Below are 144,179 nucleotides of genomic sequence, written 5' to 3'. Positions count from 1 at the left end.
AAGGCTTCCTTTCTTAATGCTCCCATTGAAGCTTCTTCGTTGGTTGGACCCAAAGTTAAAAGCACACTGACCAGATGTGAACAGGATGGTAAGACCCTTTCTGCTATAGGTGTCCATTATTCTTCCCCTCAATGTGCTTTCTCCCAAAACCAAAAGAGTGGAAAGATATGGTTCAAGAAGTCTCAGGGTCCTTTCTGTGACACACAGGCCGAGGGGCAGAGGGGAAAACTCACAAGGAAGACACCCCTTTTGGGGCAGAGGGGGCCTGTGTAAGCAGGGTTCCAGGGACTCTTTTTCCTGGCCAATCCTACCAACGCTCCTGAAGAGTGGCCCAACTCCTTTCCTCTGGATGTGGTTGGGGGTCATTTCTCCTTGTACCCTTCTGCCTGGCTAACCATCACCACCAATTCTTGGGTACAAAGGATTATAACCAGAAGTTATCATATCCCCATCGATCTTTGTCCTTTCCCCTTCAAAAAACCTACCCAATGTTCCACCCAGTCAAAGGGAAGAAGCAGCACTAGAGATAGCAAAGCTGCTAAGAAAAAGAGTCATCCAAATAGTCCCTCCAGACCAGATAGGATCCGGATTCTACTCAAGACTATTTTTGGTGCCAAAGAAAACCAGGGACTGGAGACCAATTTTGGATCTCAGTGTATTGAACAAGTTTGTAAGAGTACAAAAATTCTGGATGGTCACAATACAGTCTATCCTCCCGGCTTTTGGAAAAAGATGATTAGATGTGCTCGATAGATCTTCAAGATGCGTACTACCACATAAAAGTGGACAGACCATCAAGAAGATTTCTGCGCTTCCGTGTGGGAGCCAGTCACTACCAGTTGAGTACTGCCCTTCGGACTCTTTACAACCCCCAGAGTGTTCACAAAGTGCGACTACAAGGATTCCAGGTGTTTCCATACCTAGACGACTGGCTCATCTCTGCCCCCACCAGACATGTATTGGAAGAAGCCTTGGCATACTCTCTCCTCACTGCACAAAGGCTAGGCATAACCATAAACTGGCAAAAATCCAATCTCACACCATCTCAGTCCAGAGAATTCATAGGAGTCATCTTGGATACAAAGAATTGCAGAGCATCCATTCCAGAGCACAGAATTCTAATGATAATGCAACAACTGATCCCAATCCTTTCAAGGGAGAAATCCACAGCTCACTCTGTCCTACAGCTGTTGGGTTCCATAGCAGCCTCCATCACCATTGTCCCCCTGGCCAGGTTTCACATGAGGCTTCTACAATGGCTACTGCTCACCCAATGGTATCCTTTCCAATATCCTCTTTCAGCCAAGATTTGAGTAACTCACAGGTGCAAACAGGATTTAAACTGGTGGGTGACCCACAACCAGTCACAATGGTCTTGCCCCTTTTCCCCCACGAAGATACACTAAGTCACTGTTCATCCAAAAGTCGCCAAAAACACGGTAGTCACAAACAAACAATTTTAATGAAGCTTTCGGGTCTACACCCTTCATCAGCCCCTTTTCCCCCCAGCAGCCCAAGGCTACAGTGACCACGGATACCTCCCTGATGGGGTGGGGGGGGGCTATGTCAGGGACAGACAGTCCAAGGCACTTGGTCTGAATTGGAGGCCCAACTGCATATAAATGTTCTAGAGCTGAGGGCGGTGCTTCTGGCATTGCAGGCATTCCATCCCCTGCTGCCATCTGGGATGATTGCAATACAATCAGACAACATGGCGGTGGTCTGGTACATCAACAAACAGGGTGGAACCAAATCTTACCGCTTTTGTTGAGAGGCCACGAGGATATGGCGATGGGCAATGGCTACCAACCGTTTTCTTCTAGCAATGCACATTCCCAGGAGTTCCAACGTGATAGGAGACAGACTCAGCAGGTGCATTCTACAACCTCACGAGTGGTCCCTGAATCCCTTGATAGCAGCGGAGGTCTTCCACCTCTGGGGCCATCCTTTGCATCCCCGACCAACTACAAATGCAGCAACTACTTCGCCTTGATTCCCCCTCTGGGACAGTCACCCAGGGACGCTCTAGTCCACGATTGGCCCTCAGGTCTTCTTTATGCATTCCCACCTCTCCCCCTCATTCCCCAGTTTCTGAAGAAAGCCCGTTGGTTGAAGAGCACGGTGATCCTCATAGCACCATATTGGCCCTGTCAGATTTGGTTCCCCTTCCTTTGGCCTCACCTGCTAGATCAACCATGGCTTCTCCAACCCCAGGGTTGATCTCACATCTGCAGAACCTGATTCATCCCAGCTTGGACAGCCTGAAGCTCACATCTTGGCTCCTCCAATTCCCTTGATTGCCAGGCAGAATGATCTTTCTTTACCAGTATGGGACATTCTTATTGCATCTCATAAGTCTTCCACTAGAATTACTTATCTAAGCAAGTGGAAAAGATTTACCTGTTGGCTGAAAGAAAAACAATCCCTTCTCAGCACCGGTGTCGATAATACTATAGTATCTGGCTGACCTATTTCATTCGGGTCTATCGGCCTCTACCATTAGAGTTCATTTGGCTGCGATATCTAATTTCCATGAGGGTGTCCAGGACTCCTCTCTTATGTCACACAAATTATGCAAGACCTTCATAAAAGGTGTGAATAATCTAAAGCCCCCTTTTAGAGAACCTATTCAACCATGGGACCTGTCATTAGTTCTACAAGTTCTGACAATGCCACCTTTCGAACTAGTTTCTTCTTGCGACCTCAAATATTTGTCATGGAAAACCTTGTTTTTGGTCACCATTACTTCTGCCAGATGTATCTCTGAGCTTCAAGCCTTATGCATCAAGAGTCCATACTTGATTTTTCATAGAGATAGAGTGTCTTTGAGAACTAATCCTTCATTTCTGCCAAAAGTGATCTCTGAAATGTCCATTAATCAAACCATTGAATTGCCAGTTTTCTTCCCCATTCAAACAAAGGAGAGTATTGCCTACATACCCTAGATACTCACAGGCAAATTCACTTCTACTTGAACAGGACTAAGGCCTCTCGTAAATCAGACCAGTTATTTTTGGCCTATTCGGGACCGAGGTTAGGATGTGCTGTTGCTAAAGTCACATTGGCTAGATGGTTGAAAGACCTTGTGACCTTCGTTTATATACAACGTAATATTCCATTGCCTACTACCATAAAGACTCATTCGACAAGGTCGGTGGCAACTTCTGCTGCCTTCCATGCCAGAGCTTCTTTACATGACATCTGTGCAGCTGCAACTTGGGCTATGCCTTATACCTTCATCAGTCATTACAAATTGGATTTGGCCTTCAGGGGAAGAGCATCTTTTGGTTCTATGGTGCTCAGGAATGTCCTTCCATGAGAGCCTCCCAGGAATAGAGGTAGCTGGGGACTCTGTCCCATATGTAAGGAATGAACGAGGATTAACAATATCAGATAAAGAAGTTATGTCTTAGCATAATGTTCCATCTGTATTGTTGATCCTCGTTCAGTCATTATGACCCTCCCTCCTTCCCTCTCCTGTGGCTTCTAGTGGCTCTCACCATCCGGTTCTTTTAGGTCCTTTGACCAGAGGTAGCCTCTACCTTCTTTTGACTTGCAAACTCAATCTGAGGTAACAGGGAGAGGGGAATTCTGGGTAAGAATTTAGATTGAAAGTTTGTAGCTGACATGAGCTTGGAAGATGGCTGGCTCGGTTCCGAGGTCGGAACCAATACCCACACGTAATGACTGAACGAGGATCAACAATACAGATGGAACGTTATGGTAAGACATAACTTCTTTTTTGTTTCCCCAGTTCCCAAATTCCAAAGAAATTATCCTGCAAAGCCTGGATTTGTGTGTAGACATTCCCAATCACATGCAACCCAGAAAAAAAAAAGAGTGACAGGAGATCACAGCAGCCTAGGGCCCCACTGGTAACCCCGCCATTCAAGCAGCCCTTTCCAGATAAGACATCCTCTCTTTGACTGTATTCCCCTTCTCACCAAAATCCCACTTTTCCAGTGCCTACCTCTATCACTCTCAGCCTGGGAAAGCATAACTCAAGATGCCTAGGTCCTTTCTTTTTTTACAAAAAAGGTACTTCTTGGTGTGGGATCAACTACCCTCCTTCAGGGGCATCTCTCAACCTCCCAGGGAACACCTTGTCTTTTTTCCCCAAAGTTCTGTTAGAATTACTGAACCAAGGGACCATTGAGGGTGTCCCCAAAAAGCAAATAGGCAAGGGTTTTATTCCAGGTTGTTCCTGGTGTTCAGGAAGAAAGTTCCCTGAAGACCTATCCTTGACCTGTCCCATTTCAACATCTTCCTAAAGACACCTACTTTTCACATGATGACACTCCAGACTCTCTTCCCACTCATTCTGCCCCAAGCATACATGATTACCCTGGCCATCAAAGATGCATATCTGCATATTCCCATCTATCCCAACTACAGAAAGTTTTTACACTTCTCTGTATCATCATGGCATTTTCAATTCTGTGCCTTGCTCTTTGGGCTTTCTACCACACCCAGAGTATTCACCAAATGCCTTGCTCCCATGATTGCCCACTGCAGACTCCAGGGAATACACATCTTTCCATGTCTGGATGATCTTCTCCTTATATCTCCCTCCAAAGAGGAGTTGGATCAAAACATGGCCTTTGCCATCAATCTTCTGCAAAATCTGGGGTTCACCATAAACTTAAAAAAATCAGTTCTCACCCCTTCAGAGGATTTTCCTGGGATGCAGGATACGAACAGATTTTATGAGGGTCTCCCTTTCCCCACAAAAGGTGCTGAACCTCACCTCTTACTTCAAAATCACTCCTCTGGTTTACCACCTAACAGCCAGAGAATTCCTCAGGGTCTTGGGCCTCATGGCATCCTCCATTCCCATGCTCCCCTTAGCCAAACTCCACATGAGAAGACGGAAATGTATCTAAAATCAGTTTGGATGCAACACCAGCACCCCTTAGAATTCTCCATTCCCCTCATCCCATGGCTGAAGAGGGAACTTCAGTGATGGAGTGTCGCTCAGCTCAGGACTATCCTTACACCCTCCTTCTCCTCATCAATAGATTTGCACAGACATCTCAGACGGAGGCTGGGGAGCAACCTTCAGGCACCTGAAAGTACAAGGGACTTGGTCTCCCTCTCAACTGAAGGGACACATTATTGTCAGGGAGATGAGGGCACTGCTGTTGGCCATACAAACTTTGCACCCCTTATTCCAACCAGGACCTGTAAAACTGTTTACAGACAATATGACAGTCTTTTGGTATGTGAACAAACAAGGGGTAGGACCAATTCCTATCTAGTATGCAGACTGGCTCTTCAGGTTTGGGATCAGGCAGTAAAATTCCAGGTAACCCTTCAGGCAGTATTCATCCCATCCTCTCAAAACAGTATGGTGGATTACCTGAACAGGTCACAAACACCATCCCATGAATGGATACTCTAAATGGGATGTGTTTCTTTACACTGTTAATCCCTTTTAGACACATGTTCTCTGAGGACATGCTAACAGTCCTTCAGGAGGCCAGGAAACCAAATACCAGAAAATCTTACTTAGCAAAATGGAAGAGATTTTCAATTTGGTGTCTGAAAAGAAACCAGGATCCATTAGAAGTGGAAACTCCCCTGGTATTGACTTACTAGTGTGAATTGCTCATCTCTGGTTTGGCTTATTTTCAGTAAAAACTCATATGTCACCCATGTCTGCCTCTATCACCCTTTAGCTAGCAGATTTGAGGCAAAACAATTTCTTAAAGGCGTTCTACACATTAGGCCTCCCAGGTAACCTGCTCCGTTCCCTCAGGACCTTAACTTTGTTTTGGAAAAGCTGACTCTCCCACCCTTTGAGCCAACCTCCTCAGCTAGTTTTCAACACTGTTCCTGGAAAACGGTATTACTCTAACCTTAACTTCAGCCATATGAGTGTCTGAGTTACAGGCCCTTATGGTATGTCTGCCCTTTCTGGTCTTCCACAAAGGCAGGGTCTCCTTGCACACAAACCCCTCATTTATGCCTGAGGTAGCCAATGACCTATCTCTAAATCAGTCCATACACTTAAACCACCTTTTTCTCTTCTCTCAAGAACACTAGTGAGAGAGTACTCCATACTTTATATGTCCACAGGCAACTTAGATTCTATTTGGAACCAAGGTTGTAAGAAAGTCAGATCAGCTTTTTGTTTCTTAGCACCCCAGGGCACTGGGGCAGGCTGTGTCCAAGCAGACTATTTCCTCCTGGATTTCCAAGACTATTTCCTTCTGCTACACTCACCATGGTGAGACCCTTCACTCCACTGTTAGGGCTCATTCCACCAGGGGTGTTGCCTCATCTGGGGCCTTTTCAAGGAATTGGTCACTAACTCAATTTCTGGAGTAGCTACATGGACCTCAGGCCATACTTTCACCAAACACTACATATTGCATGCAATTTCTAAATCTAGAGCAGGATTTGCTAGACCCATACTGCAGGGCTTCCTGAAAAGCTGCTCAGCCCCTACCTCCTCAATTTCTTCATGAGCTTTGGTATTCTCCCTCATGATGTTCTTCATGTTTCACTGTTGCAGTCATTACATTTGGGTTATCTGCTTTGCAGTAGCCCTCAGTTGGCCTGATTAACAAAGTCTTGGGTCCTGCGTCGGTTGCTGTCCCTTCTTCCATGACGTCAGGTCGTCGGGGTATAAAACATGCCACCGATGCCATTACATTAGTCTTTCTTGCCATACGGTGCCCAAAGCAGAAGCAGTTTGCAAGTGCCAGTCAGCCGACTCTTGAAATTTTCATTTTCGAGTTTCAGAACCGAAGTCTTCAACTTGGGGAAACTTTTTCTTGCTCCTTACCGATGTCAGTAAAAATTAATAATTGCATTACTTGTGGAAAGCAAATACCTCACAAATATTTTAATTCGTACTGTATTCCTTGCCTAGGCCCTGACCACAACATGTCTTGCTGTCGGTTTTGTGCTTTATTTAAACAGCGCACTATCTGTCCTCGGTATATTTTCACTTCTAAATATTTTGGTTCTTGGTTTAATTATCCAGAAATGTCGTCTGTTAGCCTTCCGACTGCCGGGATTCCGAAAAAACTCAAAGATAAAGAGAGAGACAGGCCGCCGAGGTCCAAAGCTGCCGATGCTTCTCCTAAGCCAGTCGCTGGTTCGCCAGTACTCAGTGAGGCGCTTTCGCAGCCCCTGATACCCGCTACTTCTGACTCTCAGGCCTCTACTGAGACCCATTCGGAGTCCGGTATGCCGCGAGATGCTTCAACTGTGGAACCTGCGGATGTCTCTACCTTGGATGGGTCCGGAGCCACTGTGCAGGCACTGGCTTCTGAGGGTGTATTCAGGCCTACAGACTTGCATATTAAACTGATGCCTCCTTCTTCATTTAGGCCAAAATCTCAAACCATGCCTAAGAAACCGATGCCCAGGCCGCATGCTCAGGCCTTTATGCCTAAAAAACAAATGATAAGAATGGCTGAAGATCTTATAACTCTAATCAGGGGAAGCCAACCCCCCCCCTTCTAAGAGACCTAGGACTGAAGTTGTTTATGAATCTTCTGATGCAGGATTCTGATTTTTCTGATTCTTCTGATGATCTGGATTTTCCCTTATCTACTTATGAGGATTCTGATGCAGAGCACTCTATTCCCTCGGCTTCTCTTCCAGAGGATTTTTCTTTTGGTGAAACCTTACATACTCTAAGGGAGCATTTCGACTTTGAAAGCCAGGATTTTTCTGATTCTAAAAAGAGGCTTAGAGATTTCTTACTCCTGCCTCAGCATAGGCCTTTAGCTATACCTCCTGTACGAGACATTGTTGATGATGCCTTTTCAGAATCTAGTTTGGCCCCTGATTCTTTGCCTCCTGCTCCCAGAAAACCTGACAGATATTACAGGGTTCCTGATTCTCATAAGTTCCTTTTTAAAAATCCTATTGCGGATTCAGAGACTGTTTCACAGGGACCCAAGGGCATTAAGGCTTCTACTGCTAAAAATCCTACCCCCTCTGATAGAGACTCCAGGGCGCTGGATAGATGGGGTAAGAAAGTTGACACTTCTGCAACCTTGGCCATTAGGGCTTTAAACTGCCAGGTTCATATGTTAAAGTATCAACAACATGTTATTGGATTGCTTAAACAGAAAATTATGTTAATGCCTGACTGTGCTGAAAATAAAGAATTACAAGATTTAATGCATTCTGCTGAACAGGTTGGAAAACATAATTTGCAATGTGGATTTGATTCATTAGAGGCCTCTTGCAGGGCTGCTGTTACTGGGTCTGTGCTCAGAAGGCATGCTTGGCTTAAGGAGTAATGTTTGCTTGATCATGTTAAAGCTAAATTGTTGGATGCTCCCTTAAATCAGGACTGCCTGTTTGGCAACAAGGCCGAGGAAGTTCTTAAAAAGATGGAAGATGAAGCTAAATCTATGCAAACTGTTAAAGATTTCTTACAAGTTCAGCCTCCTAGATTTAGTAGGCACTGGCCCTCTAAAAATTGGTCCTTTCCAGCCCCTTCCAGGTCTTCTCAAGCCAAACCCAGACACAGCAGAAACTCCAGGTTTCAGTCCCAAGGGACACACAAGACTAGGCAGTGGGGGGTTTCCGCACCCAAGCCTGGGAGCAGCAAGACTCCCCCCTATGGAAAACTGTCTCAATGACTTGCTTTTAAGACTTCCAAGCACTTCCCAACTGAATGCTCCTTTAGGCGGAAAGATTGGTCTGCAGCCCAAAAACTGGGAACTCGTTACCCAGGACAAATGGGTTCTAAATATAGTGTCCCAAGGATACAGATTTAATTTCCACACATTACTGGCACCAAGCGGGTGGCCAGATCTACCCCCAAATCAGTGGGCAGAGGCCCAAAATCAGGTACTGTCTCTCTTAAACATGGGGGCTATTCAGTTGGTACCAGAAGAGGAAAAGGGACAAGGTTTCTATTTGAGACTTTTCCTGGTACCCAGAAAAGGCAATACATGGCATCCTATCCTGGAACTTTCCATTCTAAACACCTTTCTGGTGATTCCAAAATTCAAAGTGCTGACTCATCACCAGCTGCTTCCTATGCTAGGTGAGAATGCATGGTTGGCAACACAGTACTTAAAAGAAGCATACCTGCACATCCCTATCAGGGAGTCTTGCAGAAGATACCTACACTTCAAAGCAGGCTGCATGCACTGTCAGTTTTCTGCACTGCCCTTTGGCTTATTTACTGCGTCCAGGGTATTTAGAAAATGCCTAGCTCCAGTCACTGCATTTTGCAGGCAAAGAAATATTCAAATATATCCGTACCTGGATGATTGTCTAATTCAGGCAGAAAGCAAGGACATTCTCTTCAATCATCTGGCCTTTGTTCAAAGGGTACTGACTTGTCTGGGGTTCACCATAAATGAAAAGAAATCCCACTTGGTACCCTGTCAACAAATTATATTCCTGGGAGCATGCTTGAATACAACTTCCCAGATGTCTTTCCTCACGCCAGAAAAACGGATACATTTGACAACTTAATTCAAACAAGTGGCCACAAAAACCCAGCTATCTGCAAGGTAAATACTGCAAGCCTTGGGGTTCATTGCCTCATGCATTCTTCTAATTCCATATGCAAGGCTGCATATGAGGAAACTACAATGGTATCTCAAAAGCCTATGGTGTCAACATTCACAGAATCTGGAAGCAAGGATTCCTGTCATACCTTGCCTACGCCTAGAGTTCCTTTGGTGGGCAGAGGCCTGCCACCAAAACAGGGGACTACCATTCACATTGCCCCCTGCCAAACAAATCTTAACAACAGATGCATCAGACTATGCATGGGAGGCTCACCTGTTAGGGAAGTGCATTCAGGGCAAATGGAGCCCAAATCAAATGCACCTGCACATAAATCAAAAGGAAATGTTAGCTGTACAGAATGCCCTGACAGCCTTCAAAGACCCCATTCTTCCAGGACCACTAATGGTAAAGGCAGACAATACCACTGTCATGCGGTACATAAACAAGCAGGGGGGTACACATTCTTACCCCCTCTGCAGACTAGCCATGGCATTGTGGAACACAGCCTTGAGCTACTAAGTGAATCTACAAGCTCAATTCCTGCCAGGAAAACTAAATACACTGGCAGACGGACTAAGCAGAAACCTCATGGACCCACACGAGTGGAAACTGGAACCAAGGATTTTCAACATGTTGACAAGCAAATGGGGGAGTCCACATATAGATCTGTTTGCCTCTCCCCAGAACCATCAACTGGACAAATTTTGCACAAGGACTCCCCACAAGCAAGCTTGGAAAGTGGATGCTCTATCTTTCAGTTTATGCCTTTCCTCCTCTGCCTCTGCTCTCCAAGGTACTACTAAAGATCAAACAGGATAAGCCAAGGACGATTTTAATTGCACCAGACTGGCCTCTCCAACACTGGTACCCACTCTTGCGCAGTGTGTCATGCTTGGCTTCATGGCACCTGCCTCAGACTCCATCCCTGTTGTCTCAGCAGGAGAACATGATTCTGCACCCTCAGCTTCAAACCCTGAACCTAACATCCTAGCTAATTACCTAATTTCTCCTTTACCATGCCTCAGTAAATCAGTGATGGATATCATTTTAGAGGCAAGGAGGCCTAGTACTAGAAAACCTTACGCTGCAAAATGGAAAATATTCTGTGCTTGGAACCAGTCTCAAGGAATGAACGCAGCATTGCCCAATTTGCCTCAGTTTCTACAATACTTAACTGAGAGGGGCTTGTCGTTTTCCTCCATCAAAATTCATGCCTCAGCCATTTCAGCTCATTGTAGCACAGAGCCTCCCCTCTTCTCTCACCCACTGCTCAAGCAGTTCCTCAGAGGTACCAGAAGTCTAAGGCCACACAGGAGAGCTCCAACTCCAACCTGGGATCTTAACTTTGTCTTGGAGAAACTCACTCTTCCTTCCTTCGGGCCAGCTGCTACTGCAGATTTAAAATTTCTTACTGGAAAATGGCTTTCCTTTCGGCAATCACTTCTGCAAGAAGGGTATCTGAATTACAGGCCCTTATGGCAGTGGAACCTTTCATCATCTTTCATGTGGACAGGGTGTCCCTCAGAACCAGTCCCTCCTTCTTGCCCAAGGTGGTATCCAGTGTGGCTCTTAATCAGTCCATTCATTTGCCTACCTTTTTTCCTAACCCACAGAACAAAGGGGAACGGATACTGCACTCTTTAAATGTGCACAGACAGCTTAGATTCTACTTGTACAGGACTAAACCTCAAAGGAAATCTGAACAACTGCTGGTGGTATTTGCTGCAGGGACAGAGGGGAAAGCTATTACAAAACAAACCATTTCAAAATGGATAGGCCACTGCATTCATTTATGCTATAAGCAACATGGAAAACCTATCCCACAGGGCTCAGACCCCATTCAACCAGGGCTGCATCTACCTCTACATCCTTTCTCAGGGGAGTCCCTACTAGGGACATCTTAGAAGCTGCTACATGGAGTTCTGTACATACTTTCACCAAGCATTACCATTTGCCAATTTTCTCTAAATCCAGGGCTGGTTTTGCCACTTCAGTCTTGCAGGGCCTTATAACTGGTCCTAATTCCATTTAAATTCCTCCTCCCAACCTTAGCTTTGGGAATCTACCCAAATGTAATGACTGCAATAGTGAAACATGAAGAATATAGTACAGTTGTGTACACTTACCATAAATGTAGATGTTCGAGTGTATTCATTGTTGCAGTCCTGGTTACCCTCCCTCCACCCCCCTTTTCTTCATTTGGCTATAACTCTACTCTCACTTACTATGCTCTAAAAGCTTTTTGGTGTATTTGCTTTTATGTTGGAGGTATATCCCCGTATTTATGGATTTAATTGCTTCCCATTAGGGGGGCACCTGACATCTGAGGCAAGAAAAACTGATGTAATGGCGTCAATGGCATGTTTTATACCCCTGACGACCTTACGTCATGGAAGAAGGGACAGCAACTGATGCAGGACCGAAGACTTTGTTAATCAGGCCGACTGGGGGCTACTGCAAAGCAGATAACCCAAATGTAATGACTGCAACAGTGAATACACTCGAACATATACATTTATGGTAAGTGTACACAACTGTACTTTATGAATACTGCAGCAGATGAATAGAAGAACATAGAATAGTTGTGTAAAATCTTACAATAATGATAGATATTCTGTGTTTCACTGTTGCAGTCATCACCTGTGCATTATCCTTGCTGTGGTAGCCCTCAGCCGGCCCGAATACCAGAGTCAGTGTTTTTCTGCACCGGCTGCCATCACCTGTAGTCTGACATCAGATCATCAGTGCTATAAAGCAAGGCAGCTGACGTCATTACATCAGTCTTGCTTGCCGTGGATCCCGTAGTAGAAGCAGTTCACATCAGTGCTGGTTGGTCACTACCAGAAGTTGAATTTCAGCAGAAAATGTCTAAAGCAAAGTAGCAAAGTACCCCATTGGGGACCCTTTTTTCTTGGTCTGACCGATGTCCTAAAAGGTTAACAATTGTCTCGCCTGTGGAAAGCAGATTCCACACCGAGACTTTCATTCTTACTGCATCACTTGTTTAGGCCCAGACCACAACGTCCCTCGTTGCTGGTTCTGTGCCCTCTTTAATGCGAGAACCATTCACTGTAGAGCTCTTTTTGTAGACAGTTATTTTCGTATTCCGTCTTCGAATTCTGATGTGATGTTCATCATCCAACAATGTGTCGACATTCCAAAAAAATGTAGAGATAAAGATAGAGACAGGCCACACAAGGCTAAGCCTTCTGACGATGCTACCACTAAGCAAGTCGTCAGTTCTCCAGAATTCAATGAGGTGCTTTAGCAGCCCCTGTGCCCAACTCGCTTTCTATGCAGGCCTCTGCTGAGACCCTTTTGGAGTCCGGTATGCTGCAGAAATCCACTTTGTTTTCCGAGCCTTTGGCTGTCTCTGCCTCGGTTGGGTCTGGAGCTGTGACGCAGGTACTGGCTTCCGAGGAGGCCTTTCGCACTACCGATTCTAGACAAAAAAACGACGTCTTCACATCCGACTACCGCTTTTCAGAGACTGATGGATTCTCTCAGGCCTAGAAGCCAGGCCACTCCTAGGAAATCTACTTCTAGCCACCATCTTGCTACTGCTCCCCCACCCCAAGCTGAAATGCTTATAATGGTGGAGGATCTCATCTCCCTTATCCGAGGTACTCAGGGCCTCACTTCAAAAAGTAAAAGGCATCCTTCTCCAGAAATTATGACAGACCAAGAGTCTGAGGAATCTGATTTTTTGCTTTTGAAGAGGAACAACATCCCTTAACTGTTTATGAGGATTCAGATGCAGAGAATCCATCCCTTCTGCTTCCCCTCAAGAGGACCTCTTCTTCAGAGAAACCCTTCACTCCCTCAGGGAACATTTTCAGTGGGAATCTCAAGACTTCCCACAGTCAAAGAAATGGCTTAGAGAGTTTCTGGACCTGCCCCAGCACAGACCCCTGGCCATCCCACCTGTGTTGGAAGTGGTGGATGTTTTCTATGAATCCAACTTAGCCCCTGATGCCCTGCCTCCTGCTCCAACTAAACCTGACAGATACTACAGAGTACCGGATTCTCACAAATACATGCACAGGAATCCTACTGCAGACCCTGAGGTCATTACACAGGGACCCAAAGGAGCTAAGACTAGTTCTGCCAAGAATCTTCTCCTTTCTGACAAAGACTCCAGAGCTCGGACAGATAGGGTGAGAAAGTATACACCTCTGCCACCTTAGCTATCAGAGCACTCAGTTGTCAGTTCCATATGTTAAAATAACACACTTTGGAGCAATTAAAATAGAAGATTGCTACCTCTCCTGATGGTGCCAACTCAAAAGAGCTGGCAGAATTACTACACTCTGCTTGTCAAGTGACCAAACACTCGTTACAGTGTGGATATGATGCCCTACAAGCCTCTAGCAGGCCATCAGTGCCAGGATCTGTTATTAGAAGACCTGCATGGCTGAAGGAACTACCTCTCCCTGAACATGTCAAGTCTAAACTTATTGATGCACCCCTAGATAAGGAATGCCTGTTTAGGGAAAAAGCAGAAGAGGTGCTTAAAAAGATGGAAGACAAAGCAAAATCTATGCAAACAGTAAAATATTTCTTTCAAGTTCAACCTCCCAGATTCAACAGGAACTTTCCCTCTAAGCACTGGGCCTTTCTTGCACCTAGCAGACAGGGCCAAGGTAAGCCCCGCAGGGATAGGCCATCCAGGCCCCTATCCCAGGGCCAGCAAAGAAGCAAACAGTGGACCACTTCCATCTCTAAGGTAGGGAGTTCTAAGCCAAGCGTCTATGGCAAGCACTCACAATGACTCTCCCTCCCCCCCTCTGCCCTCCTTTCACTCATCAAAAACTAGGAGGAATTCTCACCCTCTTCAAAGACAATTGGGTCTCTATAACCAACGACCAGTGGGTCTTAAAAATCATTTCCCAAGGAAACAAATTCTCCTTCAGTGAACTCCCTATTCCAAGAGGGTACCCAGACCTCCCCCCAAACTCGTGGGTAGAGGCATTGAAACAGGTCCAAACTCTAATATCCCAGGGGGCAGTAGAATCTGTCCCTCCAGATCAAACAGGAAAAGATTTTTACTCCAGACTATTCCTTGTTTCCTGAAAAGAGGGCACTTGGCACCCCATCCTGGACCTATCTAAACTGAACACCTCCTTGGTGGTCCCCAGATTCAAAATGTTAACCTTGCAGCAGCTCCTGCCTATGCTCACACAAAATGCCTGGCTTGTGACACTAGACCTAAAAGATGCCTACCTCCACATCCCTATCAAGGAGTCGTGCAGAAAATTATTGTGCTTCAGAGCAGGCTATCAACACTTCCAGTTCTCTGCACTGCCCTTTGGCTTATCTACTGCTCCCAGAGTATTCACCAAATGCTTGGCCCTGGCCATAGCATTCTGCAGACAGAGAAATATACAGCTTTACCCTTACCTGGATGACTGCCTCTTTCAGTCAGAGTGTAAAGAAAAGTTGCTGCAGGACCTTCTCTTTGTCAAATCACTCCTAACTTCCCTAGGGTTCACTATCAACAAGAAAAAAAATCAAAGCAAAACCCCACCAGAAAAATTGTTTTCCTGGGAGCTGTGCTAGACATGCAAACCAAATGACCTTCCTATCCCCAGTAAAGCAGAGCTTCCTGCCCCTCTACTTCACCCAGTTGGCTTCTGGAAGTCACGTCACTGCGAAGAAGTCCCTGCAGGCCCTGGAATATATGACATCTTGCATCCTTCTTATCCTTCTCGCCCGGCTTCACATGAGAAAACTTCAGTGGTACTTAAAGAAGCTTTGGTGTCAGCACTCTCAGTCCCTAGAGACCACTCTCCCTCTGATCCCTTGTATAAGGGTCAAATTTCTCTGGTGGGCAGAGGCCTGTGCCATGAACATGGGTCTTCCCTTCATCCTTCGCCCTTCTGGCCAGACCATCACCACCGACACCTCAGACATTGCTTGGGGCACTCACCTAGCAAGCAGGTGTACCCAAGGGCTTTGGATGCTCAACAACTTTACTTGCACATCAACCAGAAAGAAATGATGGCAGTGTAAAAGGCTCTGACTTCCTTCCAACCCCTTCTCAGGCCAGGGGTCCTCCTTATAAAAACAGACAACACCACAGTAATGTGGTACATCAACAAGCGGGGGGGCACCCAATCTTACTCTCTGTGCAGGTTAGCCATGAGTCTCTGGCTTACAGCTACCTCCATGCGGCTACACCTAATTGCCCAGTACTTACCAGGGATCAACAACACACTGGTGGACCCCCACTAATGGCAGCTCCACAGAGAAATCTTTCTACAAATCACCCAGGAGTGGGGCATCCCAGAAGTGGACCTCTTTGCCTTGCACCTCAACCACCAGCTGCACAAGTTCCGTACCAGGGAGTATCACCTCCTGGCATGGAAGGTGGATACCTTGACCTTCCCCTGTAGTTCCCTCTTTGTGTATGCATACCTTCTTCTGCCCCTTATTCCCAATGTTCTGATCAAAATAAGAGAGGAGAGACCAAAGGCCATCCTCATTGCTCCAGATTGGCCCAGACAGCATTGGTACCCCTTATTAAGCAGTTTGACCTTACAGTGCTCAAAGCTGCTTCCCCTGATGTTAGACCTCTTGACTCAGGAGAGGGGGAATGAACTGCACCCAAACCTACAGACTCACAAACTCTCAGCATGGCTTATACACTAAAAACTAACAAGGAGTCCCTGTTAAGCAAACAGGTCCTGGATGTCATCACAGAGGCCAGAAGGCCAAGCACAAGAAAATCATATGCAGGAAAATGGAAAAGATTCTGCTCCTGGAAACAATCAAAAGGGGGCAGTACCTCCCAACCTTCCATCCCTCTCATCCTGGATTACCTAGCAGAGCTGCTCAATAGTGGCCTCTCTTTCTCCTCTATTAAAATCCATGCCTCGGCCATCTCTGCCCATTATGATTTAGACCCACCTCTTCTCTCATCCTTTGATTAAGCAATTCCACAGAGGGGCTTCTAATATCAGGCCTCCCAGAAGGCCTCCGATGTCATCTTGGCACCTGAATAATGTGTTAAAAAACTAACCTTACCTCCTTTTGAACCTGCAGCTTCAACAAAATTGAAATACCTCTCTCGGAAGACTGCCTTCCTGCTAGCTATCACCTCAGCCAGAAGGGTATCAGAACTTCAAGCTCTCATGACTTTCAAGCCCTTCATAATTTTCCATGCAGACAGAGTCTCCCTTAGGACTCAACCCTCCTTTATGCCCAAGGTGGTATCTGATGTGACCCTTAACCAGGCCATACACCTTCCCACCTTCTTTCCCAACCCTCAAAACAAGGGGAAAGAATTCTACACTCACTAGACATGCACAGACAAGTCAGATACTATCTGGACTGTACTAAGCCATTCAGAAAAACAGACCAGCTTCTTGTAAGCTTTGCCCCAGGGGCAGAGGAGAAGCCCATCTCCAAACAAACCATTTCCAAATAGATTTCACACTGTATCCATTTTTGCTACAGACTGCATGGGAAACCCATCCCTAAGTCTATCCGTACCCACTCCACTAGGGCAACCTCCACTTCCACTGCCTTCCTCAGAGGAGTACTTACCAGGGTCATCTTGGAAGCTGCCACCTGGACCTCTGTCCATACCTTTACAAAGCATTACCACCTACTCACTTTTCTATGTCAAGGCAGGGTGTGCCTCTGCAGTTCTGCAGGGCCTCCTGACCTATACCTAGGACTCAACCTATCCTTCCACCCTTTTCCTCAGCTTTGGGAATCCTCCCACAGGTAATGACTGCAAAAGTGAAACATGAAGAACATAGTACAGTTGTGTACACTTACCATAAATATAGATGTTTGAGTGTATTCACTGTTGCAGTCTTGGTTTCCCTCCCTCCATCCCCATTTAACATCTTCCCCTAAAGAAAAACTGATGTAATGATGTCGGCTGCCTTGCTTTATAGCATTGATGACCTGATGTCAGACTACAGGCAATGGCAGCTGGTGCACAAAAACATTGACTCTGGTATTCGGGCCGGCCGAGGGCTACCACAGCAGGGATAACTCACAGGTGATGACTGCAAAAGTGAATACACTCAAACATCTAATTTATGGTAAGTGTACACAACTGTACTATGTCCTTCTCTTCTCTGTTGCAGTATTCCTATCCGTCCCTCCTTCCCCCTTATTTTATTATTGATTTAACATTTGTTGACTGGGAAAATCCAACTAGGACAGAGCCTATTTTCAGCAGAGGCCTGAGGAGAAATGTTCCAGACATGTCTTTGGAAGATGGGAGGAAACCCATGTGAATGCAGGGTGGACATACAGACTCTGCACAGAAGGCACTCCAGCCGAGAATCAAACTGGCGAACCTCTTGCTGTGAGGCGACAACATTAATCACTGCACCACTGTGCCATCCATCTTCTTGGATGAGTATTATCCTATTTCCATAGTCTGACATTCCTCCTGGGGCAGTCAGTTCTGAGGATGGTGCCAGCATACATCATTTTTATGGCTGATGTCCAATTGCAGCCTACCTGCAATGTACCACACACCTATAGCAGTGAAGACTTTTGTATATTGGCCAATGTTGGGTCGCCTATGGTGGGGAACTCCTTCATGTTATGAATACTGCAACAGAGAAGAGAAGGACATCTATCTTTATGGTAAGATTTTACACAACTATTCTTTATCCCTTCTTTTGGAAATGGCCAGGGACAATTACCGCAAGCTTCCTCAAAGACTGGATCTACTCATATAACATCAGGGGTGTTTGATACACCACCACCCGAGTCAACTTCAGTTGACTGCCTGGTTGAAACGGTCTTAATTCCCTTTAAGCACATGTTTACTGAGGATGTGCAGAAGGTACTAATGGACGCAAGAAAGCCTGCTACTAGAAAACTATATATTAGTAAATGATAAAAGTTTTCTAGTTGGGGCCATCAACATATCCAACAGCCATTCAGGGCAAGTTGTTCACTGGTTTTATTATATTTGTGAGTTACTATTCTGTGAAATGTCTTATTTCTCTATCAAGGTTTATTTATTGACCATTTCAATAGGCCTGCCCATGTATCCTTCTCTTTCAATGCATTCTCACATCAAAATGTTTTTGAAAGGGGTCTTGCATAAGAGGCCTCCAAGATAATCATAGGCCCCTCCTTGGGATCTTAATTTTGTGTTAGAAAAGCTAGCACTTGCTCTGTTTTTGAACTAACCTGGATGACTTGAGGTTCTCAACATGTAAAACAGTTTTACTGATTGCTCTGACCTCTGCAAGAAGAGTATCTGCATTGCAAGCTCTTATGTTGCGTCAACCCTAACTCGTTTTCCACAGAGACAGGGTTTCTTTGAGAACTAATCATCTTTTAAAAAAACAAAAATACAAGAAACACCTTTATTAAATTATCACTTATGACATAGGCAGTCAAACATTTATATAAATGAAAACAAACCTTACTGACATATTTTTAGTTGCAAACATTATACATCACATACAGCGAGTCATTGTCAAACATTACATAGCTCATTCAATTCATGCCTTCTTTTAAACATTGTTTCTCCTTCAAAACATTATTCTGCATGTATTGCTCCCACAATTCCATTTTTGTATGTAATTTGCACCTACCCTTTTCTAAGGATCCCATTTTCAATTGTTTTATCTCTGTTACTGTGTTTACTACTTCTTGTACAGTTGGCTTAGACTTTGACTTCCATTTTCTAGTAATTGCTTTTTTGGCAGCCACCACAATTAGCCTCAACAAGACCTTAATATGTTTAGGCAATTCCAGTTCTATGTCATAGCTCAAAAAATGATTTCCATAGTTATACCAATTTGCTCACCCAGTATTTCTGATAGAGTAGTCTGCAGGGTATTTTAAAGTCTGCCAATTCATTACACTCCCAAAAAACATGTTTCCAATTATCTCTTTCTTCCCCATCACACCTCCAACATTTGCTGTCTGCCTGAGAAAAAAATTGTTAGAGTCTACTTGGGGTATAGAAATACTTATGTAAACACTTCCAAGCAAAGGTCCCAAATCTTCTAGACTTTGTTGCATATTTGGGAGTCCTGTATGTATCCCCAATTGATTCTTTGTGAATTGCTTATACAGTCTCTGTTCCCAATGCCTTTTAACCTCCTCTGATTGATTCTTATAGGCCTATACTCTGAGAGCAGTTTTCGATAGGGAAAACAATCTCTAGCCTGCAGTCCAAATAAAATGTAGGTCTCTTCCTAATTTATTACTTTCCCTCTCTAATTATCTGTTCCAAATATCTTGGTTCCTTTGCCAGTTTTCTCCAGCAAATTTCAGCCGCTCTTGCCTGTTGTCTTTATCCCTAATTGCAGTCATCCCTATAGGCAGAGCAGAATCTCCATTATCCATTCCCATGTTGACTTAGCTACTTTTATGAGTATAATGTTCTGTATGGTGGTTATTCTCCTTAAGGAACTACACCCAAAATCCTAGTCTCTCCTTGTTTCTTAGCTTCCCCCTGTTTCATCATCATCCCTTTCTACTTTCAGTTATACCTTTCTGCTTGTGCTTTGTATAGAAACCTTAACTGTGTAATTCTGAAGTACCACTTCAAATCAGGTAATCCCAAACCACCTTGTTCTGATTGGAAGGATGAACTTATCACTCCTAAAGGTCCCTTCCAGCCTCTAGAATATAAGGACATCCTCCTGCAAAACCTCTTGACGTTTCAACCCTGGATATTTCTGCTGGTTAGCCTGGGCCAAATAAGGAAAGACTTTTTGTGAGGACTCCCATTACTAACTGTGAATTACTCCACTCCTGAAGGTCCCTCCCAGCCTCTAGAATATAAGGACGTCCTCCTGCAAAACCTCTGACATTTCAACCCTGGATATTTCTGCTGGTTAGCCTGGGCCAAATAAGAAAAGACTTTTTGTAAGGACTCCCATTACTAATTCTGAATGTATGTAGCCTACACTAGATTTAGCTTCCTAAGTCTACATCTATTTTTATTAAGCCTACCCTTCCGTGAGTGCGTATCAGCAGCCTACCACAGACCACTAAACACACCCTCCCCCTGTATTACTTGATTTCTAGTCTCTGAACACTAGCTAGTATAATCTATACCAAACGTGTCTATTTTTTTTCTGCCTGCTATTCTTCCTATTGCCCAGTAGGTGGCAGCACCTACCAGCATAAAGCCTGTATAACATCAACTCCCTTTCTGCCCAACAGTATCTCTACATGCTTGTATACTAACGGACTTTACCAAATCCCACTCCACACTCTATAAAAACCTGTTAATAACCACCCTCATCCTACAGTAAACTAACTAGGAGCAAAGCACCCCTTATATTTTTATAAACTGTGATTCTATCTTTCCCTACAGTCTTTCGTTGTTCAACACTTACCTCTACCTTGAACTGCTGTGGCTGATAACTTTCTCAGCTGGTTTCTCTTGCCCTGTGGCTCTCCTCCCACCCCCCTCACTTCACCCCTTTCTAGTCTCATCTCACCCCTCTGTTGTTATCCCATCCCCCTCAGCATATCCCCTCCCCTGAGTTTACTTCTAGACGCCACAATCTATTGGCGCCATTTTCAAACATCCTAGTTAGGAGTGACCACTACGTTCGTTACCCTGAGCCAGTTACACAGTAGTGCTGCTTGACTCGCCCCCCCCGGTAAGTTTCTGAACAATGTAATGGTGTACAATATTTGCTGCAAGAACAGTCCTATGTATTACTACTACTGCTACAGCTATGCTGTTGTGTATGTTTTAGAAAGAGCTTACGTCTGCTGCATGTGTTTAAAAGTGTTGTAGAGTGCTTATAAGCCTTTGTAATATCGTTTTTGTTTAAAAAGTGTTGTAGAGTGCTTTTAAGCCTTTGTAATATTGTTTGTGTCTAAAAGTGTTGTAAAGTGCTTTTAAGCCTTTGTAATATCGTACTGTGACAAATGACTGTTTGTGGGTCTGCTCAATCTCGCTCTAGCTCTGGGTTTAAATTCTACTTGGTGCATTAACAGCGACGTTTTCCCTAACCAACCATTTGCTATCTAGTGCCTCTTAGGGACAAACTGTTTGGTGAGTGCTGCAGGACTCACACATCTCTGCCCTTAACGCAGTTCAACACTCGCCTCACTAAAGAATGCCATCCAACAGGCGTTGATAAAATCAAACTGCAGCCTATGTTTCCCATTCATTTCTAGTAACTGTGAGGTCAGCAGTGAGCGCTGAGAGGCTGTCTTATCTCTGTGCTTAACATTCACTTTCAGCACTCGCACTTTCAAAGAATGCCATCCCATAGGCGTTGCTAAAACTAAACCAAAGCCTGCTTTAATATTTCCTGTGGGGTCAGCCTTGCTGATGAGAACTGAGTAATGTCCACTTCTCCATGCTTAATGTAGCTTCAGCACTCAACTTGATAAGAACTCCAATTATTAGGCATTGATAGAAATAAAATAAGACCCTGTTTCTCTTTTCCCACATATTGCGACCTAATTGGGATCAGCATTTAACATTAGATTCACTAATGGTCAGTAAATTGTGACTATTTTAAGAACATTAACCATAGGGCATCAGATTACTTCATGTTATTTCTGTTTATAATCCCTACATGGTCTTTCCTTGTTCTTCTTCCACTACCTCTATACCATGCCACCTCCTTTACCAACTTCCATCTACTCCCACCACCACTTCCTTCCCATCTCCCCTATTCAACCCTATTCTCACCCTTTCCTCCTCTTAAAAGTAAAACTTTTCCCAATCACTACAAAATACTACAAACCTAAACCCACTTTCTAACAGGCACTTCTATCTAAGTACAAAGCAAAAATACTCCTTTTCTCAATTACCTTTGCTTATCCGATGACATTCATCCTAAACCTGGACCTAACTTCTCACCAACAAACCTCCCTAACACCAATAATAAATCCACCAGTAAATACCTCAAATTCCTCACCATCACTGCCTAAAGCCTCAAAAATAAATTAACCCACTTCCATGCCTGGCTCAACCACAACTCACCAAACATTGTAGCCATCTCTGAAACCTGGCTAAAGCCTCTTATAACTGACTCCGAATTCCTTCCCCCTGGATTTCAATGTCTTCGTTCTGACCACCTAACTAGGAGAGGTGGTGGTATAGCATTAATCTACTCCAACCAATTAACCATCATTCCATATCCTAATCCCATCCCTTCTTTTAACAATGCTGAACTTGTAATTGGCCTCCTAAAAATAAACAACCTTAAAAACATCTGCTTCTTTTCTCTGTATATCCCTTCTGACAACAACACTAATACCCTGGAAGACATCCTCTTCTGGGCCATTAAGCTAGAAACCTACATATTGGGATATGTAAATATAGACTGGAACAAAATCAATAACCCCAATTCTACCATTGCAATCAATGTATACACCTACACTCAACTTACTAACTCCTTTACTAGGCCAAACAAAACCAACCCACCTGGCTCCATACTAGACTGGATCCTGGTATCTCATCCAAATAAACTTATACAATCAGATACAATCAGGTGTCATTCCTGACCCATTAGGAGACCACCTCCCAGCCTTCACCCATCAAACTACCCTCACTTCCCCACACTCCCACCAGTTCATTCATACTCACAACCTTTCTAACTTTAATCTTACTACCTTTACTGAGTCCCTTAAACAAACTAACTGGAACCCCCTAAAAACTCTTCCATTAGACGTTGACTTTTTCAACAAAACATTCTTAATGGTCCTTAACTCCCTTGCTCCAATAAGAACAAAAAGAGTAAGAATGAAAACCACCCCATGGCTTACCAAAGATACCAAAAAGATCATGCTACAAAGAGATAAAACCTGGAAAATATACCACCAACATAAACAGCCAGAAATCTTACTAAAATATAAACAGCTGAGAAACCTAGCCAAAAAACAACTTCTTAAAGATAAAAGGTCTTACTACATCAAATTACAAACAAATCATACAAAAAACCCCAAGCATTTTTGGAACTCAATTAATTCACTCCTTAGGCCAGGTACCAAAAACAACCCTTGTCCTGACAGCAACAAATCCAACTTTGAAATTACCTCACTATTCAACACCTTCTTTACCACTTGTATTGCCGAGCTAACCAAGACATTTTCCACCAATAACCCTCTACCTCACTCCGCCCAATCTTCCTCTTCATCCTCTCCCCCTCCTACTTTCGAACTCAAACCCATCTCCACCTACCTAATAAAGAAACTACTCTCTAAACTAAAACCTTGCTCCAACGCCCCCGATAACATTCCTTCCTCCTTCTTAAAAATAGCTCTGAGGGCATTGCTCTCCCTATCAGCATACTGATCAATAGATCCCTACTTGAATCCTATGTACCCAAACTATGGCGCACTGCATATATTCTCCCACTTCACAAGGGTGGCAAAAACTGAAACATCTCTAATTTCCGTCCCATAGCCATCCTCTCCTCAATCTCCAAACTTCTTGAAAAATGCATCCACCTTCAGCTTTTGCCATTCCTTACCAACCACCAGCTATTCTCTCCCACCCAACACAGCTTCCGCCTAGGATACAGTACTAACTCCGCCCTCCTCTCTTTCTTACATTCTGTCAATCTAGCTCATGACTCTGGTAAAATAGTTTCATCAGTCCTGCTGGACTTATCTAAAGCCATCTCCCATACCATCTCCCATACTCACCTACTACATCATTGTCTAATCTCAATTTCTCCCACAAAACTCTTTCATGGTTTTCCAGTTATCTTTCAGACAGGTCCCAAGCTGTAAAATGGGGCCAGGGCACTTCCACATTCCTTCCTACCCCAATTGGGGTACCCCAAGGTTCCATACTTGGCCCAGTACTATTCAACATCTTTATTAATGACTTTCACAAAGCCATATCTAATACCAAAATCGTGCAATATGCTGATGATTCTTCCTTGATCTGCTGCGCCTCTAACCTAACAGATCTCCAAACTCTGACACAAACTGCCTTCTCTACCACAGAAAACTGGATGCTCCAAAATCACCTCTCCCTAAATGCCACCAAAACTAAAATCCTTCTATTCTCCCCTTCAAAATCCTCCCCTATCAATAAGAATTCATTTCAAATTACCAGCCTTAACAACTCCTTGATAGAAGTCGTTCCCTCTGTCAAACTTCTTGGTGTCACCATTGATGAACACCTAAAATTTAACACCCACATCCAACTAAACATTAAAAAAACCCACATAAAACTCAGCTTTCTCTATAGAAACATCCACTTCTTCTCTCCTGCCACCAGACTAACACTCGCCACATTCTACCTCCTTCCCTCATTACTGTATGGCACCCCCCTGCTTACCAATTTATCCTCCACACTCTCTTCTAAACTAGAAGCATGTTACAACAAAATATCCAGATTTGCTACGAAATCTAAATCGACCTCTCATCATTGTACCTCCTTTCACTCATTAAATTGCTTGAGCTCCCCAACCAACTTAACTTTCTCCAACTCACCAGAGCCCACAAATTACTGTTCCAACCTACTAAGTGCCCTGCACTATCCAATATTCTACAACCATATACCCCCCATAGAACCCTCAGATCTTCCCAGCAAAACCTTATCTCCATCCAAAAACCCAACAATCCAGCTGGTCAGCTTCTCCTATCCTTCTCCTTAGCTAAAAATGGGAATGCTCTTCCCTCCTCACTAAGGTCCTGTGACAACCTCAAAATCTTTAAAACTGTTCTTCATTCCACCTTTATCTACATAGGAAGTGCAACTGTACTCTTCACCCCAAACCTCTCAAGCTCTCCTCCGCTTTTACTCCTGGCTAACCTTCTCACCTAACTAACCTCTCTCACATATATAGATTGTATTCTTAACTGAACTGCAAAATCCAGCCACCAGGCTACTTGCCTGTCTCTCTCGCCTAAATGAAATTTGTAAATGTAATTGTCTGTTCTCTTTCTGAATGCTAACTGTTGTTTGTATTCCAAAGTGTCTTTGCAAGTACACATGTAACTAAACTATGTATTTGTGGAGATTTTCTCCCCGGGCCTCCACTGAAAATGGGCTCCCAGAGCCCAGTGGACCTCCCCGGTCATCAAACTGGAATAAATAATAAAATAAATCACTCTTGACTCTTGCTATCTTTCCCTTCTATTGCTCTGCACATACAATCCCATCTTATTCTGTCAAATGCTTTCTCTGCATCAGTACCCATCAACAGTATTATTTCTTACATTATGCTTCCCTTTGGATCATCATTGTTCTATTACTTTTGTCAAATGTTTGCCTCCCCTCCACAAAACCACATTGATCTATATTTATCAATTTTGGCATCACCTTCTACATTCTTTTAGCTATTATCTTTCTAGTTTTGTCTTAATGTTGTTGTCCTTCTTATATGTAAAAATAGTCTTTCTCGCAATGTTTTTGGATAAATCTTTATTATCCAAAATGATTTTCCATCTGATGTACCACCCTATATGAATACTGAATCATCTATGAAGAGTTTGTAGAAATGAACTGTATCAAAAAGGATTTAAAAATATTTAAAGTCTTTATTCCTGTTCACATCATGCTATTACTAAATTATCAAATACTGGTGCTTCCTTAGCACCCTTTGCTACTCCTTTCTTTGGTTTGATATACCTCTTATCAAATGTAAAATAAATATTTTCTAAAACATATGGGGTGGTACATCAGATGAGTTCAAACAGGTTTTGAATTATTTAAGTCTGAGTACAGACTTTTTATCTTTCACCGTAGGACAGCTAGGAGAAACTTTTTTTTTGGATTTAACTACAGTTTCGGAGAAGACAAATGAGTGTTTTCCGACTAAAATGTATAGAAAGGAAACATTTGCAATAAGCAGAGTTAAAACAAATGTGATAAAGGGACAGCTCATCAGGCTGAGTAGACTGACTAGTGATGATAAAACATATGATTCAGATGTTAATTATTTAAAATAATTATTTGTAGAAATTTTTTTTAGAAATAGTAAGGTAAAACCTATTTTGAGATATGGTTTAGGAATTAGTTTTTATGGAAATAAAGTAAATGAGGCAAGTAATTTGGGTACACAAAGTCCTTACGTTAGGACTTTTCCTTTACCCATTTCTATTAACATGAGTATTATTAGGAACATGATGTCAGATAATTGGGAAATCATTTTGGGTAATAAAGATTTATCTAAAATATTGGGATAAGGATCATTTTTACTTATATGAAGGACAATAATATTAAGGTAATATTAGAAAGATGATGGCACCATTCAATAGGTAAAAAGCACTTTAATTGGCACTTATAAGTGTAATCATTGCAAATACAATAGGTTAATTAGTGATAGTTTTAGTGGATATATAAAGTGTTTTGGGCAAAGGATAGTTGTGATTGCAGTTCTGAAGTGGTGTTTATATAGCAACACATGTGATGTGTTCTGGTTTTTATGTAGGTAAAACCATCAAAAAAACTACATAGAAGAATATATGAACACAACAGCAATTAAAAACAAGGATTTCAATAATGCATTAGCTATACACGTTCAAGTTTGCTGTCATTTTAAGAAATTTTTATTTTTTTTTTTGTACTAGATTCTATTAGACTGATTTTGATGGAGATATTGTTGTGCATTTGGAGTGTAAAGAAAATGAATGGAAGATCAGACTGAAGTCTGATAAAGAGCCTGGTTTCATAGGTTCATAGGTAGATACTAGGCTGTCGGCCCTAGGGCCTATACAAGCCTAGCCATAATGATTCCCTGGCTATTGCTTCCCACAAATATTTACTTTCCTGGACCCCTGTCTAGCAGGGCTACTGATGTGATCCCTGGGGTGAATTTCCTATCTCCCATCCAATTGTCAAGGTTCCTCTTGAAGAGGACCATTGAGGCACTCTACCTGACATATATGGGCAGCCTATTCCAGAGTATGGGGAGTCTATTGGTCAGGAACCTATCCCTCTAGCATGTTCTATTCATCGTGATGACAAGGCTAAGATCCCTGGAGTGTGTGGCTTGGAGGGATTGAGATTTCTTTAAGTGTAGCATGTCCAACAACTCTGGGTTTGACATGGCCTTTTATGTTAGGCAGTGATCGCCTCTGAATAGGCAATATGGAACAGAGTATAGCTTGAGTTTCTTTAGAGGGTCAGCATAAGGCATTTGCTTTAGGCCTGGGATTCTTTTTGTGTGGTATTTCTGCAGCCTTTCTAGTTGTTTTAGATGTCTTGTGAGGTACATACCAAATGGGACATTGTATTCTATAATGGATCTAATGAGGGATGAGTACAGAGGGACAATGACCTCCTTTTTTCTGGATGAAAAACCCTTAGTGATGAGGTGTGCCATGTACAAGGATTTTCTAACTGTTGTGGCTATGTGGTTATCAAAGGTGAGACCACTGTCCACCTGTGTCCATAGGTTTTCTAGTGTACTGCCACCTATTTGGTAGTCCACAGGTACATGTTTTTTTCCCAAAGGGGACCACTATACATTTTTTGGCATTTAGCTTGAGCCCATGGCTCTGGCACCAGGCATCTGTTTCGTTCAATGAACACAATATTATTAAAAAATAATTTTAGTAATTTAATGTATATTTAATTATGTTACATAGTTTATGAGCAATGAAATTTGTATTATAAGGCTATTTTGAACACTATTAGTCTTTGACAGGTTAAAAGATGTCACATGACCATGATGAAATAGTTTGTAAAGTATGGATTTATTTGGGAAGTTTTACTCTGAGGAAGTTTTGAAATTAAAAGAATAAAAATGCTCAGTGTACATGTCCTTGGTGTATTTTTTAGAACTTTTTTTTGCTTTTGTTTGGTTGTGAATCTCTAATGTTCTGTATCACCCACTAGGTTTGTTTTTGGTTTTATACTCCTATATACTTCATTTTATCATGTCCTCATAAATATGGATATTTCTGAATCAATTTGTGTGTGAGTACATAGTTTACATCTCTTGCCTTTGTTTTAGCTTCATTAATTTTGTATCCCAAAAAGACTTGAAACTGACTCAGAATGTTCCACAATACTGGAATGTCCTTTTCTGGTTTTATCGGGTATAAAGTAGTATTATCTAAAAATAATGCCAACTTTTCTTGACTACAGTACTAATTATATCCCTGAATTTCTGAGTCACCTATTTCATTTGACAGTGGTTCTAAATATAAAGCAAAAAACAAGAAGGAAAGATGACATCTTTGCCTGGTTTCCCTACTCAGAGAGAACTTATCAGAGAAGAACCAAACCAATTTCAATTTTTACCTCCGATCCCTCATATATCCTCCTAATCAACCTTATAATTTTATCAGGGAACACAAATACTTCCATTATCCTACTTATAAAATCCCAGCTCACCCTGTCAAATGCTTTCTCTGCATCAAGACCCACCAACAACAGCGGTACTTTCTTATATTCTGCTTCCCTCTGGATCATCATTGTTCTATTAATGCTGTCAAATGTATGCTTCCCCTCCACAAAACCACATTGATCCATATTTATCAACTCTGACATCTCCTTTGCTGCTGTTTTATAATAGTGGTTTAGAATTGAAATGGGCCTATGGGCTGGATCTGATGGATCTTTATCATCTTTAGGTGTTTCAGCCACCACCATTTTTTCCAGGATGTTGGTGCTTCTCCTTCTTTTAAAATACTGTTAAACTAATCCTTCCAGATCTTTATCACTTTCTTCTCTCCTAACTTCTAAACTTCCACAGGAATACCATCTATTCCTGGAGACTTTCCTGTAGATTGATTATATATCACCGTTTTAGCTCATCTCCTCCTATCCTATTAGTAATTGAGCCTCATGTACTTCTAACCTTGGTATAGTTAATTATTTTATAAACATTTCCATTTGTACTTTTTCTTGATTTCCACATTTCTCTGGTTTATACAGATTTTAATAAATATTTCTAATATCTATACTGGATCTCTGGCTATTTTCCTTGTTTTAGGCTCCATAAGCTTGGCAGCCACCCTTTCTGCTATCTGTTGCCTGAGCCATTGTACTAAACGTTTTTGAGCTGTGGAGTTATCAAAAAACAATTGCTTAACAGCAGTCCTTCTAAACTCATGCATATTATCAATATAGTCCCTTATTTTCTCTTTAGTACACTGCAATTGCTCCTGTTCTTGCTCTGTGAGATTCCCCTATTTTGCAACACTTTAACCTTTATCAGTCCCTCTAAATAACTCTTATTACTACTTAATGATATCTGTTGTTGTTTTATTTGCACTCAACTTTTAAACTCCACTTTAATTTTATCTCACTCCCTAGCTATATTTTCAAAATAAATTTCTATATTCCCTAATAGCTCCTGAATAATCTCCAGTACCTATTCCTTAAATTTCTTTCTTTTTAGCTTATAGGTGAGGAAGGGCCAATATCTCATTTTTTTTCTGTTACCCTGCACTTTTATTTTAGCTTTTATTGACACATGATCTGAAATAGTTGTATGAGTATCAAAACTTTCAATTAAATGCACATGTTCCTGTGAAGTGTAATTTGTGTCTAGCCTAGCTTAGTTTTGTACCTTGGAGAGTAATATATTTATGCAAAAATGTACCCTCGTTTGTTATATTTTCCCTGCTAGACTCCCGGATACCTCCTCAATGTTGCAAATTAAATCCCACTTCCCACCTATAAGTAAGATTCCATGCCAGAAGCTGAGTACTTCTCCCAGAATTTTCTTAAGCTCCATTTTAGCAGTTTAGGTGGAAAGGAAATACATGTCTGCATAATCCTTTTCCCTTGTCAGTAACCCCTTAGTACCACAAATTTGCCATTATTATCTTTTTTCCTCTTCTTTCACTATTGGAGCTCCTCTCATAGTTTATAGAAGTACTCCCCTTAACCATCCTGAAACTTTTCTTTATCAAATTCACATGCTCAATTCTTTCCAAATGTGTCTCCTGTAGCATAGCTATTTTCACTCTGCATTTTTTAATACAACTCACTCCCCCTTTCTGTGTGTGTGTGTGTGTGTGTGTGTGTGTGTGTGTGTGTGTGTGTGTGTGTGTGTGTATATATGTATATATTTATATATGTGTGTGTATGTGTATATATACATTTTACATGAAGGTTTTGCATCTGGTCTTACCACCACTTATGACGGACAATCTGGTTTGGTTAAAAAAGTTTTTGAAAGAGAGTGGAAAAATTTTGCTAAAGTATCAGATCTTAGTCACATTTTTGATAAGGACATCAAATTTATTTACAAAAGGGGTAATAATATAAAAGGGATTTTGGAAAGGGGCACTAGTGGTATGTTTGAAAAAAATAGAAAGAAAAAAACAGGGGTTTTTAAATGTGGAGCCTGTAAGTATTGTATGTATCTTAAAACAGGTGAAAATTGTTATTTGGTTGTTAGAAAGAAAACAGTGACTTTGAAATCATTTGTGAACTGTAACACAAAAGGGATTATTTATGTCGCCTTGTGTAAAAAAATGTGAAGCGTTTTACGTTGGTAAAAGTGAAAGGAGAATTAAGCAAAGAATTTATGAGCACTTATATGATATTAGGACAGAATGTGCTAACAATTCTCTGTATAAACACACTTTAACTTGCAGTGAAGCAAGTTTTGAATTTTTTGTGGTTGAGGTAGTACCTATAGATCCTAGAGGGGGAATGTGGGAAACCCTCTTAGAATACAGAGAATTGTATTGGCAGATAGTACTAGAATCCAACAAATATCCAGGGATCAACGACATGATATCACTAGCACCTGTTTTAAAATTAAGATCAGCTAAATTATAGGTTTTATACATTATTTATTTATTATTATGAATTGGGTTGTAATTACCACTTTTCACCAGTAGAGTGTAGTATGGTGTAACTCAGAACAAATATTTTATGTAGAATATTTTATCTAAATATTTTATTAGGTATATTTATTTAGAATTGAATCAATGTTCTTGTTTTTCTTGTTTTTCAAAGTGATTTTAGTCAAGTGGTTTTAACATTGGTTATTTTATATTCTGTCTATTCTGCACAAGAAGTTTTTAAAGCCTGTAATTCATATATATATATTTTGAAATTGTAGATAATGTATAAACCTGATGGAATTGCTTGTTTAATTAACTTTTAGTATCTATTGGTTGATTTGAATTAATTGAATTATTTTGTATGTATTTAAGTACCAAACTTGTTGTGTGTGTGTGTATGTATTTTCTGATGAAGGTTTGACGAAACGTTGAGGTTTCAGTAACTGCGTACTGGTTGTTGCTGCTGTTCGTAGTGTGTTTTAGCCTATTAAACTGTGGTACCCACGCTGAGGACTTGGTGCTTTTCTTTGATTATTAGTTACTTTGCACCTTCCATTTTGGTGTTTCTTGGTTGCGCTTATGGAGGATTCAGCGGGTAGTGCACAGGACATAGAGGGCAGGAGAAACGAAATTGGTGATCTTCGGAAGCTCATTGGACAACTTACACAATTGGTGGGTCTTTTGACGCCTGTGAGCCAGTCCATGGCAACGCTTTTGACGTCTATTTCCTTACCAGGGAACCAGGAAGCATTGAGGCGTACAGCTTCGAACGAAGGTACGCCTGGACATAGAAACAACACTAATACATGTGAAGAATCCAATTTGGACATTTTGAACGATTTTCCGCGCTTTACTTTTGAAGGAACCCAGGATAGGCGTCCCATGGAGCAGCGACGTTCAAATATTAGAACCACAGACTCGACCCAAGCTTCTGGGTCAAAACAAGGTACTGACATGATTTTCAGCGATGTGGTAAATTCTAAATTTGATTTTACCAACAAAAAAGTTGTAAAACCTAATGGTACTTACAGTCAAATAGTAAATGATTTACACTATTATTTACACAAGTTTAAAATGCTTGAGATGGACAACGCTTATTTGAAGCACTGTTTGTTTTTGGAGATTGTGCCTAAAGGTTTAAGGGTTAGCAAGTACCCTAACAATGTATATGAAGAAACATAATTTTATAACAGTTTGATTAAGGCTTTTGATAACTGTGGCTTTGCTATTATGCAAGCCATTATTTCGAATAATGAAAATGAAATGGGAAAATTGTCAAGGATTATAGAGGATATAAATAAAGCTGAGATTAATGACCTTTTGTTCACAGTGGATGAACAAAGAGGCAGGTATAGAAGGTTATTAAAGGACATTGAATTACAGTGTATAGAAGTGCAGAATAGGAAATTTAATAAGATTGATAGGGACATACTTGAATACAAAAATAAAACACACTACCCCAAACCTATATCATGGGGCAGGAAAACATTTGACAATCCTTACAGGGTAGATGAAGAGTTTGTGGTGCATGACAGTTCTTTACATGATGAGAACGCAATAGACATTGAAGAGTTTCCCCCTTTGCGTAGATCAGAAAGGTTGATGCATAAGGATCCAGTTAATTACAATTCAAAAAACTACAAAGGGAGGGGGGGACATTCTGCCTGGAGGCAGAAACAATGGAACCAATACTAGGAATTACTAGTAATGAAAATAAATGGACATTCAATGATTTTAATATTTTCAACTATTCTCATATTGAAGTTACAAGGGCTCATTTTGATGTTTTTTCTAAGGGCTTTGGTTTTATACCACAACGTAGGACAAATATGTTTAAACTATTAGTTGACATTAAATTATTTATTAGGAAGAAAAACTTGGAAATATTTTTTAAAGGAAAGTCCATTACTTCTACAGGGGATAATCTTAGACGCAAGAGTATTTTTAACCCCCCACTACACCCTCAGTTGAAAGATTTTGAATTAACAGTTGAGAATGAACTTAGGAAATCTTTGAATAAACATTTTGTACGGCCTAACCTCACCATTAGTGAAGAAAAAATTCTTGAGAATATGAGTAATGATAGGTCGATTAGGGTTATGGAACCCGACAAGGGTGGGGGCGTTGTTTTTATGGATCGTATTATTTATGAAGGAAAGATGTTGAACATTTTGAATGATACTGATAAATATAGTAGGACATCTATAAATGAAATTAATATTGCATATAAGAAGATACAGGGTTTGTTAAATGATTTATTACTTGAAGGGTCTATTGCTTTGAAAACTTATAATTTTTTGAATGTCCAAAAACCTAAAATACCATCAATTTTTGGAATTCCAAAAGTACATAAGGACATTAATGAGCCACCATTAAGAGCAATTGTTTCTTCGGAGGGATCAGTAACAGCACCCTTAGCAAAGTATATTGATGAAAAGATTAAGAATTTAGTTAAAGGAAATCACAACATCTTAAAAGACTCTTGGGATTTCCTTAGGAAAATCGACATTTCATTACATAGAGAAACAACTGGATTTGGTACCCTTGATGTGATTGATTTATTTATAAGTATACCTCATGATATTGGACTAGCTTGGTTTGAAGAAATGTTAATATCTTTTAAAAGTATATCTCATAATGAGTTTACCACCATACTTGTCTTGATGGAAGTGGTTCTTAAAAATATTTTTTTATTTTTTGAGGGCGAATACTACAGGCAAATTAGTGGTGTTGCTATGGGTGCACATTGTGCACCCACGTATGCAAACATTATCATGGCATACTGGGAGAACAAATATATTTTAACCCCTAGGTACACTGGTATGTGGACCCTGTACTGTAGATTCCTTGATGACTTATGTTTTTTATGGAAGGGTACAGAACAAGATTTCAATGCATTTGTTGAATACATTAATGAGACGACAAGTTTTCTTAAATTTACTAAGTATTTTGATACGCAACAAGTCAATTATTTGGACGTGAATATTGTTAGGTTGGATGACCATTTTGTCTCGAGGGTACATAGAAAGGACACCTTTTCAAACACATATTTGCACTACACTAGTTCTCACCCTTTCCACCAGAAGAGAAGTGTGTTGAAAGGGCAAATGGTTAGAATTTGTAGAATGACATCTGATGACACAATTTTTCTAAAAGAGTGTGAGTGTTTGAAAGGTATGTTCATGGACAGGGGTTACCCAGAGGAAATGTTTGATGTAATATTTCAAGAAATAAGTGAGGGAAGGACAACTAGATTTGCCCCAATACTAGGTAAACAAGAGATTGTGGGAACAGTAGTGGTGGAGGAAGACATTTTAGATGAAGGTTTTGCATCTGGTCTTACCACCACTTATGACGGACAATCTGGTTTGGTTAAAAAAAGTTTTTGAAAGAGAGTAGAAACATTTTGCTAAAGTATCAGATCTTAGTCACATTTTTGATAAGGACATCAAATTTATTTACAAAAGGGGTAATAATATAAAAGGGATTTTGGAAAGGGGCACTAGTGGTATGTTTGAAAAAAATAGAAAGAAAAAAACAGGGGGTTTTAAATGTGGAGCCTGTAAGTATTGTACGTATCTTAAAACAGGTGAAAATTGTTATTTGGTTGTTAGAAAGAAAACAGTGACTTTGAAATCATTTGTGAACTGTAACACAAAAGGGATTATTTATGTTGCCTTGTGTAAAAAATGTGAAGCGTTTTACGTTGGTAAAAGTGAAAGGAGAATTAAGCAAAGAATTTATGAGCACTTATATGATATTAGGACAGAATGTGCTAACAATTCTCTGTATAAACACACTTTAACTTGCAGTGAAGCAAGTTTTGAATTTTTTGTGGTTGAGGTAGTACCTATAGATCCTAGAGGGGGAATGTGGGAAACCCTCTTAGAATACAGAGAATTGTATTGGCAGATAGTACTAGAATCCAACAAATATCCAGGGATCAACGACATGATATCACTAGCACCTGTTTTAAAATTAAGATCAGCTAAATTATAGGTTTTATGGTTTTATACATTATTTATTTATTATTATGAATTGGGTTGTAATTACCACTTTTCACCAGTAGAGTGTAGTATGGTGTAACTCAGAACAAATATTTTATGTAGAATATTTTATCTAAATATTTTATTAGGTATATTTATTTAGAATTGAATCAATGTTCTTGTTTTTCTTGTTTTTCAAAGTGATTTTAGTCAAGTGGTTTTAACATTGGTTATTTTATATTCTGTCTATTCTGCACAAGAAGTTTTTAAAGCCTGTAATTCATATATATATATTTTGAAATTGTAGATAATGTATAAACCTGATGGAATTGCTTGTTTAATTAACTTTTAGTATCTATTGGTTGATTTGAATTAATTGAATTATTTTGTATGTATTTAAGTACCAAACTTGTTGTGTGTGTGTGTATGTATTTTCTGATGAAGGTTTGACGAAACGTTGAGGTTTCAGTAACTGCGTACTGGTTGTTGCTGCTGTTCGTAGTGTGTTTTAGCCTATTAAACTGTGGTACCCACGCTGAGGACTTGGTGCTTTTCTTTGATGTATGTATGTATGTATGTATGAGACTAATCACATTTAAAGATAATATGACAAGTGTTGCCATTATGACAAGAAGTTACTATTCCCAACTGTTATGTATAGCAGCTTTTTTAAAGAGTCTAACTTTTGTGTTACATGCATATGCTAATGTTTGTCAGGTTAAACTTTTGTACAGTTGTTTCATGTCATGTCCATTTGAATCTATGTCGCATCTTATAAGATTTTTTGTTTTAATGAAAACCCTCAAAAAAATCCCCAAAACCCATTAACATAATACTAACACAAAACTGTGTACATCTTCAAATAGTGAAGTTTAACTCTCCTAATAGGAACATTTATCCCAGATTGACCACCACACTCAGACTTCATTTAACCTATAATGAAGATAATCCATGGTAAGAGGCATGGTACAGCCTGTGCTTTTACTTCTACTAAGTGCAGTCTGTTTTTGTCTTATCTTTATTCCTCTCTCATCTGTAGAAGACAACTTGAATGCTTTCAGAAAGCATATCTCCTAACTATTGAAACAAAGAAGTATTCCATTTGTATTACCCCCTTATTAGATTGTCTCAATAGAAACATGAGAACCACATACACTCTTGCCTTCCACTACAAGCTTTTTGTATTGCATTGTGAAGATTTATTTGCTTTTCATTATATGTAGTGTTCTTTTATTTATTTTCTTTCCCTTAAAACTTATTAGATCTAGCTAAGGGCCTTAATCCAGTCATTCCTCTACACAAAAGTAAGAAAAAGGCACATCAGTTTTTCTTATGCTTTTCTTCTGTTTTTACATTATGGTGCATACATTTCTTAAAACTGAACAAGAAGGAAAATAGGGGCACCTGTTTACTTTATCATCCCTATTACACAAAAAAAAAAATACTGAAAATTCTTTAGTTTGTAGCATGAGTGTGTGTGTGTGTGTGTGTGTGTGTGTGTGTGTGTGTGTGTGTGTGTGTGTGTGTGTGTGTGTGTGTCATATGTTGCAAAAATGCTGTTAAGAACATTTCTTTACTTACAGTTAACTCTTTCTCTCTTCTTCCCCCTCCTAAAAGTTTTCCAAACATTAATGACATGAAGTAGGGCATATGCTTTGGAGTCCACTACAAGTTTAACAAAGTCAAAAAGTCCAATGTTTCCAGATTTTCTTGTTCATAGGTTTCATAGGTTCATAGTGTTCCATCATATTCCACAAATGTAAACAATGCTTTATAATCCCACACTTATTCACCAATTTCTGAATTGCTGGTGGTCTTACTGTTGGTCCCCATCTTCCAAATCCAGTCTCTGGTTCATTTCCAATGTACTGTTGTTTCTTCTAGTCAGCTCGTATGCTTTTTTCTTTCTCTCAAGCATTTTCCTTTTGAACATTGGAAAATGTTTTGCTGACATAGTTTCCCTATGGACTTTATTATCAAAGGGATAAGAAGCAGTACACCCTTCTGTTTGATAGCTAATTTTTGTTGGACAAACGTTTTGTGTTTTTTCATTAGCATGTTTTGCACCAAACAATGAATTTGATCCCCACAGGAAAATGTATTCTGAAAGTAGCTGGATGCAGCAACTCAAATTGCACACCTGTTTCGCAACTTTCCCTAATTGCTGGCATCAATTTACTTCTCTTATACCTGGTGTTCAGTGAATAATAATTTTCCACAAACACTCTACTGTCTTCTGCTTTTAGTATTTTGTTGTCACACTTTTGTCAGAATCAACTCTTTCTGCTGGTAGGATTGCATCTTTACTGTTAAAGGCCTGGGATGTTTTCTTATTGCCAGGTTTGGAGCATGCACATAATGTGCCATTTCAGTTAACAACTCCTGATGTGAAATACTTGTCCATTTGCTTATTTGTGCTTTCATAAAATTAATACAGTCTGTTCCTTCCAGTTTCTCTGGTACAGTAGAAAACTTCAGGTTTTCCCTACATGCTTTGTTCTCTAATTCTACCAATTTTTGAAATATCTCTTCTTGAGCAGTCTTATACTCAGCCAGAATTTTCTTTATTTTGACTTCTGATTTTTCCCATTTTATCAGCTCATCTGAGTATCTGTTTAAAGTTGTTTACATTTTTTCTAGCCTTTTGTTATTTGAGTTTATATACTCCTTCGGTGTTTCATTTATTTTAATCAGCTGTGAGCATATTTGACTTATTTTTTCCTCAGGATTACTGGAAGTCATGTCTTGCACCAGAGATGGAGCTTGAACTGTTTTTTGCTGAACAGCTGTAGGATTCTTCAACTTTTGTGATTGATTTTCTTTCAGGTTCTCTGAATTTCTTTTTTTTCTGGCATCCAGGCAATGCACTTATTAGCCAGTTACTGACATTTACCCAAAATACAAATTCACTGGTTGTCTTCTCTGAGTTTCTACTTTTACACTGGGAGAGCTAAAATTAAGCTGTTACTCGGTGTGTAGGTATCTTGGAAGACCTCATATGAATCATATCTAAGTTTACTTTAAGCTAAACTGTCCAGCTACATGTTTTGTTTCCTTATCTAAAAGTGAGGAAGAAAGGATATTCCATACCTTGAATGTCCATAGAAAATTGGGGTACTATCTTCACAAAGCTAAGTCTTCCACATCTTTGGATCAGTTGTTTATTTCTTGTGAAGGTAAGGTGAAGGGTAATTTGTGTCAAAACAAACTATTTCCAAATTGTTGTCTATGGCTATTACCTTGTGTTATACTCCCCACAACAAAACTATTCCAGGAAGGGTCAAGGCCCACTTCAGTAGGCCCTTGGCTTCATCTATGGCTTTTTGGAAAATGTTTGATTTTAGAAGTATTCAGTTTGGTCATCTTTACATACTTATGCAAAGCACTGTAAACGTGATTCGTTCTCTAGGTCTTGATGAGGATTTGCTGAGTCCATTTTCCATGGGCTTTTGGACTCTTCTCCTTACACCTCTCAAATTTAGTAAGCTACATTTATTTAACCACATAGCTGAGACAGCAGCAGTGAACAATATGATGAACATAGTTCAGTTGCATAAGTAAATTACTATAACGGTACATGTTCAAATGAATACTGCAGTAGCTGCTGCCTTCCTCCACACCTGTGTTTTTGGGAGTTGTTTATTTTGGGGTGTGGACATTTATTTTCTGTTTTTCTTAGCACTGACCTTTCAAAACTCAGCCTCTCTCTGTCTTGGTATGAAATCTCTGAAGGGCTTTGCATCCAAAATCTGTCTTTTTAGTCAGCTCAGCTCAAGCTGACAGTCTGGGTGTGTGGAAGGTGCCTTGAAGCTTTGGAAGCTGGCCATCTATTATATTCTATTATGCAGGATATATTCTGTATAGCTAAGCAGTGATATTTTAAACATCTACTGTTATGATGAATTTACTTACACAACTGTGCTTTCTGTCTAAGGCCATTTTAATACAGTTCCTCTCATTACCTCATGCTTCCAGAGTTGTAAATTAGCTGTACTTAATTGGAATGCTCGGGTGTATTTAGTGAATGATATTTAAGGTGTGGTCTAATGTTTGTGTCTTTACTCCTTGAAGGCTATTAGAGCCAAAGTGTAGAGTTGGATTTTTAAGTTTTTTCAATAAATTCGTGTGGGGATTTACTGGTTTCAGTCTTCTTATTAATGTTTTTCCACCCCAGTTGTTTGTGATGATGATGTGTTTCCATTATGGCCAGTGATCCCTCTCTGCATCTTCCGAGAATCTTTGGAGAGGATATTATCGCCCATACATAAAGGACTATGGAAAATTATGTTGTGGAAACAGGGGAACCTTTATTGGATTGTGGAATTAATATTCATGGTGGTGAGGGGCTGCCCAGGTTTTGGGAGAAGTTCCTGTAAGAAGGATAAAATAGGAGGACTACAAATCCATTTAATGCTGTAGAAAAGCATACCACTAGTTCCCTTTCTCCTGAGTTGTCTGAACTGTTGGAGAAATTAGAATGCTTGATGCTAAAAGAAACTACTGTACATTTTAATCTTTTAAGTTTACAAAGATATGTAGAACTTGATATCACTCCAAGAGGGCAGAGTTTAAACGTCCGTCCACTCCGTTTGATCCAACCAATGAGGATGATAAAAAAATTCAAGCTAGATGGGTATCTGCTGTCCATCGTTGTTCCCTGGACTGGATCAATATTTTAATTGAGAAGGATATGTTGAAGCAGCATAAATTGAAGAAAAAGATTTGTTTCATTTGTCAGACCCTGTCATTGTAGTTAAATGCCTCCCCATTAGAGCAGCATTTGGGAGATATTAATGAAAAACTCTCTAATTTGGAGAAAGATTTGTTACAAAAAAGAAAACAAAGTTACAGCGAGATATTCATGATTGCAATAATGGAAAGGCCTTCTTGTGGCAAACCAATAGGAAGAGACATCAGTCAGGGGTGCATTTTTAGGACCAGGAAGTGAACCGAGAATGACCAAGTACATTGTGGGCTTCAGTGGAAGCTACAGGAAGGTCTACTGACTGGGAAAGTGGTGACCAGTCTTATCCCCTCTCCTTCCTCCAGCCCAGGAACCTAGATATTTTGAAGATAATTTTTTAATGGTAAGCGATTTACAGACAATGGAAGAAAACAGTATTGAACATATAATGAACAGAGCAGTTCGAGTGTTAGTGAGGGACAATACCAACAATGTTACAAAAGGACAAATGGTTCTGATTCATTCTCCACTTATTATTATATAGAAAATACGGACTTTAAGTGTTAATGATTAACTTGTCAGGATATGTTTTGGATAATGTTCAGATGTCTGCTTTAGATTGTGGTCTGAAGTTCATTCCAACTGTTTTACCGAGACTTCATATGCTGAAATGTGATGTTTTTCACTTAATTAGGAAACTTCATCTTATACATTTTTTAATCATTCCAGCAATCATGGGAATATTAATAATGTTTTAGTTTTAACATCTGAAGGGTCTGAAGATTGTGATGAAAGTTTTTACTCTTGTGCATCCAGTTTGGATGATTATGGTGAATGTTTACTCATGAAGGAGTTCAACAATTTGCCACTGTGATAAATTTTGCCATTGAAACAGTTTTTTTCAGATTTTATTAAGAATAAAAATTTATTTAAATATAATTTAAATTAGAATGGCGGACCTTGCAGGATCTTGGGTAATGGAAAGAGTTGATTTTTAAACTATCTGATAAAAGTAATAAAATTGTTGTGATGCATTACACACAGTACTTGAAAATGTGTTATGACCATTTAAATGATGAAAATATTTATAAGAAAGTATCTGTAGCTGAATATAAAAACTGAATTTCAGGCGTTGTTAAATAAGGGCTACAGGTTAGGTTATTTTTTTCTTTAAGTAATGTGGAGAATAAGTTTTATAGTGAAGAATGTGGTATGGATTTCTTTTATTGTCTTCCTGAAATTCACAAAGATTTATACAATCCTCCAGGAAGACCTATAGTTTCCGCATGTAAATATTTTTTACATAACATAGTGCTGTTTTTACATAAATATTTGTTACCATATGTTAAAAATTATCTTCTTATGTTAAATATACATTTGATTTTCTTGAGAAAGTATAAGATGTGGAACGGACTAGTGGAATGTATTGGATAACAAAAAATGTAAAAAGTTTGTACACAAGCATTCATCACAAATTTGGTATGGAAGCTTTGAAATTTCACTTATGGGATAGTCTTGTAGCTCATTATATAAAAGAATTGGTGTACTTTTGTTTAACCCATATTTATTTTGATTTTAATGGAAGTTTATATCATCAGTTGCAAGGTACAGCCATGGAGGGATCTTTTGTCCCCATGTATGCAAACTTATTTATGGGTTTATTTGAAGCTGAACATCTATACAAGCAGGAATTTATGTAGAAATTTGTAGTGAAGTAGTTTAGCTACATTGATGATCTAGTGTTTGTGTGTAAGGGAGGATATCAGATGGTGCAATCTTTTGTACTTTATTTAGATGCTAATAGATTTGATATTAAATTTGATGGCCTCCAGTATGGTAAGCCAGTAGTATTTCTGGATGTTAATTTAAGGGTTGTCCAATGGAAAAATAAAAACTAGAGTTCATAGGAAATGTGAATATGGCAATAATTTTTAGATGGACATAGCTGTCACCCCTCCATTTACTTGAGATACTTCCTTATGGTGAATTATTAAGAATTTATAGACTGTGTAATGATAGAAATGAACTGGAGAAAGAGTTAGAAAGTACTGTTAATATACTTGTATGGAGAAATTATGATAGAGTTTTTCTGAGGTCTCTGAATAGATTAGATTTTGAGACCCATACAGGAAATGGTGGGTTAAGGAGATGCATACATTATAAACTTAGTGAGGGTGGGGAATGTGCTTGTAGGAAGGTATATATAGTTACTACATATGATACATTAAGTGAACAGGTTATTGATATTATTAAGTATTATTAGGTTTTTTTTAATGACGTTTAAGGAGTTCACCAATAGTATATATAAAACCCCTATAGTCTATTATAAGAGGGGATGCAATATTAGAAATATTGCACATAGCCAGTTCACTTTGCCAGGCACCAGTTTTTATATAGAACCTATATTGAGAGAGACATTTCAGTGTAAGGGTTGTTCAAGTTGTAAGTATATTGTAAGGACTTTTGATAGAATTAGTGGTCTATTTTTTAGGCCTAGTGACATATGTTATAATATGTAGGGAATTTTTTATAGCTCTGAAATGTTCTTGCAGTCTATTTTATATAGAGGAGAGCAAGAGAATGTTTAATGTTAGACTGACTGCAGGAGCACATAAGGGACATAAGGAATGTAAAACTTGGAAGTCCTCTTGCTTTGCGCTTTAAGTTACATCATATAAGTGATCCTGAAGCCCTTAGGAGCACTATTCTGGGGAAAATACTTTGCATGATGAATGTCTTGATATAAAAAGAAAATTGTTATACAAAGAAATTGTTTTTATTTTAAAATTTGGGACTCTGATCCCCTGCTGGTTGTAATACAGATTGCAATTAGAAGCTTTTAATCTAATTTAAATATGTAATTGGAATGTTTGGGCATATGTAGTTATGATATTTAAGGTGTTGCCTGATGCTTATGTCTTTACTTCTTAAAGGCTGTTTGAGCCAAAGTGCTAGAGTTGGATTTTTAAATTTTTTTCAATAAATTATTGTTGGGAATTACTAGTTTCAGTTGTCTTATTAAGCTTTTTTCCAGTTCAGTTGTTTAGTGGTGGTCTGTAAATTAGCTGTGCCCATTGTTTCTGTTGGTTAAAAGCATCATTTGATTTTTTCAGGAAAATGGGCTGATATTGCATATTGTTTTTATTTTCATGATTATTTGAGGTGAATGAGCAGGATTACAGGCTTTTAAACTTTTTTAATTTAAATTATGATTTGGTGCCGTTTTGTATATTAAACATTTCTTTCAAGATTTTTTTTCATATGTTTATGCTTTATTTCTTGTCTAAAAAGTCTCTATGATGTTTCTATTCATTTGAGGCAAAAACTAGCTTTTAAAATAAACAATGGGGGCTTTGTGCATTTATTTTTTTGCTTTAAACTGTGTACTGAACCAATCTTTTTGTTCAGTGCAGTGCTTAGGGCAGTTTCCCTTGAGAAATAAATGCAATATTGCTATATAGGGGGAGAATAGTGGGATTTTTTAGTTTTTACTGGGCTGACTGTAATGCTGTGGCTAGTTTTTTGCTCCCTGATTTGATGGATTCAGATACGATGCCCCCAACCATTTACCACTTGTGCACCTGAAAAACATAGAAGGTAAATCCACTAGTATGCCTCAGCCCATGGCTTAGGACTCCACACTAGCCTTGGGCAGGCTGTCAGACCACTCACCTCCTGGTGTGGTGAAAGTACCACAACTGTGTATGATACAAGGGTCAGACACGTCCTTCAGGGCTGTACCATTGCCTGGTTCAGGTATGGGATAACTAAACTCTTCAGGCGCAGGGGAAGCCAGGGCTATAGAATCTGTTGCTAATGTTGATACGTCTTCTTCTGGGGATTCTCCCACTAGTGTAGTGCCTGCAAAAAAGAGACAAGAAGATCCACCACATTGCAGGGCAACAGTCTCTGTGTTTTCAACTGAGTATGGCTAGACCCATTATTCAGACAGTTGATTATGGAGTGCAAACCTAGGTTATGAGTAAAGCCAGCATTACAATAGACTCATGGAGCATCAGACTCTTCTGAAGCACGATTGTAAAAATGAATTAGCAAGTACCAGAAGTATGAAAAGTCCATTTAATGTGAAATAAAAAAGCACTCCACTCAGTAAAAAATGTCATCTAATAAACAACAGTTAAGCTCTTTCATCCCTGCTCTTGGGACTTCTTCAAAACCATTGAGTAAAAAGAATTCAGTCCTTTTATTAAAAAAAATATATGAACCAGTCATGTGACATCATAGATATTAATTATTTGATTAACTATTGAAATTTCATATCACATTTATTGGAAGGACTTACAATCTTGGGTTATTTGTACCTTCATTGGTGGCCTAAAGCACTTTATACACAGAAGAATTTGGTTAACTACATTGGTGGTTCAGAAGAGTCCAATGCTATGTGAGCCTATTTTTACTCTTGGTCTTTTTTCTGTGGCATGGTCACATGCTGTTTGAATTTTCCTAGTAAAGCCAGTATTCCCAATCCATTCAGCCACACAAAGATCCAGATTTTGAAGGGAATTCAGAATCTTTGTTTTTAAAAGTGTCAGAGTCTGACCAGTTTCCTCTGAGGACAAACAGGTTCAGAAACCCAAGCAGATGTTTTCTTTTTCCCAAATGCTGGCTAGATTTTTTATGTATTCAATTGGGAGCAATCATCAGCTGCTCCTGAGATCAGAGGGCACATGATCTTCGGAGGGTGAGGTCCTGGACATAGCAAGCTTCCCTGTGTTAATCCCAGCATTAGAGTGTGTTTTTAAGAAAGCTTGCAATTATCTGCTGAATGAGTCTCTGCCTAAAAAAGTGTTTAAGAAATTCATGGTGTGCTCAGCCACACCTGGCCTCGAAGCTCCCTTGGCTGCAGACCCTGCTTCTGTGTCACCAGTGATCTTTTTCAAAAAAAGACCATATTTTTTTATCAAACCCAGTCCCTATACGCAGCTAGGCATGTTGCTAGAATTCTCACGGAAAGAAGATGGCAAGTTTTAACACAGTTGCTTTTAAAGTGTTTAACTACCAGTGTTTTATGTGGAAGTTTGTGTCGAGGTGCATATATAGTTTGCATGAGTTTTCTGCATATCCATGTTCTTGTTATCTATTTTGATCAACACAGGGCAAAATCTGGCTAATCTGTGCAACTCTGGCAGGCAGTTATCACAGAGGGATAAGTCTGTGAGGTATAGCTCCTGTGATACATAGGTTGATTCCCTTAGCTCTCATTTGTCTACTCTGTAACCTTGAGCAAGTCACAACCAGAAATTGCTCCTGGTTTATCCCTAAAAGGAATGTTGTCAGTGGGCCTCCCTGGTTAACAGATGAGTATTATTTTTTAAGCACCTTTATTGAATTACCACTTGTGACATACACAAATGTACATTTATATGAAAGCAATGAAACCATATAAACAAGTTCACATTTACAAACATAGTAAATCACATGTATTGCTCTATACCATAGCATCAAAGCAACATTACACAAATTGTTCATTTCCTGCCTTCTCTTAAACCTCATTCCTCCTCCAAAACATTTTTCTGCATGTAATGTTCCCTCAGTCTCCAATTTTTTCTATGTAACTTACTCCTACTCTTTTCTAAGGATCTCACTTCTTGTTCTTTTATCTCTGTTACAAGTTAGACTTTGATTTCCCTTCTCTAGTAATTCCTATTTTCAACAGCCGCCAGAATTAAACATAAGAAGGCCTTACTGTCTAAGCAATTTAGATCCTGTATTCCAGCTCAAAAAGTCATTTCCTTAGTTACACTCATTTGTTCGCCCGGTATTCCTGACAGAGTACTGTGCAGGAATTTTTTTAAGTCTGCCATATCATTACACTCAGAACATATGCTCTCTGGTACATCTTTCTTCCCCATTACACCTCCAACATTTGAGACAAAAAATTATTTGGAGTCTGCTTGGGGTATAAAAGTATATCTGTGCAAAAACTTCCAGGGTAAATCCTAAATTTTCTAGATTTTGTTGCATATTTGGGAGCCATACATATGTCCTCCAACTGTTTCTTTGTGAATCTATCTAATTTCTCTTCCCAGTCTTTACTGACCTTCTTTGATTGATTTCTGTAGTTATTGTGCAATATTTTATATGCCTAACTGATTATTCCTTTTTAACAGCAGCTTTTGTTCTAGATTAATTTAAAAACTCAACCAATGTAGAGCTTTCATTTGGGATTCCCTTTTCCCTTTCTCTGTATTAAATACTTTGATATCAATCCCTGATAGGGAGGCAAGTCCTAGCCTTCAATCCAAATGTCTTCTTGGCATCTGGCATCTTTCCATTCTGTTACCTTTGCTTCTTTAAATATTGGTTCCAAATACCTTGGTTTCTTTGCCAAATTCCTCCAGTAAATTCCAACCACCTCCTAACTATTCTCTGTAGCCCTAATTGCAGTAATCCCTAACGGCTGAATCTCCTTACTCCATTCCTGTGTTGCCTTAGTTCATGGTATAGCTTCTTCTACTTTATGAATATAATATTCTGTATGATTATTTTCCTTAAGGATCTGCATCTAAAATCCCACTTTTACCCCATCCCTTTCTCTTTGCTTGTACTAAGAGTGCTATACTAAAATTAAAGTGTAGTTTAAAAAATAAGATAGAAATAAAGGAGAAAGAGATCTGGTTAAGAAGTAGCACAAAGTATTTAGAAGATCTGACAAAGTTTAAAGTATTATAGAATAAGAGGAATCTCACAGAAGAAGAGATGCAATTGCAGAGTGCTAAAGAGAAAGTAAGAGGGTAACTAGATAAGTTTAGAAAGACTGCAATTAAGCAACTATTTTTTGATAACTCCACAGCAGAAAAAATGTTAACAACTTAGGAAATAAAATGTTGAAAGTATTGTTGCCAAACTTAAGAAAAATAAACCAAGATCCTGTAGAGGTTTAGACATGATCCAAAAATTTTATGAAAACTTGTATAAAGCAGATAAATGTGGACATCAAGAAAGAGTACAAATGGAAATATTTATAGAAGACTTAATTATGCCAAGGTTAGAGGTAGATGAGGATCAACAACTAATGGTTAAGATAGGTGATTTTATGTAAACAGTAATATATAATCAGTCTTCAGGAAAGTCTCCAGGAACAGATAGTATTCCTGTAGAAGTTTAGAAGTTAGGAGGGGAGAAAATTATACAGATCTGGAAGATTTTAACAGTATTTTAAAAGGAGGGGAAGCACCAACACCTTGGAAGAAAGCTGTGTTGGCTGTGTTACATAAAGATGGCAAAGACCCTTCAGACCCAGCTTCATAAAAACCCATTTTAATTTTAAACCAGGATTATAAAATGTTTACTAGCTAAAAGAATGGCAACGGTTTTGTCAAAATTGATAGATATCCAACGTTGTAGTTTTGTGAAGGAGAGGTACACACTTGACAACATTAGTAGAACAATGATGATCCAGAGAGAAGCAGAATGAAAAAAATACTTCTGTTACTGGTTGGTCTTGAGATGCAAAGAAACCATTTGACAGAGTAATTTGGAATTTAATGAGTAGGGCATTGGAAGCATTTGCATTCCCTAATACAATAAATAAGGTTAATTAGAGGGCTATATGAAGGGTCAGAGGCAAGAACTAAAGTGGGAGGGTTTCCTCTCAGATAAGTTGTGTTTGAACAGAGGAACCAGGCAGAAGAGTCCTCTTTCCCCTTTGTTATTTGCTTTATATTTAGGGCCATTGAAAAATAAGGGATTCAGAAATATAAGTGTATAATTGGTATGGTAATCAAGAAAAGTTAGCTTCATGTTCTTATTAGGAAGTGAAAACTTCAATATTTGAAGATGTACATCATTTTGTGTCTTATTATTGAATTAATATGTTTTAGGGGATAATGGGGAAGGTTGGTTTTTGTTTGAGGGCTTTCAGTAAAACAAAACATTTTGTAAGTTGTGACATAGGCTCACATGGATATGACAAAAAACAACTGTATAAAAGATCAACCTGCCAAACAGTATATGCATGTAACGTTAAAAAAAGTTGGAACTAGATGTTTAACAAAAAAGCAGTTATACATAAAAGGTGGTAATGATAACAATGTAAGAAAATGATGCTTTATGTAATGTCTTTCAATCTAAATGATCTTACACTTAAGTACAAAAAAATAGTGAACTATATTAAAAATGTAGAGCACAAATAACTATACTACAGGAGACATACCTGGAAAGAACTAAACATGTTAATTTGATAAAGAAAGGTTTTCAGGATGGTTATTCAGCGGAATATCTGGGGCGAAGGAAAAGAGGAGTACTTACATTAATTGTAAGAAGAGCTCCAATAGTAATAGAAGAAGAAGAGAAAAGACAATAATGGAAGATATGTAGTACTAAGGTGCTACTGGCAAGGGAGGAGGAGGATTACAGTGGCATGCATCTATATTCCACCTAAAACTGCTATAATGGAACTTAAGAAAATTCTGTGAGAAATAATCAGCTTTCAGCAAGGAATATTACTTATAGGTGGGACTGAAATTTGGTTTGCAATAGTGAAGATGTGTCTGGGGGGCCTAGAAGGGAAATATAAAAAAGGAAGGTAGATTTCTGAAGACATTTATGAAAATGTTTGGTATGGAAAATGTGAATTCAGTACTAGGAGTTCAGAGTGAATTTGCATATTATTCTCCATGATACAAAAAGTCAGCTAGGCTAGACAGAATTTACATTTCACATGAACATGTGCATTTAATTGAAGGTCTTGAAACGTATTCAATAACTATTTCAGATCATCCAATAATAACTAAAATAGAAACACAAGGCAATAAAATAAAATGAGACACTGGCGCTTTCCCACCTATCTGCTGAAAAGACAGAAATTTCAGGAATGGGTTTTGGAAATAATTCAGGAGCTATTACAGAAGATAGAACTGTCTTCTGAAAATATAGCTAGGGAGTGAGATATAATTAAAGTGGAGTTTAAAGCTAGGGTGGAAATAAAGGAAAGGGACATAGGGTTAAGAAGTAAAAATAATTATTTAGAGGGACTGACAAACGTTAAAGTATTGCAAAATAGGGGGAATCTCTCAAAGAAGGAACTGCAGAATGCTAAACAGAAAATAAGGGATTACCTCAATAATATGCATGAGTTTAGAAAGATTGCTGTTAAGCAAATGTTTTTTTATAATCATTCTAGAACAGAAAAACTTTTAGCAGAACAACTCAGGCAACAGAAAGTAGAAAGGGATGTTACCAAGCTTAGGGAGCCTGTAATAAGGCAGATAACAAGAGCTCCTGCAGAAGTGTTAGAAACATTTTGGAAATTGTATGAAAGTTTGTATAAAGCAGAGGAATATAGAAGTCAAGAAAAGGTACCAATGGAAATGCTTATGGAAGAATTAATTATGCCAAGGTTAGACGTAAATGAGCCTCAATTACTAACAAGACAGGAGAAGCTGAGATAAAAATGGTTATGTATAACCAATCTACAAGAAAGTCCCCAGGAATAGATGGTATTCCTGTGGACGTTTGGAAGCTAGGAGGTGAAAAAACTTATAAAGATCTGGAAGGTTTTGTTTAACAGTATTTTAAGAGGAAGAGAAGTACCAGCATCCTAGAAGAAGGCAGTGGTAGCTGTAATACCTAAAGAGGTTAAAGATTCATTGGATCCTGCTTCAGACAGGCCCATTGCAATACTAAGCCATGATTATAAAGTGTTAATGTCTGTAATGGCTAAAATAATGGAAAAAGTGATACCAAAATTGATAAGTATGGATCAGTGTGGTTTTGTGGATGGGAGACAAACATTTGACAACATTAACAGAACATTGATGATCCAGAGGGACGCAGAATGTAAGAAAATACCATGGGTTTTGGTTGGTCTTCATGCAGAGAAAGCATTTGATAGAGTAGACTGGGGCTTTATGCACAGGGCAATGGAAGCATTTGCTTTCCCTGATACAGTTATAAGGTTGATTATGAATATATATATGAGGGATTGGAGGTAAAAAGTAAAGTGGATGGGGTCTTCGCTGATAATTTCTACTTGATTAGAGGAACCAGTCAGGGGTGTCGTCTTTCCTCTTTGTTATTTGCATTATATTTAGAACCACTGGCAAGGAAAATAAGGGACTCAGAAATTCAAGGATATAATTGGTATGGCAGTCAGGAAAAGCTGGCTCAATTTACAGATGATATTATTTTATGCATGACAAAATGAGAAAAGGACGTTACAGTTTTATGGAACATTTTAAGACACTGTCAAATGTTTTTAGGATACAAAATAAATGAAGCTAAAACAAATGTGATAGCAGTAAATTATGTACCCACACATGAATTTTTCCAACAATATCCATATTTATGGGACATAATAAAATGAAGTATTTAGGAGTATGGATTAGAAATAACTCTGTTTTGGCAGCTAGGGATACGTGGGAGGAGATCAAACAGAAGATAACATAAAAATTGAGAAATGAAGGCGTTGTTATATGGATATGGATAGTAAAATAAAAGCAGTCAAAATGTAAATTTTAGTCCTATACACAGATCAGAAATATTTTTTTCAAGCAGATGAGAAGCTGTGGATAGCAATTGAAAAACAGTTGAAAGATTTTATCTGAGAAGAGAAGATGGCAAGAGGCAAGTGGGATAAGCTGATTCTTCCAACAGAACAAGGCAGACTAGGATTACCCAATGTGAGGGAGTATTTTAAAGCAACACAGTTAAGGCGCGTAAACATAACACAAGCAGAAAACTATAATTCAAAGTGGAAAGAGATGATGATGATGATACAGGGGTAAGCTCAAGAATCAAGGAAAGACTGAGATTTTGGATGCAGACTCTTAAGGAGAATGACAATAATCATATATAATATATTCATAAAATAGCAGGGAGTATTTTTAGAACTAAACCAACACAGGAATGGAGAAAAGAGATTCTGCCAATAGGGATGACTGTAGTTAGGGATGCAGACAGTAGGTAAGAGGGGGCTGGAATTGTTAGAGAAAACTGGCAAAGGAACCAAGGTATTAGGAGCAAATAACTAGAAAGGAAAGGTAATAGAATGGGAAGATGCCAGGAATTTATTTGGACTGCAAGTTAAAAATTACCTTCCCTATTGAGGATTTTTATCAGAGTATAGGCAAAGAGAAAGAAACAGCAGGGTCTTAAATGAAATACCAGCACTCATAGAGTGTTTAATAGAATGTAGTACAGAAGTTGCCATTAAAAAGGAATAGTTAATAAAGCATATAAAATATTGCATGATAAGAATCAAACAGAGGAGCTTTGAAAGGAATGGAAAGAGAAAATGGGTAAGCTATTCACAGAGACAATGGGGGATTATATAAAAATATATATGCAAATATGTAACAAAATCTAGAAGATATAGGATCTTTGCCTGGAAGTGTTTACATAAGTATGTTTATAATCCAAGTAGACTCCAAATAATTTTTCCCTTAGGTTGATAGTAGATGTTGGAGATATGATGGAGAAGAAAGAGGTGGTTGGGAACATGTTTTTTGGGAGTGTAATGAGTTGGCAGACTTTAGAAATTCCCTGTGGACCACTCTGTTGGGAATGCTAGATGAGCAGATTTAATTGACTGGGGAGATGATTTTTTTTTTGAGCTATGATACAGAATTGGAATTGCCTAGACATAGTAAAGCCTTGCTGAGTCTAATTATGGTGGTTGCCAAAAAAGCAATTACTAGAAAATGGAATTCAATGTCTAAACCAACTTTACTAGAAGTAGTAAATTTAGTAACAGAGATAAAACAACTGGAACTGGGATCTTTAGAAAAGAGAAGGACCAAACTACATAGGAAACAATGGGAATTGTGGTGACAATATATGTAGAGAAGGAATGAGGTTTAAAAGAAGGCAGGATTTGAATGAGCTGTGTAATGCTAAAATGACAATGACTGGTTAGATTATAAGTGATGTATAATGTTTGGAACTACAGTTGTTTCAGTGGTGTGTTTGCAACTAAAGTGGGGTCAGTGTTTTTTTTTTCATTTATATAAATGTAAGATTGCCTATGTCATATGTGATAATTTATAAAGCTTTTTTTTGTTAAAAAAAATGGAAAGTTGGTTTAATTTACAGATGATATTATTTTATACATATTAAATCCAGAAAAGAACATCTCCATGTTGTATAACATTTTGAGAATTTTTCAAGTCATTTCAGAGTATAAAATTAAGGAGGATAAAACAAAGGCTATAGCCATGAATTATCTACCCACACATGGATTGTTTCATCAATACCCATGTTTATGGGGACATAAAATGATGTATTTAGGAGTATGGATTCTATTGTGGTAGCTAGGAATGTGTGGGAATAAACTAAACAAAAGATAATACAAAAATTGTGAAACTGGAAACTTATCTATGGTTATGGAGAGTAAGATGCAAGCAGTGAAAACATTTTTAGTCCATCTAGTCTTGTGTACAGGTTAGGTATTGTTTTATAAACCTGAGGAGAAGTTGTGGACAGCAATTAATACAGAATTGTAAGAAAAGCTCATATAAGTAGCACAAGTAGAAGGTTATAATTCAAAGTGGAAAAGGATAATGCTGATGATGAAGCAGAAGAGAAGTTTGAGAAATAGAAAGAGTGGGTTTTATATCCAAATCCTTAAGGAGAATTACAACAACTGTGGCAAATATTATAGTCATATGGTAGCAGAAAGTATTTTATGAGTTAAGCCAGTACAAGAATGGAGAAAGATTTTTGCCAATAGAGATGATTGCAAGTAGGGGTACAAAAAATAGGCAAGAGGGGGCTGAAATTTACTGGAGAAATCTGGTAAAGGAACCAAGATATTGGGATAAAATAACTCAAGCAGGAAAGGTAATAGAGTGGGATGAGGCCAAAAAGACATTTGGATTACATGCTAGAGACTGTCTCCCTTACCAGGCCTTGATCTCAGAGTATGGGCAAAGAGACAGGGGAATTTTAAGTGAAATTTAAGTGAAAGACCTGCTCTGATAGAGTTTTCAGTTGAATCTAGGAGAGAAACAGCTGCTAAAAAGGGATAATTAGTAGGGCGTATAAAGTGTTCCATGATAACTATAAGAAACAATCAGATTAGGTTAGAAAACATTGTGAAGCTAGACTGGAAAAGCAATTTACAAGAAAGCAATGAGACGATATATGTATAGCTCCCGTGTATGCAGCCAAGTCCATAAGGTTTAGGATCTTTGTTTGGAAGTATTTGCACCCCAAGTGGCCTTCAAAGAACTTTTCTTCAGGTAGATAGCAAATGTTGGTGGTGTGATGGAGAAGAAAGTGGTAATTGGGAACATATGTTTTGGGGTGTAATGAGTTGGCAGATTTTAAAAATTCCCTACAGAGTACTCTTATCAGAAATATTGGGTGAGCAAATTGCTGTAACTAAGGACATTATTATTTTGAGCTGGAATACAGGATTTGAATTGCCTAGATATAGTAAGGCCTTTTGGTTTAATTCTGTTGACTGCCAAAAAGCAATTACTAGAAAATGGAAATCAAAGCCTACATCAACTGTATTTGATGTATTGAATATTATAAAAGAGATAAAATAACTGGAAGAGGGATATTTATAAAAGAGAAAGCGAAAATTACATAGAAGTAAATGGAAATTGTGGGAACAATGCATGTATAATAATATTCAGGAGGAGAAGGAATGAGGTTTAAGGGAAGGCAGGAATTCAGCATTTTTTGTAATGTTGGACAGATTATAGTATCAAAGAAAATACATATATTGTATTTACATGGAAACTATTAAAATTATTTGTTTTCTGTTAGTGTATGTGTGCCTATGTCTTAAGTGATAATTTAATAAAGGTGCTTAAAAACATTTTATAAGACTAATTGTTTTAATAAAAACTCTCAAACCAAAAAACAAACAAACAAAAAAAAAACACATTCCAAGAATACCCCCAGAACCTGTTATCTTAATACAAACACACATAACTATGGGCATATTCAAATAAGGAAGGTTAAGCTTTCTAGTAGGAACATTTGTCCCAAATAGACAGCTGCTAACACAGGCATTAATTAATCTGAAACTGTGGTTATCCATTCTAAGATGCATGATGTGAGAGTGTTCAATCTCGCCTTTGTTCTTACACATGGGTTCGGAGCCGATCCTCGGCTCCGTGCCGGCCGACTGCAAGCTCTGCATCGAGAAGAAGCTCGAGGACATCTAATATCCACAATCCCCCTCTGCCTTTACCTCAGATCTAGTTTGCCACTGCTGCATACGCATCGCTGGAGGCTAGCTCGAGGCTTTTTACAGATAAGATTTTATCTATTTTGGTTAAATTTTCAAAAACTTCTTTAAGATCTAGTCATTGAAAGTTAGTGTACGGTGTGTGAGTAGAGCAGAATTCTCGATACCTTTAGATTAGTTTAACTTAGTTTAACTAACTGGTATAGAGTTTTTCGGGGCCTACCACCCCTACTTGGATCACTTTTTGACAAAAATTTTTGTAGTCTTGCTTTTCTTAAGCAAGTGACAATCGGACTTACAAAATACCGGATTTGACATTTGTTACCTGGATTGACTATTACTGGACTGGACTGTCTCTTTCTCTTTTCATTATGTCTGAGAAAATAAAATCTGGCTTCAAACGTTGTCAGTGTGGCCAAAAGATGTCGGTCACAGACAACCACAGTTCCTGTGTCTACTGTCTTGGCCCTCTCCATTTACAAGAGGACTGTTCTATCTGTCACTCTTTTAGTGGGAGGGTCATGACAGATAGGTGCAGGAAACTGATGGATAGAGGATTGTTGAAACCCTCTTTCCAGGAGGCTCTGGATGCTTCAGACCAGGCATCCAAGTCTTCAAAGGGGTCGAAGATGTCGGAGCCCAAGTCATCGGCTCCGAGCTCTTCAGGTATAGTTAGATCACCGGTTCCACAGACTTCGGGGCCGAGTGTTCAATTGTTGGAAGTTTCCGAGCCTCGAGTCTTGGAACCGGTGACGGAGCTCCCTCCACCGACTCTGCTGAGGTTGGCTCCGTCTTCGATCCCTTCGACTCGTTCTTCCAGGCCCCTTTCCGACACCGATGTGGACCGTGTGGTGCAGAAACTGATGGAGCATACGGCCCTATCCAAGCTTATCTCGGTCTCCTCTCAGTTGATGTCGAGACTTGAAGGCCTGCCACTATCTCCATCTGTTCCTCCTCCGAGACCTGTTCAGTCTTCGGAGCCGGAAGAAGCTGAACTGATGATTGTGGAGCCCTCGGTGCCAGAACCGTCTTTTTCTCGGTCGGCACCGTTCACCTCGACTCCATCCGATCCGGTACTGGAGTCTCGGGGCGAAGATCCGTCCTTGGTTCCGGGACCGAGTCGGACCGATGTTTCGTTCCGACGCTCCCTCGGGCCTCGCACGGATCGACTCGGCTCCGTCCTCGGGTCGGTGCCTTCGGCTCCTGTTTCGGGATTCTTCCCATTTCTTCGAACCGGAGATACCTCGACTCGGGACCCGGGGCCTTCGACCTCATGAGGAAGGTGTTGTCTACCCAGACAACCACATCAGCAGGTACAGCTTCTCCTCCCACAAAGGACCGTTATCCTCCTCTGCACCCACGGCCACGCCCAAGCGTAGGGCACCAGTGTCTCAGCCACCCCTGGAGGGTGCCCCTCTTCCTCGGAGGCTTCTTCGGATGCTCCCCACGAAGAAGTCCCTAGGAAAAGACTGTGTAAGAGGAGACACTTGGATTCTCCACAAGAATCCTTGACATCTGATACTGACTTAGATGAGTCAGAAGGGTCCCCTAAGTCACCTTCAGAGGATGTCTCTTTTTCTGACATCTTGGAGATCCTAAAACAGAGAGGTGACTGGCAAGCCCTCCCCCCTTCTGAGGATGAGTCAGTTTTGCTGAAGGCATTTGGTGCTCGCCCTTCCTCCTCCTGGGTCACTCCGCCCTTTGATGAGTTAATGGAATTAATTGCTCGAAGGGCGTGGGAGACACCTGACACGGTGGAACCAGTCCCTAGGAAGCCAAATAAGTACATTACGGCACCACAGGACAAGGCTTACCTCACCAAAGGAGTTCCAGTAGACGCCATGGTGGTGGCAGCGGCCACGAAAAGGAGATGTCGGAGTCTTCCTCATCTGTCCATCCGCCTAACAAAGATTCTAGGACCATGGACAGATACGGGAAGCGCATTTTCATTTCAGCGGCTTTCTCTATGCGTTCCCTGAACTATTTGACTCATTTTACACGTTTACAGAGGGATCTAGTCAAAGAGTTGGGAGATACCCTCCAGGGTACTACAGATGCTGCTGTTTCAGAGAAAGTTACAGCGCATCTCAACACCCTTACTTCCATTGTAAACTCGTCCATGAGGCTGATATCCTACGCAGCCGAAGGATCGAGTAGGGCAGCGGCTTCAGCGATTGCTCTTCGTAGGCAATCCTGGATGCGCTTATGTTCGCTTATGAAGCCTTCAAGTCTTCCTTTACTAACGCCCCATTTGATGGAGCCACACTTTTGGCCCTAAAGTAAAGGAGACCCTTACCCGGTGTGAACAGGAGGGAAAGACTCTGTCTGCTGTCGGAGTCCGTTTTTCCACACCTTCCAGACCGTACCCCAAAGGGCAACGTGGTGGAAAAATGTGGTTTCGAAAACCCCAAGGATCTTTCCCAAACACACAGGGTGATGCCCCCTCTAGAGGCAGAGGGGGGGGCAGAGGTGGAAGACGCCGCCCTGGCGGCAGAGGGGGTCCGCAAAACCAAGGTGACAGGGATAACCTCCCTGGCAAACCTTTTCAGCACTCCTGAGAGGAGGCCCGACTGTCCTGCTCTGGAGGCAGTCGGGGGTCGCTTAGCTTTATACCCTCAGGCCTGGCAAAACCTTTCTTCAGACAATTGGGTAAAAAGCATTGTTACCAGAGGTTACAAAATCCCATTTCTATCCACCCCCATTCCAAAGAGAAAACTCCCAGATGTACCACCCCATCTGCGAGACCCAGCAGCTACAGAAATTTCAAAGCTGCTAGAAAAAAGAGTTATCCAACCAGTCCCAGCGGACCAAATAGGATTCGGGACTTACTCAAGGTTCTTTTTAGTTCCAAAGAAAACAGGGGACTGGAGGCCGATTCTGGACCTAAGCCATCTCAACACCTTTGTCAAGAAGGAAAAGTTCCGAATGGTCACGCTTCAATCGATCCTTCCATTCTTATGGAAGGACGATTGGATGTGCTCAATAGATCTGAAGGACGCATACTACCACATCAAAATGGCCAGGGCGTCCAGGGATCATTTGCGCTTCCGGCTGGGAGCCAGTCACTATCAGTTTCGAGCCCTGCCCTTTGGTCTGACTACAGCCCCCAGAGTCTTCACCAAATGCATGGCAGTGGTAGCGTCTCATCTGAGGCGCCTAGGATTCCAAGTGTTTCCGTATCTGGATGACTGGCTCCTGTCTGCCACCACCAGGCGTCAACTGATACAAGCCAGGGATTACACCCTACAACTTTGTACACACCTTGGAATTTCAGTAAATTTTGAAAAATCTTTGCTACAGCCATCACAGCATATCTTATTCATAGGAGCGGAATTAGATACGCATCATTTAGTTCTAAAACTTCCTACAGAAAGAATAGTAGCACTTCAAATCAACATTTCCTTCTGCTGTCGTCCAGAAAGTCACCGGCAAAAATTGTTCTGAAAGTCTTGGGTCTCATGGCAGCTTCTCTCATTGCGATACCATTGGGAAGACTGCACATGAGAGTGCTACAATGGCTTCTGTTTGCACAATGGTCATTCCAACAACTTCCACTGACTCACGAAATATTGATAACGAAAACATGCAAATCACACCTAATGTGGTGGTTACAGACTTGCAACCTATCCAGCGGAAGACCATTTGTGCTACCCTTTGCGTCAGCGGCGATAACCACGGACGCTTCCCTGATAGGGTGGGGGCATCTTTCAGGGACAGACAGTCCAAGGCGAATGGACCAATCTGGAGTACAATCTGCACATCAATGTTCTGGAGTTGAGGGCAGTGTTTTTGGCGTTGCAACACTTTGCTCCCCTTCTTCCTCCAGGGACCATTGCAGTTCAGACAGACAACATGTCCGTAGTCTGGTACATAAACAAGCAAGGGGAACCAGGTCTTACCAACTATGCAGAGAGGCCATGAGAATTTGGCAATGGGCAGAGTCCACCGGTCGCTTTCTGATCGCAACGCACATCCCGGGGTCATCCAACGTCATAGCCGACAGGCTGAGCAGGGCAATACTATTGCCTCACGAGTGGTCCCTCAAACAGTCAGTTGCGAGAAGGATTTTTCGCAAATGGGGCCAGCCTACCTGTGATCTGTTTGCGTCTCCAATGAACGCCAAATGCAGGAGCTACTTTGCCCTATTACCCCCTCCAGGGGAAATCCCCAGGGACGCGCTGGTGCACGATTGGCCCCCGGGTCTCCTATATGCTTTTCCTCCATTTCCCCTGATTGCAAAGTTTCTACAGAAAGCAAACAACCTTCAGAGGACTATTATTCTCATTGCCCCGTTCTGGCCTCGTCAAATTTGGTTCCCCTTCCTATTGCATCACCGCATTCGGGGACCTTGGATGCTGGACCCAGAGCCAGATCTACTGACTCACTCGTCAGGAGTTCCTCACCCATCTCTAGAATCTCTCCATCTAGCAGCTTGGCTGCTCCGCTTCCCTTTTTAGCCAGGTTGGTTCCCCTTACATCGGCGGTTCAAGATATTTTAGTAGCTTCTCATAAAGTTTCCACTACAAAGACTTACACCAGTAAGTGGAAACGTTTTGTCTTTTGGGCGGAGTCACATCATTTGGACCCTGTTAGAGCTCCGTTAAACAAGGTTTTAGAGTTCTTAACTGAACTATTTCATGAAGGAGCTTCCCCGGCTACTTTAAGAGTACAGTTAGCTGCCATTTCTAACTATCATGTAGAGGAATGTGGTGCCTATTATGGCTCACAGACTTTGTAAAGCCTTTTAAAAGGTTCTTTTCATATCAGACCACCAGTCAGAAGTCCGACATCACCGTGGAATTTAAACCTGTTGCTCTCTAAATTGATGTTGCCACCCTTTGAACCAGCTTCAAGTTGCACATTGAAATTTTTGTCATGGAAAACTTTATTTCTTGTGGCCATTACATCTGCTAGACGAGTGTCTGAGCTTCAGGCCCTTTCTGTCAAACATCCTTATTTAATATTTCATTCTGACAGAGTATCCCTACGCACTAATCCATCCTTTCTCCCCAAAGTTTGTTCTTCTAGTAATATTAATCAGTCCATTGAATTACCCACCTTCTTTAAGAACCACTCTAATAAATTGGAGTATATGTTGCACAAACTGGACGTCCATAGACAACTCAGATTTTATTTGGATAGAACAAAAGATCACAGGAAATCTGATCAACTATTTGTAGCTTTTGCTGACAGCAGAAAGGGTCTTGCAGTTATGAAACGAACTCTTTCTAAATGGCTAACTGACTGTATCACATATGTTTATGAAGCCTCTGACCAAACATTATCAGCAAAACCCAAAGGACATTCCACCAGATCAGTTTCTACATCTTTGGCTCACGCAGCTCGCTTACCACTAGACACTATTTGTGCGGCTGCTACTTGGGCTAAACCACATACATTTATCTCTCATTACAAAGTGGACAGGGTTTCTAGGGATAGGGCAACCTTTGGTTCCACTGTGCTCAAGAACGTTCTCCCTTGAGTTCCTCAGGATCATGGAGCTAGGGACGCTACCCATGTGTAAGAACAAAGGCGAGATTGAACACTCTCACATAAAGAAGTTATGTCCTTACCATAACGTTCCATGTGGAGTGTTCATCTCGCTTGGTTATTACACTCCCACCCTTCCCACCCTTAGGAAGAACGTTCGATTTGGTGCCTGGTCTGGAGTATTCTCCTTCTGCTGTTGCAGTATTAGTGTTACTATCATACCCTTGGTATGTTTGTATATATGTACTTTTATGTATATAGTTGGCATGTGTGCGTGCTTTATGTCTGGTTTGCTTGCAAACTAGATCTGAGGTAAAGGCAGAGGGGGATTGTGGGTATTAGATGTCCTCGAGCTTCTTCTCGATGCAGAGCTTGCAGTCGGCCGGCACGGAGCCGAGGATCGGCTCCGAACCCATGTGTAATAACCAAGGCGAGATGAACACTCCACATGGAACGTTATGGTAAGGACATAACTTCTTTTTATTGCCTATGCTTCTACTTACACTAATTCATGTCTGCTCTTTTTTTTATCTTTATTCCCCTCCAAGATGAGAAAACAATTTGCATGATTTCAGAAAACATTAACTTTTAGCCATGAGAAAAACAGTGTTCTGGCTTTTATTGCCATATTATCATCTTGTTTCCATGGAAATATAAGAGAAGAAAAAATGTTAGCCTTCTGCTGCAACCTGAAAGACAAGACTAAACATTTATTGCTAAAGGAAAACTTTCCATTATATTCTCATTTTTACTTGTTTTGAGTTAAAAATGATTAGATTAAGCCAATGATCTTAATCTAGACATTCACCTGTGCAACAGTAAGAGAAAACATAGCTCTAAATATACACTTGATATAAAAAATGTACACATCCCTGTTAAAATGCCAGTTTTTTGTGATATAAAAAAATGGGACCACAATAAATCATTTCAAAACTTTTCCCACATTTAATGTGACCTATAACCTGTACAATTCAATTGAAAAGCAAACAAGTCTGTTAGGGGAAAAATATAAAAAAATAAAAAAACATACAATAAGCTGGTTGCATAAGTGTGTACACCCTTAAACTAATACTTTGCTGAAGCACCTTTTAATTTAATTATAGCATTCAGTCTTCTTGGGTAGGATTCTATCAGCATGGCACATCTTGACTTGGCAATATTTGCCCACTCTTCCTTGCAAAAGTGCTCCAAATCTGTCATATTGCGAGGGCATCTCTTCTGCACAGCCCTCTTCAGGTCACCTCACAGATTTTCTATTGGATTTAGATTTGGGCTCTGGCTGGGTCATTACAAAACTTTAATTTTCTTGTGGTGAAGCCATTCTTTTGTTGATTTGGCTGTATGATTGGGGTCATTGTCATGTTGAAAGGTGAAATTCCTCTTCATCTTCAGTTTTCTAGCGGATGCCTGAAGGTTCTGGGCCAAAAGTGACTGGTATTTGGAATTGGTCATAATTCCCTCCACTTTGACTAAAGCCCCGGTCCAGCTGAAGAAAAACAACCCCAAAGCATGATACTGTCACCACCATTCTTCACCATGGGGATGGTGTTCTTTTGATGATGCAAAGTGTTATTTTTGCGCCAAACGTACTTTTTGGAATTATGGCCAAAAGTTCAACCTTGATCTCATCAGACCATAACACATTTTCCCGCATGCTTATGGGAGACTTGATGTATTGTTTTGTAAATTTTAGTTGGGCCTGGATGTTTTTCTGTGTAAGAAAAGGCTTCCATCTTGCAACCTTACCCCATAGTCCAGACATATGGAGAATATGGAAGATTGTTGTCACATGTAGTACACAAACAGTACTTGCTAGAAATTTCTGCAGCTCCTTCAGTGTTGCTGTAGGTCTCTTGGCAGCCTCCTTGACAAGATGTTCATCATGTTTCACTGTTGCAGTCACTACACTTGGGTTAGCCTGCTGGCAGGCTACCCGCAGTCGGCCTGAATTCCAAAGTCCTGGTCCGACGTCGGTTGCTGTCTCCTCTTCCCTGACATCAGAGCACCAGGGGTATAAAAGATGCAGCCGACGCCATTTTCTTCAGTCTTTCTTGCCGTGCGGTGCCCGATGCAAAAGCAGTTCGCAAGTGCCAGTCGGCCAACTCCTGAGATTTTAGAAATTGAATTTCAGATCGAAGTCTTCAATAAAGCTAAGTACCCCTTTGGGGAAACTTTTTTCTTGCTCCAGACCGATATCAGAAAAAAGTTAATTGTATTTCTTGTGGGAAGCAAATACCTCATAAGGATTTTCATTCTTACTGTATTCCTTGCCTAGGCCCTGACCATGACGTTGCTAGTTGTCAGTTTTGTGCTAGATTTAACCAACGCACTATTAAGCGTCGGTACGATTTTGCTTTTCATTACTTTGGCTGAAGGTTTAACTACATAATGCTGCCAGAACAGCCGATGACCAGAGTTCATAAAAAGCGCAAGGAAAAAGAAAAGGACAGGCATCCGAGGTCCAAAACTGACGAAGCCTCTTCTAGGCCAGTCGCCGGTTTGCCGGTTCTCAGTGAGGCCTTTTGCAGCCCCTGACACCCGCTACCTCAGAGCCACAGGCCACCTCCGACTCCCACGTGGAGACAACTAGGCCTCTGGATACACAAGATATTGGGCCTTTGGAAACTAAACCCTCAGATGGGTCCGGAGCCGCTGAGCAGGCATCGGCTTCTGAGGGTGTTTTCAGACCTACACAGCTTTATATCAAGCCAACTTCATCTTCCAAGACAAAGTCTAAAACACTTTTAAAGACAAGGAAACAAGTATAGCATTCTCCAGGACAGACTTCCATGCCTAAGAAATAGATGCTCTAAATGGCCAAAGACCTAATTACTTTGATCAGGGTTTCCCATCCCCCTCCTGATAGGAGGCCTAGGCAAGACACTGAATATGATTCTTCTGATCAGGTCTCTATTTCCTCTGACTCCTCTTCAGAACAGGGATACTCTATTCCTCTCTATGAGGATTCTGATGCTGAAGAATCTATTCCTTCAGCTTCTCCTCCTGAGGATTACTCATTTGGGAAAACCCTGCATACCATGAGGGAGCATTTCCACTGGGAGAGCCAAGATTACTCAGATTCTAAGAAAAGGCTCAGAGACTTTCTTTTACTACCTCAGCACAGACCTCTTGCTATTCCACCTGTTCTAGATATTGTAGATGATGTATTTTCAGGCCTGTCTCCCGACTCTTTACCTCCTGCACCTGTTAAGCCAGACAGATACTACAGGGTACCGGATTCACATAAATTTCTATATAAAAACCTGGCTGCTGACCCAGAAACTATTTCTCAGGGTCCCAAAGTGGTCAAGGTTGCTACTGCAAAAAACTCTGTCCCCTCAGATAGAGATTCTAGGGCTCTGGACAGATGGGGGAAAAAAGTTTACACTTCTGCTACCTTGTCTGTAAGGGCTTTAAATTGTCAGTTTCATATACTTAAATATCAGCAATACTTAATGTCTCTGCTAAAACAGAACATGTTGACAAATTTTGAATGTTCTGAGAACAAGGAAATGCAGGATTTATTGCATGCAGCTGAACAAGTGGGAAAACATACTTTGCAATGTGGTTATGATTCACTGGAGGCCTCTTGCAGGGCCGCTGTAACAGGTTCTGTCATTAGAAGGCATGCTTGATTAAAGGAACAGACTCTGCCTGATCATGTTAAAGCAAAATTATTGGATGCTCTATTACAGCATGATACTTTATTTGGTGTTAAGGCAGAAGAGGTGTTGAAGAAAATGGAGGATAAAGCTAAATCTATGCAGACAGTAAAGGATTTCTTACAGGTACAGCCACCCAGATTTAGCAGGAACTGGCCTTCTAAGAATTGGTCCTTTCCCGTGTCAGACAGGCCACAAAGAGGCAGATACAGGCACCCTAGAGCCAAAAGCGGAGAAGACAAATCACAGCCATATAGGAAACAGTCCCAATGACATCTCTCTGCCAATGCCAAGCATTTATATTTTGGCAGCACCCTTAGGGGGAAAGCTAGCACTTTTTTCACAAAATTGGCACATGATCACCCAGAACAAATGGGTCTTAAATATAGTCTCTCAGGGCTACAGGTTCCACTTTCACACCCTTCCACAAGCAAAAGGTATGCTAGACCTGCCACACAATCAATGGGCAGAGGCACAAAAACACGTTTCATCTCTCATGGACATGAGGGCTATTCAGCTAGTGCCTCAACAAGAGCAGGGATAAGGATTTTACTCAAGACTTTTCTTAGTACCAAGAAAGGACAAAGCATGGAGACCAATTCTGGACCTGTCTATTCTAAATACTTTTCTGGATGTTCCGAAATTCAAAATGTTGACTCTGCAGCAGCTTCTGCCCATGCTGGGCAAGAAGGCTTGGCTTGTAACTTTGGACCTCAAAGAGGCATACCTGCATGTCCCAATCAGATAGTCTTGCAGAAGATACCTCAGATTTATAGCTGGCTCAATGCACTACCAATTCTCTGCACTGCCCTTTGGCTTATCTACTGTGCCCAGGGTCTTCACAAAATGCCTAGCACCAGTAATTGCATTTTGCAGACAAAGAGGAATTCAAATATATCCCTACTTGGATGACTGCCTTATTCAAGCAGAGACCAAAGACATTCTACTAAAGCATCTGGCGTTTGTAAAAAGATTACTAATTTGCCTAGGGTACACAGTAAACGAAAAGAAATCAAAACTAGTACCCTCTCAAGAGATAATATTCCTGGGTGCAAGCTTAAATACAACTGCCCAGATGGTTTATCTCACGCCAGACAAACAAAGGCAACTGACTTCTTACTTCAAAAGCATGGCAACAAAGACCCAGTTATCTGCAAAAAAATTCTGCAGGCTCTGGGCTACATGGCCTCCTGCATTCTGCTAATTCCATATGCAAGACTGCATATGAGGAAACTACAATGGTATCTAAAAAGTGTTTGGACTCAACATTGCCACAGCCTGGAATCAATAATTTCACTCATTCCCTGCCTACAACAGGAGTTTCGATGGTGGGCACAGGCCTGTCACCACAACAAGGGACAGCCATTCACTTTACCCACAGCCAGGCAAACACTAGCAACAGATGCTTCAGGTTATGCCTGGGGGTTCCACATGGCAGGAAAATGTATTCAGGGCACATGGTCCCCAAGCCAAAGGCATCTTCACATCAATCAAAAAGAGATGCTAGCTGCACAAAATGCCGTGACAGCTTTCAAGGACCTACTTCATCCAGGACAACTGCTGATAAAGATGGACAACACCACAGTCATGTGGTACATAAACAAGCAGGGGGGGCACACATTCCTACCCCCTCTGCAGACAAGCCATGATTTTGTGGAACAGAGCATTGACTTACCAAGTATACCTGCAAGCACAATTCCTGCCAGGAAAAACAAATGCACTGGCAGACGAACTAAGCAGAAACCTCATGGACCCTCACGAGTGGAAACTAGATCCACAAATCTTCAGCATGATAACAAGGAAATGGGGATGCCCAGACATAGATCTTTTTGCCTCCCCTCACAACTGCCAACTTCAGAGAATCTGCACAAGGACTTATCACAAACAAGCATGGAAAGTGGATGCTTTGTCATTCAGCTGGAACAACCTTACAGTATATGCCGTTCCTCCACTGCCTGTCCTCCCCAAGGTACTCCTAAAGGTCAGACAAAAGAAGCTACAAATGATACTGATTGCCCCGGATTGGCCTCGCCAACACTGGTACCCAATCCTAAGGAGCTTGTCTCAAGGCCCTGCCTGGACACTGCCTCAAATTCCTCATTTACTGACCCAACAAAACAATCAGATCCTGCACAGCCGTCTCAGAACCCTAAATCTAGCTGCATGGCATATAGTGTAACCATTCAGAATACACCTCTCTCTAAAGCGGTTATGGATGTTATTTTGATGGCCAGGAGGCCCAGCACCAGGAAATCTTATGCAGAAAAATGGAAGAGATTCTGTGCTTGGAACCAGCTGCAAGGCATTGACACACTTGCGCCAAATATTCCTCAGATTTTACAATATCTGACTGAGATGCTGGACAAAGGCCTATCCTTCTCATCAATTAAGATCCATGCCTCTGCCATTTCAGCTCATTACAATACAAAACCACCAGTTTTTTCACATCCATTGCTTAGGCAGTTCCTGAGGGGGGCCAAAAACATAAGACCCCCCAAGGAGAGCACCAATACCTGCATGGGACATCAATATTTGTCTTGGAAAAAACTCACACTGCCTCCTTTTGAGCCAGCAAATACAGTTGAGATAAAATTCTTATCATGGAAAACAGCTCTGCTCCTAGCAATGACTTCAGCAAGAAGAGTCTCAGAGCTACAGGCATTAATGGCTGTGGAACCTTTTATTATCTTCCATCTGGACAGGGTTTCTCTAAGGACAAACCCAACATTTATGCCTAAGGTGGTGTGCAGTGTGGCTCTTAACCAAACCATTCATTTGCCTACTTTTTATCCAAACCTACAGAATAAAGGGGAGATACTCCTGCATTCTTTGGACATACACAGACAGCTACGCTTCTGCTTGGACAAAACTAAAGCTTTCAGAAAGACTGAGCAACTTTTAGTGGCATATGCTGCAGGATCACAAGGAAAGGCTATCTCAAAGCAGACAATTTCAAAATGGATAGGACACTGCATTCATTTCTGCTATTCACAACATGGCAAATCAGTGCCTAAGGGCATTAGACCACATTCTACCAGGGCAGCAGCCACCTCAGCAGCCTTCCTCAGAGAAGTACCAACCAATGATATTTTGGAGGTTGCAACTTGGACTTCAGTGCACACTTTTACTAAGCACTACCACTTACCTCTTTACTCTAAATCCAGAGCAGGCTTTTCCACTGCAGTTCTGCAGAGCCTTATAGCCACTCCTAATTCTATTTAGACCCAGCCGCCCTACCTCATTTTTGGGATTCAACCCAAGTGTAATGACTGCAACAGTGAAACACGATGAACATAGTACAGTTGTGTACCTACCATAAATGTAGATGTTCGAGTGTATTCACTGTTGCAGTCCAGGTTACCCACCCACTGTACTCCCTTCTTTGCTGAGACTTATCTGTACTTCTCTGTCCTATACAACCTATGTGGTGTATTTGCTTGTAGATGAAGGTATTGTTTATGTTAGTGCATGCTTTTATAAGCAATGTTTTTTAGCCTACCCTTTTGGGGGCACCTGACATCTGGGGCAAGAAAAACTGAAGAAAATGGCGTCAGCTGCATCTTTTATACCCCTGGCGCTCTGACGTCAGGGAAGAGGCGACAGCAACCGACGCCGGACCAGGACTTTGGAATTCAGGCCGACTGCGGGTAGCCTGCCAGCAGGATAACCCAAGTGTAATGACTGCAACAGTGAATACACTCGAACATCTACATGTATGGTAGGTGCACAACTGTACTTTTTTATCTTGTCTTTTCATCAATTTTGTAGAGATGTCCCGTTCTTTGCAACATCACTGTTATCCCACATTTTCTCCACTTTTTGATGACTGTCTTCATTGTGTTCCATGGTATATCCAATGCTGTAGAAAATCTTTTGTACCCTTTTCCTGATTGATACCTTTCAACAACGAGATCCCTTTGATGCTTTGTAAGCTCTATGTGAACCATGGATTTTGCTCGCAGGCAACTGAGTAAATGTCAGCAAAATCCTACTAGGACAGCTAAACTTTATTTGGGGTTAATCGGAGTCTCTTTAATTGATGGCAGGTGTGTACCAAAGAAGACTGAATGCTGTAATTAAATCAAAAGGTGATTCAACAAAGTATTAGTTTAAGGGTGTGCACAAACAAATATTAGTTTAAGGGTGTGCACACCTATGCAACTAGCATATTGTATGTTTTTTATTTTTTATATTTTTTCCCCAACAGATTTGTTTGTTTTTCAGTTGAATTGTACAGGTTATAGGTCACATTAAAGGTAGGAAAAGTTTTGAAATGATTTATTGTGGTCTCATTTTTTTATATCACAAAAACCTGGCATTTTAACAGTGGTGTGTACACTTTTTATATCCACTGTATTATGATCTGTGTACTTTTGCACTCCACCCCCACAACAACTCAAAATTATAGCTTATTAACTTAAACATGCTTTTTTCTAACTTTTCTTCACTTTTTGCACCACACTGCCTATATTTCTTAATACCAAAAAAAAGAAAGGCATATGTTTATGTTAGTAACTTTATCATATACAAGAACAGTTAAAAATACTTTACTGAAAGAAAAAAAAAAACTTTATTCAGCTGCTTGCTGCTTTTACAGTATTTGTTTCCTCCACCAACTCTCTTACTTCATTGTGGTTTTTCTGCTACTTATTCTCTAAAGTGTTCAATTGCATCTTCTCTGCTGCATTTATTACTGCTGTTTGCATTAATATTGCTACATACTCAAGTATGCTAGCTTGTATTGCATTTAAATTGTTTTTGCTACTGTTTAATTGCTTTTCTAAAAAAAAAAAAAAAGTTCTAAGCCTGTTTCTCACCTTTCCTGTAACTAGTCTAGTCCAGATACAGATTTGCTGTATCCAGGACTGTTTTGTAAGTTTCTGAGCCCCCCCCCAAGACCTTTCTGTGTTGGGGGGAAGCATTCGAGCTTATCTGTGGGAGTAGTAAGGACTAGGTAGCCTATCTACCACAAGAGGAGTGGTTTCTGGCCCATAAATTGTAGTTTATTGGCTGTTTGGGCAGTTTTAGTTTTTCCATCCTTTTCAATGTTCTGGTTTAAAAGCCAATATTGCACTGGTTTGCTCTTGTTTAAGCTCTGCAGATCCAGTTTTGGCATCCTGCAGACTACAAGAGCAACAGGAAGGAGAAAGAGATACTCTAAGTGCCTCCATTTTGATTTTTTCATAATTTACTGCTCTCTGCACTTTTTTGTCATTTTTAATTTATCTGCATTTATTTAAACTGTATTTGCCTTAATATTGCTACACACTCAAGTATGCTAGCTTGTAGTGCATTTAAAGTATTTTTGTTACTGTTTTAACTGCTCTCTGCAAAAAAAAAAAAACAAACAAACAAACAAAAGTTCTAAGCTTGTTTCCCGCCTTTCCTGTAACTAGTCTAGTCCAGATACAGATTTGCTGTATCCAGGAATGTTTTGTAAGTTTCTGACCCCCCCCTAGACCTTTCTATGTTTAAGGGAAGCCTTCTAGTTTATCACTGGGAGTAGTAAGCACTAGATAGCCTATCTACCATAAGAGGAGTGGTTTCTGGTCTAGAAATTGTAGTTTATTGGTCATTTGGGCAGTTGTTCCATCCCTTTCAACTTTCTGGTTTAAAAGCCCATGTTTGCATGGGTTTGCACTTGTTTAAGCTCCATGGATCCAGTTTTGGTGTCCTGCAGACTACAAGAACAACAGGAAGGAGAAAGAGATGCTCTAAGTGCCTCCATTTTGATTTTTTCATAATTTATTGCTCTCTGCACTTGTTTTTTGTCATTTTTAATTTATCTGTATTTATTTAAACTGCATTTGGGCAGTTTTTTTTTCATCTCTTTCAACGTTCTGGTTTAAAAGCCGTACTTGCGCTTGTTTCCCACCTTTCCTGTAACTAGCCTAGTCCAGATACAGAGTTGCTGTATCCAGGACTGTTGGTAAGCTTCTGAGCCCCACAAGCCTTTCTGTGTTGGAGGAAAGCCTTCTAGCTTATCAGTGGGAGTGGTAAGCACTAGGTAGCCTGTCTACCATGAGAGGAGAGGTTCTTGGCCCAGAAATTGTAGTTTATTGACCATTTGGACAGTTTGTCCATCTCTTTCAACTTTCTGGCTTAAAAGACCACATCTGCGCTTGTTTCACATCTTTCCTGTAACTAAGCTACTGGGTAGCACTAGAAAGCCTTAAACTGTTAAAACCTTCTAGCTTAGAAGAGAGACTTTGGAGTGATTAAGTATCAGTTTTCTGTACTTTCTTGCTGTACTTAACTGTTTTCCGCCTAAACGCAGATTTTTCCAGCGTTTATTGTGATTTAAAAGCCTTTTTTTCACATATTGTACTTATTTGACTGCCTGCACTTTTAAAAAAGTTGTTTTTTTGTTTAAATAATTTGTTTAACTGTTGTAGGCTACACACTAAAGTGTGATAGCCTTTTCTGATCGTTTGTAGTAGTTTAAAGCTGTTTTAAGTGTATTTTTTACTGTTGTTGCCTTATCTTTTCAAAAAAAAAAATGAAAAACCAAAAAAAGTCCTTGTTTCCCACCTTTCTAAGCTAGCAAAGTCCAGTTTCAGGCTAGTGCTGAATTCAGGGCTGTGATACTAGTTTCTGAGTTGCTCATACCTTACTTGGATAGAAGGAAGTTTCTGTGTTCACCTGTGAGAGAGGGGAGCTTTGAGCAACCTATCTGTCCATGGAGGAGTGATTCCAGCCCAGAAGTTAGTAGTTTATTGGCCATTTTGTGCTAATTTCTCCCTCTTTCATTTCCCTTCTATAAAAATCACGTTTGCACGGTTTTGCGCACCGGGCAGTGCCGGTTAGCTACAGTTAAAGTATTCCCGGCTTTACTAAGTCTCCTCTTCAGTTTTTCCCTTTAAACTAGTCTAACTCTCAACCTAAGCACTCAAAAAGCATCTTACAGCCTAGCACTTAGACCTAATAGCAAGCACTAATATACCCTGACACTGATTGCCCAGAAGGGCAAGGCTCTTTATTCACCCCTCACCAACCAAGCGACTAAGCAGCTCACCCTACTATTCAGGCATGACCAAAGGGCAACTTCAGGTGCACTATCCAGTCCAGCTGGTGAATCTGGGTATCCTGAGGCAATGTTACAACTGCCTCATGTACACAGACAACCCTCTCCTCCTACCACAAAACACTAACATATGCGAGAGATGCAATTATACAGCCAAACTGGAAGCTAAGCTGTCTCCACCCAAGACTGGAACAGACAGTCAAGAGGAGAAGGTTGACACTTGCACCACACCTCCAGCCACACAAAGACCTACTAAAACAGCACTGGCAAAAAATACACATAAATACATAAAATCATACTCGGAGGCTCTAAATAAAAACCTGCAAAAGCATCAGAGACCTCCAAAGCAGACACCCAAACAACCTGCACCTCCCGTCACAAATCAGACAGCACATAAAACATAAAATCAGTGTGCCGCACAATCACAGCCCTTAAGGCGAAATAACATACCTAACACACTAGTAATAGGTGACTCTATAGTCAGGCACACTGACATCCTACTCACTAGGCTGGACAAGCAGAAGGTTACTGTTAGCTGCCTATCAAGAGCCAGTGTCTGCCACATAACACAAGCACTCAGGTCACTCCAGAACAAGTACAAATATGACTCTGTCATTGTTCATGTTGGTGTGAATGACCTGAGATGTACCTCCCTGGACTACATGAAAAGAGACATGGAAGATCCCTCTGATCATGTAGCCCAGGCTGGTATGACCCTGACCCTGAGTAGCATCCTGCCCTCACCAAGAATGATACCTCAGTATAAAGAAAAAATTATCAATTTCAACAATTGGTTGGCTAAGCTTCTGGTGTCATTCAAAGGGGATCCAGTATCTGTCAGCCTGGGATGACATGCTCGACAAGCCACGTTACTTCACAAGAGAGGGCTTGCACCTGTCACCCCTAGACTATCGAATACTGGCCAAGGCTCTTGCTGCCCCCATAGTGCCTTTTTTAGGCAAGGCTCAAAAGTCAAACCCACCTCCGTAAACAGCACAATTAACAAAACACTGAGGGTTTTGCTACTCAGCGCCAGGAGTTTAAATCTCAAAATGCACGCACTCAAAGCACTCTTCAGTATGGAGAACATCGACATCTGTGCAGTAACTGAAACCTGGTTCAAGGCTCCAGAGAGCACCCCAACACTACCGGGCTACAACTCATAGCACACGTTTCAGCCACAGAACATGGACCAAAACACAAAAGGAAGGTGGTGTATCCATATTCATCAAGGATACTTACATCTCCAGGTTAGTGGTGCAGCATGATACCTCTGAGATCATGTGCAACTAACATCGGGCAAATCTGCAATGCAAATTGCGGCCTGCTACAGATCACCCTCCATGACCCAGGAACACCACTCCACCTTTCTGGAGACACTGGAAAACATGAAGGTCCTACCGAACACCCTGATATTGGGTGATTTCAATTACCCTACCATTCGCTGGGAAAACTACTCGAGTACAAACTCCCAGGCCCAGCGCTTTCTGGAATTCATCAACTCAAATGCCCTGGATCAGCTGGTAAACTCCCCTACCAGAGGTGAAAACATATTGGACCTGGTCATCACCAACATAGGCGACAGGTGTTCCACACCGGAGGTCAACCTGTCACTGGTTAGATCAGACCATAAACTAATCACTCTGGATGTCCACACCCCACCACCATCCCCAATTAAGAAAACCACAGTAAAAAACTTTTCTAAAGCAAACTTCACCTTACTTAAGACAGAGGTGGTAAGTTTCACAGCCCCCACACTAAAGAATAACTCTGCACAAGATGCAGAAACCTTTACAAATGCACTCTATGAGCACCTACAAGGATGCATGGATCGTGCCATCCCTAGCAAAACCAAGACTCACTCCTCTAAGAGAAGGAAACCAGTTTGGTGGACCCCTGCAATAAACAGGCTATACAATAGAAGGAGGAAACTAGTTCAGAAAAAAAGCAAATCCCAAGAAGAAAGACATCCCTGATCAGTATCAGTAAGAAACTAAGGTCCCTCATGAAATCATTCAAGGCTAACTTCGAAAGAAAAATAGCCAAGGATTCAAAAGATAACTACAAAGCCTTCTTTAGCTATGTTAAGAATCTAAGAGGCAACTCGCAGATATGCACCAAACTATTGCAAAATAGCACAAAATATACTGAACCTACTGATATTTCCAACATCCTGGCAGATAGATTCACCCCCCTCTCACCTCCAAAAGGGCACACAACAATACCGGAAAAATGTATGGTCCCAAAAATTGCAGACGCACAGGTGAAAACAACCCTTTCAAAAGCCAAAAACACAGCATCAATGGGACCAGATGGTGTCCCAGGCTGCATCTTGCACGAACTACAGAGTGAACTAACCCCCCACCTAAACACGCTGTCCATCCTCAGCCTCTCCACAGGCTACGTGCCCATAGAATGATGCACAGCAATGGTTATTCCTCTCCACAAAGGAAGGGCCACAACTGACCCTGGTAACTATCGCCCCATAAGCCTGACTAGCCTGGTCTGCAAGGCTATGGAGTGCATCGTCATGGAACTCATTAACAAAGACATGACCCGACCCAGTTTGGCTTTATTAAGGGCAGATCATGCCTACTAAACCTGGTTGGCTTCTTCTAAACAGTCACCAAGGCCTTAGACGTGGGAAAGGCGGTTCACTCAGCCTACCTTGACCTCACCAACGCTTTCAACACCATTCCCCACTCGGGTATTACAGAAAAACTCACAAGCCTGAACATAAACCCCTATGTCATGAGATGGGTTGCCAACTGGCTTACTGACAGAACTCACACAGTAAGAATAGCGGGCTCCGGGTCCGACTCTAAACCAGTCACAAGTGATGTCCGGCAAGGTTCGGTCCTGGTACCCCTACTGTTTGGCATATACTTCTTAGAAGTACAGGCAAACACAGGATGACTATGGCTAACCAAGTTCGCCGATGACTGCAAACTGGGAGCCATAATTGACTCTCCGGCTGACACGGACATCCTCCAAAAGGGCCTTAGTGAGACGGACACCTGGTGTCAAAGTCATGGCCTCAAGCTAAATTCCAAAAAATGCATAGTCATCCCGTTTGGGAAAAACAAAACACCCATGAATTACCACATAGGTGGCAGCCCCCTTAATACAGAAGAGGTAATAAGAGATCTGGGGACCCAGGTAGATAGTAATCTCTCCTTTGACAATCATATTGCCAAAGTAGTTAGGAAATCCTTCTATGTAGCCCATCTAATTACTAAAGGGTTCGCATCTAGAAATAAAGAGGTTATAGTGCCCCTCTACTCGTCACTCATTAGACCCATCATAGAGTACAATGTCCTGTTTGGGATGTACCTCACAAGACACTTCCAACAGCTGGAAAGACCACAAAAGTTCCTCACCAAGAGGATTACTGGCCTCAAACATATGTCCTATGCAGCCCGACTGAAAAAACTCCGGCTGTACTCAGTGGCATATCGCTTACTCAGAGGTGATCTCTGCCTGACTTACAAAACCATGTCCAACTCAGAATTGATGGACATGCTCCACCAAAAGAAATCCAAGTCACTGCAAGCCATGCGCTCTAGTGAGCTAAACCTCGCCACAACAATAAATGGAACATGCTGGAGGGATAGATTTCCTATCACAGAGACTCCCCATGCTTTGGAACAAAATTCCAAATTATATCAGGCAGAGCCCCTCACTAGCACTCTTCAAGAGAAACCTTGATGAGTGGATGGGTAACAGAAAATGCACCCCTGGGATCACTTCATTAGCTGTGCTTGACAGAGGGTCAGTTAATTAATCAATGGGGTGGCGAAAGCCAACACACACTGGCTAGGCTTATAAATGCCCTCGGGCAGATAGCCTAGTACCTACCTATGAACCTATGATCCTCTTTGCCTTAATATTGCTACACACTCAAGTGTGCTAGCTTGTACTGCATTTAAAGTGTTTCTGCTACGGTTTTAACTGCTTTTCTGCAAAAAAAAAAAAAAAAAAAAGTTCTAAGCTTGTTTCCCACCTTTCCTGTAACTAGTCCAGTCCAGATACAGATTTGCTGTATCCAGGACTGTTTTGTAAGTTTCTGAGCCCCCCAGACCGTTCTGTGTTTGAGGGAAGCCTTCTAGCTTATCAGTGGGAGTGATAAGCACTAGGTAGCCTATCTACCACAAGAATGGTTTCTGGTCTAGAAATTTTCATCCCTTTCAACTTTCTGGTTTAAAAGCCTATGTTTGTGTGGGTTTTCCCACACCGCACAGTGGCGCTCAGCTGAGGTAAAGTATTACTGGTGCCAGAAAGTGTGCTCTTCAATTTTTCCCTTAGAACACGCTTGTTCTTTTACTTCTTGCAGTTCGATTAGCTTAATCGGCTAACACTTTAACAGGCTTTTGTAGCATTTATTGTAGCACACTTAGCTGCTATCAGCACTAGCTGTTCCTATACAGTAACGGCACCAGTACTTATTAGTTATGAGCACCCCTCCTGGTATGACTGTAGGGCAATTTCCTGTGCTTTCTCCTGCTAACCTGGTGTACTTGGGCATTCTGAGACAGTGCAGCAGCTGTTTGATGTACACAGACAACCCTCTCCTTTTACCTCCCAACACTCAATACATGTGAGAGATGCACTTATATCACCAAACTGGAAGCAGTGCATGCTTTAAACCAAGACCGAAATAGCTGGTCAAGAGGAGAAGGTCAACACCTGCAACTCACTACATAGAACACACAGCCCTCCAAAACACCAAACATCACAACCCACACATAGAAACACAAACCACACACCCACCTTTGTGGAGGCTGTCAATAAAAATTTACCGAAACAACAGAGAACCCAGAGACAGAAACAAACTCAACTACCACAACACAGCAGCAACCCCAGAACACATAGCGCACCACCCCAGTGCGCCCCTCAACCTAAGCCTTTAAGGCAAAACACTTTGCCCAATATAATCATAGGAGACTCAATTGAGAGGCACACTGATGTCCCACTCACTAGGTTGAACAAGGAGAAGGTGACAGTCAGTTGTCTATCGAGTGCCAGGATCTACCACATAACACATGCACTTAGGTCACTCCACAATAAATAAAATATGACTCAGTCATTGTCCATGTGGGTGTGAATGACCTGAGATGTACCTCCCTAGACTACATGAAAAGAGATGTGATTGAACTCTCAGATTATGTGGCCCAGGCAGGTGTGATCCTAGCCCTGAGCAGTATTCTACTCTCACCCAGAATGATACAACAGTACGAGCAGAAAATGAGTGACTTCAACAGTTGGCTATGTTTCTGGCGTCATTCTAAGGGGATCCAGTATCTGTCTGCCTGGGATGACATGATTGACAGACCTCGATTCTTTGCCAGAGACGGCCTGCATTTGTCACCCCTGGGATTCCAGGTACTGGCTAAGGCTCTTGCCACCCCTATAGTGCCTTTTTTAGGCAGTGTTCCAAAGACCAAAATTCAACCATAACAGCTACAAACAAATGCAGTCTGAGGGTCATGCTGCTCAATGCTAGAAGTGTGAATCTCAAGATGCACTCGCTCAAAGCTCTGCTCAAAATGGAGAATATCGATATCTGTGCTGTAATGGAGACCTGGTTTAAAGAGGCAGAAAGCACCCTTGTGCTCCCAGGCTACAACTCACTCCTTACCTTTCGGCCCCAGAATACATCCGGAAGCTTCAAAGGCAGCGGTGCCTCCATATTCTTAAAGGATATGCACACCTCTAGACTGGTAGCCCAGCATAATGCATCTGAGATACTTCAGGTACAACTAACACTGGATAAGACAGCAATACAAGTCATAGCCTGCTACAGAACCCCAAACATGTCCCTAGACTCTCACTCCAAGTTCCTAAGCACCCCAGAATCTGTCAAGTTCCAACCTAATACTCTCATACTGGGTGACTTCAACTACCCTTCCATCAACTGGGAAAACTATTCAAGTACCAATGTACAGGCCCAACGCTTTCTGGAATTTATCAGTTCCAATACCCTGGACCAGTTCATTCAGACTCCCACTAGAGGAAGCAACATCCTCAACCTGGTTATCACCAACATGGGAGACCATTGCTCCACACCTGTAGTCAATTCCTTCCTGGTTAAATCCAATCACAAACTGATCATGCTAAGCCCACTACTTTTTCTGTCTCATACCAACTCATAATTCTTTCTAGCATGTCGAAGGGTCAGATGCTGGCGTCCTCTCCTGCCCAGTTGGTGAATCTGGGAATTCTGAGACAATGTTACAATTGCCTCATGTACACGGACAACCCTCTCCTCCTCCCACGTAACACTAACACTTGTGAGAGATGCAGCTATTTAGCCAGACTGGAGGCTGAGCTCTCTCAACTCAGGACTGGCAAGACCAGGCAGGAGGAGAAGGCAACTACACACACCACAATACCAGTCTCACATAACTCAACCACACCACTGAATCAAACACATAAACACACTAAGACATACTCGGAGGCTCTGAGTAAAATTTACCTAAACAGCAGAGGCCTCCAAAGCAGACACCCAAGCAACTGCAAACTCAATACACCACACAAACAACACATAAACAACAAAATCAATGTGCAAAGCAGTCACTGCCCTTAAGGCCAAATACAACACCAAACATACTTGTCATAGGTGACTCCATAGTCAGACACACTGACGTCCCGCTCACCAGACTGAGTAAGGAGAAGGTCACAGTAAGCTGCCTGTCGGGCGCTAGAATCCGCCACATAACGCAAGCACTCAGGTCTCTCAACAGCAGGTACAAGTACGACTCAGTCATTGTCCATGCTTTTGTCAACGACCTGAGACGTACCTCCTTGGACTACATGAAAAGAGACATTGAGGAGCTCTCTGATTATGTAGCCCAGGCAGGTATGACCCTGACCTTGAGCAGTATCCTACCTTCACCTAGAATGATGCCACAATACAGTTATAAGATGATCAGCTTTAATAATTGGCTTAAATTCTGGTGTCATTCAAAGGGGATCCAATGTCTGTCTGCCTGGGATGACATGCTGGACAAGCCACGCTGCTTCGCAAGGGACGGCTTGCACCTGTCACCCCTAGGCTTCCGGATATTGGCAAAGGCTCTTGCCACCCCCATAGTGCCTTTTTAGGCAAGGCTCAAATTCTAAACCTACCACCCTAGAACACAAAAAGGAAAAAACTAAGGGTAATGCTGCTCAATGCCAGAAGTCTCAAGCTCAAGATGCACGCTCGAGGCCCTTCTCAGTATGGAGAACATCGATGTCTGTGCTGTGACAGAAACCTGGTTCAAGGCTCCTAAGAGCACCCCAGCACTATCAGGTTTCACCTCATATCATGCGTTCGGCCCCAAAATCCGGACAACACCAAGAAAGGAGGGGTGTCCATATTCATAAAGGACACCCACACCTCAAGGTTGGTGGCAACGCACGATGCATCGGAGACCATCCAGGTGCAATTAACCATAGGCAAGACTGCTCTGCAATTTGTAGCATGTTACAGGCCACCCTCTCAAACTCAGGAACCTCACATGGCCTTCCTGAAAACATTGGAGGGATAAATGTATCTCCAAACACCATCATACTAGGTGACTTCAACTACCCTAATATAGACTGGGAACACTACTCAAGCCCAAACACTCTAGCCCAAAGGTTCCTGGAGTTCATAAACTCAAATGCCATGGAACAACTAGTCACCATCCCCACAAGAGGAGAAAACATACTTGATCTCATCATCACGAACATGGGATCACAATGTTCAACACCGGAAGTATACCCCTCACTGGTGAGATCAGATCATAAACTAATCTCGCTGGAGGTCCTCATCCCGCCCCCACCTGAAATAAAAAAGACCACAGTGAAAAACTTCTCAAAAGCCGACTTCACACTTCTAAAAACTAGTGTGGTCTCCTTTAAGGCCCCTGAGCCAGTGGTAAACATTACTCAAACTGCTGAATCACTTACAAATGCCTTCTACCAGCACGTACAGGACTGCATGGATCAGGCAATCCCAAACAAAACTAAGACTCTTTGTACCAAAGGCAAGCGTCCAGTCTGGTGGACCCCAGCCATAAACAAGCTCTACAACAAAAGGAGGAAGCTACTACAAGATAGAGCAAAATCCTTGAAAGGTAAGACACTTTTGATCATTATAAGTAAAAAACTAAGAGCTCTCATAAAATCATCCAAAGCAAATTTTGAGAGAAAAATCGCCAAGGACTCAAAAGACAATCATAAGGCCTTCTTTAGCTATGTTAGTAACCTAGGAGGAAACTCCCAAATATGCTCAGAATTAGTTCAAAATGATGTGAAGATTACTGAACCTACACACATTGCTAACATACTGGCTGACAGGTTCAGTGCAAACTTCTCCCCCCCTCCCCCCCAAAAGGAGAGATATCTATACCAGAGAATTGTAGCCCCCCAAACATCTCCAACGCCCAGGTGAGAACTGCTCTCTCCAAGGCAAAAAACACAGCATCCATGGGACCGGATGGTGTCCCGGCTGTGCTCCACGAACTCAATGAGGAATTAAACCCGCAGTTAGGACAGCTGTTTAATATTAGCCTCACCTCAGGATACATACCCAAGGAGTGGCGCACGGCGACTGTGGTCCCACTTCACAAGGGCGGTGCCTCCACCGACCCTGGAAATTACCGTCCCATTAGCTTGACAAGCCTTATCTGCAAAGCCATGGAGAGGATCATAATGGAACTCATAAATAAAGACATAGGGAACTTGCAGACTTTGGATCCAACCCAGTTTGGCTTTGTCAAAGGCAGATCATGCCTTTTAAACTTGGTTGACTTTTTGAGACAGTCACCAAGGCCATTGATGAGGAAAGGCAGTCCATACAGCCTACCTCGACCTGGCAAAGGCCTTCGACACAATACCCCACTCAGGTATCATCGAAAAACTCATCAGCTTGAATGTAAACCCATACATCACAAGATGGGTTGCAAACTGGCTAAGTGACAGAACCCACAGGGTCAGAGTTGCTGGAGCCATGTCAGACTCAAAGCCTGTCACAAGTGGTGTCCCACAGGGCTCAGTCCTGGGTCCACTCTTGTTCGGCATCTACTTTTCTGAAGTACAAGCAAACACAGGAGGGTTATGGCTGACAAAGTTTGCAGATGACTGCAAACTGGGTGCCATAGTCAAAAACACATCTGACACAGATATCCTTCAGAAGGGCCTCACAGAGACGGATAACTGGTGCCAGAGCCATGGCCTAAAGTTAAACGCCAAGAAATGCATAGTCATACCCTTCGGGAAAAACAAGGTTACCCCTAGCTACCATATAGGTGGCAATCCACTGAGCACAGAAGAAGTCATCAGGGATCTGGGGACCCAGGTTGACAGTAGCCTTTCGTTTGACACTCATGTTGCTAAAGTAGTTAGGAAAACCTTCTACATTGCCCACCTGATCATGAAGGGATTCACATCTAGATCAAGGGAGGTCATCGTCCCCTGTACTCATCACTCATTAGACCTATGATTGAGTACAATGCCCCATTCGAATGTATCTGACCCGACACCTGCAGCAGCTGGAAAGGCCCCAAAAGTTCCTCACCAAAAGGATAAAGGGTCTCAAAAATATGTCTTATGCTGCCCGACTGAAAGAACTCCAGCTCTATTCAGTCTCATACCGCTTGCTCAGAGGTGACCTGTGCCTGACATATAAGGCCATGTCAAACCCAGATTTGATGAATATGCTTCACCTCAAAAAATCTAGATCCCTCAGAACCACAAGGGCGGGAGACTTAAACCTTGACACGGTTATTAATAGAACGTGCTGGAGGGACAGATTCATCACCCAGAGACTCCCTATGCTGTGGAACAAAATCCCGGTACATGTGAGGCAGAGCACCTCGCTGGCCTTGTTCAAGAGGAATCTTGACCAATGGATATACCCCAGGGATTACTTCAGTGTCGCTGCTTGACAGAGGCACAGCAAAATAATAGGCATAGTTTTATTCAAACTAAAGGGGTGGCGAAAGCCACATAACTATGGGCTAGGCTTATAAATGCCCTTGGGCAGATAGCCTAGTATGAGCCTATGAACCTATGAACCTATCATCAAGGAAAACAGTCTGGTGGACCCCTGCCATAAACAAGCTGTACAATAGAAGGAGGAAACTAGTGCAGAAAAGAGTAAAATCCCAAGAAGGAAAGATATCCCTGATTAGTATCAGCAAGAAACTACGATCCCTCATAAAATCATCCAAGGCTAGCTTAGAAAGAAAAATTGTCAAGGACTCCAAAGATAACCACAAAGCATTTTTTAGCTATGTCAAGAACCTAAGTGGAAACTCTCAGATCTGCTCTGAGTTAGTGCAGAATGGCGCAAAATACACTGAACTGACTGATATTGCCAACATTCTGGCAGACAGGTTTAGTGAAAACTTCACCCCTTAAAGGGCCCATAACCATACAAGAAGAATGTAGTGCCCCGGCAATCACTGACACACAGGTTAAAACAGTCCTATCCAAAGCCAAAAATACAGCTTCAATGGGACCAGACATGTCCCAGGCTGTGTCTTACATGAGCTCCAAAATGAACTAACCCCTCACCTAAACACACTGTTCAAACTTAGCCTCTCTACAGGCTACGTACCCATAGAGTGGCACACATAGCAACCATTATCCTGCTCCACAAAGGTGGAGCCACAACGGACCCTGGAAACTATCGCCCTAAAGCCTGACTAGCCTGGTCTGCAAGGCTATGCAGTGCATCATCATGGAATTCATTAACAGAGACATTGGGAACCTTTAAACACTGGACCCTACCCAGTTTGGCTTCGTTAAGGGTAGATCATACCTCCTAAACCTGGTGGACTTCTTTAAGACAGTTACCAAAGCTTTAGATGAGTGAAAGAAGGTCCACACAGCCTACATAGACCTTGTAAAGGCTTTCTACACCATTCCCCATTCTGGTATTATAGACAAGCTCACCAGCCTGAACATAAACCCCTACGTCATGAGATGGGTTGCCAGTTGGCTCATGGATAGAACTCACACGGTGAGAGTTGCAGGCTCTAGGTCTGACTCTAAACCAGTTACAAGTGGCATCCCCCAGGGGTCAGTCCTGGGACCCCCTCCTGTTTGGTATATACTTTTCAGAGGTACAGGCAAGCACAGGAGGAATATGGCTGACCAAGTTCGCAAGACAACTGCAAACTGGGGGCCATAATTGACTCTCCAGCTGATCCAGACATCCTCCAGAAGGGTCTCACTGAGATGGATACCTGGTGTCAAAATCATGGCATCAAGCTAAATGCCAAAAAGTGCATAGTCATCCCTTTTGGAAAAAACAAAGTACCAGTGAACTACCACATACGTGGTAGTCCCCTAAATACAGAAAATGTAATAAGGGCTCTGGGGACCCAAGTAGATAGTAACCACTCCTTTGATAATCATATTGTCAAGGTGGTTAGAAAATCCTTCTATGTGGCCCACCTAATCACAAAAGGGTTCGCATCTAGAAGAAAAGAGGTTATTGTGCCCCTCTGCTCATCACTCATTAGACCCATCATAGAGTACAATGCCCCATTTGGGATGTACCTTACAAGACACCTGCAACAGCTGGAAAGATCACAGAAGTACCTCACCAAGAGAACTACTGGCCTGAAACATATGCCCTATGCAGCCCAACTGAAGGAACTCCGGCTGTACTCGGTTGCATACCGCTTTACTCAGAGGTGATCTCTGCCTGACATACAAGGCCATTTCCAACCCAGAATTTATGGACATGCTCCACCTAAAAAAAAACAAATCCCCAAAAGCCACATCCTCTAGGGATCTAAACCTCACCCCAGCAATAAATAGGACATGTTGGAGGGATAGATTCCAGTCCCAGAGACTCCCCATGCTTTGGAACATGATTCCAATCTGTATTAGGCAGAGCCCCTCACTAACACTCTTCAAGAGAAACCTTGATGAATGGATGGGAAACAGAAAATGTATCCCGTGGATCACTGCAGTTGCTCTGCTGGACCGAGGCACAGGGAACTAATCTAAGGGGGCGGCGAAAGCCAACACATTCTGGCTAGGCTTATAGATGCCCTTGGGCAGATAGCCTAGTACTTACCTATGAACAAATAATAGTGACACAGGGAGGAATCTCAAGAAATAAGGAGAGATTGGGGTTTTGGATACAGATTCTTAAGAAAACCCAAAATCATATAGAGTATTATATTCATAAAATAGCAGGGAATATTCTAAGAACCAAACCAGCATGAGAATAGAGAAAATAGATTTTGCTGATAGGGATGACTGTGGTTAGGGATACAGATAATAGGCAAGAGGGGGCTAGAATTTATTGGAGAAAACTGACAAAGGAACCAAGGTATTGTGAGCAAATAACTAGAAAGGGAACGGTAATAGAATGGGAAGAGGCCAAGAATTGATTTGGACTGCAGGTTAGAAATTGCCTTCCCTATCAAGGATTGATATCGGAGTATAGGCAAAGAGAAAGAAATAGGGGGTTCCTAAAGGAAACACCAACACTGGTAAATTTTTTAATAGAATCTAGAACAGAAGCTGCTGTTAAAAAGGAATAATTAGTAAAGCATATAAAATATTGCATGATAATTATAAGAATCAGTCAGAGGAGCTTAGAAAGGATTGGGAAGAGAGATTGGATAAGCAGTGCACAAAGAGACAATGGAGGGATACATGTATATCTCCCAAATATGCAACAAAGTCTAGAAGATTTAGGATCTTTGCCTGGAAGTGTTTATATAGTTATTTTTATACCCCAAGTAAACTCCAAATAAATTTTCCTCAGGTGGATAGCAAATGCTGGAGGTGTGACGGGCAAGAAAGAGATAGCTGGGAACAAATTTCTTCGGAGTGTAATGAGCTGGCAGGCTTTAGGGATTCCCTGCGGACTGCTCAGTCGGAGATGCTGGCTGAGTTTATTGGAATGACTGGGGAGATGATTTTTTTGAGTTGTACTACAGAATCAGAATTGCCTACACATAGTGGCTGCCAAAAAAGCAGTTACTAGAAAATGGAAATCAAAGTCTAGACCAACTTTATTAGAAGTAGTGAATATAGTAACAGTGATAAAACAACTGGAATTGGGATCTTTAGAAAAGGGAAGGACCAAACTACATATAAAAAAATGGGAATTGTGGGAGCAACATATGCAGAGCAGGAACAAGGTTTATGAGGCAGGATTTGAATGAGCCATATAATGCTTAACTGACAATGACTGGATGGTTTAGAAGTGATGTATAATGTTTGCAGCTACAGTTGTTTCAGTGGTGTCTGTGATGTAAACTGTTTACAACTAAAGTGGTATCATTTTGTATATTTTTGTTTATATAAATATAGGATTGCCTTTGTCATATGTGAAAATTTAATAAAGACATTTGGAAAAAAAAAGAATGACATACCCTCCAGGAAGAAATATTCTGAAGACAGCTGGATATGGAAGTTTGAGTATCACACCTGCCTCTTGACATTCCCTGATAATTGGAATAAATTTGCTTTTCTTCTGCTTGCTGTACAGTGAATAATTTTTCACAAACACTGTACTGTCTCCAACATTTAATACTTTGCCCTTTTGCCACAGTTTTTTCAGGATCAACTCTTTCTGCTGGTTGGTTTGCAGCTTTACTAATACAGGTCTTGGCTGCTTTCTGGTCTCATACACACATTGTGCCCTTTCAATTAACAGTTCCTGCTGTGGAATACTAGTCCCATTTGTTTAGTTGTGCCTTCATAGTATTAATACAGTCTATTACTCCTAATTTTTCTGATACAGGAAAAAATTTCAGATTTTACTTATTTGCACTGTTCTGTAATTGTAGCATTCTTAAACAGTTCTTCTTGAGCAGTCTCATACTCAGTCAGCCTTTTCTTTGTTTTGACCTCTGATTTTTGCAGTTTTATCAACTCATTTGAAAAATCAGTGTAAAGCTTCTTCTATTTATTCCAGCTTTTTATTTGAGTTGATATACGCCTCAGTGGTCTAATGAGCAAAACCCATTGTTTTGTTTATTTAAATAAGATCTGAGCACGTTTGACTTTTTTCCCTCTAGATTACAGGATGCCGTGTATTATACCAAAGCTGGAGCTCGAACTGCTTTTTTTCTGAACAGCTGCAGGATTTTTCCCAGTCAGTGTTTTCTCTTCACCTTTTTCTCATTGATTTTCCTATGCATAAGGTTTACTGCATTAATGACCTTATGAAAAACGTAATATATTTAATGTTTCATAGCAGTAAGTGTTGAAATAAATCACTGTTGCAATGCACATACCCACCCTCTATCCCATGAATAATCTCTCCCCTGGCCAGGGTGGAGTATGCTTCTCTTCTACAAGACAAGAGTTGACTTGGAGTGATAGGGTTCAGATTTCCATTCCAAGGGCAAGGAAGCCCTGAGTTTTGGTGTGTCTGTACAGTGTGCAACAGTTGATGCATGGCATGTTAGTAAAGTGCCTGCAGATTTGTAGACCATGTAGGGATTACTGGAATAGATCTACTCAAACATCTACTAAGTTGACTACATAACTTTACTTCCTTTGACCTCAGTCCATGGGCATAGTGATACATTAGGGGCATATGAGCATAGGCTCCTCAGACTGTCTGTTTGCCAGTCCAAAAGCAGAATGTAGATCTATTAGAGATTTGCATACCTTCTGTAAAATGTAGCGTAGATTGGTTCTGGGATGTGGTGGACAAAAATATGCTATCATATTATATTCAATCCTCTGTTTAACACTCATTCCATTGCTAGCATGTTTAACCCTCATAATAACATGACATAAACATTATTAGAGGTCTATGTACCAATTTGTGTGCCACTAACACTGTAAAGGCTTGGTCAGATAAGTGTCCCACTGGGAAACCACCTATCTCTTTTATCTTTAAAAATTGTTCATGTTAGCTAAAAGAGGGAAGTGCAACTGTAAAAGGTAGATTCCTAACAAAGGCCTCCGCTCACAGTGTTTGTTTTGCCTAGGGGCTTAACACAATTACTGTAGTTGTAAAATTTTCCAATTTATTTATTCATAAAATCCTTCTTACTAGGCTAATTTCCCTTAATAAATAAATATATGAAGATTCAACATCTCAAGAGCCTTGAGCCTTCAAAAATGGAAGAACACTCTGCCTTAAATCTGCAGTACATTCAAGCTCTGAGGAGGTGCCCACTACAGTGACTCTGCCAGAGGCCAGTATGGAGTTTCTCACTTGTGCAGTTTGATAAGACTGAATTTCTGACTACCGCTCGAGAGAAGGGGGATCCAAGAGTAATTATTTCTGAGAAATCTGAGGGCATACCTCAAATCTTTGTGCGGGAAGAGAAAAGGTTCTGCGCCACCATACTTTGTTCAGGCAGATGTCCCAGTGAAGAGAAAGCTAAAAACTAAACATCTCTCCTCAACATACATCTCAGTAAAAGGAATGTCTTGACTTCTTTCAAGGCCTGTATAAAGCCATTCTGTCTTTGAAGCCACCTTTCTTTCTTCCCATGTTTCTACCTTTTCACCTTCAAAGAGCAGCATGAATCTTCATCAGAAGATGAGGACAACTGCCAATTCCTCCCAGATTCATTCTCCTGACAGCTATCCTTCAAGTGGCATGGATATATCATTGCTTGAATCCCCAGTAGAAGAAATTGCATTTGGGGAAACTATTTCCAGAATAATGTAGCATGGGACACTAAGCAGGTCTCAGATTTACAGAAAAGGTACTATGAACTGTTGTAAACTGGGGCTTGTAAAAACCCTCTGTTGTGCCCTGCCCTCTTAGCCTTTTTGGACGTTTGCTTTCTTTTTTTTTTTTTTTTTTTTTTTATATATATATAACTCTAATCCAGATGCAGTGGCCCCTGCAGCTAAGAAACCTGATAGGTGCTACAAAATGCCAGAGGGCATGAAACTATTGTACAAGACACTGCAGTCTTCTCGTTGTCCAACAATAAACCCACCAAACTTCAGTCTGCATCCAGTGTACTGCCATCCAATAGAGATAGTAGAGCTATGAACAGGTGTGTCAAAAAAAAGTGTATACCACTTCCACCCTAGCTTTCAAAGCAGTCAGCTACCAAACATAAATGACCAAGCATTTACTTTCCATTTTGGGAAACCTGAATAAGTCTCTGGCCGAATTTGGAGATTCTGAACATAAGTCTCTGGATCATTGCTTAACCATGCTTGACAGGTAGCCAGACACTCCATTATGTACAGCTGTGTTGCTGCCGAGGCTATCTGTAGAGCAGCAGCCACAGGCTCAGCCATCCATAGGTTTGCTTGGCATTGCCTTCACTGTCTACCAGATGATGTCAAGGCCAAGCTTTTAGACTCCTCTGTCTATAGGGACCTCCTGTCTGGCCCCTCTGCTGATGAACATTTCAACTCTATGCAGGACTTTAAGCAGAATTTTCTTTCCTCCAGTCATAGATACCATTGAGAACAAAAGGCTCCTCAAAAGGGAAAGGAATTTTCTAAAATATTTCAAAAGAATTCTCAGTGGGAATCAAAAGTCTGGAAAGACTTAATTTCCAGACAAACATGCTTCCAACTCAGAAGTGTCGCTGGTTCAACCAGCACCCTGTGGCAGTAATATGAACAAGTTCCCCACCCGACCCCCCCCCCCCAAAAAAAACTGGTTTGCTGTAATAAGCTGATACATGTACATGATCAGCTTATTACTTCTACTGGCACACCAACCAGGTGGCCAGCTGCATGACATGCCACCCACCGGCCAGCCATTCAGGTACCATTTCTGTTCCCTGCCTCAACCTTTCTTTAACATATTTTATTAAAAAATAAATGTTTTCTTCTTCTTTTAAACTGTTACAAGCCTTTTGCTACAGTTCATACCCCACTTACATGGGGATTATGTTTTAGTTAAAAAAAAATATTTCTTCTTTTTACACTGTTGCAAACTGTAGCAAACAGTTGCTACAGTTTATACCCTGCCTGCATGGAGTGCTACAGCATTCCAGTTTTAGTTTTAAAAAAAAAAAAAGATTTTTTTTTTTTTTTTTTACTTTTAAACATAGCAACTGCAGTTGCTACAGTTCAGACCACACACACAGAGCGTCTAAGTGAATAAAGAATGATCAGGAGTGGCTGATCATGCCCCCAACACTTTGCACCCAGGACATTTGCCCCTCACTCCACCCTAGCTATGCTGCTGTTTCAGCTATCTTTTGTCTCTCCATTCCCACCTCGATCCATGCTTTCCTGTATCCCAAAGGCTCCATCTAGCCCTCCCATCCTGGGAAATCATTACCTCAGCCAGGTGGGTCTTTATCACGCAAAATGGCTAAAAAATGTGCTAGAAGGGACTTCCATCACTGAGGGTTGTACCTCACCATTAACAAATCCATTGCATCTCATTCCACTTTGTTCCCGCAACTGCTGTCTCAAATTACTATAGAACAAGTTCCTCCTCAGGCTCAGGACAAGAGTTTCTAGTCAGGATTATTCAAGGTATCCAGGAAACAGTGAACATGGAAACCCATACTAAATTTGTCCCATCTGAAAACCTTTATGAGAGTTCCCTCCTTCAAGCTGCTTCCCCTCATCTGCCCTGTGGTCTTTCTGGTCACTCCATATCTGAAGGATGCATGCCTATACATCTGTATACATCTGGACTATTGGAACTTTCACAGAAATTCAGTCTCTTATCAGACTTTCAATTCTCAGCATTACCTTTTGGTGTGTCTACAGCTCCCAGAGTCTTCACAAAGTGCCTAGTTCTGGCTATAGCCTTTTGCAGAACATGGCATCTCAAATTCATGTCGTCTCTTTTGGAAAGACTGTGATTCACTCTAAATCTAAGGAAGTTTTCTCTGAGACTCTCTCAAGCCGTAGTATTCCTAGGTTTCAGACTCAGCAACCAGTCAATAATAGCCTTCCTCCCTCAGGAGAAAATTTGGTCTCTCTCCAGTTACTTCCAGGCCTTGCTTCCAGTGCGACCTCAGGAAAAGAGATTGAGAACCTTAGGGTACATGGCAGCCACAATGCTGATGATGCCGTATGCCAGACTGTACATGAGGAAGATCCAGTGGTACCTGATGCCCCTTTTGTCTCAACACAGCTAATCCCTTCCTAGCACCCACACCCAGCAAGAACCTAGACATAGATTCACTCAACCTGGGTTGATGTGTGTGTCAGGCTGCACAATGGTTCAGGGACAGTAGTTCCCCAGAGAACAAAATGAACCTAACCAAGCCATACAGGTGTTCCTATGCAACACCTCAGTCATGTGGTATGTCAACAAGCAAGAGGGTGGTAAGTCTTACCAGTTGTACAGGCTAGCCCCAAGGGCATGGGAAATAGCCATAGAAAGAGAGTTGACCCTGCAGATGGTTTACATTCCTTCAGAGGACAGTGTCCTTGCAGATTACTTCAGCAGACAAAGAGAAGATGCAGACAAATGGATGTTACACCAAGAGGTCTTTCTGGACGTAGTCCACAAATGTGGTACACCCAAGATAGATCTTTTTCTGCCAGCTATAACAGACAACTCACGCTGTTCTGCTCGAGGACTCCCTGTCTCCATGCCTGGGGACAGAGACTATGTCCATCAGCTGGTGGAGAAGTTCCTATACACCTTCCTTCCTCGTGATACCAAAGGTCCTCCTGATGATCCAGTGGGACAGTCCCAAAAATCTTGCAGGTGACTCCCTTTTGGCCTTTGCAACATCGGTTCCTCCTCCTAATTAATCTGGCTGGGGGCAGTCACTTCAAATTACCTCACAAAATGGACATACACAAAACAACTGCTCACAGATTTATCATGACCTTTGGTCTCTTAACTGTACTCCCTAGGTGATAGGATTTTAATTCCTTTCAGACACCAATGTGCTCTGGGTGCTCCAGGAGGCAAGAAAACCTACTACTAGAAAATTTTGCATAACCAGGTGGAAATGATTTTTCCATATGATGTCATAAAATGAATGAGGATCCTCTTTTTGGTGGGTATTCATTTTATTGTGTCATACATGTATGTTTGTCTTGTTGTTTGTCTTTTCAGCTTTTCCCGATTAGGGGTCGCCACAGCGGACCTCAGGTCCGCTAATGATTGGCAGTAGATTTTTTATGGTGCCAAGTTGCCAGACCGACGCCCAACCTTCAGCGAAGGCACGCCCATTCACCATGACTTTTGGAGGCCACTCGACTGCGGGGAGGACATGCAGACTCCACACAGAAGGTACTCCAGCCGTGAATCGAACAGGAGAGCCTCTTGCTGTGAGGCAACAATGCTACCGCTGTACTACCATTGCTTAAAAGCAATTTAGCCTATTCCACCATCAAAGCCCATTTATCTGCTGCCTCATCTTGGCTGCCTTTAAATTCAAATGAATGAGGTCAAACAAGTCTTAACAGGCATCTGTAATTGAACTCTCCCAGGAGGGACATCCCCCTATGAGATATGAATTAATTTTGTTTTAGAGAAACTTACTCTGCCCCCTTTGAATTAGCCGTTTCAGCCTCTCTAAAATTCTGTACATGGAAAACAGTTGTAGTAGTTGCTCTTACCTCTTCTTAAATGGTCTCAGAGTAGAAAGCACTTATAGCAACTCCTCCTATTATTATGTTGATAAGGATGGGGTCACTCTTAGGGCTAACCCCTCCTTTATGCTAAAGTGGTAAATTAGCTGTCTCTGAATCAATCCATTCATTTACCAGTCTTTTTTTTCCTAACCCTGAAAATGGATGAGAGAATTTCTTCATTCCCTAGATGTACACGGGAAGTTAAGATTTTACTTGGTGAAAATAAACCTTTTAGAAGGTCAGACCAGCTCTGTCTCCTTCCAGGAGGGTAACTTGGGAAGCCCTGTTTCCAAACATATTATTTTCAACTAGATTTTTAAGTCCATTTCTTTCTGTTACACCTTCCATGGGAAAAACTTGCCAGCCACTGTCAAGGCATACTTGACTAGAGCAATCTCCATGTCAGGTACCTACTTCAAAGGCATTGATTCCAGGTGTATCATGGAGGCTGCCACTTGACTCCATTTGCATGCTTTCACCAAGTATTACAGTGTAGATACATTTTCCAGAGATAAGATTCCTTTGATAGATCTATCCTCTTAGAAGTGGTAGACAGCACCCCCTTACCCAGTCCTACCCCCTTAACATCTGTTAGCTTTGGGAATCATCCACAAGTATTGGAATACTGCAACAATAATCTAAGGGAGGACATAATACAATTGTGTAAGAACTTACAATAATGGTAGATGTCCTACTGATCACTGTTACAGTATTGCTTCCCTCCCTCCTTTTCGTCATCTTTAATGTGCTTCTTAGATGGAGGTAGACAGTTTCTGTCTCACTCTCTATTACCCAGATATGTTTCTGTATCATTGTCTCTGTTAGGCCTTCTTCAGGATTCTGCTGGGGCTAGTCAATCTGAAGAATCTATGCTCATATGTCTGCTTATGTGCCCCTACATCCACAGGCTGAGGTTGTATACCAGACATACAAAGTGTTAAGAAGTTTTTTTGGCTTTGATACCTCAGCAGGGTGAAAGGTTACCCTCAGCAGGATAACCCATTATCTACTGTTATGGTATGTTCTTACACAAGTGTACTTTGTATTGCTGATTTTACCAATACAGGAATTAATACATGATGTGAATTAATGTCACTGATGTTAAATAATAATAATAATAATAATAATAGTGCCCATTCGCCAAGAAGAATTTTGCAAATGTTTCCAGGGTGGCAGTGGATACCCATGTCACACATACTTGAGCTAATACTGCTTTAGCAAACTGGGAGCAAGAGTGTGTTTTTCATGGAAGAAGTTGAATGTAAATGAAGTGATGTTTTAGCATTTTACTTGTGACATTTTTGTCATATAGGGAACTGTGGAACATATTTTAGATTTCTTAATTTCTGCCTTTTTTGAGTTCTAAGCCATGGTTGTCTGAGATCATAAATTTTCTAAGGCATGCATCTGTATGTTGAAGAAAATGGATGGATAGGTACCAGTAATTCTTAGAAAAGTACTTTAGCAGACAAATGTAGTGCTAACTTTACCCCACCTATCTCCACTGTTGTGCCCACAATCCCTAAAAATGTAGTTTCCCCTTTAATCACCTTGGAACAAGTCTTCAAATCCCATTCAAATGCTAAAAATAATGTTTATGTGGGACTAGATAATATACCAGGCTGCATTCTCATCAATGCCAAGTGTGCACTATCCAAGCCGGTATGTAAACTGTTCAACCAGAGAGTTTGTCCTTGATGCCTGAAGAATAACCACTGTAACTTCTCTACAGACCCAGGTAATTATCAGCCTCACCAGACTTATGCACAGCCGTGGAATGTATCATAGCAGAACTCCTGCAGATGTAGGCAACTTAACTAATCTATACCCCACTCAGTTTGATTTTGTGAAGGGAAGGTCTTGTCCACTGAACCTAGTGAACTTATTTAGAGAAGTCTTAGAAGCTGTGGGTAGTGAACACTCTATGGATACTGCTTATCTTGACCTGACCAAGGCTTTTGACACTATCTTCTACATTTGTACGTACATTGTCTGCTTGATTGCAAACTGGCTATCCAATATATCCCAGGCAGTAAAAAGTTGCTGTAATCCTATGTGAACATAAAAGTGTAATTAGTGGAGTGGTACTGTAGGGAGTCAGTGATGGGCCTCTCTTCTGTTTGGCATTTGTTTTGCAGACATCCAAGCCAGTATCCCTGAAGGTGTGGTTGTCCAAGTTTACTGATGACTGCATGCTGGGCACTGTTATCTGCATGTCCACTGCGGAATATGCACATACCTATTTTTTTTATTGAAAATGTTATCAAGCAAAGTGCAAAAAAATGCAGCATAGTAGTAGCTGGCATCAATAAATGTTCCCATGTCATGCTATAAAGTGGTATTCCTCTTCAAATGGATATGTTTATAAGAGACCTGGCTACTTATGTGGACAACTGTCTCTCATTTAGTCATCATGATCATTGTCAGGAAACCCTCCTATCTGGTCCAGTAAATGTCCAAGGGGAATATCTTCAAATCCAAGGAAGTCTTCTTGCCACTAAACTCTTTGTTTTATCTGACTCATCATCAAATACTATTTCCTCTTTGGAATGCAAAAATCCAAGCATATTTACCCAACTAAAAAGGCCCCACTGATTCTTAACCAAATAAATAAATAAAGGCCTAAATCCTTCAACTATACTGCCAGATTATTACAACTCTTCTTATACTTACACCTACTGGCTGCTCTGAGGTGAACTGTGTCTCCTGTTTGAGCCATGAAAGACCCAATCCTATTTGACCTAAATGTACACCAACAAATAGACAAGACACATCCAAGATGGCTGCACAGTGAGTAACACCTTAATTTCAGCTCTCCCAGTGTGAAAAATGAAACTCAGAAAAGAGAGCCGCTGAATTTGCTATTTTGGGTAAATTTCAGTTACTAGCTATTAAGTGCACTGCCCAGATGTCAGCAAATAAGAAATTTAAAGAACCTGAAAGAAAATAAACCACAAAAGGTAAGGAGAAAACACTGGCTGGGAATAATCCTGGAGCTGTACAGCAAAATCCATTCATGATCCAGCTTTGGTGCAAGACATGACTTCAGTAATCTAGAGGAAAAAATAAGTCAAATGTGCTCAGAGCTGATTACAATAAAAGAAACACTGAAGGAGTGCATCAACTCAAATCAACTGCTGTAAAAATGGAAGAAGCTTTAAACAGATATTCAGATGAGCTGATAAAACTGCAAAAATCAGAGGTTGAAATGAAGAAAAGACTAGTTGAGTATGAGACTGCTCAAGAAGAGATGCTTCAAAAATGGTAGAATTAGAGGACAGAGCACATTGGGAAAACTTGACATTTTCTGCTGTACTAGAGAAACTGGGAGAAACAGACTCTATTAATTTTATGAAAGCACAAATCAGCAACTGGACATGTATTACACAGCATATGTTGTTAATTGAAAGGACACATTATGTGTCTGCTCCAAACCTGTCCATGAGAAAGCAGCCAAGACCTCTTAACAGCAAAGATGCAATAAAATGTTACAGCAAACACAAACCAAGTAAGAAAACAAAAACAGAGTGCCCCAAGCTTTGCTATGTTCTCTTCACCAAGGTGCAATCCTACCAGCAAAAAGAGTTGATTCTGACAAAAGTGTGGCAGAAGGGCACAGCACTAAAAGTTAGAGATAATAGAGTGTTTGTGGAAAGTAATTATTAATTGTACACCAGGCAGAAGAGGAATACATTTATTCAAGTAATCAGGGAATGTTGACAGACATGTGAGATTCAAACTGCTGTATCCAGCTATTTTCAGAATATTTTTTTCCTGGAGGGTCAAAGTCATTTTGATGCAAAACATGCTAAGGAGGAAATACAAAAGTTTGTCCAACAAAAAGTGAAATGCTTGAGAGACAGACAAAAGCACAGAAGTTGACTTGAAAAACCAGGAGCAAGTTGTAAATGAACCAGAGGCAGGAGCTGGGAAATGGATATTAACAGGAAGAAAAGCAGCAACTGGAAATTAATGAATAAATGTGTGACTACAAAGCATCAACCACATTTGCCAAATATGCCTGAATAAGAAAACCTGGAAATATTGGACTTTTTGGCTTTGTTATCCTTGTAGGGGACTCCCAAGCATATGCTGTACTTCCTGCCAATATTTGGAAGAACATTAAGGAGAAGGGACGAGGAAAGAAAGAGCTAACCATAAATAAAACAATTTTTTTTCTAAGCAGTATTTCTATAAAACATGATGTACGCTGCATGTTATATGTTAAAGCATTTCCAGTTACGTTTGTGTGTTGTAGAGATACTAAAGTAAATATGTACTCTCTTTTTCTTTCTTCTTGTTTAGTCTTCAGAAATGTAGGAATTGCAGTGTAAAAGGTGAAGAAAGCCTGATCAGCAACGTGTTTAAGATAAGCTGTAATCTTGGGTTATTGAGGTGAGGGATTGGTTGTAAAAGTACACAGATCATGGTATAAGTAAAACTGATATGCTTTTTCTTACTTTTGCATAGGGGAATGACTGGATTGAGGCCCTTGGCTTGATCTCACAAATTTTAAGTAGAAGCAAGTAAATAAAAGAATACTGAATGAATGAAATGTTTTTCTTTAGCAAACAAATGTTCATAGTGAAATATGAGAAGCATGTAACTGAAGGCAACTGTGTATCTGGTACTCGTGTTTCTATGGAGACTAATAAAAAGGGAAAGAAAAGCACAATACGTTTTTCTTTCAATGGCTTAGAAATAATGTTTCTGAAAGCATTCAATTTGTTTTCTACATCTGGGAGAGGAATAAAGATAAGACAAAAACAGACCGTACTTAGTCTAAGTAAAAGCACTGCGCTATGTATCTTAGCATGAATAACTTTATTTATAGGTTAACTAAAGCCTGTAAATGCAACTGTCAAACTGGGATAATTGTTCCTATTAGGAGAGTTAAATGTCATTATCTGAAGATGTATTTAGTTTTGTGTGTTTGTATTAAGTTAATACATTATGGGGGTGTTTTGCAATATTTTTTTCTTTTTGAGTGTTTTCATTAAAACAAAAAGTCTTATAAGATGTCACATAAGTTCAAATGGATATGACAAGAAACAACTGTATAAAAAGATCAGTCTGACAAACATTAGCATATGCCTGTAACACAAAAGCTGAAACTAGACATTTAAAAAAGCTGTTATACACAAGAGGTGGGAATGATAACTTATCATCATAATGGTAGTAGTTTCCATATTATCTTTGAACATGAATGGTGATTAAGGACACCACATACACAAATGCTGTACATATAGCCAACCTACTGATTGACAGATTCAATGAAAAATTCATCCCTCTGTCCCCCCCATCAGTAAATCAGGACATCTCTAGTACCTACCCCCTTATCTCTACAGAACAGGTCATCACTGCCCTCTCAAAGGCAAAACATATAGCCTCCATGGGACCCGATAACATTGTGGGATGCATCGTACATGAATTCAGGCGTGAACTTGCAGCACCATTAGGCACCCTATTCAACCAAAGCCTGAGTACTGGCTTTGTCCCAGCAGAGTGGAGGACAGCCACTGTCGTCCCTTTATATAAAAGTGGAGTGTCCACCAATAATGGAAATTATAGACCCATCAGCCTAACTAGCCTGATCTGCATGTCATGGAATGGATTATCATGAACCTCATTAACAGGGACATTGGCAATCTCCAAACACTCAACCCCACACAGTTTGGCTTTGTCAAGGGTGTCTGTTAAATCTGGTCTACTTCTTTGAGACAGTCACCAAAGCAATGGATGAGGGGAAGATGGTGCACACCACCTACCTTGACCTTGCCAAAGCCTTCAACACTATTCCTCACTTGGGCATAATAGATGAACTCTTTCAACTAGGCATCAATCCATATGTTATCAGATGGGTAGCAAACTGACTTACTGATAGATCCTACCTAATCAAAATAGGGGAAGACACCTCAAGCAGTAGACCTGTAACAAGTAGCTTACCCCAGGGATTGGTCTTGGAGCCAGTGTTATTCAGGATATATTTCTCTGAGATGCAGGCCAGTACAAGTGGGCTATGGCTGATCAAGTTTGCAGATGACTGCAAGCTGGGTGTGATCATCAATTCTCCAAGTGATGTGGATTTCCACCAAGAGGGTCTCACCCAAACAACTGACTGATGCCAGAAATATGGCGTCAAGCTGAATGCCAAAAAATACATCATCATCCCCTTTAGGGAGAGTGATGTCCCCACATATTATCACATTAATAACAACGTCCTAAGCACGCAATCAGTTGTGAGGGATTTGGGCACCCAGGTCGATAGCAACCTGACTTTGACTACCATGTTGCTTCCGTTCTACAGAAAGCTTTTCTACATGACCCACCTCATAAGTAAGGGTATCTCGTCCAGGGACAAGGAAGTCATAACATCCCTGTATTCTTGCCTTATAAGGCCAATTATTGAGTACAAAACCCTTCGGCATGTACCTCGCAAAGCACATGCAGCGGCCAAAGAGACCACAGAGGTTCCTCACCAGAAGAATCCAGCTCATCAAACATCTACCCTACACAGGCTAAAAGCCCTGTCCCTCTACTCACTTTCATACAGACTCCTCAGAGGTGACCTCTGCCTAGCATACAAAGCAATTTCAGACCCCGCCTTAATGGTTCTGCTGCATATCCGCAAGTCAAGCTCCACTCGATTAACCCACATGCACGACCTCAACCTGGTTTGCAACATCAGTAGGACTTGTTGCCGGGACAGATTTGTGTCCCAGAGGCTCCCTATCTGTGGAATAGACTCCCTCTCCACATCAAGCAGAGTATCCTATTATCCTTTTTCAAGTGCAACCTGGATAACTGGATGGGAAACAGAAAATACACCCCTGGGATTCCACCTGTGTCCCTGCTGGACAGGGGCTTTGGGTGCTGACTTGTCTAAACATGAGCTAAACTCTTGGCTAGCCTTATAAGGGCCTCAAGGCCAATAGCCTAGTAAATTCCTATGATCCTATGAATGGCCTCACAGGTGTATACAAAAAAGGAGGAGTAGCGAACTGTATTAAGAAATGCAGATTGCAACAGCTCTGCCACAAGAGACACATTTGGAAAGAACTGAGTATGTGAATTTGATAAATAAAGGGTTTCATGATGGCTATTCATCAGAATATCTGGGACAAAGGAAAATGAGATTAATTATATTAATTGTTTGAGGAGCTGCAATAGTGATAGAAGAGAAACATTATAATAATGGTAGATTTGTAGTAAGGGGCTACTGGCAGGGAAGGAGGATTACACTGGCACGTATTTATATTCCATCTAAAACTGCTGCAATGGAGCTTAAGAAACTTCTGGGAGAAATAATTAGCTTTCAGCAGGGAATATTACTTACAGGTGGGGACAGCAATTTTGATTTGCAACAGTGAGGATGTATTTTGAGGGCCTAGAAGGGAAAATATAACAAAACAGGGTAGATGTATGAAGAAATTTATGAACATATTTGGTATGGGAGATGTAAATTCCTCAAGGTACAAAAACTGAGCTAGCCTAGAGAGAAATTATATTTCTCAGGAACGTGCATTTAAATGAAATTTTTGATATGCATCCAATAACTATTTCAGATAATGTGCGAATAATAGCTAAAATAAAAATGCAGGGTAATGAAATAACAATGAGATACTGCCACTTCCCAGGATATATGTTAAACAGAGATAAATATAAGGAATGGGTAGTGGAAATTATTTGTGAAATATTAGGGGAGATATAATTTTTTTTTCAGAAAATATAGTTAGGGAATGGGATAAAATGAAAGTGTAGGTTACAACTAGGGCAGAAATAAAAAAGAGATGTGGTTAAGAATTAGCAAGAATTATTTAGAGGGACTGACAATGGTTCAGTTATAGCAGAATAGGAGGAAACTCGCAGAACAAGAAGAGGCACAACTGCAGAGTACTAAAGACAAAAAAGGGAGTACCTGGATCATATTTACTAGTTTAGAAAGATAGCTGTTAAAGCAACTTGATAATGACTCCAGAGCACAAAAGCTTTTAGAACAGCAGCTCAGGCAACAGAAAGAAGAAAGAGTTGTTTCCAAGCTCAGGGAGCCAATAACAAGGAAAATAACGAGATCCTGTAACAGCATTAGAAATATTTTCTGAAAGTCTGTATTAAGGCAAAGAATTTTGGAAATCAAGAAAAAGTATAAATGGAAATATTTATGGAAGAATTAAATATGCTAAGGTTAGAGGTAGATGAGGCTCAACTATTAACAGGACAGGAGGAGATGAGATAAAATGGTGATGTATAACAAATCTCCAGGAAAGTCTCCAGGAGTAGATGGTAATCCTTTTGAGCTTTGGAAGCTCAGAGAGAAGAAAGTTAAAGATCTGGAAGGTTTTGTTTAACAGTAGTTTAAAAGGAGGAGAAGCACCAACATCCTGGAAGAAAACTGTGGTGGATGTAATATCTAAAGATGGTATAGACCCGTTAGATCCAGCTTCATATAGGCCCATTTCTTTTTTTTTATTAAACAAGAAATGCCTTTACTAAATTATCACTTACGACATAGTCAATCATACATTTATGTAAATGAAATCAAACCACATTGACATAATTTTAGTTGCAAACATTATGCATCACTTATAATATATCAAGTCACTCAGTCAAACATTACATGGCTTATTCAAATCCTGCCTTCTTTTAAACCTCATTCCTCTTTTGTTCCCACAATTTCCATTTTTTCATAATTAGACTTAGCAAGGCCTTACTATGTCTAGGCATTTCTGATTCTGTGTCATAGCTCAAATAATCATTTCATTAGTCATACCAATTTGCTCACCCTGTATTTCTGATAGAGTAGTCTGCAGGGAATTTTTAGTCTGCCAACTCGTTACACTCCCAGAAAATATGTTCCCAATTACCTCTTTCTTCCCCAACTCTCCTCCAACATTTGTTATTTACCTGAGGAAAAAAATCTTTGTAGTCTACTTGGGGTATAAAAATACCTAAGTAAACACTACCAAGCAAAGATCCTAAATCTAGACTTATATACATGGGTCAGGCATATTTTTATCAACTAGAGGAGAAGTTGTAGACAGCAGTTAATAGAGAGTTGAAGGATTTTATCTGGGAGAGTAAGTGAGCAAGAATCAAGTGGGATAAGTTGATCTTTCCAATGGAATAAGGTGGTTTCTTTCCAATGGAATAAGGTGGTTTCTTTGTGAATTGCTTATCCAATCTCTCTTCCCAATCCTTTCTAACCTCCTCTGATTGATTTTAATGGTTATCATGCAATATTTTATATGCTCTACCAATTATTACTTTTTAACAACAGCTTCTGTTCTAGATTCTACTAAAAACTCAAACAGTGCTGGTCTTTCACTTAGGCTCCCCCATTTCTTTCTCTTTGTCTATACTCTGACATCAATCCTTGATAGGGAAGGCAATCTGTAGCCTGCAGTTCAAATATATTCTTCGCCTCTTCCCATTGTATTACATTTCTCTAATTATTTGCTCCCAGTACCTTGGTACTTTTGCCAGTTTTCTCCAATAAATTCCAGCCCCTTCTTGGCTATTGTCTGTATCCCTAATTGCAGTCATCCCTATCGGCATAATCTTCTTTCTCCATACATGTGTTGGCTTAGTTCTTCGAATACTTTCTGCTACTTTATGAATATAATATTCTATATGATTATTGTTATTCTTAAGTATTTGCAGCCAAAATCCCAGTCTCCCCTTGTTTCTTGAGCTTCCCCCTGTTTTGTCATTATCCCTTTCCACTTTGAATTACATGTTTCTGCTTGTGCTATGTATACAAGCCTTCACTGTTTAGCTCTGAAAAAAATCCTTCAAATCAGGTAAACTTTCAGAGTTTTGGATGTCCCTTCTGCTAACCATTGTCATACTGGAAGCATCAGACCCTGATGCTTGGAAAAGGGAGAGTAGTCTTTTAATGACATCTGGGATTCCTGACTGCAGGAAACCAACAGCCAACCTGACTACAAATCTCTACCATCTTCCTCATTTCTTTACTGGACACCATCCTACTTGATATTGGTGGTATAAGAGGGGGTGTCAGCTAATGTCATTGTCATACTGTTTTTCTTTCAGTTTGGAAAGTGCATGCTGTTACAAATGTGATTACTTTCCGGTGGTTCACTATCATAATGTCGAAGGCAAAATAATTTTTAATGAAAAGACCAAAATAAAATCTCGAAAACAAAAACATTTACCCTAAATATTGAATGTCAGAAACATGACGATCGACATTCGACATACCAGATGTCTGGTTTTGAAAGTCTATAAGCCCCTCCCACACCCCTTGCAAATTATATATACCATCTACAAAATCACACTACAGCCAGGGAAAGGATACTTTCCTTGATCCTCACTGTACTGTGATCTCACTTCACAATGCCAAACTCATAATAACAAATCATGCTTTAATTTCATTATTATGACTTTGTACTATTCCAATTCAACATTGCCCAACTTTGGAACTGTACTTTCCTTTAACTGACATTTGATCAGATACATTTCCAGCTTATGATAGTAAACCCTTTCAGGTAAGTATCTGCTTTATAATTGCTGATTTTTGGCCTGCTCGTGGTGAGGAAGCTCTCTTCAGCCCCTTTTCAGTGTACATGCCTGCAACACACTTGGTCTCCCTGTATCTTCACAGCTCGGGTTCCTTCCACCCCCCAGAAGCTGCAACATTGGCAAATAGAACCACTGCTATGCTCCGATTTCTCACTACAGTTACTGCAAGCCCAGAGTAACACCTTTTAATTAGGATACCCACCAGACAAGTCTGCATAGCATACTTGGTCTGTCTGTATCATCACACCTCGGGTCCCCCTCCCCCCCAGCAACTGCAACATTGGCAAATAGAACCACTGCTACACTCCAGTTTTTCTCTACAGTTATTGCAAGCAAAGTATAACACCTTTTAATAAGGATACTCACCAGACAAGTCTGCATAGCACACTTGGTCTGCCTGTATCATCACAGCTCGCCCCCCCCCCCCCCCAGCAACTGCAACATTGGCAAATAGAACTACTGCAACGCCACGGTTTCTCCCTACAGTTATTGCAAGCCAAGAGTAACACCTTTTAATAAGGATACCCACCAGACAAGTCTGCATAGCATACTTGGTCTGTCTGTATCATCACACCTTGGGTCCCCCTCCCCCCCAGCAACTGCAACATTGGCAAATAGAACCACTGCTACACTCCAGTTTTTCTCTACAGTTATTGCAAGCAAAGTATAACACCTTTTAATAAGGATACCCACCAGACAAGTCTGCATAGCACACTTGGTCTGCCTGTATCATCACAGTTTGGGTTCCTCCCCCCAGTAACAGCAACCTTGGCAAATCGAACCACTGCTATGCTCCGGTTTCTCCCTACAGTCAGGAGCGGTCCTAGGTCAACTGGTGCCCTAGGCAAAAGGGCTCCACGGTGCAAGCCAAGAATAACACCTTTTAATGATACCCACCAGACAAGTCTGCATAGGTGACTGGATGTTTACAGTTCTTGTTAGAGCATGTTTGTTACTTTTACTAGTTATTTTTTAAACATTGCTTTGGCCGGCGTGCACACCTACAAGGGCTCCCCACCCCCACCCCAGGCAGCTATAGCATTGTCTCTTGCCACTAGGCGACACAACTAAGAATATACATACTGTATCTTGTCTCAACTAAATCTGCCTCCACATTAGGATTCCTGTAAAGTAAGGCTAGCACTATTTACTTGGTGTATTTTGTTCCCAGACAGATTTGCCTTCCCTTGTTATACTTACACACCAAGGCCATAAAAGTAGTGTTTCTGCTACTAACTGCTTCTGCCTCTACCTCTTCCTTGCTTTCACTTACCTTATAGCTCCAAGGCTTCCACTTCTCATACTGATTGTTTTTCTTTGCACTCTTCTGTGAGGGGCTTGGACATGCCTCTAGTTGCTTTTTCTGGTTCTACCATCCCCCATTTTGTATCTCCCTCTTCTAACTCCCCCCTCCCCATGCACATTAACTAGTCTATATTAATGGGTCTTCTTGAGTGGTACCATTTTGAAATAGTTATTTTTGGCATGCTTGTGGTGAGGAAACTCTCTTCAGCCCCTTTTCAGTGTGCATGCCTGCAACTATTTATGCTATTTTCAAATATTTGTTGTACACCTGGGTTAATGGGCATTTTTTATGCTTTCCAGCTGAAGTACTTAGATAACTTTATGTAGACTAGGGAACTAACTGAAGTAGTGACTGCTTTTACTACAGAAACTGTTTGCTGTTACATATTCTGTTATGCTTACAAGGATTTGGTCTGGAGACTTGTTCATAGGTTCATAGGTTCATAGGTTCATACTAGGCTATCTGCCCAAGGGCATTTATAAGCCTAGCCCATAGTTATGTGGCTTTCGCCACCCCTTTAGTTTGAATAAAAACTATGCCTATCATTTTGCTGTGCCTCTGTCAAGCAGTGACGCTGAAGTAATCCCTGGGGTATATCTGCAATCTCCCATCCATTGGTCAAGATTCCTCTTGAACAAGACCAGAGAGGTGCTCTGCCTCACATGTACCGGGATTTTGTTCCACAGCATAGGGAGTCTCTGGGTGATGAATCTGTCCCTCCAGCACGTTCTATTTATAACCGTGTCAAGGTTTAAGTCTCCCGCCCTTGTGGTTCTGAGGGATCTAGATTTTTGAGGTGAAGCATATTCATCAAATCTGGGTTTGACATGGCCTTATATGTCAGGCACAGGTCACCTCTGAGCAAGCGGTATGAGACTGAATAGAGCTGGAGTTCTTTCAGTCGGGCAGCATAAGACATATTTTGAGACCCTTTATCCTTTTGGTGAGGAACTTTTGGGGCCTTTCAAGCTGCAGCAGGTGTCTGGTCAGATACATTCGAACGGGCATTGTACTCAATCATAGGTCTAATAAGTGATGAGTACAGGGGGACGATGACCTCCCTTGATCTAGATGTGAATCCCTTCATGATCAGGTCGGTGATATAGAAGGTTTTCCTAACTACTTTAGCAACATGAGTGTCAAGCGAAGGCTACTGTCAACCTGGGTCCCCAGATCTCTGATGACTTTTCTGTGCTCAGTGGATTGCCACCTATATGGTAGCTAGGGTAGCCTTGTTTTTCCCAAAGGGTATGACTATGCATTTTTGGCGTTTAACTTCAGGCCATGGCTCTGGCACCAGTTATCCATTTCTGTGAGGCCCTTCTGGAGGATATCTGTGTCAGATGTGTTTTCGACTATGGCGCCCAGTTTGCAGTCATCTGCAAACTTTGTCAGCCATAACCCTCCTGTGTTTGCTTGTACTTCAGAAAAGTAGATGCCGAACAAGAGTGGACCCAGGACTGAGCCCTGTGGGACACCACTTGTGACAGGCTTTGAGTCTGACATGGCTCCAGCAACTCTGACCCTGTGGGTTCTGTCACTTAGCCAGTTTGCAACCCATCTTGTGATGTATGGGTTTACATTCAAGCTGATGAGTTTTTCGATGATACCTGAGTGGGGTATTGTGTGAAGGCCTTTGCCAGGTCGAGGTAGGCTGTATGGACTGCCTTTCCCTCATCAATGGCCTTGGTGACTGTCTCGAAAAAGTCAACCAAGTTTAAGAGGCAGGATCTGCCTTTGACAAAGCCAAACTGAGTTGGATCCAAAGTCTGCAAGTTCCCTATGTCTTTATTTATGAGTTCCATTATGATCCTCTCCATGGCTTTGCAGATAAGGCTTGTCAAGCTAATGGGGCGGTAATTTCCAGGGTCTGTGGAGGCACCGCCCTTATGAAGTGGGACCACAGTCGCCGGCGCCACTCCTTGGAGTGCGTATCCTGAGGTGAGGCTAAGATTAAACAGCTGTCCTAACTGTGGGTTTAATTCCTCATTGAGTTCATGAAGCACACAGCCGGGGACACCATCCGGTCCCATGGATGCTGTGTTTTTGCCTTAGTGAGGGCAGTTCTCACCTGGGCGTTGGAGATGTTTGGGGGCTACAATCCTCTGGAATAGATATCTCTCCTTTTGGGGGAGGGAGAAGTTTGCACTGAACCTGTCAGCCAGTATGTTGGCAATGTGTGTAGGTTCAGTAATTTTCACATCATTTTGAACTAATTCTGAGCATATCTGGGAGTTTCCTCCTAGGTTTCTAACATAGCTAAAGAAGGCCTTATGATTCTCTTTAGAGTCCTTGGCGATTTTTCTCTCAAAATTTGCCTTGGATGATTTTATGAGAGCTCTTAGTTTTTACTTATAATGATCAAAGGTGTCTTACCTTTCAAGGATTTTGCTCTATCTTGTAGTAGCTTCCTCCTTTTGTTGTAGAGCTTGTTTATGGCTGGGGTCCACCAGACTGGACGCTTGCCTTTGGTACAGAGAGTCTTAGTTTTGTTTGGGATTGCCTGATCCATGCAGTCCTGTAGGTGCTGGTAGAAGGCATTTGTAAGTGATTCAGCGGTTTGAGTAATGTTTACCACTGGCTCAGGGGCCTTAAAGGAGACCACACTAGTTTTTAGAAGTGTGAAATCGGCTTTTGAGAAGTTTTTCACTGTGGTCTTTTTGTTTCAGGTGGGGGCGGGATGAGGACCTCCAGCGAGATTAGTTTATGATCTGATCTCACCAGTGAGGGGTATACTTCGGTGTTGAACATTTTGATCCCATGTTCGTGATGATGAGATCAAGTATGTTTTCTCCTCTTGTGGGGATGGTGACTAGTTGTTCCATGGCATTTGAGTTTATGAACTCCAGGAATCTTTGGGTTAGAGTGTTCGGGCTTGAGTAGTGTTCCCAGTCTATATTAGGGTAGTTAAAGTCACCTAGTATGATGGTGTTTGGAGATACATTTATCCCTCCAATGTTTTCAGGAAGGCCATGTGAGGTTCCTGAGTTTGAGAGGGTGGCCTGTAACATGCTACAAATTGCAGAGCAGTCTTGCCTATGGTTAATTGCACCTGGATGGTCTCCGATGCATCATGCGTTGCCACCAACCTTGAGGTGTGGGTGTCCTTTATGAATATGGACACCCCCTCCTTTCTTGGTGTTGTCCGGATTTTGGGGCGGAACGCATGATATGAGGTGAAACCTGTTAGTGCTGGGGTGCTCTCAGGAGCCTTGAACCAGGTTTCTGTCACAGCACAGACATCGATGTTCTCCATATTGAGAAGGGCCTCGAGTGCGTGCATCTTGAGATTGAGACTTCTGGCATTGAGCAGCATTACCCTTAGTTTTTTCCTTTTGGTGTTCTAGGGTGGTAGGTTTAGAATTTGAGCCTTGCCTAAAAAAGGCACTATGGGGTGGCAAGAGCCTTTGCCAATATCCGGAAGCCCAGGGTGACAGGTGCAAGCCGTCCCTTATGAAGCAGCGTGGCTTGTCCAGCATGTCATCCCAGGCAGACAGACATTGGATCCCCTTTGAATGACACCAGAATTTAAGCCAATTATTAAAGCTGATCATCTTATCACTGTATTGTGGCATCATTCTAGGTGAAGGTAGGATACTGCTCAAGGTCAGGGTCATACCTGCCTGGGCTACATAATCAGAGAGCTCCTCGATGTCCCTTTTCATGTAGTCCAAGGAGGTGCGTCTCAGGTCGTTGACACCAGCGTGGACAATGACTGAGTCGTACTTGTACCTGCTGTTGAGAGACCTGAGTGCTTGCGTTATGTGGCGGATTCTAGCGCCTGACAGGCAGCTTACTGTGACCTTCTCTTTACTCAGTCTGGTGGCGGGACGTCAGTGTGTCTGACTATGGAATCACCAATGACAAGTGTGTCTGGCATTTTGTTTGGCCTTAAGGGCTGTGACTGTTTGACACTCTGACTGTGTGGTCTATGTGTTGCATGTGTTGGGTCGTGAGGTGGTAGTTGTTTGGGTGTCTGCTTTGGTGGCCTCTGCTGTTTTGGTAAATTTTTGATCAGAGCCTCCAGTATGTCTTTGTGTGAGTATGTGTATGATTTGAAGTTGTGATGGTACCATGTGTGACTGGGTATGTATTGTGTGTGGTTACCTTCTCCTCCTGTCTGGTCTTGCCAGTCCTATGTTGAGAGAGCTCAGCCTCCAGTTTGGCCGTATAGTTGCATCTCTCGCATGTATTTGTGTTTTGTGGGAGAAGGAGAGGATTGTCTGTGTACATGAGGCAGTTGTAACATTGCCTCAATATTCCCAGGTTCACCAGTTGAGCTGGAGAGGACACTAGCAACTGATCCCTCGACATACTAGAAGTAGTAGATAAAGAGACTTTCAAAGGACTCCGGGAAGTGGGTTTTAGGCTGGTGGGGTACTATCTATAATAAGAGTGCTTTATCAAGGTGCAAGTACTGTAGGAGTAAGTGCTAGGCTTTACAGATAGAGAATAGTCTACTTGGGAATCAAGTAGAGATGAACTTTTCAGTTATAGGATATGCTGGTTAGATCAGCAGTACAGCTCGAGGAAGGTAGTTTTAAGGGAAAATTGGAAGAGTGGAATTTAGATGGCCCAAATAGTTTAACCTTGTTTAACCGCCGCTGCTCTTGTGTGCAACAGTGGTAACTCCGCTAAATCGCGCTTACACGCGTTTAGCGTGTTTTATAGCAGAGGGCTGAAGGGAGGTAGGAATTGGCCCAAAAGGACCAATGGACTACTAGTTTCTGGCTGAAACTTCACCAAATCAGACAAACAGGTCGCTCAGTGCTTCCCACTCCCACTGGTAAGCAAAGAAACTTCCCTCCTTCCTAATAAGGCAATGGAGCAGTAACAGGAACTAAAAACAAAGCCCAGGGATCAGCAACTCTGAAACTGGCCTACTCTAGTTCAGTAAGGCGGAAAACAAGAGATTTTTTGTTTTATTACAGAGACAAGGAAAAACAGACAGTAATTGCTGTAAATCGGCTAGCGCACTTTAGTGTGTAGCCTACAGAAACAATTTGCAACAATTAGTAACTTAAAGTGCAATAAACAGTGTAAAATGCAGAAATCACTTAAAGTAGCAATAAAACAGGCGAAATGCAGTTGCTAGCTTAAATAACAGTGGGAAAGCCACAAAAATACTTATATCTGGTAGAAAGTCACTCTTTTAGCTCTCTGCTGCTTGGATCACCCTGCAGGCCACCACGAGGATCTGTGCTGAGTTGGTACAAGCTGGAAAACGCGTGTTTAGCGTGTTTTATAGCAGCGCGCTGAAAGGAGCTAGGAATTGGCCCAAAACAACCAATGGACTACTAGTTTCTGGCTGAAACTTCACCAAATCGGACAGAAAGGCTGCTCAGTGCTTCCCACTCCCACTGGTAAGCAAAGAAACTTCCCTCCTCCCTAATAAGGCAATGAATCAGTAACAGGAACTAAAAACAAAGCCCAGGGATCAGCAACTCTGAAACTGGACTACTCTAGTTCAGTAAGGCAGGAAAACAAGAGATTTTTTTGTTTTATTACAGAGACAAGGAAAAAACAGACAGTAAATGCTATAAATGCTGTAAATCGGCTAGCACTTTAGTGTGTAGCCTACAGAAACAATTTGCAACAATTAGTAACTTAAAGTGCAATAAACAGTGTAAAATGCAGAAATCACTTAAAGTAGCAGTAAAACAGGCGAAATGCAGTCGCTAGCTTAAATAACAGTGGGAAAGCCACAAAAATACTTATATCTGGTAGAAAGTCACTCTTTTAGCTCTCTGCTGCTTGGATCACTCTGCAGGCCACCACGAGGATCTGTGCTGAGTTGGTACAAGCTGGAAAACGCGTGTTTAGCGTGTTTTATAGCAGGGGCTGAAAGGAGCTAGGAATTGGCCCAAAACGACCAATGGACTACTAGTTTCTGGCTGAAACTTCACCAAATCGGACAGAAAGGCTGCTCAGTGCTTCCCACTCCCACTGGTAAGCAAAGAAACTTCCTCCTCCCTAATAAGGCAATGGATCAGTAACAGGAACTAAAAACAAAGCCCAGGGATCAGCAACTCTGAAACTGGACTACTCTAGTTCAGTAAGGCGGGAAAACAAGAGATTTTTTGTTTTATTACAGAGACAAGGAAAAAAAAACAGACAGTAAATGCTATAAATGCTGTAAATCGGCTAGCGCACTTTAGTGTGTAGCCTACAGAAACAATTTGCAACAATTAGTAACTTAAAGTGCAATAAAAGTGTAAAATGCAGAAATCACTTAAAGTAGCAGTAAAACAGGCGAAATGCAGTCGCTAGCTTAATAACAGTGGGAAAGCCACAAAATACTTATATCTGGTAGAAAGTCACTCTTTTAGCTCTCTGCTGCTTGGATCACTCTGCAGGCCACCACGAGGATCTGTGCTGAGTTGGTACAAGCTGGAAAACGCAGTGTTTAGCGTGTTTTATAGCAGGGGCTGAAAGGAGCTAGAATTGCCAAAATGACCAATGGACTACTAGTTTCTGGCTGAAACTTCACCAAATCGGACAGAAAGGCCGCTCAGTGCTTCCCACTCCCACTGGTAAGCAAAGAAACTTCCCTCCTTCCTAATAAGGCAATGGATCAGTGACAGGAACTAAAAACAAAGCCCAGGGATCAGCAACTCTGAAACTGGACTACTCTAGTTCAGTAAGGCAGGAAAACAAGAGATTTTTTTTTTTTTTTTACAGCGACAAGAAAAAAAACAGACAGTAAATGCTATAAAAACAATTCACATGCAGTGCAAGCTGGCACACTTGAGTATGTAGCAATATTAGTCCACACACAGTATGAAAAAATGTAATTAAATTAAAAGGACTAAAAGCAAGTGCAGAAAGGGTTTAGAGAGAATCGGACGTAAAGAGGGGACTGGGGAGTGTCCTAGATCAAATCTACAGTGGGGCGGGCACTGCAAAAGCCACCAAATTTAAACTACATCCAAGAACAGGGAGGGGGGTGGGGAAGACAGTTTCAACAGAGCTAGATCTGAGAAATCAGTCCCCAAGTTATAACAACCACAATAAAATGAAGGAAATATACTTAAATCAGCTTATGTCCAGTTGATGTATGCAGACAAATCTCAGTAGCAGCAACTCTACTTAAAATGATTACCAGAGATGTAACCAACACAGGTTTTAAAGTTATCAGAAAACCCCCAAGCTAATTAACACTTAAAGGAATTTCAGTGCAGTTTAACAACTAGTGCAGAGCTTCAGACACACACACAAGACAGTTTCAACAGAGCTAGATCTGAGAAATCAGTCCCAAGTTATAACAACCACAATAAAATGAAGGAAATATACTTAAATCAGCTTATGTCCAGTTGATGTATGCAGACAAATCTCAGTAGCAGCAACTCTACTTAAAATGATTACCAGAGATGTAACCAACACAGGTTTTAAAGTTATCAGAAAACCCCCAAGCTAATTAACACTTAAAGGAATTTCAGTGCAGTTTAACAACTAGTGCAGAGCTTCAGACACACACACAAGACAGTTTCAACAGAGCTAGATCTGAGAAATCAGTCCCCAAGTTATAACAACCACAATAAAATGAAGGAAATATACTTAAATCAGCTTATGTCCAGTTGATGTATGCAGACAAATCTCAGTAGCAGCAACTCTACTTAAAATGATTACCAGAGATGTAACCAACACAGGTTTTAAAGTTATCAGAAAACCCCCAAGCTAATTAACACTTAAAGGAATTTCAGTGCAGTTTAACAACTAGTGCAGAGCTTCAGACACACACACAAGACAGTTTCAACAGAGCTAGATCTGAGAAATCAGTCCCCAAGTTATAACAACCACAATAAAATGAAGGAAATATACTTAAATCAGCTTATGTCCAGTTGATGTATGCAGACAAATCTCAGTAGCAGCAACTCTACTTAAAATGATTACCAGAGATGTAACCAACACAGGTTTTAAAGTTATCAGAAAACCCCCAAGCTAATTAACACTTAAAGGAATTTCAGTGCAGTTTAACAACTAGTGCAGAGCTTCAGACACACACACAAGACAGTTTCAACAGAGCTAGATCTGAGAAATCAGTCCCCAAGTTATAACAACCACAATAAAATGAAGGAAATATACTTAAATCAGCTTATGTCCAGTTGATGTATGCAGACAAATCTCAGTAGCAGCAACTCTACTTAAAATGATTACCAGAGATGTAACCAACACAGGTTTTAAAGTTATCAGAAAACCCCCAAGCTAATTAACACTTAAAGGAATTTCAGTGCAGTTTAACAACTAGTGCAGAGCTTCAGACACACACACAAGACAGTTTCAACAGAGCTAGATCTGAGAAATCAGTCCCCAAGTTATAACAACCACAATAAAATGAAGGAAATATACTTAAATCAGCTTATGTCCAGTTGATGTATGCAGACAAATCTCAGTAGCAGCAACTCTACTTAAAATGATTACCAGAGATGTAACCAACACAGGTTTTAAAGTTATCAGAAAACCCCCAAGCTAATTAACACTTAAAGGAATTTCAGTGCAGTTTAACAACTAGTGCAGAGCTTCAGACACACACACAAGACAGTTTCAACAGAGCTAGATCTGAGAAATCAGTCCCCAAGTTATAACAACCACAATAAAATGAAGGAAATATACTTAAATCAGCTTATGTCCAGTTGATGTATGCAGACAAATCTCAGTAGCAGCAACTCTACTTAAAATGATTACCAGAGATGTAACCAACACAGGTTTTAAAGTTATCAGAAAACCCCCAAGCTAATTAACACTTAAAGGAATTTCAGTGCAGTTTAACAACTAGTGCAGAGCTTCAGACACACACACAAGACAGTTTCAACAGAGCTAGATCTGAGAAATCAGTCCCCAAGTTATAACAACCACAATAAAATGAAGGAAATATACTTAAATCAGCTTATGTCCAGTTGATGTATGCAGACAAATCTCAGTAGCAGCAACTCTACTTAAAATGATTACCAGAGATGTAACCAACACAGGTTTTAAAGTTATCAGAAAACCCCCAAGCTAATTAACACTTAAAGGAATTTCAGTGCAGTTTAACAACTAGTGCAGAGCTTCAGACACACACACAAGACAGTTTCAACAGAGCTAGATCTGAGAAATCAGTCCCCAAGTTATAACAACCACAATAAAATGAAGGAAATATACTTAAATCAGCTTATGTCCAGTTGATGTATGCAGACAAATCTCAGTAGCAGCAACTCTACTTAAAATGATTACCAGAGATGTAACCAACACAGGTTTTAAAGTTATCAGAAAACTCCCAAGCTAATTAACACTTAAAGGAATTTCAGTGCAGTTTAACAACTAGTGCAGAGCTTCAGACACACACACAAGACAGTTTCAACAGAGCTAGATCTGAGAAATCAGTCCCCAAGTTATAACAACCACAATAAAATGAAGGAAATATACTTAAATCAGCTTATGTCCAGTTGATGTATGCAGACAAATCTCAGTAGCAGCAACTCTACTTAAAATGATTACCAGAGATGTAACCAACACAGGTTTTAAAGTTATCAGAAAACCCCCAAGCTAATTAACACTTAAAGGAATTTCAGTGCAGTTTAACAACTAGTGCAGAGCTTCAGACACACACACAAGACAGTTTCAACAGAGCTAGATCTGAGAAATCAGTCCCCAAGTTATAACAACCACAATAAAATGAAGGAAATATACTTAAATCAGCTTATGTCCAGTTGATGTATGCAGACAAATCTCAGTAGCAGCAACTCTACTTAAAATGATTACCAGAGATGTAACCAACACAGGTTTTAAAGTTATCAGAAAACCCCCCAAGCTAATTAACACTTAAAGGAATTTCAGTGCAGTTTAACAACTAGTGCAGAGCTTCAGACACACACACAAGACAGTTTCAACAGAGCTAGATCTGAGAAATCAGTCCCCAAGTTATAACAACCACAATAAAATGAAGGAAATATACTTAAATCAGCTTATGTCCAGTTGATGTATGCAGACAAATCTCAGTAGCAGCAACTCTACTTAAAATGAGTTTTGTGTAATATAATTCTCCTTAACTGGTTTTGACTTTTTTATCGAGGGAATAACTGAAGCAGCGACTGCTTCTGCTACATAAACTGTTTGCTATTAAATATGCTGTTATGCTTACAATGGATTTTGGCTGGAGATGTAATGCTCCTTAACTGGTTTTGACTGTTTTGTGTACTTGCATACAGTATCCTTTCCCTAGTTATTTGTAGAAGCTGCAAATGCACATATTCCATTTACTAAAGCAGTGTTTTAAATTTGCAAGAGACAGAAATGCTTGTTCCCTATTGGCAACGGGCAAGCTTCTTTGGCCTCTAGTGATCGGTGCTATATTCTGTATTACTTAATATTACAGTCCTGTATAAGTGTGTGTTGTGTTATCTTCAAATGTGTTCTAACCAATCATTGCCTACTGCACTATTATTTTGAGAAATGATGACTGCATAAGTATGTGTTTTACTGTTGCTATTATATGATTTCTGCCTGTTATCTAATCCACTACAAGCCCTGGGGTCAGCAGTCAGTATATTATGGTCTGTTGAACGGCTCTCTGTTATTGCACACTCACTAAACAGACACCACCGGTCCCCTTACAGCTTCTCTAGGTTCCTTTGTACCTTTCCTAACAACACACATCCACACTCAGTCAGCTCACCCTTACTCCCCTTACTCTACTGCTCACTTAGGTGTCGTACACTTTGTAATAACTAGCTATATTCCTAATGTCACTTATTATCGCTTTTACAGCACGCTTGGTCTGCATGTATCATCACAACTCTGGTTCCTCCCCCTCCCCCAGCAACTGCAGCATTGGCAAGTAGAACCACTGCTATGCTCCAGTTTCTCCCTACAGTTATTGCAAGCCAAGAGTAACACCTTTTAATAAGGATACCCACCAGACAAGTCTGCATAGGTGACTGGATGTTTACAGTTCTTGTTGTAGCATATTTGTTGCTTTTACTACTCATTTTTAAATGTTGCTTTGGCCAGTGTGCACACCTGCAAGGGCTCACCACCCCCACCCCAGGCAACTATAGCTATGTCTCTTGCCACTTGGTGGCACAATTAAAAATATACTTGCTGTATCTTGTCTCAACTAAATCTGCCTCCCCATTAGAATTCCTATAAAGTAAGGCTAGTAACATTTACTTGGTGTATTTTGTCCCCAGACAGATTTGCCTTCCTTTGTTTTATTTACACACCGAGACCATAAAAGTAGTGTTTCTGCAACTATCTGCTTCTTACTCTACTGCTTCCTTGCTCACTTACCTTATAACTCCAAGCCTTCCATTTCTCATACTGATTATTTTTCTTTGCACTCTTCTCTGAGGGGGGCCAGCCCGCTCCGTTTGCCCTCACTTCACTCCCCTACCCTAACCCCATTCCCACACACCCCTAAATCAACTAGACTTATACCAACACTAACCACTCCCCTAACTTCCCCCAATCAAGAATCAGCCTCCGTCCACCAGTCACACTTCGATTAACCAATACACTATTTGTAACACTACTCCCTCTCCTCACACAACTTAATTGCAACTGTCCTTAATCACTCTACTCCCACCACTCTACACCAGCACCCCTCTTTCCCTACATCTTCATCACACCATCCAGTTAACTTTAGTTTAAAAAAGAATACACGCCATGCTCTTTCACCTCCCCACACTCTATAGCCTACTGCTATCTGCATACTATGCAACATCCTACAGTCACCTACAGATGCAACATGTCCATAGCACCACACTGTATTATACTAATACTGTCCACTCCTCACTCTCCTACCTTGCCATCTCCTCCCAACTCTACAATCAAACACCTATTGCATACCTCCACTTCAAACAAGTAGCTGTCAGCAGTACCACTAACCATTTCAGCAAACACCTTCACATACTCTCCAAACTGTCACACAAACATGCATGTATATTATCACAGATTCTCTGTAGTGGTAATTTACACCCAAATCCCAGGCCACATAGTACACAACAATACCATCATGGCTACCATTGCACCCCTTCCTCACATTAAAACTACAGACGTTCTCATTCTTAACATGAACCTTAGAAGCCTAGTTAACAAAATCGCAGATTTTCATGCAGTCATTGCACAATGCTCACCAGACATTCTTATAGCAACAGAAACTTGGTTAAAACCCTATATAAGAGACCCAGACATACTCCCACAAGGTTATAACGTACACAGGGTGGCGGGGTTGCAATCTTCTGCAAAGATAACCTAAGCACAGACTATCTACCCATCAAATACCCTTATGATAACTTTAAAGTCCTAGTAACATGGCTCAGAATCAACCCAAAGAAAATATTACCATAATAGCCACTTACAAACTTTCCAATAATACTCTCACTGCCATTGAGGAACTCATAGCCTGGACAGTTTCAACCTACACCCATGAAACCATTATTATAGGCAGCTTCAACTTAGACTGTAACACTTGCACTGGTGATAACCCCTCTTCCTTCATAAATCTACATGGTTTCTCCCAAACAATCCAGTTTTCCCACTCGAATAGATAAACATAGCAAAAGGGAATCTATCTTAGACTGGTCACTTATCAACAGCACCACCCACAACTCTCTCTCCAGATGCCTTCCAAATAATTTAAGTGACCATAGACCTACCTACTTAATCCATCATCAGCTCAACCCGCCCAGAACCATAGTTTACAAAGTCGTACGAAATACCAAAAACTTCTCCAGTGAAGCATTCGTAAACATGCTCAATAAATGCAATTGGACACCACTCCATCATCTCCAACTTGATCAGACCATAACATACTTCAATGACACATTTCTAGCTATTCTAAATAGCTTAGCACCAACTTGTACATGTTGTGTTAAAAATAAGAGATTGCCCTGGATATCAAAAGAAACCGTTAGACTTCAAAAACTAAGGGACAAAACCTGGTTTCAATACCAGAAAACAAAAGACAATGAAACTCTGCTAGCATACCAGCAGCTCTGCAATCAAACAAAAAACAACTCAAACTAGACAAAAAACATATTATACAACTATGCAAAACAAATATGTAAACAATCCCAAAAAGTTCTGGCAAGCAATTAACTCATTCCTCCACCCAGGTAAAGCTACAACCCCAGAACCAATAACCAAAGCGTGGGTATTGCCTCACAAATCAACACCTACTTTATAAACACCATCCTCTCTTTAGTTACAGAGAACAATTCCACTCCACTGTCTCTTCCACCTAATGTGGAAACTAAAAATTCTTTTGACCTCAAATCTAATCTGTCCCAACTAAAACCACAAGAACAATGCTGGAAAAACTGAAACCTTCCTTAGCAGCTGACCAACTCCCCAATGAGTACCTCAAACTTTTAGCTGATGCCATAGCTCTGTCTATCTCCATTCTGGTAAGTAGGTCTATAACAGAACAATATTCTGGAAAATTTCCTATGTCAACCCTCTACACAAGGGAAGAACATCAACAGAATGAAACAATTACAGAACCATAGCCATCCCTCTGTGTCAAAATTCTGGAAAAATGTATCCACACTCAACTACTACAATACCTGTTATCTCACAACCTTATATTTCCCTCCCAACATGGTTTCAGACAAAAATACAGCACCACCACAGTTCTAATTAATTTCTCTAACACCATCAACCAACTGAGAAATTCAAACCAGAAAGTAGCATTAATCTTCTTAGACATGTCAAAAGCATTCGACACTGTCTCCCATCAGAAACTCCTTAGTACTCTTGCCTCACTGAACCTATCAAAGACTTCCCTCTCATGGTTCCTAAGCTTTCTTTCTGACAGACAACAAGCAGAATGATGGAAATCCGAACTCTCACCACTTCTGCCTGTCTGGTTGGAGTTCCCCAAAGGTCCATACTAGGACCCCTTTTTTCACCATCTTCTCTGATGATCTAGCCTCATCCACAACACACACACTAAAGTAGTTCAGTATGCGGACTATGCAACTTTAATCTGCTCAGCAGATACCTTACCAGACCTCCAAATAGTAGCCCAACAAGCTTTTAATGATATAGAAACATACCTAAGTAAATCACAGCTAATCCTCAACCCCAAAAAGACAGTCAGTGCTATTTACCAGTAGCAAACAATCACCGACCACCCCTCCTTTCACCATTCTGTCAGCAAACAACACTGTCATTCAACCAGTTGAGCATACAAAACTCCTTGGTGTGACAATTGACAACAAACTCAGATTTGACCAACACATAGCCATCACAATTAAGAAAGTTCACATCAAACTTGGCTCACTGTACAGAAGCAAGCCATTCCTCACTGACAATACCAGACTAGCCACATCCAGAACCTTCCTCCTCTCAATGCTCCTATATGCTTTCCCCCTCTTTACCATCTTAAAAAAAAAAAAATCAGACTTAACCAAATTGGAAACTTGCTACAACAAAATAAGTAGCCCATTTTGTAGCCAACCTTCCCCCACCAAACCCACCATTGTATTGCTCTACATAAATTAAATTGGTTTGAGCTACCTAACCTTCTTCGTCTCTACCAACTTAAATTCACACACAATATCATCTTCCATCCTGACAGTTGCCCATCCCTCAAGGAACTTGTTGATGTTCTTCGTGTTTCACTGTTGCAGTCATCACACTTGGGTTATCTGCCTGCAAGTAGCCCTCAGTTGGCCTGAATACCAGAGTCTTAGTATTTCTGCATCAGATGCTGTCGCTTCTTCCATGATGTCAGGTCATCAGGGGTATAAAACAGGCAGCCGACGCCATTACTTCAGTCTTTCTTGCTGAGGAGGAGCTCAAAGCAGAAGCAGTTCATAAGTGCCGGTCAGCCGCTACCTGAAATTTTCATTTTCGAGTTGATAATCCTGAAGTCTTCTAAAGCGAAATACCTCTTTGGGGATCCTTTTTTCTTGCTCTAACCGATGTCAGAAAAAGTTAACAATTGTCTTGCCTGTGGAAAGCAAATACCTCACAGAGTTTTTCATTCTTACTGCGTCACCTGTTTAGGCCCAGACCACAATGTTCCCTCGCTGTCGATTTTATGCCTTGTTTAACGCCTGAACCATTCATCATGCTATTTTTGTCGCTAAATTCTTTCGCTCACATTCTCCATATTCCGAAATGGCTTCAATAAGCCATCCGACTACCAATCTTCCGAAAAAACGTAAAGATAAAGACAGAGACAGACCACATAGGTCCAAAATGGCTGATGACGCTTCCGTTAAGCTAGTTGCCAGTCCACCAGTACTCAGTGAGATGCTTATGCAGCCCCTGATGCCCGCTTCTGTGGATTTGCAGGCCTCTGCTGAGACCCATTCAGAGTCCAGTATGCCGCGAGATGCTTCTTCAAATATGGAACCAGCGGATGTCTCTATCTTGGATGGGCCCGGAGCTGCTGTGCAGGCACCAGCTTTTGAGGGTGTATTCCATCCTACCTTTGATTGTATCAAACCGACGACTTCGTTTTTAGCTAAAACTACTGAGTTTCTTAGGCTCAGAGTACGCACTACGCCTAGAAAACCAACGACCAAAGTGCATGTTCAAGCTCCCATGCCACAAAAACAAATGCTTAGAATGGCTGAAGACCGTATTATGCTAATTAGGGGAAGCCAGCCTTCCCCTCCTAAGAGACAAAGAATTGAAGTTCCTTCTGATTCTACAGACCAGGAGTCCGATGACTCTGACCCTTCTGATTATCAGGACATGCCCTTATCAGATTATGAGGATTCAGATGCAGAGGAATCCATTCCCTCTGCCTCCCCTTCAGAGAATTTTTCTTTTGGTGAAACCTTGCATACTTTAAGAGAGCATTTCCACTGGGAATGCCCAAGACTACCCTCAGTCCAAAAAGAGACTCAGAGAATTTTTAGAGTTGCCTCAGCACAGGCCTGTAGCTATACCCCCTGTCCTGAATGTTGTAGATGATGTTTTTATGGAACCTAGCCTTACTCCAGACACAATACCCCTGCCCCCTAGTAAACCTGACAGGTACTACAGTGTACCTGATTCCCACAATTTTCTTTTCAAGAATCCTTCTGCTGATCCAGAGATCATTTCCCAGGGACCTAAAGATATTAAGGCTAATACAGCCAAAAATCTTACCCCTTCAGACAGGGATTCCAGAGCTTTAGACAGATGGGCTGAGAAGGTATATACCTCTGCAACTCTTGCTATCAGGGCATTAAATTGCCAGTTTCACATGCCGAAGTACCAGCAACATATTATGGAACTAATTAAACAAAAATTTGTATTATTTCCAGATTGTGCAGAAAATAAAGATTTACAAGAGCTAATGCATTCTGCAAACCAAGTTAGTAAGCATACTTTGCAGTGTAGCTTTAATGCCTTAGAAGCATCTTGCAGGGCTGCAGTCACTGGTTCTGTACTGAGAAGACATGCTTGGCTGAAGGAGCAGACCTTGCCAGATCATGTCAAATTCAAATTACTAGACGCTTCTTTAAATAAGGACTGTTTGTTTGGCACCAAAGCAGAAAAAGTTCTTAAAAAGATGGAAGAAAAAGCTAAATTTATGCAAACTGTTAAAGAATTCTTACAAGTGCAACCACCTAGATTTAGTAGGCATTGCCCTTCAAAACACTGGTCCTTTCCAGCCCCTTCCAGGCCTTCCCAGACAAGACACAGGGGAAAAAGGCCACCCAGACTACAGTCTCAGGGTATGCAGAGATCTAAGCAATGGAGTGCCTCCACCCCAAAAACAGGGAGTGGTAAGCAGCCCCCCTATGGAAAAAGTTCACAATGACTTCTCAATTCCACTTCCCAGGCCTGCCCAACTGCTTGTGCCCCTAGGAGGAAAACTTGCCCTTCATGCAAAAAATTGGATGTCCATCACTCAGGATTGATGGGTCCTCAACATTGTATCCCAGGGGTACAAATTCTACTTCCGTTCACTACCAATCCCAAGAGGGTTTCCAGACCTTCCTCCAAACCAGTGGCCAGAGGCTCAAAAGCAAGTACTTCCTGCTCAATATCAGAGCTATTCAACCTGTTCCAGTAGAACAAAGGGGTCAGGGTTTCTACTCCAGACCTTTCCTGGTGCCCAGAAAAGAGGGCTCTTCGCGCCCAATCCTGGATCTTTCAATTCTCAACACCTTTCTGCTGGTCCCAAAATTCAAGATGCTTACCCTGCAACAGCTTCTCCCTATGTTAGCCAAGGATGCCTGGTTAGTCACTCTAGACTTAAAAGAAGCTTATCTACACATCCCCATAAGGGAGTCATGCAGGAAATATCTACGTTTCAGGGCAGGCTCTATGCACTATCAATTCTCTGCATTTCCCTTTGGCTTATCTACTGCACCCAGAGTATTCACAAAATGCCTGGTTCCAGCCATTGCATACTGCAGGCAGAGAAATATCCAAATTTACCCATACTTGGATGACTGCCTGATTCAGGCGGACAGTCAGGAATTGCTGCTTCAGCACCTGGCATTTGTAAAAAGCCTTCTCACTTTATTGGGGTACACCATCAACGAAAATAAATCTCAACTGGTATCCAGTCAAATGATTGTAATCCGGGAGCAAGCTTGGACACAACTTCCCAGATGGCATTTCTCACTTCAGGAAAACAGGTCTGTCTGACAGACTACTTCAAACAAATGGCCACCAGAACCCAGCTGTCTGCAAGGGAAATGCTGCAAGCCCTAAGGTTCATGGCCTCATGTATTCTACTAATTCCATATGCAAGACTGCATATGAGGAAACTTCAATGGTACTTAAAAAGTCTTTGGTGCCAGCATTCTCAGGACCTGGCAACAGTCATTCTTATCACACCTTGTCTAAGGACAGAGTTCCTCTGGTGGGCAGAAGCATGCAACCACAACAAGGGGACTGCATTTCACTCAACCCCACGCCACCCAAACCCTGACAACAGACACATCAGACTATGCATGGGGGGCTCACATGGCAGGCAATTGCATTCAGGGCCACTGGAGCCCAAGGCAGATTCTCCTGCACATCAGTCAAAAAAAGATGCTAGCTGTACAGAATGCTCTGACAGCTTTCAAATACCTAAGCATTCCAGGACAACTGCTGATAAAAACAGACAACACCACAGTTATGTGGTACATAAACAAGCAGGGGGGAACGCATTCTTACCCACTGTGCAGGTTAGCCAAGGCCCTGTGGAACACAGCTTTGAGCAACCAAGTCCATCTACAAGCTCAAGTTCTGCCAGGCAAACAAAATTCACTGGCAGACGACTTAAGCAGAAATATCCTAGACCCACACAAGTGGAAATTGGAGCCCATTACCTTCAACCTTCTGATCCAGAGGTGGGGGACACCAAAGGTGGATCTCTTTGCCTCCCCCAAGAACCACCAGTTAAGCAAATACTTCACCAGGAACCCTCACAGCAGGGCCTGGAAGGTGGATGCCCTGTCCTTTCAGTAGGAAAACCTCTCAATCTATGCCTTTCTCCTCTCTGCCCCTTCACTCAAGAGTACTACTCAAGATGAAACAAGACAGGCCAAAGGCAATTCTGATTGCCCCGGACTGACCACACCAGCACTGGTACCCACTCCTGCGCAGCCTGACAATGGTGCCACCCTGGCACCTACACCAGACTCCTACCCTGCTGTCTCAGCAGGAGGGACAGATTTTGCATCCACAATTGCAAACCTTAAACTTTGCAACCTAGCTTATCCCTTGAACACCCCACCAGCAACCCTCAGCAAACAGGTGCTGGATGTCATTCTTGAAGCCAGAAGGCCTAGTACTAGGAAATCCTATGCTGAAAAGTGGAAAAGATATTGTTCTTGGACTCGGTCTAAAGGAAATGACACAGCAGTGCCCTCCTTACCTCTAATCCTGGATTACCTAGCAGAGCTACTCCACAGAGGCCTATCCTTCTCCTCCATTAAGATTCATGCTATCTCAGCTCATTATAATACTCAGCCACCTCTGTTTTCTCACCCTCTCATTAAACAGTTCCTGCGAGGGGCTAACAACTGAAGGCTCCCAAGGAGGGCACCCACCGCTGCCTGGGACCTTAACTTTGTACTGGAAAAACTCATGCTTTCCCCTTTTGAACCTGCTGCTTCAGAAGAGTTAAAATTCCTCTCTTGGAAAACAGCCTTACCTTTAGCCATAACTTCAGCTAGAAGAGTGTTTGAGTTGTAGGCACTAATGGCTGTGGAACCCTTCATTATTTTCTGTGTGGACAGGGTTTCCCTCAGGACTAACCCGTCCTTTATGCCTAAGGTGGTGTCCAGTGTGGCTCTAAACCAATCCATCCACTTACCAACCTTCTTCCCTAACCCTCAGAATAAAGGGGAAAGGATCCTGCACTCTTTGGGCGTGCATAGACAGCTCAGGTTCTACCTTGATAGGACTAAGCCTTTCAGAAAATCTGACCAGCCTCTAGTCAGCTTTGCTTCAGGGGCAGAGGGTAAGGCCATTTCAAATCAAACCATTTCCAAATGGATAGCACACTGCATCCATTTCTGCTACAAGCACCGTGGAAAACCACCCTCTCAGGGGGTCAGAACACATTCCACTAGGGCTACTGTTACCTCTACAGCATTTCTCAGGGGAGTCCCTACCAGGGACATTCTGGAAGCTGCAACCTGGAGTTCTGTACACACCTTCACCAAGCACTACCACTTACCTATCTTTTCCAAATCCAGGGCTGGATTTGCTACAGCAGTCTTACAAGGCCTACTAGCCAGCCCTAATACTTCTTGACTGCCTCCACCTTTCCTCAGCTTTGGGAATCAACCCAAGTGTGATGAATGCAACAGTGAAACACAAAGAACATAGTACAGTTGTGTACACTTACCATAAATGTAGATGTTAGAGTGTATTCACTGTTACAGTCCTGGTTTCCGTCCCTCCAGCCCCCTGGCTTTCTCTGTCTATCTACCTCTCCTCTCTGTGGCTATTCCTAATGGCACTGGTATTTACTTTTTACTGGTGGTGTTCCCCACCATATACTAGCTCCCTATTTGGGGGCTCCTGACATTTGGGGCAAGAAAAACTGATGCAATGGCATCGGCTGCCTGTTTTATACCCCTGACACCTGACGTCATGGAAGAAACAACAGCATCTGATGCAGAAATACTAAGACTCTGGTATTCAGGCCAACTGAGGGCTACCTGCGGGCAGATAACCCAAGTGTGATGACTGCAACAGTGAATACACTCGAACATCTACATTTATGGTAAGTGTACACAACTGTACTTTCCCTACTCATGCCCACGGAGTCTAAGATCTGCAGACAGAAATTTTCTCACAGTAAACAAAGCTAACACAAAGCCCTATTCTCAAATCAAATAGCCAAATTATGGAACTCATTACCCCACACCCTCCAAAACACACCTGACTCTACCAGTTTCAAACAACTACTATTTGAACATCTATCCAAGAACTGGCATTGCTCCTGTGCCAAACTTGACTGACAAGATATCTATAACTCTCTCAACATACTGTCCACTCCTTACCTTATTTTATCCCTCTCCTCAGTGTTTATTACCATTCAAAAAGTATATGTAAAGGAAATCTCATTTGTTTATAACTATTATTTAATATGTACAGACTGCTAATTTTTCTCACAGTGATCTTCACTGAAATGCTTGTGTTTTCCTTTTTGAATCCGTATCTACTAGAAAACTATATTGAATACTACTTTGTATAGGCTAACTAGATGATGTGTATTCTGCATCTTACTGTATGTATACCACTGTACTATCTAATTATTGTATATTGCTTATATTTCTGTGGAGCTTTTCTCCCTGGGCCTCCACTGAAAATGGGCTTCTTACTCAGTCGGACTCTCCCAGTAAATAAATAAATAAATACATTGTCTTTTAGAGATGTCTGTTAGTGACTTTGAAAAAGTTAATTGCGTTGAACCTGAGAAGCAAGTCCTGCACAAGGACCATCACTGCTGTTGTGTGGTCTGTTAGTGACTTCAAAAAAGTTAATTGCTTTGGATGTGGGAAACAAATGCTGTACAAAGGCTATTGTTGCTGTTGTGTCTTTTGTGGTGGGCTAGAACAGAAGATAAACTGTTGTCCTCATTTTGCTTGATTCAACCCAAGGGCAGTTTGGCAGAAGGTTTCTCTGGAATATCCAGCTCACAGGAAATCCTATTCTACCAGTGCATTGCTCACTCGAGGATGTTTAATTTTATAATATTATTGGCATAATAAATGAGGCCTTCAAATAGGAGGGAAAGGACATGACACAAATCTGGCTTAAGATTTAGGGACTTTATTGGTCTCCCTGAGCTAAAGCCACTTGATGCACCTTGAGTCTTGGAAGTACTGAAAGATGCATTTATCAGTGGAGCCAAACTCTCTACTCCTCCGCTCCTGGGTAACATGACCAGTTTTACATGGTCCAGGATTCAAAAAAAGTTATTATACAACACACATCTGACACAGTAGTGGTTTCCCTGGATTCTAGCAAAGGAACGTGTTTGGTTGAATCCAGGAGTGCTTCTCATAGTGACAAGGACTGTAGGGTGAGTGACTGCTTTGGGAAGACTTGTACCTCTGCCTGCCTTGCCAGACTTTCATGCTAAAGTAACACGAGTCTCTGTTTGTTCATTTTAAGCCAGGCTTAGGTAGAGTCCCAACATACCCTTGTTCTGCCTGCCTCTTTGTTATTTGTATGTAAAATATAAGGCTAGAAAGTACCACTGAAATGTAAGGCTAGGCTTTTTAAGTTCTTCACAGATCAGTAGCTTAGTAAGTATCTGTGAACCTATGTATCAAGGGAAAGGACATAAAAGGAGAGATGCTTGAGCTTTGCAACCACTGCACACAGGTTACAAAGCACTCATTTGAAGTATGGCCATGGTGCAGTAAATACATAACACAGGAGCAGCAGTTATTGGGTTCGTAATTCAAAGATGTACCTGGATGAGGTCAAATTCCTGTCCTCCTATGAGAAGGTGCAGATGTTCTTCGTGTTTCACTGTTGAAGTAGCCCTCAGTCGGCCTGGTTATCAATGTCTTGGGTCCTGCGTAGGTTGCTGTCTCATCTTCCATGACGTCAGGTAGTCAGGATATAAAGCATGCAGCCGACGCCATTACATCAGTCTTTCTTGCCGTGCGGTGCCCGAAGCAGAAGCAGTTCGCAAGTGCCTATCGGCTGACTCCTGAAGTTTTCGTTTTCGAGTTTCAGAACCAAAGTCTTCAACTAAAGCTAAGTACTCCATTGGGAAAACTTTTTCTTGCTCTAAACCGATGTCAGTAAAAGTCAATAATTGTATTTCTTGTGGAAAGCAAATACCTCACAAAGATTTTCATTCGTACTGTATTCCTTGCCTAGGCCCTGACAACGACATAACTTGTTGTCGGTTTTGTGCCTTATTTAAACAACGAACTATTCGTCGTCGGTATATTTACACTTCTAAACATTTGGTACTCAGTTCAATTATCCAGATATAGCTTCAGTAAGCCATCAGATACTGACATTCCAAAAAAACGCAAAGATAAAGACAGAGACAGGCGGCCTAGGTCCAAAGCTGCCGATGATGCTTCTCCTAAGCTAGTCGCCAGTTTGCCGGTCCTCAGTGAGGCACTTTTGCAGCCCCTGATATCCGCTACTTCAGATTCGCCAGCCTCTACTGAGACCCATTTGGAGTCTGGTATGCCGCAAGATGCTTCAACTGTGGAACCTGCGGATGTCTCTACCTTGGATGGGTCCGGAGCCGCTGTAGAGGCAGCGGCTTCTGAGGGTGTATTCAGGCCTACTGACTTGCATATTAAACCGACGCCATCTTCTTCTTCAAGGCCTAAAAGTCGAACCATGCCTAGAAAACTGACGCCTAGATGGCATGGTCAGGCCTCTGTGCCTAAAAAACAAATGATAAGAATGGCTGAAGACCTTATTACTTTAATCAGGGGAAGCCAACCTTCCCCCTCTAAGAGACCTAGGACTGAATTTGCTTATGATTCTTCTGATCAGGATTCTGAAATTTCTGTTTCCTCTGATGACCAGGATTTACCCTTATCTACCTATGAGGATTATGATGCAGAGGACTCTATTCCCTCTGCTTCCCCTCCAGAGGATTTCTCTTTTGTGAAACCTTGCATACTCTTAGGGAACATTTTCACTGGAAAAGCCAGGATTACTCTGTTTCTAAAAAGAGGCTTAGGGATTTCTTACTCCTGCCCCAACACAGGCCTTTAGCTATCCCCCCTGTACTGGACATTGTTGATGATGCCTTTTCGGAATCTAGCTTGGCCCCTGACTCTTTACCTCCTGCTCCTAGAAAACCTGATAGATATTACAGGGTTCCTGACTCTCACAAGTTCCTTTTTAAAAATCCTACTGTGGATCCTGAGTCCATTTCACAGGGACCCAAGGGCATTAAGGCTACTACTGCCAAAATTCCTACCCCCTCTGTTAGAGATTCCAGGGCGCTGGATAGATGGGGTAAGAAGGTATACACTTCTGCAACCTTGGCCAGTAGGGCCTTAAGCTGCCAGTTTCATATGTTAAAGTATCAGCAGCATATTACTGGATTGCTTAAACAGAAAATGGTGTTGATTCCTGACTGTGCTGAAAATAAGGATTTACAGGATTTAATGCATTCTGCTGAACAAGTTGGAAAACATACTTTGCAATGTGGTTTTGATTCACTAGAGGCATCTTGCAGGGCTGCTGTCACTAGGTCTGTACTTAGAAGGCATGCTTGGCTTAAGGAGCAATCTTTGCCAGATCACGTTAAAGCTAAATTGCTGGATGCTCCCTTAAATCAGGACCGCCTGTTTGGCAACAAAGCAGAAGTACTTAAAAAGATGGAGGAAAAAGCTAAATCTATGCAAACCGTTAAAGATTTCCTACAGGTACAGCCTACAAGATTTAGTAGGCATTGGCCCTCTAAGAATTGGTCCTTTTCTGCCTGTTCCAGGCCTTCTCAGTCCAAACCCAGAGCCAGCAGAACACCCAGGCTTCAGTTCCAAGATATGCACAGGACTAAGCAGTGGGGGGGCTCCCACTTCCAAATCAGGGAGTAGTAAGACTCCCCCCTATGGTAAACTGTCTCAATGACTTAACTTTAAAACTTCCAAGCCCTTCTCAACTAAATGCTCCTTTAGGGGGAAAGATTGCTCTGCAGACAAAAAACTGGGAACTAATTACCCAGGACAAATGGGTTTTAAATATAGTTTCCCAAGGATACAGATTTCACTTTCACACGTTACCAACCCCAAACGGTTGGCCAGATCTACCCCCAAATCAGTGGGCAGAGGTTCAAAAGCAAGTATTCACTCTCTTAAGCATAAGGGATATTCAGCCTGTACCAGAAGAGGAAAAGGGACAAGGTTTCTACTCAAGACTTTTCCTGGTACCCAGAAAAGACAACTCATGGTGTCCTATCCTGGACCTTTCTATCCTAAACACCTTTTTGGTGATCCCAAAATTCAAGATGCTAACTCTTCACCAGTTGCTTCCTATGCTAGGCAAGGATGCCTGGTTGGCAACACTGGATTTAAAGGAAGCCTACCTGCACATCCCAATCAAGGAATCTTGCAGAAGATGCCTACGCTTCAAAGCAGGCTACATGCACTATCAGATATTCTTCATGTTTCACTGTTGCAGTCATTACATTTGGGTAATCTGCTGGCAGGTTTCCCTTAGTCAGCCTGAATTTCAAAGTCTTGGGTCCTGCATCGGTTGCTGTCTTCTCTTCCATGACGTCAGGGGTATAAAACATGCAGCCGATGCCATTTTCTTTAGTCTTTCTTGCCGCGCAGTGCCCGAAGCAGAAGCATTTCGCAAGTGCCGGTCAGCCGACTACTGAAATATTCGAGTTTGAGTTTCAGAACCGAAGTCTTCACTAAAGCTAAGTACCCCATTGGGGAAACGTTTTTCTTGCTTTTTACCGATGTCAGAAAAAGTTAATAATTGTATTACTTGTGGGAAGCAAATACCTCATAAGGATTTCCATTTATACTGTATTCCTTGCCTAGGCCCTGATCACAATGTGCCTAGCTGTCGGTTTTGTGCTAGATTTAACCAACGCACTATTAAGCGTCGGTATATTTTTGCATCAAAGTATTTTGGAAACAGATTTAACCACCCAGAAATGTCGTCAGATAGCAATCCGACTACCCAGAGTACATAAAACACACAAAGAAAAGGACAGAGAAAGGCAGTCGAGATCCAAAACCAACGACGAAGCTTCTCCTAAGCCAGTCGCCGGTACGCCGGTACTCAGTGAGGTGCCTTCGCAGCCCCTGATACCCGCTACCTTCGAGTCGCAGGCCTCTACCGACACCCATGTGGAGTCCGGCATGCCACAAGATACTCAAGGTATTGGACCAACGGATGTATCTCCCTCGGATGGGTCCGGAGCCGCTGAGCAGGCACCTGCTTCTGAGGGTGTATTCAGACCTCAACATTTGTACATCAAACCGACGACAGCTGCAAAACCAAAGACAAAAGCAATTTCTAAAACTAAAAAACTGATGCATGAGCCACGTGCACAGGCCTCCATGCCTAAAAAACAAATGATCAAAATGGCTGAAGACCTTATTACCTTGATCAGGGGTACCCATTCCCCTCCAGATAAGAGGCCTAGGTAAGACACTGATTATGACTCTTCAGATCAGGTTTCTATTTCTTCTGATTCCTCTTCTGATCAGGAATTATCTATACCTCTCTATGAGGATTCTGATGCTGATGAGTCTATTCCATCTGCATCTCCTCCTGAGGATTATTCATTTGGAGAAACCTTGCATACTTTGAGGGAGCATTTTCACCGGGAGAGTCAAGACTTCTCAGAATCAAAAAAGAGGCTCAGGGATTTCCTTCTTCTCCCTCAGCACAAGCCTTTAGCCATTCCCCCTGTTTTAGACATTGTAGATGATGTGTTTTCGGAGTCAAGCTTGACCCCTGACTCCTTAACTCCAGCTCCCAGTAAGCCTGACAGATATTACAGGGTCCCTGACTCACATACATTTTTATTCAGAAACCCTGCTGCTGATCCTGAAACTATTTCACAGGGTCCAAATTGAGTTAAGACCTCAACAGCAAAAAAACTCTACCCCCTCTGACAGGGATTCAAGGGCACTGGACAGATGGGGAAAAAAGGTTTATACATCTGCAACCTTGGCAATCAGGGCCTTAAAACTGTCAATTTCATATGCTTAAGTACCAACTACATGTTATGGGATTGCTGAAACAGAAAATGATGTTGATTTCAGAATGTGCAGAAAATAAAGAATTGCAGGAATTATTGCATGCAGCTGAACAAGTTGGAAAGCATACTTTGCAATGTGGTTTTGATTCTTTAGAGGCCTCCTGCAGGGCCACAGTTACTGGATCTGTGATTAGGAGGCATGCCTGGTTAAAGGAACAAAATGTGCCTGATCATGTTAAAGCTAAATTGCTAGATGCACCTTTACGGCATGATTCTCTGTTTGGTATTAAGGCAGAAGAGGTTTTAAAGAAAATGGAAGACAAAGCTAAGTCTATGCAAACTGTTAAAGACTTCTTACAATTGCAACCACTCAGATTCAGTAGACACTGGCCTACAAAAAATTGGTCCTTTCCTGTGTCAGACAGAGCTCAAATGGACAAATCCAGATGCCCTAAGGGTTCCAGATACCAGGCGCAAGACTCTTACAGGTCAAAGCAATGGGGCGCATCCACCTCCAAATCTGGAGGAGATAAAGTGCAAACCTACAGAAAGCAATCCCAATGACTTCCCTCTGTCTACATCAAGCACTTATCTTTTGGCAGCACCCATAGGGGGAAAATTAGCACTTTTTGCTCAAAATTGGCAATTAATAACCCAGGACAAGTAGGTACTAAACATCATATCACAGGGATACAGATTCCATTTCCACACTCTGCCAATGACAAATGGTTGGCCAGATCTGACAAAAAATCAATGGGCAGAGGCACAGAAACAGGTTACGTCCCTCATGGATATAGGGGCCATTCAAACAGTACCAGAACAGGAAAAAGGACAAGGTTTGTATTCAAAACTGTTCTTGGTACCCAGAAAGGACAAGGCCTGGTGGCCAATACTGGATTTATCGATTTTGAACACATACCTGGACATTCCAAAATTCAAAATGTTCACTTTGCAGCAGCTTCTGCCCATGCTGGGCAAGAATGCTTGGCTGGTGACTTTAGACCTAAAAGAGGCATACCTGCATGTCCCAGTAAGACAGTCGTGCAGAAGATACCTCAGATTTAAGGCTGGCTTAATGCATTGCCAATTCTCTGCACTGCCCTTTGGCTTATCTACTGCGCCCAGGGTCTTTACAAAATGCCTGGCACCAGTAATTGCATTTTGCAGACAAAGAAGTATACAAATATATCCTTACTTGGACGACTGTCTCATTCAAGCAGAGAACAAGGACACTCTTCTATGACACCTGGTATTTGTGAAAAGGCTTCTAACATGCCTAGGGTACACAGTAAACAAAAAGAAATCACAACTGGTACCCTCTCAAAAGATAACATTCCTGGGTGCAAGCTTGAATACAACTGCCCAGATGACTTACCTCACGCCAGACAAACAAAGGCAACTGCCTACTTACTTCAAACTGATGGCAACAAAAACCCAGTCTTCTGCAAGACAAATTCTGCAGGCTCTGGGCTTCATGGCATCCTGCATCCTACTAATTCCATATGCAAGACTGCATATGAGGAAACTTCAATGGTATCTAAAAAGTTTATGGAGTCAACATTCACACAGTCTAGAAACAATGATTCCTCTCATTCCCTGCCTGCAACAGGAGTTTCTATGGTGGGCAAAGGCCTGTTACCAAAACATGGGACGGCCCTTCACTCTACCCCCTGCCAGCCAAACCTTAACAACAGACGCATCAGATTATGCCTGGGGGGCCCACATGGCAGGAAGATGCATTCAGGGCATATGGGCACCAAAACAAATGCATCTGCATATCAGCCAGAAAGAGATGCTAGCTGTTCAAAATGCCCTAACAGCCTTCAAGGACTTACTTCATCCAGGACAACTACTGATAAAGACGGACAACACCACAGTCATGTGGTATATAAACAAGCAAGGGGGCACACACTCATACCCCCTTTGCAGATTAGCCATGGCATTGTGGGACACAGCTTTGACCTACCAAATACATCTTCAAGCTCAATTCCTGCCAGGAAAACAAAACACTCTGGCAGACGATTTAAGCAGAAACCTTATGGATCCTCACGAGTGGAAACTAAATCCACAAGTCTTCAGCATAACAGAGAAATGGGGGAGCCCAGACATGGATCTATTTGCCTCTCCTCAAAATTATCAATTGAAAAGATTCTGCACAAGAACTTATCAGACAAGCATGGAAAGTGGACGCCCTATCCTTCAGTTGGAAAAACCTATCAGTTTACGCCTTTCCTCCTCTGCCTCTTCTACCCAAGGTCCTCCTAAAAGTCAGACAAGAGAAGCCAAAGATGATATTAATTTCCCCAGACTGGCCCTGCCAATACTGGTACCCAATCCTAAGGAACTTGTCTCAATACCCAGCTTGGACCTTGCCTCAAAGACCACAACTACTGTCCCAGCAAAACAATCAGATCCTGCACGATCAACTACAGACCCTGAACCTGGCAGCATGATTAATCATGTAATCATACAAATGACACCTCTCAGTAAAGCCGTGATGGATGTCATTTTGGAAGCCAGAAGGCCTAGTACTAGAAAACCTTATGCTGACAAATGGAAGAGATTCTGTGCTTGGAATCAAGCACAAGGTACTGATACAGCAGAACCACATATTCCTCAGATATTACAATACTTAACTGAGATGCTTGACAAATGCCTATCTTTCTCATCAATCAAGATCCATGCATCTGCCATTTCAGCTCATTACAATACAGAGCCACCAATCTTTTCTCATCCTTTACTAAAGCAGTATCTTAGAGGACCCAAAAACTTAAGGCCTCCTAGAAGTTCACCATTACCTGCATGGGACCTGAATTATGTGTTGGAAAAGCTCACCCTGCCTCCATTTGAACCAGCTGCTACCACTGATATAAAGTTCTTATCATGGAAGACAGCTCTGCTACTAGCAATTACTTCAGCAAGAAGAGTTTCAGAGCTACAGGCCCTCGTGGCTATAGAGCCTTTTATTATATTTTACCCAGACAGGGTGTCTCTGAGGACAAATCCTACTTTTATGCCTAAGGTCGTTTCCAGTGTGGCTCTTAACCAAACAATTCATCTGCCAACTTTTTATCCAAATCACAGAACAAAGGGGAGAGAATTCTACATTCCTTGAACGTACACAGACAGCTAAGATTCTACTTGAGCAGGACTAAAGCTCTAAGAAAAACTGAGCAATTACTAGTGTCATATGCTGCAGGATCAGAAGGAAAGGCTATTTCAAAGCAGACAATTTCAAAGTGGATAAGCCACTGCATCCGTTTCTGCTACTTACACCATGGTAAACCTGTGCCCAAGGGCATTAGGTCTCATTCCACCAGAGCTGCAGCTACTTCAGCAGCCTTTCTCAGAGGAGTACCAACCAAAGACATTCTAGAGGCTGCTACTTGGAGTTCTGTTCACACTTTTACAAAGCATTACCATTTGCCTCTCTACTCTAAGTCCAGGGCAGGCTTTGTCAATGCAGTGCTGCAGGGCCTTATAGCCGCACCTAATGCTATTTAGCTCCAGCCTCCCAACCATAGCTTTGAGATTCTACCCAAATGTAATGATTGCAACAGTGAAACATGAAGAACATAGTACAGTTGTGTATACTTACCATAAATGTAGATGTTCGAGTGTATTCACTGTTGCAGTCCAGGTTACCCTCCCACCATCCCCCTGTCATTCTACAGTTTATCTTTCCTTCTGTATCTTCTACAACCTATGTGGTGTATTTGCTTGTAGATGAAGGTGAAGTTTATGTTGATGCATCTATATATATATATATATATATATATATATATATATATATATATATATATATATATATATATAATATTGCTACCTTTTTGGGGGCACCTGACATCGGGGGCAAGAAAAACTAAAGAAAATGATGTCGGCTGCATGTTCTATACCCCTGACAACCTGACGTCATGGAAGAGAAGACAGCAACTGATGCAGGACCCAAGACCTTGGAATTCAGGCCGACTGAGGACAACCTGCCAGCAGATTACCCAAATGTAATGACTGCAACAGTGAATACACTCGAACATCTACATTTATGGTAAGTGTACACAACTGTAATTTCTCTGCACTGCCCTTTGGCTTATATACTGCGCCCAGGGTATTCACAAGGTGCCTAGCTCCAGTCCTTGCATTTTGCAGGCAAAGAAATATTCAAATATACCCATACCTGGACGATTGTCTAATTCAGGCAGAAAGCCAGGACATACTTTTGAATCATCTGGCATTTGTACAAAATGTGCTAACTTGTCTGGGGTATACCATAAACGAAAAGAAATCACATCTTGTACCCTGTCAACAAATTATATTCCTGGGAGCAATCTTGAACACAACTTCCCAGATGGCTTTCCTCATGCCAGAGAAACAAATTCATTTGACACAGCTTACTTCAAACTAATGGCCACAAAAACCCTGCTATCTGCAAGGCAAATACTGCAAGCCTTGGGGTTCATGGCCTCCTGCATTCTCCTAATTCCATATTCAAGACTGCATATGAGGAAACTACAATGGTATCTAAAAAGCCTATGGTGTCAACATTCTCAGGATCTAGAAGCAATGATTCCTATCATACCTTGCCTACAGTTAGAGTTTCTTTGGTGGGCAGAGGCCTGCCACCAAAAGAAGGAACTACCATTCACTCTACCCCCTGCTGTGCAAACCCTAACAACAGATGCATCAGACTATGCATGGGGGCTCACCTGGCAGGGAAGTGCATTCAGGGCAAATGGAACCCAAGTCAAATGCACCTGCATATCAATCAAAAAGAAATGTTAGCTGTACAGAATGCTCTGACAGCCTTCAAGGACCATATTCTTCCAGGACAATTAATGGTAAGGACGGACAATACCACTATGTGGTACATAAACAAGCAGGGGGGATACTCATTCATACCCCCTCTGCAGACTAGCCATGGCTCTGTGGAACACAACCTTGAGCTACCAAGTGCATCTACAGGCTCAATTCCTGCCAGGAAAGCTAAGTACACTGGCAGACGAACTAAGCAGAAATCTCATGGACCCACACGAGTGGAAACTGGAACCAAAGACTTTCAACATGTTGATAAACAAATGGGGAGCCCAGATATAGACCTGTTTGTCTCCCCCCAGAACTACCAACTGGACAAAGTCTGCACAAGGACACCCCACAAACAAGCTTGGAAAGTGGATGCCCTGTCCTTCAACTGGAAAAATCTATCAGTTTATGCCTTTCCTCCTCTGCCTCTCCTCTCCAAAGTACTACTAAAGATCAAACAGGACAAACCAAGGATGTTACTGATTGCACCAGACTGGCCACACCAACACTGGTACTCTCTCTTGTGCAGTGTGTCACTGCTGGCACCATGGCACCTGCCTCAGACCCCTACCCTGCTGTCCCAGCTGGAGGGCCAGATTCTGTATCCTCCGCTTCAAACCCTGAACCTGGCAGCCTGGCTAATTACTTGACCTCTCCATTACCATCCCTCAGTAAACAAGTGTTGGATGTCATTTTGGAGCCAAGGAGGCCTAGTACTAGAAAATCTTATGCTGAAAAATGGAAAGATTATGTTCCTGGAACCAAACTCAAGGGATGGGCACAGCAGCACCCAATTTACCTCAGGTTCTTCAATACTTAACTGAGATGCTTCACAAGGGCCTTTCTTTTTCCTCCATCAAAATTCATGCCTCAGCTATTTTAGCTCATTACAACACAGAACCACCCCTGTTCTCTCATCCAGTGCCCAAGCAGTTCCTCAAAGGGGCCAAAAACTTAAGACCACCCAGGAGAGCACCAACTCCAGCCTGGGACCTTAACTTTGTCTTGAAAAAAACTCACTCTACCTCCTTTTGAGCCAGATGCAAGTGCAGAGTTAAAATTCCTTTCTTGGAAAACAGCCTTCCTTTTAACAATCACTTCAGCAAGAAGGGTATCTGGATTATAGACCCTTATGGCAGTGGAGCCTTTCATCATCTTTCATGCAGACAGGGTGTCCCTCAGGACCAATCCCTCCTTCATGCCCAAGGTAGTATCCAGTGTGGCTCTTAATCAGTTCATTCATTTGCCAACCTTCTTTTCTAATCCACAGAACAAAGGGGAACAGATTCTGCACTCCCTAGATGTGCACAGACAACTTAGATTTTACTTGGACAGGACTAAACCTCAAAGGGAATCTGAACAACTGCTGGTGGCATTTGCTGCAAGGGCAGAGGGGAAGGCCATTTCAAAGCAAACCATTTCTAAATGGATAGGCCATTGCATTAATTTCTGCTATAAGCATCATGGAAAACCTATCCCACAGGGGATAAGACCACACTCAACCTGAGCTGCATCTACCTCTACAGCCTTTCTCAGAGGTGTCCCTACCAGGGACATCCTAGAAGCTGCTACCTGGTGTTCTGTACATACTTTCACCAAGCATTACCATTTGCCTATTTTCTCTAAATCCAGAGCTGGTTTTGCCACTGCAGTCTTGCAGGGCCTTATAGCTGGTTCTAATGCTATCTAAATTCCTCCTCCCATCCTTAGCTTTGGGAATCTACCCAAATGTGATGACTGCAACAGTGAAATACAAAGAACATAGTACAGTTGTGTATACTTACCATAAATGTAGATGTTTGAGTGTATTCACTGTTGCAGTCCTGATTACCCTCCCTCCAGCCCCCTTACTTCTTTTGGCTGTACCTCTATTCTCCATTACTATGCTTAAAAGTTTTTTGGTGTATTTGCTTTTTTGTTGGAGGTATAACCTTGCATATATATATTTAATTGCTTCCCATTGGGGAGGCACCTGACATCTGGGGCAAGAAAAACTGATGTAATGGCATCTGCTGCATGCTTTATACCCCTGACTACCTGATGTCATGGAAGATGAGACAGCAACCGATGCAGGACCCAAGACTTTGATAATCAGGCCAACTGAGGGCTACTGCAAGCAGATAACCCAAATGTGATGACTGCAACACTGAATACACTAGAACATCTACATTTATGGTAAGTGAACACAACTGTACTTTCCTAAATACAACATTGGACCAGTATCCTCGTTTTAGACCTGCACCTGAAAATGTGTTTAAAAGATTTGAGGAGAAAGATAAAACCATGCAATATATGAAACATTTGTTTCATTCCCAAGCCCCTAAATATAGCTAGTATTAATCTGACCAAAAGCTGTTCTTTACCCTGTACAGGGAAATGTCAGAGCATTTTCCAAAGAGTTATTAGGTCAAATCTAAAACAGAATATGGAACTTTTGTAGAATTTTTCAATGACTGACATGGATGATGAAGACAGGCGAATATCCCCTTTGTCATCCACCTAAGGATTTCAAGTTTGCACAGTTTCTTAATTTATACGGGGAAAAGAGAAGTGGCACACATATCCTATACTGTTCCCTCAAAAAAAAAATCTGCTAGTGGCTTTCCAAATTAATCCCCAGTACGACTGAGTGGTTCCACCTTTGGTGGACATACTAAAAGCTCCCACAAACTCAGTAAAGTGTCTGAGTTCATGTGAAGGTGAAAAAATGCTTGCCTCATAGTGGTCAGAGACTCCAAAGACAAATCTTTTAGGTACTGCACCTTCCCTTTAGTAGGCTCCTAGATCTTTCCACCCAGTTGTCCAACCTCCACACAGAGTCCAGGATACAGAAATGTCTAAGGAAGACTGTGTTTGCATTTTCAGCTGTATCTCCAAGGGCACTAAACTGTCTTAACCACATGATATATTTTCAGAGAAGTCTTAGAGACCAGGTGATTCTAGTGTGAAAGATATTCTAGATACAGCAGAGGAATATGACTTGTCTGCTACAGCCTTCTCACTAATTAACCACATACTATGTCTGTAATATAAATTAGGGTTTTGCCAGAGCTGTAGCAACTGGCATTGCCATGTGGTGTTACATCTGACTCTGGTTAACTTTGTGGACAACATCAAAGCAGCCTTTATGGATTCACTTTTCACAGCTCCCTTCTTGCTCTTTCATGACTAAGGGGCACCTTAAATGTTTGGAAGAGCAAGGTAAGAATCTAAGGCCTGGAAATTAAAGAAATGTTTGATATATTGCATGGTTTTACCTTTCTACTCCAGTCATTTAATCATCTTTCCAAATAAGGTCCAAATAGTAGATGCTTTTCCTCATGAAATGATATTCTCCAAACTGCATAGGAGTCTGTACTGTATATGGTTTTGTTGTGGTCCACAGACATCTCAGTAGAGGAAGCATGAAAGGGGCAGGGAAAGAAGTTTCTTCAGTAGTGAAAACAGCACCAACAGCTGCAGAAGTAATGGCCATCAGCCAGGAGGCAATGGGCGATTTGTAAATAGTCGGCATTGACCCTAGAGCCTTTCCTAGTTGCAATCCTTTGGAGGCAGTCAGGAACATTGCAGCACTTTGTTTGTGTCTTTCGGCTTTTCCTGGTTAGGGTCGCCACAGCGGAACTCCGGTCCGCTAATGATTGGCAGTATAGTTTTACGTGCTGGCTTGCCGGGCCTAACGCACAACCTTCAACGAAGGAACGCCCGTTCATGCATGTTGCCACACAGAAGACGCTCTAACTGAGAATCGAACTGGCAACATCTAACTGTGAGGCGACAACGCTACCACAGCACCACCACCGCAGACAGGAACATTGCAGCATTAAGTCCTGAAAATTGATGATGCCTTACTATGGCTAGTCAACTCTGTTGTATAGAGTAAAAAGTAAATATTACCAAGTGAACAGAGTTTGATTAGATTGTCTGGCACCTGTTGGCTCTAGCAGAGGTGAGGAAGAAAGGATATGGTGTAAGCTGCTTCCCTTTCCCATGGGGAGGCATGTGGGCAGAGTAATCTGCAGGTATGGGCTCTGGCAGAGGCTGGGCTAGGTGTGGTACTGTCCTTGGGCCCAAGGGAGGGTCTACACCCACTAACCATGCCTCATACCGTAGCCCCAGCCTTCAGATGATGTCTACATACAAGAATGGGCTATGGCTATGTACCTAAGTAAGCCAAACCATGGACAGCAGCAGTGACAGCTGTCTTGAGTCCAGTCTACCCAATGTACCTTGCTTTCCAGCCTGTGGACTTGAGATTTGCAACACATGGTCTGAGAGCTGTATACAAATACTAGCCATATCTACTTTACAGATGCAGAGACTGAGCAGTACAGAGGAGAAGCTACACTATCACAACTGATATCCCTATGCAACAACCACTCCACAGTAAGTAAATAAATAAACAATTGTCATAATGCCACATTGCTCTCCACAATAGATATGTAAGTTTTTTATGTCACAGTTACAAAAAGCTGTTTGTCAAGCCTTATGCATTTTTTTTTTCATTTTTGAGGATTAAAGTAGGGTTCATGTCCAATATGTATCCATTTTTAGAGAGCAGCAGCATCTTCTTCACCTGTTGCAAATATTCTTAATGTTATGCTTACTGATTATGACTTGAGCAATAGATTCACATTTTCCATATGGGAATACATGCTATATTAGCAAATTACTAATTTTTCAATGATATTAAAGATATTTTCATTTGTACCTGGGTTCTACAGGATTTCAACCATTTAGATGTCCTTCCATATCACTATTGCAGTATTCATAACCTACAGGATCTCCTACCAAGGATATCCCATTGTCTAGTCAGTATACCAAAGCTTTTAGTACTTACAGGCATCATACATCACTTGTACGCCCCATACGTAAGGCATAGGGCATAAAGGTGACATATGGATACATCCACTCGGAACTTCTTTGCCACCATTCCAAACGCCGTTGTTAAAAGTGGGTCTGAACACCCTTCTGCTGTGGTGGTTAACAAGCCACATTTCAGATAAGTGCACCATTGCAGTTTCTTCTTATCATTCTTTTTTATTTAGTGCTGTTGGGTTCAAGTCATCCAGAAAGGGAAAATGCCAGTGTGGGAGGCAGATTCTCCATAAAGACCATCACTGTGATGATGTGAGATAGTGCCAGGTGTGCCAGAGAGAGTAGAGCAGTGCATGAGTAACATATGCCAGCATAGCTAGCTGGAGTTTTGTAAAGAATTATATGTCATTTGAACATCAAGCACATTTGTACAGATGTTTGTGTTAAAAAGTATTTGTAAAGCTGCTAGTGTTAAAAATGTATCAACAGTGGGTCCTACTGGACAGAAAAGAAGTATACATGTATGTCAAGCTGTATTGTTGTAACTACTGAAATGTATATATTTTAATAGAGGATACTGGAAGGGAAGGGATTAAGCTCATCCCAGCCGACCTTAAGAAAAATAGCCTGAAATTAAATTACTTGGCTTAGGCCATAAAGATTCTATCTCACTGGTCTGAATGCAGTCAGACATGCAGTGTCTGTGAGAAACATGGGCTGAGATCCTACTCTTTTTGTCCTTAGTGGTGAGCTAATTGCTTACCCTGGGGTGCCAGAGAATGGCTGGTTAGCATTTACAGGAAGGGTGAATGGGTTGGAATTGTTTTACAGTCTCCAGAGGCTGTAATAAGCCTTAGCAAAAGTTGTGTGTGTATTGTGACACATCTGTGCTAAATCCTGGCTCAATTGCGAGTGAGGGGGTAGTGTGGAAACCGCAGAGTCAGGTGACCAGATGTGATGTCATTCTGTGGCCAGCACTGAAATTGTATTTAGATACTAGTGAGAGATGTGATAGATACACTCAGCACTTTGGTATTAGACCTGACAACAGGTATTCATCTAATTTCATCTTGCCTTGCTCTAGCAAGTAACAATGGAACAGTAATGCTTCAGTCAGTTAGGAAAATATAGTGAGATTAGTTAAATACTGTCTCTGATGTTGTTAATCGTCTTTCCATTCATCACTTATGGATTTGGTTCCAAGCCCCTTGGAACCGTGTCGGCCTTATACCAAGCTCGCGTACACCAAAAACTCTCGAGCTAAGCTGCTACCCACAATGCTCTTCTCCCTGTTACCTAACATCTCATTTGCCACATAGCCATATAACAGTATTTCACTGAGCTGTCAAGCTAAGTGGTATTTTTCTTGATATTTTCTGTATTTTTGGATATATATATCTCTTATTTAGTCACTCTCTAAATCTATTTCCCTTCTACTTCACTCGTTTACAGTTATTGTAACTTTCCTAACTAGCTCTATCCATTGGGTAATTCTTTTTACCATCATTGGTATGCCCTCGCCTTACCCTTGTGGTATTTCTTGATACCATCGTTGGTATCTTCTTTCCTTTTCTTGCCTTCCTAGGTGTTGTTCTTGTTTGATAGTCTAGTTAAATTGTGTTTAGTGTGTTTGTGGAAATGTCTGATAAAAAAGAGACTTTGAGGTTTAAACCTTACACCTCTTGCAATGGTAAACTCCCAAACAGCGAGAATCATGATGACTGTGTTTATTGTCTGGGGGTCTGTTAAACCCCCTTGTCAAATTTGCCAAAGTTTCAGTCAGCGGATGCTGAATGAAAGAAAGAATAAATTGATTTTGAAAGGCCTTCTTGCTTCTCCTTTTCTCAGAGGCCCTTTCTGTGTTAGAAGTCTCAACCTCTCCAGTAAAGGACAAGAAACGTCCCCATTCTGATCCCTCTTCACCGGCTGGTGATATGAATAAAACACATAAACATAAGGCCCACAAAACTTCCTTGGAGCATAGACTTGCTACTTCGGCTCCGACTACTACTACTATTGTTCCGAGCTCTGCTCCGATGACTACTATGACTCAAGCCATGGACATTACCAGATTCTCGACATTGGCACCACCTTCAACACTGACCCTCCCAGCTATGGCATCCACCTTGCCTTCGACTACAGCTACGGCACTGACTTTGCCTTTGACTACATCAAAAATGATTCCGATCCCTACCATTTCTTTGGAACCGATGATATCGACTCCGAGCGCTTCTTCAGCACTGAGCCTGTTTACTACTCCACTGATTCCTTTGCTACCTGTCTCCAAATTAGAGACTATGGTGCCACTAGCTCAGACACCATTGACCTGATACTCCCCCTCCTGGATCAAATGTACAATCCCTTTTTGGATCAACCCAACTCCAATTCAGGAGTGTCCATGAGATCCACAAGGAGTCTGTCCGAACTTGATGTGGTGCACCTGATGGATCAGCTGTTGATGGCCAGAGGGATACCAAATGTTCCAAAGGCTCATTCCCCCTCTGGGACTTGGGTCTTTCTCTCCCAGGACTCCAACATATACTCCTCCTACAGACCCATCGGTTCCAAAGCCCATTGCTTTGACATCCTTTGTAGAACCCTGTTCCTCAGCACCAACAGTGACTGTCACTGAGGCTTCGAGGCCACCCCTTTGGTTTTTGGTTCTGACAGAACTGTCCCTTCCTCAGACTCATGGTTGGGGGTCCATGGTCCAGGGCACGGTTCCGGGTTTTTTATCGGGTCCGCCTTCGGATCTGGGGATAATGCGTGCCCCGATCCTGCTTGAGGCTCCATCCCTGGGAGTGGGTCCAATGGAGTGGGATGTCACCCTGGTTCCGAGGTTGTCCTTCCCAGTTCCAGGCTCCCACTTCTCTTCTGGCGGGCCTGCTTTTTGGGTGATGGCAAGTGTGCTTGCTTCGGGAAGCACTCCGACGTCAATACTTCACCCTACCGCGAGCCATCTCCAGAGGACACTGGGAGGAGAAGCCTCAGGAAACCCCAGTTCGGGGTACCCATCCTCCTGAGTCTTCCTCAGATATTCCCACTGAAAAACCTCCTCAGAAGAAGGCATGCAAGAGGAAGCACATAAACTCTCCTGAAGAGTCTTTTAGAGAAGACACAGACTACGATGATGGGCAGGGGTCCCCACGGTCACCCCTGGATTATGTGTCCTTTGGAGACATCCTGGAAATATTAAAACAGAGGGGTAGCTGGAAGCCCTCCAACCCTTCCTTGGAGAAGTCCGTGTTTCTGCAGGTTTTCTCTCCCGGCCTTCTACCTCTTGGGTGACCCCACATGCCGAGGAGTTAATCCAGCTCATTGTGCAGTGTGCCTGGCAGAACCCTGACTCTGTTGAGGCCATTCCCTGGAGACCTGATAAGATTCTTCCCCCCCTGGAAGAGCATCCACACTGGTCCAGAGGTTTGCCAGTTGATGCTATGATGGTGGCGGTGGCCACTAAAAAGGATCTAGTGGAAGAAAGTCCTGCTGTTCACCCACCCAACAGGGAGTCCCAGGCTGTGGACAGGTTGGGGAAGTGAGTCTTTGCTTCAGCGACCTTTGCTGTCAGGTCCCTGAACTACTTGGCACACTTCATGAGGCTCCAAAGAGATCTGATTACAGAACTTTCTGGATCCCTCGAGGGTCAAGTTTTTGACGAGGCATGGAACAAAGTTGCCTCTCAACTTGCCACCCTTGAATCCATTTCCAGTTCGTCCATGAGGCTGCTCTCCCATGCAACTGAAGGGGCTGCTAGAGCTGCGGGTGCAGGCATAGTCATGAGGCATCATGCCTGGATGCTCATCTGTGACCTCGCAGACTCCTTCAAGTCCTTCTTTTTGAATGCCCCTATTGAACCATCTTCCTTATTTGGTTCTAAAGTGAAGGACATGCTGACAAGGTGCAAGCAAGATGGAAAGACTCTGTCTGCCATTGGCCTATGTTTTTCAAAACCTCAACGTTCTTTTTCCAGGAACCAGAGGAGTGGAAAAATCTGGCACAAGAAATCTCAGGGTCCTTTCCATAACGCACATGGTGAGGATTCCCCCAGAGGCAGAGGGGGTTCCAATGGTGGAAGACACCCCTTTAGGGACAGAGGGGGTTCCCGAAACCAAGACTCCAGGGATTCCTTCTCTGGGTGGTCTTATCAATGCTCCTGAAGCATTGCCTGATTGCTTTCCTCTGGAAGCAGTTGGGGCTCATTTTTCTCTGCACCAAACTGCCTGGCACTCTATTACAAATGATCAATGGGTGCAGAGAATAATCTCCAGAGGCTATTACATCCCTCTAACCTACCGTCCAAAACCCACAAAAAACCTTCCCAATGTTCCACCCAATCAAAGGAAGAAGTGGCTTCAGAGATAAGAAAACTGTGTCAAAAAAGTGTCATCCAGCCAGTCCCTCCAGACCAATGTGGATCCGGGTTTTACTCAAGATTCTTTTTAGTGCCAAAAAATACCGGGGACTGGAGACCCATTCTGCATCTCAGCCATTTAAACAAATCAGTTGTACAAACCAAGTTACGCATGGTCACTATTCAATCCATTCTCCCATTTTTAAGGGAGGATGTTTGGATGTGCTCAATAGACCTCCGGGATGCATATTACCACATCAAAATGGACAAATGCTCCAGGAATCTCCTTCACTTCCAGCTAGGAGCCAGTCATTACCAGTTCCAAGCCCTGCTTTTTGGTCTCTTGATGGTCCCCAGAGTGTTCACGAAATGTCTAGCAGTGGTGACAGCTCATCTGAGACTTCAAAGATTCCAGGTGTTTCCATATTTAAATGATCCCCCCCCCACCAAGCATCTTCTGACTATGGCCCTCCGATACACTCTTTCATTAGCAGAGTCCCTAGGCATCACTGTACACTGGGAGAAATCCAGCTTAGAACCTACCAACAGCTGGAATTTATAGGGGCAGTTTTCGATACCCGATCCTGCCTGGTATTTCTGCTGGCTCACAGGCTTTGGAGGTTAAGATTGCAAGTGCGTATGATACTTTGTCAAAAGAAGGTGTCAGCAAGGGAAGCTCTCCAGGCTCTGGGGTCCATGGCTGCAGCCATTCCAATAGTTCCTCTGGCAAGGTTACACGTGAGACTGTTACAATGGCGCCTATTGTCCCAGTGGTTCGCATATCTTTACTCCCTAAACTCGCAGGTGCTCATACCCAACTCTTGCAAGCAAGATCTCCTTTGGTGGATGAGGCCAGATGCAGAACTTTGTTGTCGCCCCTTTCAGACTCCTCAACCCAATGCCACTGTGACCATGGACACTTCCCTGATAGGTTGGGGGGGCCATTTTCAGGGAAAGACAGTCCAAGGCACGTGGTCGAGCTTAGAGGCCAACCTACCTATCAATGTTCTGGAGTTAAGAGCGGTGCTGTTAGCATTGCAGGCATTACATCCGCTTCTTCCCCCTGGAATGATTGCATTTCAGTCAGACAATACGTCAGTAGTCTGGTACATCAGTAAACAAGGAAGAACCAAATTCTACCCCCTATGTCGAGAGGCCATGAGAATTTGGCACTGGGCGATAGCTTCCGACCACTTTCTTATAGCAACGCACATCCCAGGGAGTTCCAACATGATTGCGGACAGGTGCAGATGCATTCTCCTTCCACACGAGTGGTCTCTCAATCCCAAAGTGATGGCAGAAATTTTCAACCGATGAGGCCAGCCCTGCTGCAACCTCTTTGCCTCCCCTTCGAACAACAAATGCAGCGGCTACTTTGCCCTCTTTCCCCCAGAGGGGGAGTCCCTGAGAGATGCTCTGACTCACAATTGGCCCACAGGTCTCCTCTACGCTTATCCCCCAATTTCCTTGATACCTCTATTCCTAAAGAAAACCACTCAGTTGAGATGCAAGGTGATCCTCATTGCCCTATTCTGGCCTCATCAAGTGTGGTTCCCCTTCCTCCGGCCTCTTCTGTTACAGCCTCCATGGATCCTGGACACTCGTCCAGACTTAATTTCTCACCCCCAAGGGTTGACTCACCTGAATCTGTCCACTCTCAAGCTGACTGCTTGGTTTCTCCACTTCCGTTAGTCGCCAGGCAGGAAGCCCTTTCCTCACCTGTTCGCGATATCATTCTGGCCTCCCATAAACCATCCACCAGAAAACTTTACAGAGATAAATGGAAAAGGTTTTCTCTTTGGTCTAAAGAACGGATGCTGGATCCCTTCTCAGCCCCGGTCTCTGTCATCCTTCCAATACCTTTCTGAGTTCTTTGAAAACGGAGCATCAGCCTCTACTATACAAGTCCATTTAGCAGCAATTTCCAGTTTTCATAATGGAGTACAGGGCATTCCAATTATGTCCATTCACCTGTGCAAAACCTTTCTCAAAGTAGTGTTTCACAGCAGACCTCCAATTAGGCGTCACTTAGAGACGTGGAATCTCTCCCTAGTACTGCAGTCACTCTCTCTCAACCCTCTTTTGAGCCTGCAGCAAAATGTGATCTCAAATTTCTCTCATAGAAATGTTTCTTTTTGGTAGCTGTCACTTCAGATAGATGGATCTCAGAATTACAGGCCTTATGCATCAAGAGGTCGTACCTGATATTTCATAAAGACAGAGTATCTCTATGTACTAATCCATCCTTTCTCCCCAAAGTGGTTTCTGATTTTTCTGTGAACCAATCCATTGAGCTCACAGTGTTTTTCCCAAACTATTCCAATAAAGGAGAATACTGCCTACACTCTTTGGATGTGCATAGGCAACTATGTTTTTACATAGACAGGACAAATCTATCCGTAAGACAGACCAACTTTTCATTTCCTTCTCTGGTCCAAGGATGGGATATGCTGTGTCAAAAGTCACTTTATCAAAGTGGTTCAGAGATTGTATTTCCTTTTCATATTCACGTACAAATGAGCCTAGACCTCACAATATCAAAGCACATTCAACAAGAGCTATAGCAGCCTCTGTAGCTTTTCACTCCGGAGCC

The sequence above is a fragment of the Protopterus annectens genome, chromosome 4.part1, assembly GCF_019279795.1.
Source record: "Protopterus annectens isolate FY-2018-M chromosome 4.part1, PAN1.0, whole genome shotgun sequence".
Taxonomy (NCBI): domain Eukaryota; kingdom Metazoa; phylum Chordata; order Ceratodontiformes; family Protopteridae; genus Protopterus; species Protopterus annectens.
This window is presented reverse-complemented; position numbering follows the sequence as displayed.